Source organism: Antennarius striatus, chromosome 23 (genome assembly GCF_040054535.1).
Source record: "Antennarius striatus isolate MH-2024 chromosome 23, ASM4005453v1, whole genome shotgun sequence".
NCBI classification, from domain to species: domain Eukaryota; kingdom Metazoa; phylum Chordata; class Actinopteri; order Lophiiformes; family Antennariidae; genus Antennarius; species Antennarius striatus.
Window position 1 is genome coordinate 7825247 of NC_090798.1, and position 144179 is coordinate 7969425.

At 39.8% G+C, this 144179-nt stretch overlaps 9 protein-coding genes and 2 pseudogenes across 17 annotated transcripts; 10 read left to right on the forward strand and 1 right to left on the reverse strand.

Annotated features, from left to right (window-relative positions):
* The first annotated feature begins 8573 nt into the window (after positions 1 to 8573).
* chrnb1 (cholinergic receptor, nicotinic, beta 1 (muscle)) lies at positions 8574 to 34949 on the forward strand. Its single transcript, XM_068307982.1, has 11 exons — positions 8574 to 8794; positions 12231 to 12364; positions 16896 to 16940; positions 17097 to 17206; positions 18281 to 18389; positions 18490 to 18634; positions 20175 to 20360; positions 22336 to 22559; positions 27044 to 27219; positions 34546 to 34693; positions 34800 to 34949. Exons 1-11 carry the CDS (start codon positions 8734 to 8736, stop codon positions 34944 to 34946), a joined length of 1485 nt encoding a protein of 494 aa, XP_068164083.1. The 5' UTR covers positions 8574 to 8733; the 3' UTR covers positions 34947 to 34949.
* Positions 34950 to 36903: 1954 nt separating this feature from the next.
* On the forward strand, positions 36904 to 50326 carry chrnb1l (cholinergic receptor, nicotinic, beta 1 (muscle) like). 5 transcript variants are annotated; one of them, XM_068307978.1, is made up of 12 exons: positions 38389 to 38610; positions 40792 to 40925; positions 41269 to 41313; positions 41650 to 41759; positions 42898 to 43006; positions 43247 to 43394; positions 43661 to 43718; positions 43806 to 43846; positions 44271 to 44494; positions 44592 to 44767; positions 49074 to 49212; positions 49497 to 50326. In XM_068307978.1, exons 1-12 carry the CDS (start codon positions 38511 to 38513, stop codon positions 49635 to 49637), a joined length of 1425 nt encoding a protein of 474 aa, XP_068164079.1. In that variant the 5' UTR covers positions 38389 to 38510; the 3' UTR covers positions 49638 to 50326. The 5 variants fall into 5 exon arrangements, with proteins under 5 accessions (XP_068164080.1, XP_068164079.1, XP_068164078.1 ...); XM_068307979.1 differs by lacking the exon at positions 38389 to 38610 and adding an exon at positions 36904 to 37009 and having other exon boundaries at positions 43661 to 43846; XM_068307977.1 differs by having other exon boundaries at positions 43661 to 43846.
* A 6082-nt stretch (positions 50327 to 56408) lies between these two features.
* On the forward strand, positions 56409 to 65418 carry cldn7a (claudin 7a). Its single transcript, XM_068308305.1, has 4 exons — positions 56409 to 56631; positions 62262 to 62426; positions 63428 to 63512; positions 64351 to 65418. The coding sequence occupies exons 1-4, from the start codon at positions 56409 to 56411 to the stop codon at positions 64517 to 64519; spliced, it is 642 nt and encodes a 213-aa protein (XP_068164406.1). The 3' UTR covers positions 64520 to 65418.
* A 1519-nt stretch (positions 65419 to 66937) lies between these two features.
* On the reverse strand, positions 66938 to 71494 carry si:dkey-112a7.4 (uncharacterized). The gene is made up of 3 exons (XM_068308038.1): positions 71208 to 71494; positions 70528 to 70870; positions 66938 to 68710 (listed from the first exon to the last, which is right to left on the reverse strand). The coding sequence occupies exons 2-3, from the start codon at positions 70706 to 70708 to the stop codon at positions 68631 to 68633; spliced, it is 261 nt and encodes an 86-aa protein (XP_068164139.1). The 5' UTR covers positions 70709 to 70870; positions 71208 to 71494; the 3' UTR covers positions 66938 to 68630.
* A 3341-nt stretch (positions 71495 to 74835) lies between these two features.
* On the forward strand, positions 74836 to 79044 carry LOC137590750 (cornifelin homolog B-like). Its single transcript, XM_068308482.1, has 4 exons — positions 74836 to 74956; positions 76220 to 76323; positions 76436 to 76590; positions 78628 to 79044. Exons 1-4 carry the CDS (start codon positions 74931 to 74933, stop codon positions 78796 to 78798), a joined length of 456 nt encoding a protein of 151 aa, XP_068164583.1. The 5' UTR covers positions 74836 to 74930; the 3' UTR covers positions 78799 to 79044.
* A 2413-nt stretch (positions 79045 to 81457) lies between these two features.
* On the forward strand, positions 81458 to 83593 carry LOC137590976 (cornifelin homolog A-like; annotated as a pseudogene).
* A 6423-nt stretch (positions 83594 to 90016) lies between these two features.
* On the forward strand, positions 90017 to 97268 carry ugt5g1 (UDP glucuronosyltransferase 5 family, polypeptide G1). Its single transcript, XM_068308127.1, has 2 exons — positions 90017 to 90143; positions 95381 to 97268. Exons 1-2 carry the CDS (start codon positions 90126 to 90128, stop codon positions 96965 to 96967), a joined length of 1605 nt encoding a protein of 534 aa, XP_068164228.1. The 5' UTR covers positions 90017 to 90125; the 3' UTR covers positions 96968 to 97268.
* A 2172-nt stretch (positions 97269 to 99440) lies between these two features.
* On the forward strand, positions 99441 to 107661 carry si:dkey-165a24.9 (G-protein coupled receptor 4). Of its 4 annotated transcripts, none has more exons than XM_068308175.1 (4): positions 99441 to 100059; positions 100151 to 100963; positions 101155 to 101227; positions 107470 to 107661. In XM_068308175.1, exons 2-4 carry the CDS (start codon positions 100383 to 100385, stop codon positions 107524 to 107526), a joined length of 711 nt encoding a protein of 236 aa, XP_068164276.1. In that variant the 5' UTR covers positions 99441 to 100059; positions 100151 to 100382; the 3' UTR covers positions 107527 to 107661. The 4 variants fall into 4 exon arrangements, with proteins under 4 accessions (XP_068164276.1, XP_068164274.1, XP_068164273.1 ...); XM_068308173.1 differs by lacking the exon at positions 107470 to 107661 and having other exon boundaries at positions 99782 to 100059; positions 100151 to 100194; positions 100364 to 100963; positions 101155 to 102076; XM_068308174.1 differs by lacking the exon at positions 107470 to 107661 and having other exon boundaries at positions 99786 to 100059; positions 100151 to 100614; positions 100714 to 100963; positions 101155 to 102076.
* Positions 107662 to 112157: 4496 nt separating this feature from the next.
* Positions 112158 to 114828, forward strand: LOC137590499 (uncharacterized). 2 transcript variants are annotated; one of them, XM_068308142.1, is made up of 5 exons: positions 112158 to 113312; positions 113452 to 114144; positions 114213 to 114329; positions 114411 to 114454; positions 114564 to 114827. In XM_068308142.1, the coding sequence occupies exons 1-5, from the start codon at positions 113258 to 113260 to the stop codon at positions 114681 to 114683; spliced, it is 1029 nt and encodes a 342-aa protein (XP_068164243.1). In that variant the 5' UTR covers positions 112158 to 113257; the 3' UTR covers positions 114684 to 114827. The 2 variants fall into 2 exon arrangements, with proteins under 2 accessions (XP_068164243.1, XP_068164242.1); XM_068308141.1 differs by having other exon boundaries at positions 114213 to 114454; positions 114564 to 114828.
* A 5790-nt stretch (positions 114829 to 120618) lies between these two features.
* Positions 120619 to 122584, forward strand: LOC137590540 (uncharacterized). Its single transcript, XM_068308197.1, has 6 exons — positions 120619 to 120692; positions 120835 to 121155; positions 121228 to 121563; positions 121650 to 121784; positions 122083 to 122126; positions 122251 to 122584. The coding sequence occupies exons 1-6, from the start codon at positions 120650 to 120652 to the stop codon at positions 122365 to 122367; spliced, it is 996 nt and encodes a 331-aa protein (XP_068164298.1). The 5' UTR covers positions 120619 to 120649; the 3' UTR covers positions 122368 to 122584.
* Positions 122585 to 131165: 8581 nt separating this feature from the next.
* On the forward strand, positions 131166 to 132608 carry LOC137590698 (uncharacterized; annotated as a pseudogene).
* Positions 132609 to 144179: the final 11571 nt, after the last annotated feature.

Consider the following 144179-nt stretch of genomic DNA (forward strand, 5'->3'; position numbering starts at 1 on the left):
GCTACAACTTTAATCAATCGAGCCATCAGATCTCGACTGTTAGTCAGTATCAGTTTAAGAGACTGAGAGAATATTCAGAGTAATAGAACGTCTTTTAATTGTTGTTTAAATTATATAAGTACTCAAAAGACTGACCTAACTCTCACAAATATTCCCTTGTGTTTTCTCTGAACGCAGCAAAAGTTTGTGTTTTGTTTTTTTTGCAGAAATTGTAAAAGATTTTATCTTTTATAATCAGATTAGCCGTATCAAATGTTCTGTAGGAGGAGCTTTTAAAATGCCAGTACCTGTTTATTTGCAGTTCTATTGATTTCAAGGGTATAATTTTCAAATTTAGATTTAAACCATTTACAAAAAATGTAAATTTGCATGATTTTACACGTGTGGTTTGTGTATGCCTCACAGGGGTGTGTGTTTTCCAGTATTCATGTAGCCATTTTTCTTTGCTGTGAGGCCTGAAATCAGCCTTTCTATTCCAGCCTGTCTGTTCTCCGGCCTACAGCCTTCACTTCAAACTATTGTGTGTGAATTACAACATGTTAAGTTCACTATTCATCTTTTCAGCTGTCTGTTTGAGACATGTTTGATGAGTGAATCCCACAGGAGCTGACTTTACTGCTATCAAGTCACTGATCAATGCTTCTGTATTTCATTGTCAACTATTGTCCCCTTGGAGATCTTATTACCATTTGTTTGACATATATTAGAAGGCTGGAGAGTTTGCTGATGTGAATGTGTGTTTGAATATTGAAGGGGGTTAAATGATGTATATCTGATTCATCGGCACACCTCACACATCACACACGCCTCTCCCCCGAGGGACTCTCTTCCCTCCCTTTTCTTCCGAGTCAGGGCCCTCCCTGCTTACTTAGCAAATTACACCTGCAGAGAGGGTCATCCGAGGTTTTAAAGGACTCAGACAGAGGAAGAGGCATGTTTCACATACACCATACACTATCTGCCTTTTAATGAGAGGCGTACGTGCATCCATACAGCATGTTGGTTTGTATATGTTTTCTAGATCTCACTCATCAGGTTATGTCCGTGGGTGTAATTGTGGTGTAACTGTGATTGAATATCTCTGTGTGTCCATTATGTGTATCAGAGAAGAGAGGGAATAAACTACTAGCAGGGAGAGAAATAAAGGATGATTCAGAGGCCAAATCAATGAGCATGAGTCCTTGGGCAGAAAGCAATAAACTCCATTATCAAGGTTCAGTCACATTATCTGGGACGGTGTGGAAAAAAGGATTATATTGATACAGAACCAAATTGAGTGTTTTATCAGAGCTTTTTATTTTCCTAAATCTTTGTCCTTTGTTTGAGCTGAATTGTTGTTTTAGTGTGTGTGTGCGAGTGTGTGTGTGTGTGTGTGTGTGTGTGTGTGTGTGTGTGTGTGTGTGTGTGTGTGTGTGTGTGTGTGTGTGTGTGTGTGTGTGTGTGTGTGTGCATTACTTTGAGGTGGAGTCCCTTCACATCTGCAATGCAGCAGAAAACACAAAAAGGAGAGAGAGGAAGAGAGAGAGAGGCTCACGTGACAAGAGTGACGCCGTCCTCAGAAAGATTTTTCATCTTTTTTATGCACCCCATTACGTTCAAATGTCACATCCTGTTTAGTATTAAGCTACATGTTAACTTCATTAATACAAATCCAGCCATGTCGCTAAAAGTACATTCTCTATCTATGCTCAGATCTATGTGCACACACGTGCACACGCGCGCATGCACACACACACACACACACACACACACACACACACACACACACACACACACACACGCACACACACACACACACACACACACACACACAGACACACACATACAGATGTGGCTAAATTTTGTGACCTTGACAAACACATCATGGAGCAAATTCACCTCTCTAATGCACCAACAATGTTTAAGTGGAGACTTTATGCTGTTCATTTATCTAAAATATCTCTAATGTTGACTTTTTACAATGTTTTTGTTAAAATATTAAACTGTATTTTGAGTTTTTCTCATTGTACTGGAATGATAACAATTCTGAGCACTTGCCACACATTTTACGACTCTTTGTTGGTTGGTTCATGTCATTGTTATTGTTATTCTCTTGACACATAATGTTGGAGTGTGGAAAAAGAAATCTGCAAAATAAGGACAGCTAATAAGGCATCAAACCTCTTCTTTCTGATCCTGCTCAATCCTCCAGCACTCACCTGTCAAAAGCTCATCTGACTGACCTCTGTCCTTCTCTTAACAACAGGAATTTAATTGGCTCACCAGCAGCATGTGGATGACTCAAACACATATTCTACCTTAAACCTTGATGGATATTTAGACATTTGTTCCCATTGCATGGACCCAAGCTATTGTGACAAAGTCTTCCAGAAAGGATTTTAAAAGATTGCCATAATCTTACTTTTCATCATGTCTTCCAAATGCAAAAAGTCTTCCAGCTATGAAAGCCACAATGACACTATTTTTATACGCAAATGGGGCAAAAAATAACTATATCTCTATATATAAATATATCCATGCAGACGTGGTTGGCTGCAATAACTTTTAGGCAAGATTGCCTGTCCCACCTACTATACGCCATCCAAACCCGTGGAGTGTTCAGCGAATGGAATGTGAAGACAGAAAGTCACAAGACAGATTGAAACTCCTGGATTGAGGCAGAGGATTACAGACGGGTGGAACTACAAGCATGCATGCACCAATCATTTACTGGAGATCTTCAACAAAACAATATTTACTCTTTAACCCCTTAATCCCCTCCTCAACACTCTATTATCCAAAACTCTTGTCTCTGCATTTGCGATATGATCTGTATTTATTTCTATAATAACTTACTCAAAGTCAAAGGAGACATATTATTGGATATAATTGAATTAAAAAACAATATATTTGTATGATTGTAAATGTGGTGTACTGAGTTTTTTCGTATTCTTCTTGGGGTGGGGTTTGGGGGTTGGTGGTGGTTGCAATCCCATTTCCAAAGTATACAAACTTCAATTTAAATGATCACATTGCCTAATTACAGTATATGGGCTGTTTTGGTTTATGCCCGTTCCTAATTTCCCAGTTTAGGGAATTGGGAAGTTAACAAAAAGTAAATTTTGTAGTCTTCCTAATCTTTGGTCACTATCATACCATTAGTTCAGTTCAACTGATCTGGAATGGGTCCATGAAATTCTGACAATGCAGACCCCCTCAGGTAAACTCCTTCAGACATGAACCACAGTTACAGTATAATAGTGCCTTGGCAGATGTTGAAATAAAATAGAATGGATTCAGTGATATAAACTTATTTTATGATTATGTTTCTATTATTTGTGCACATTATATGGACAGAATCAGTCACAAAAGTAACCAATACTGCATTACATGAGCCTGATCATCCATCCATCCATCTTCCACCGCTTATCTGTAGTTGGGTCGCTGGGGCAGCAGTTTAAACAGGGAGCCCCAAACTTCCCTTTTCCTGGCCACATCCACCAGCTCTGACTGGGGGATCCCAAGGTGTTCCCAGGCCAGTGTTGAGATATAATCCCTCCACCTGGTCCTGGGTCTGTCTCCCAGTTGGATGTGTTAGGAAAACCTTCCTAGGAAGGCACCCAGGAGGCATATGCACCAGATGCTCAAACCACCTAAGCTGACTCCTTTCCACGTGAAGGAGCAGCGGCTCTACTCTGAGTCCCTTGTGAATAGCAATGTTTCTCATCCTATCTCTAAGGGAGTCACCAGCTATCCCACGTCTGCCACGTGTAAACGCGATCTCGTGAGGGTGAGGGTGAGGGTAGAAACACAGACTGAACGGTAGATAGAGAACTTTGCCTCTTGGCTTAGCTCCCTCTTTGTGACGGTAAAGCATCCACGATACCGCTCCTGCTGCCCCAATTCTCCGGCCAATCTCATTGTTCCCTCACTCGTGAACAGGACCCGAAGATACTTAAACTCCTTCACCTGTGGAAGGGCCTCATTCTCCACTTGGAGAAGGTAGTCTACCAGCTTCCTGTTCAGGACCATGACCTCAGATTTTGAGGTGCTGATCCTCATCTATATCGCTTCAATCTTGGCTGCAAACCGGACCAGTGAGTGCGGCAGGTCACAGGCTGATGACGCAAACAGGAGCACATCATCTGCAAAAAGCAGTGATGCAATCCTCAGCCCACCAAACTTTAAACCTGTAAGTTATTTCACTGCCCCAGTTACTTTGCCCAGAAAGATTGACTCAAATCCTCCATTGTCCTCCAGCTCTGCTTCTGCAACAGAGAACAGGTCAGTAGGGGTATTTGGATTCAGGAGTTCCTCAAAGTGTTTCTTACACTGATTGACATGCTCCTCAGTCGAGGTCAACAGTGTCCCATCCTTTCCGTATACAGCTTGGATGGTCCCCTGTTTCCCCCTCCAGAGGTGTCGGATAGTCCTCCAGAACAACTTTGGTGCCATCCGATGGCCTCCATGGCCTCCACAAACTCCTCCCACATCCTATGTTTTGCCTCCATCACTGCCGAGCCTGCAGTCCTTTTGGCCTGTAGGTACCCTGCAACTGCCTCAGGAGTCTCAAGGGACATGCTCCTGAAAGCCTCCTACTTCAGTCAGACGGCTTCCCTGATCACCGGAGTCCACCAGGGTGTCCGAGAGTTACTGCACCTTGAGGCACCCAAGAACTTGAGACCACAGCTCTCAGATGCAGTTTCAGCAATGGAAGCTTTGAACATCAACCATTCAGGTTTGATGCCCCCAGCCTCCACAGAGATGCACGAGAAACTCCTTCAGGAGTGTGAATTAAAGGCCTTGTTGACAGAGTCCTCCTCCAAACATTCCCAGTTCACCCGCACTACTCGTTTGGACTCACCAGGTCTATCCAAAGGTTTCCTCCTCCAACGGACCCAACTCACCACCAGGTGGTAAACACTTGACAGTTCTGCCCCTGTCTTCATCCGAGTGTCCAAAACACACGGTCAAAGGTCAGATGATACGATCACAAGATCAATCATTGACCTCCGACCCAAGGTGCTCCCATTGCATGTACCCAGGTACACTTAGGTACCAGGTACACTTATGAGCATCATTGTGTTTGAACATGGTGTTAGTTATGGACAATCCTTGACTAGCACAGAAGTCCAACAACAACACCGCACGGGTTTAGATCAGGGGCCATTTCTCCCAATCACGCCCCTCCAGGTGTCTCCATCATTGCCGATGTGTGCAATCCCCCAGGAGAACAATGGAGTCCCCTACAGGAATCCCGTCAAGGACCCCATTTAGGGATCCCAAGAAGGTCGAATACTCTGAGCTTCTATTTGGTGGCGGTAAGCCCCACCAGATCCAACTTGTAATACTCCACTTCCAACACAAGCTCCGGCTCGTTCCAGCGAGGTGACAATCCACGTCCTCAAAGGCAGCTTCTGCTGGCGTCGAGGACGTGGTTTGGTCCGTCGTGACCCCTGTTGTCACTGCCACCCATATGGCAGTGCACCTGACCCCATCGATGTGCCCTGCCGGTGGTGGGTCCACAGGGGTAGGAACCTGATAAAATTGTATAAAAAAAACTGAAGACCCTCTGAAGTTGATTATTAAATATCAATAATCAATTTGCCAGGTAGGTAAAAACAAAAGTATACTTAACCATATCTAAGCAGGCCAACATTGTAATCTCTACACCTTCAAACCCTGTAGCTTCCAGATGTGTGTTATGTAAACTTTTTGTCTTACTTTTTAAGTGGTAACATTTGTCTTCCTCAAAGAATATCTTATATATTAACATATGTTTCAACCACAACTGATAACTATCAAGTGATTAACCTCCTAGTTTGTAACATTAGCTAATTCAAATACCACAAAAACCCATTTAGAGCTTAAACAAAAAATCTGGGATATGCTGATTTTATTTTTAAATAATTCAAGGAAAAAGATTTAATGGAGTTTAATTGTGCTTTCCCAGTGATAGTAAAAATAAATAATTGCTGACTTTGCTAGTGGATGTGGTTCATGGCTAACTAATTTCCCACATCTATAGTACAGTATATCACATGAGTCTCACCGCTGGCCTGCCCCTAGTGTTGAAGGATATAAGCACAGGCAAGCGTTTATATTTACCCTATAATCACTAAACACTGCATCTATTGCAAGAACAACATTTTTGGGGACTGAACCTGACAGAGTTTTCAAATCCCTCTGGACCATTGTTGCATAAAGAGGCAAAACCAGGCCTTAACAATGACAACACAAGTTCCTGCCAGCCTCACTCATGTACACAAACAGACTGCTGTGGCCATAGCAAAGACAAGATACAACGTCAGACTGGGAAAGTTTTGTTTGTGGTGCAGATGCTATTGATGCTTATTTTTAAAATTTACAAGACTATTTCAGTATACATACTACAGCTTTTGCATATCAATGTTTACGAAGATTGTTTCTGAAATGATGCCGCGTGAACCCATGTTTCAAATATGAAAAAAAAAAACTATTCAGTTTTCAGACAAAATGTTGTTGTGAAAATGAGGCCTTACCTAAAACATAACTTTGCTCATTCTAAATGGAAATTGATTTGCTTCAATGACCTGCTGTTTACTTAAGCAGCAGAACTATATGTGATACAGTCATTAACCTGCAGTGTACAATAAAGTAACACAGCATTAATATAACCATAACCCATATCCTTCTGGGGGGAAGGGATCATACTTTACAAAGAAAGTTAAGGTGAGAATATTCTTTATGTTAACAAAGAAGTAAATTCCTGAAATAAATCTTAATTTACTTATCCCAATTAGCATTTATATCTTAGTCACTTTTTGTGAAGTATGAAGTCTCACAATTTTAAAACGTAATGCCAAATACCAGATTTCAAATGAAGAAGCACAGCACCAGTAATTGAACTACTTCCTTCTCCATTAAACACTGATCTATTATGGTTGCCCTGGGAGAATTCTGTAAGTCCAAGCCACTGCCAACTGGAGCTTTAAACACTGCCTCATGACCAGGGATTTGATGTCTGACTTAACATTGGCTGCTGGCTGTTAATAGTTAGCTTCTATGGTAATTAAATTGGCAGTAGGCCAAAAGCCATTGACAATGGATCATAAATTACATTGACGATGATGTGAGTAAGAGCGGAGCAGCAAGAAGGGATGAGTAGAGGATTTAAGGGGGATAGTGATGTTTTACAGCAGGAGCATAGAAAAAACAGAAGCATGTAGCAGTTAAATGGGTTGATCAACTTGGCGTTATATCTACTGGAAGAATAATGGCTCTGTTTCACCTCTATATGTCCTGTTATTACAGTGGTTGACTGGGAAATACAGCCATGCAATGTTTTATCTTCAGGGGGAAATGACACTCAACATTATGTGAACCACAGTTTTTCTTAAATTATGCATAGAATAATAATGATTTTGGCAATGAAATGTTTGACACCGACTGAAAAGCTGTTAACAATGAATAACCTTAGAGCTTCTTTCCACTTGTACTTACACTACCTAAACAAAGAAGCTCTGATTTGAAATATGCCTTCAAATTGAGATACTGTGTCTGTAATGGAGGGGGCCACAGCCACACAGTTTGAAGCTGAACTTGGTCATGTTTGTACCCACATCACCACATGTTCAGTTACTTTCATTTGCAGTTTGATTTGCACATTAGCACTTAAGGATTACTTTGTTTGTTACTATTTGTTCTTGAGTAACTTACTGGCTGTTTCCAAGTTTGAAAAAAAGATGAGAAGAATGGAACCTGATTTTTAACAGAGGCCCATGAAACACGTTTTTCTCAGCTTTGTGTGAGGTTTGAAGAAAAACATCACTGTAAACTGAATGAAAACAAAGTCTGGTCCTTAGTACCTCGATGTAACTGTGGTCTTAGTCTTAGTCTTTGTTTCGTTTTTTATTTTTACCCCATTCCATTGTTTTCTTACACTGATTGTTTCATAATTATACACTTTTATCACTCAGCTGAAAAGTCAAGGTGCTCACTTGTGCCAGCGGTGGACTCACCACAAAATAGGACCACAGATGTTTACCAACACTGGAAATGGCAGACATTCAAATGTGGGGGTGATGTGTCAGTGCCCTGAAAGGATTTTCGATGCTCAAAATGCACTGACATATAAATGACGCAGCGTCCTAAAAGACAGATATGGTCATTTCAGATAATAAATGAACACGTAAAAATAATGTAAGTTGAAAGAATTGAAGTTCTTACCATATGCTGAAAGCACATCTTTCAATAAAAAGAAACAGAAAAACTAAGGATTCAAATGTAAATTATCATATTAAACTTAGACCAGCACTAGAGACCTCTCACAACAATGTTATTCACTTATATGTTATGTTAATGTATGTTTTATAGTTTTATTTATTCCTTGGAGACTAACTTCTGTAAATAGCCAGTATGACTGTCAAGGTCCTTTTAAAGGTATGTAATCTTTGCTCTTTTCTTGAGGTCTGGCCACAGTGTACAAACAAGCAGCGTGTTAAGCTAAATGAGCTAAGCAAAAGGGGCTGAAGAGAGACACAGACGCTCCCCTCCCCACAGATGTAATTGGAGGAGAGAGCAGTTGGCCAGGCCGGCACGAATGACAGACAACAACAGTCAAAACTGACCAAACCAAAACTTACACCGAATCATACCAGAGGACTGAAAAAGAAACAGAAGTTAAAGAGGAAATACGTCTCAGAACTTGGATTTCATCAACTGAGGACCTGATTTGTTGGGGAAAAAAACCTGGTTTTGACTTTGGGGGTTGCCATGAAAAGTTTAGATCTGCTCCTGCTGGCATGTTGCTTATGCAGCCTGAGCATTTTGGGAGGTAAGGCGCAAACTGACACAGTGTATCTATGTAGCAGAGCTGATATCGTGGTGAAGTACTTTTTATGTCAATACTACACTACTATCACAAGTAGAGTGTCACATGAACCCAACAAAAAAATGCCAGATCAACACTGGGGGCCACCAAGAAATATGATAGGTATAGAACACAGCACACAGTGTACAGCATGTGGTAAAGACAAATTACTAATTATAATAATGCAATTTAAACAGTGTAAGCATCAGGATACTAATAAGCTCACTGTGGCATTCTAACGTATTTGTGTAAAATGGGTAAGGTTTGCTATAGTTTACTATGTTTGTTACATTTGCTTTTATGCTAACATTTGCTAATACATTTGCTAATTAGCACTTAGCAGGAAGTACAGCTGACATGATGTGACTCTAGATGAGGTCAGATCACATTCAATGTTTGAGCTGATGCGTCAGGAGTCTTAAATATTTGTACAAAATTTTATGAACTGTATGTAATTACAATTTTGGACACACAACGAGACAAAATCGCTGATTTTCAAGTAAACTAGTGAGAATCCAGACTTCATACTAAACATATGAAAACAAATGTGTTGGTATTATAACCCAAGCACACCCAACGTAGTCAAAAATCAACGTGGTGATGTAACAACTTTGTGTTGGCAAATCACGGATCTCGCTGGACGGGCATTGCAAGGCTGTAGATGAATGTTAGCAGGCTGACTGGAGAAAGAAAGCTAACTAATCATGAGATTGGAAAAGGAACTAACTTTAAAGGAAAAGGCACCCGTCAAAAGAGCAAGTGGAAAAGACATTTTAGAGAAGTGATAGTTCTGTTAGCTGATTACACGAACAGAACTGTATGTACTGTAGTTACTTAAAGACCGTTTTTGTCAGATGCCCGAGGAGTATTTTGGATTTCTACATCGATTGTCCCATTCCAAACGGAAACTATAGCTGGACAGACTGTTCATGCTAGCCAGCTAGTTTCACTCAGAATTTGTTTCCTTTTTCCTTGTTGTTCCTGCTGTTCGGACATTCTGCTCAAAAACATGAAAACTGCTGGAACAGTTATGCCACTAAAAATAAGTTAACTGGGAAGTCAATGTGTACTTAGTGATGATGCCCCATGAAGCATTGAAGCTTTTCATCCCAATCAGTTCACTGCGGTTTGAAGTTTCACGAGGCTTCATTTGCTCTCGTACGACATCTACTGGATGCTGAAATATCAGTTAGCATCAGTGTGAAGTGTGTGGCATTTTGCAGAAAGCCTGTAAATACAAATGTCGGCAAAAAAAGGAAGTATGCAAAACATGTATATTTTGGTGATGGCAGTACACTGTGTGTGTGTGTGTGCGTGTGTGTGTGTGTGTGTGTGTGTGTGTGTGTGTGTTTTAAAAATAAAAAATCAAATAAATGAATCTATTAACAAGTCCTGAAGGGAAATTATTTTTAACTCCAAATGCTTGCACACGTATACAGTACACACACACACACACACACACACACACACACACACACACACACATGCACACTGGTAGTATGGCAAATGATCATTTGGACAAGACAAAAATATCCAAATGATACAGTAAACATGTACAGTGAGGGGAGGGAAGGGTATGGACAATGATTGCGCTTTTGTAATGTTGAAGTATAGCCAGTGATTATGCCTCGGTCATATCATTGTTTTTGTTTTGTTTTTTTAAACGTGTCCACTGTATAAACTTCATGACTCAAAGAAACAGACAAACACATTTCCAACTGTCAAGCATCTTTATCAACTCGTCTTCGACATGGAGTTGTTATGCGTCAGAAAATAGCCGGTTTTAACTCCGTCCGTTCTGTGTGTACATGTAGACACGGGTCAAAAAAAGTTAAAGGTGTGTGTTGATCTCACAGCAGTAAACTAAATTATGAAAGAGTCATTAAATATCCATCTTCTAAAGAGAAATCAACAATTTTCCTCTCTACAGGCAGTCAATTTGACAAGTTTATACTGGTTTCTGTGATATAGTTTTCTGTATATAGGTTTCTGAAGCATAGTGATAGTGAATTTTACTATCATGAAATTCAGTTTCTTGGTGAGGATGAAAACATCTGACAACAAGTTTGCAGTTCCTTTTCAACTAGGACACCTCAATGTGTTTTTCATGCTTTACAACAAAGTGTCTCCATAGGATAAAACCTTACATAACGCCTTCCTTTCATGAAAGGTGTTATGTAAAGACACACAAATTCAGCGTAGTCTTACCTAATCCAAACTCATTCATCTTGATCGTTAAATTATCCTGATTTATTTATAAGTTTGTTGAATTGAGTAGAGGGAAGAAAATACTAAATAAGAATCTTCGACAATCATCTTCAGTGTAGCCTCGTCCGTCAGCAGCCATGCTTCCCATGTCTGGCTAATGGGGGTGCCTTGCTGGGTGATCGTTGTCATTTATTCCTGTCAGGTCAGATCCTGCTGGGGCCACAGTTATGCCAAACATGATGAATGTTGTATCAGTAGAGCGCTTGATTATAAATGTTTCTAACCTTCAAACACTGAGGGAGAAATGGGTGAAAATAAAACTGGAAATGCTGCAAAAGTCAAACATGTGGGTACGGGACATTAAGGTCTTTACACTATGTATTAATTGGTGATAATAAATAGACTTAATATGTCTCAACAGATTTATAATTACGCAAACCACATGCTGCAACTGTTTTTTTTTGTACAATTAGCCAACAAATACATGAAAGTCTGTATGTGTAATGAATGATTCTCAGTAACTTAAAGACATTTGCTTTTATTTGGGTATTATCTGCTTTGCCCCATTCCTGCATCCTTCCAGAAAGTCATATTATATTTCATGAAGCTTATATGCCTCCTAATTTCCCATACAACACTCATTTCAATTCAATATGTACCTGGTGCTTTGTCCAGAGAATTTGCAATCAAGGCCAGTTGATGATAGCAGGAGGTATGACTGGTTGTTTATTTAAAAAAACAAAAACATATACACAGTATATATATATATATATATATATATATATATATATATATATATATATATATATATATATATATATATATATATATCATCATCAAACACTAGGTTAGAGGTTTCTCTCATGCCTGACTGCACAACACAACTCACCCACAGTACCAATAAATTAACTTTGCCCCAACATATCACCAGTGTGATGGGTTTTGCTTACGCTACCCAATGGGAAAATGGAGGTCAAAAGGGTTTCGCATAATTTTGTTTTTTGTTGAGCAATGAATGTATGCTTGCTGTCTATGCTTCACACTTCCGTATCTGCAGTCTTTTTTATTTATGAATATTTTTGAATGATGTAGGCTCATATGTTAACTATCACCGTCCCTTTCACATAAAGAAAATGATTAGAAAAAGGATGAAATACTTGTCAGACAAGGCCTCTATGTCTTTGTCATACAGGTGCATCTGATGCGGAGAATGCTCTGACAAAACAACTATTTTCCAACTACAACTTTACGGTACGGCCAGCAGTCAAGCCTGAAGAGAGGGTGGTGGTTCGTGTTGGCATGATCCTAACCTCCTTTGTTGGCCTGGTGAGACCCTACAGCATGTACATATTTGTGCTTACACAACCATAATAATAGTACACTATTTCATGTGTAAGATAGACGTATGCCAGTCTACCCATAATTTTTGATTGATTTGACTGGTTGAGACGTAATATTGCCAAACGATACTGGTATGAGTCATTGATTCGTATTACAACCTCAGCTGGTCTACCTCACACATACCAACACAACTATAATAGTGGGTACCCTGTGCTTTGAATAGGACACTCTCTGACCAAAGCAAAATGATCAGACTAATGGATGTTTCATTCTTTAATATGTTACTCATGGTCCCACACTGCCAAAGATATTGTACCATAGAAAAGGTGTAGTTCATCTTTAACCTGACTTAATTCAATGTAGAAGCATAGAAAGGTAGATGGATAGTCAGTCACCATAAATGTACAAAACTGTTTAAAATGCTTAAACATAACAAATACTGTAAAGATTATATCATCAAGGATCAGTGTATCATGTGTATGATGTCATTATTATATTCATAATCTTACATTCTTCAATGAAAGTTCTATCATCGTTTCCTTTATATAAAAATGAAGCTCAGAAACTATTAGTTTTTGAAGGCTTCATTTTACTGTCTTTGGACATTTCACCTGTAATTCTCCCTCAACAGTCACCCCCAACCTTTTTTGCAAAATGGACTGGATTAATTTCAGGCAACAATTTTCACGGACCAGCCTTTAAGGTGTGGTAGATAAATACAAAATAAAATGATAAAAAATGATATGAAATATAATAATAAACATGAATCCAATGTGTATGTAACTTTATTAGCAGTGTCCTCATAACATTTGGTGACATTTGTTTGGTTTTGCTAGCTTGGGAGTTTCAATTTAGCTGCAATGTATTCTGTGGTAGTGGCCAAAGCGGCCCCTTTAACTCATTTTAACCCACCGTCCTCATTTGAGGATAGCATAAAAAACTATGAAAATAATGACAACAATTGGTTATAGAACAACATTATGAAGTGATGGTAATAACAACATATTGTTTCATCAATATATGATGCAAAATTCTCATTTATATATTATAAAGCACAAGAAAGACTCCATGGCAATTTGTCAAAAATCCACTTCTGGAGTTCGATGAAAATGATTACCAATATTTTCTTTAATTTTGATCTGCGTATGCTGGTATTCAGTGACTAGTGTCCAGAAGGGTTTATTTATATGCTTTCTTTCTTATTTTTGAAATAGGCTTGCAATTGTAGGCTATAGAATGGCGTAAACTTTGCTTTCCTCAAATGAGGACACTGGGCATTACATGAGCGATATGCATCGGAAGATGCGCTGCCTCAATTAGAAGAAACAAGCTCAAACCATAAGGAGTTTCATACTTCTAGTATGAAACGATGTTCATATATTGTTCTAAACAAGTTTTGCACTGCAAGGCGGGAAAAGGCTTGAACGTAACACGTTTGAAACTTGTAAAGTGGCTAACATACTGTACGTGACAGTTGTACGTGCTGCTGAGCATTCATTGACTGGGTAAGATCCAAGTGTACCACAGTAAGGAATTACTGTATGAATATCTAAGTACCTCCATGAATTTGTGAAGATATGTTTACATGTTTTATTACCATAGTTGGTGTATCCATTTTTTTGTCAGTTTACTCCGATATAAATATATTTTAAGTTATAAATAAATATTATCATAAATAATATTATGATATAATAATGGCCACTGATTACTATGCTTCAAGAATCCTTCCAAAAATTTGGAGTGTTTGAGGAGAATTTGTCAGTTGACGAAATGATTGTCTGCTATTATGGACATAACACTGTCAGGCAATTCATGCAGGGCAAACCAATTTGATTTCGGTATAAATTTTGCGTATTGTGTGGGGTGTCAGGATACTGCTCCAATTTTGAACTGTATTGGCAAAGGGTCTGTTAATGAAGAAGACAGGAATTTGTTGCTCGGTTCTAAGGTGGTGCTGAATATGCTCTCAGTTGTAAATAATGTATACTTTGATAATATGTTCATTTGAGGACTTTGGGATTCAATGCCATGGGAGCAATGAGGGAAAACAGGATCAGCAAGTCCTGATTGAAGGAATTAAATGCAATGAAAAAAGAACCGAGAGGAACATACTGTATGATTACAGGTTTGATCACAATGAAGACATTCCCATTGTGAAATGGGTGGACAACAAATGTGTTACAAATCATGACACAGTACAACCAATAAAGAATGTACAGCTTTGGCGGCAAGAATCTAAGTCAATAGGAAATGTCCTCAACCAAAGAACATATTGTAAAAATTGTACTGTAACCTTAGGTGTTGAATGTTTGTTCCTTATCATTCTAAGGAATGAGCTGCTTCTGAACATGTATAATGAAGTGTTTTTTGTTCATTTGTAATTTTTTATTAAGTAGAAACCGTTTATATGTGTTTTCTGAAAATGGAAATATTATTTTATTTGGCCAGAATGTATACATATCAACCCAGGTTCCTCATTTGAGGACAGCCTGTATTTCTTTTCTTACTTGATATAAAGGAGTTTTGGAAGTTCCAACATGTTTGTATTCCCATTTTATGCAAATGTTCTGAAAATCATTACAAAAATCTAAAAATTAATAATATGGGTTAAAATGGGTTAAGAAGGTAGTCATGTAACCGAGGCAAGCATCTCAACCAGCATAAATAGTGATTCATAGACAGATGTGGAGGAGACACATCAGAATCAGATCAGAAATAAAATTTTAACAACGTAAGTTCTGGATTCTTTCTGTGCAGCCGGTACTGATTAACCTACGGACTGGTACTGGTACAAGGCCCGGGGGATGGGGACCATTATACCACAACTCATTGTATTTGGTATAGAGTTTGGAGCCCATTTTTTAATTCACTTGTAGAAATTGTGAGAGCCACTTAAAATATCCTTACAATGCATTAATATAGTTATACGCATGCACAATTTTTTAAAGGCTGCATGAAGAAAAGTTTTGCATCATTAAGGGAAAAAAAAAAGTGTTTACACTTATGCTGTCAGCTGTGTGGTCATACAAAATAACCAGAGACAATTACAATAACACACATCATCAGCTCTTCTCTGTAATACATGTATGCACACACACACACATTCACAGAGTGTCCAATTTACATATGCATCTACATCCTCCTTACAACTCTACTCAAGGTCAATCTTATTCAGTAGAGGCAGCCGCAGAGGACCCAGGTTCTGAACGATCTTGAAAGCTGACCCACTTGGACTCTCGGCCCAGATCTACAGCAGCATTATTATCTACAATTTTTCTCACTTCTACAGTGAATTCAGTAAAAAAAACCAAGCATATATGTAAAAGATAAGTCATAAGGAAAGAAGTATTTGGGGGTTTTTTTTGTGTGAGGATGAGAGAGAGATGTTTGAATCAACTTCCCTACCCCCTAACACCCTGCCTCTTCCTATCCCAGCTGTCTCCCCAACATTCCTCCCTGTGTTTTAAATAGCAGTCCTGACCCCTGCTAGATAGACAATCACATGCACACAGACACCTGTTCACAGACACACATACACACACATTATCTTGCCACTGGCTTTACCAGGGTCTCCATTATGCACTCTGTCCTGGAAGTAGCTGGTGAGAATCCAGCCAGTATCGAAAATCATCAGCTGCTCTGTCAGCTGGTTTTGAGCTAATATCAACAAATAGAGGCAGTATTTCCAGCATGCGGCTGTAACACTTCAGGTATCCTGAGTCATAGCTATTCTTGCAACCTTGTACAGTATAGCCAAGTAGAGCTGAATTTGATTTGTATACCTTCAAATCACTGCAGTCATCAATCGAGGAACCGAATCAACTTATAGACAGTCATACTCTTCCAGTGCATAATTAATTAAACATAAGTTATATAAAAAATTATATGTTATAAAAAAAGAAATGCAAAATTCACAAGAACACATGAACTACATACTCTGTGGACAGTACGAGGTAAAGAATGAGAACCAATCTCAACTGATGTTGTTGCCATCTGCCCACTAGCATTGGTGTCCTGAAGCATGGCTCACAACACTGATTTTTCCTCATATTCGAACAAAAATATGGACTAAGCCATTGCTTGTATCTCAAAAAACGTGTATGTCGAGTCGCTCGTATGTCAAAGTACTACTGTACTTGATTTTACCTGTGATGCTAAATGGTGAAAAAAATGTCATCATAACAGAACAGGAGCCTCTTTGTTATTTAATTCATTAGAATTTTCTGCATTATGGGATTAATAAAGGTATATTTTATTTTATCTTATTTTCCTATGTTATTTCCTTTATCGCTTTCTGATTAGGAAAAACTGCCTTATACTGATCAATGCCATCCAGTGATAGAATTGTACTTGTACAATTGGATATGACATAATAAAGCAAACAATTTTTAAAAAAAAGCAATTAAATAAATAAATAAATAAATGTATCATTATTTGCATTTGTTTGGTCTAAACATGCACAAGCTTTATTTGTTTTAACTCTGTTTGATGTAATGTTGCCATATTTCTGTCGCAGAATATGAAAAATGAAGAAATGACCACAACTGTTCTAATGAATCTGGTAAGACTATTTGTGTTTCATACACTCTACAAAGTCAAATTAATTTCAAGTCTTGAAATAAATTGTTTTGTTGATGTGGATTCCAGATCAACCAAGAATTAATTATCATCATGTATTGCTGAATAAAAAACAACAAGAAGTTGTAAATTTCCACAGGAATGGACGGATTATAGGTTGTCATGGATACCAAAGGAACATGATGGGATCCAGGTGTTGCGTATCCCCTCATCCAAGGTTTGGCTGCCCGACATTTACCTCATCAACAAGTAAGCATGAGCACTGCATGGACATGGACATTTAATCAGGACTAAAGATAAGGCTACATTCCTTCATTTCACTGTTCTTGTTGTACAGTTGGTTACCATGTCTGTTAGCTCCAACTTTCACTTATTTGGTTGAACTTTGAGGCTTTTCCTTACATTGTCACTCAAAATTACTTTAGATATCAAACTTTAAAGTAGGTAATTGAAGATAAATGTGCGGCATTAATCTACACTTACCATGTCTCCAGTTTAAGGAGCATTTACAATGGGAGGTCTACCAGTGTCCAACAACTATAGACTAACTTGAAGATCTTGTAGAGGCACATGTATAGCACTCCTTTTCATTGACTTCAACAATTGTGCAACATAAAATTCAATTGGGAGTCAAATTGATATACAGTATATATATATATATATATATATATATATATCCAGTATATATCCAGTATATATCCAGTATATATCCCCACCTATTTATTTGAATAAGCTCACTTGAAAGTCTCAAACTGTCACCCTGTCACCAACTCCACCCACTACCTGTCAATCAAGCGCCCAACCAATCATGGCGCATCTGCCAGAAGGAATCACCTGAACAATATGGCTTAAGGCATCTGCTATGTTAGAAGAAGAAATAAATATACACGGACTACCCAGGTAACATAATTTGGAGTGTCATAACTCTTCTAACGATTTTGTTTTTGAGCAGAAAGTCCAAACAGCAGGAACGACACTGAAAACAGTTAGCCTGCTAACATTCATCTACGGCTTTGCAATGCCCGTCCAGCGCAATCCATGATTTGCCAACACAAAGTTGTTACATCACCACGTTGATTTTTGACTACGTTGGGTGTGCTTGGTTTATAATACCAACACATTTGTTTACATATGTTTAGTATGAAGTCTGCTATTGTTTCATCCTGGAAAAAGTGAAACACTGGGTGTGGAAGCAGTGGAGTAAACCCAAGTGATTCCATCTTCTAAAAAAATTCCACAAGAAAAAGATGTTGAAATGTAAATTTCTATTGACACATACAAGTAAAAAAGTAACTCACTCAGGTTTTCAATGTGTTTTTGTAGTAATGATGGGGTGTTCGACGTGGCCCTGCGAGTCCATGTTCAGGCTTACAGTAATGGCAGAGTAACCTGGACTCCCCCTGCTCTGTTCTGCAGCTCTTGTGGCGTTAAGGTGAGCATGAGCCATATCCACAAATATAAATTGTGCTTTCTTGTGTTCTATGTTTCCTCCTCCTCTTTACCATATAAAATCTTTTTGTTTCACCATTTAGGTGTCATATTTCCCATTTGACTGGCAGAACTGCACAATGCAGTTCCGCTCATACACATATGACTCGACAGAGATCGACATTCAGTACACGCTGGACTCAAGAGGAAATGAGATCAAGGAGGTCCAGCTGGACGAGGCTTTTAGTGGTGAGACTTTGGTGTAGAAGAAATTGGAAGATCAATGGATGGACAAATAAAGTATGTAAGGAGGCAGTATGGAGTGTGTGAAGAAGAAAAAAATGACAATGAAGAACGGGATTTAAAAAATTTCAATAATTTTATAATCCCGTTCTTCATTGTCGTTTTTTACTTCAATTTGGGTTTTATTACAGAATTAGAGTTCAAGATCAGATACAGCTATTGAGAAGTTTCAGAAGCATTTTGTGACAGACAGTTAAAAAAAATAGGACTCAATTACAGACATCTTAAGAAGGCAAGGACAGTGAACTGAAGCTCAGAAATTCAAAAACAAAACCTAAATTACACATGAAAAATAGAGTCCCATAAAGCACAGTTTTCCAAAAATATATCCACAAAGTAAAATCTAAAATAAGGCAAGTGTAATAAAAGCACAAGCAAAAGGAATCACGGGAAGCAAATACAGAGAGGGGCGGGAGAATGGCAAACTGGTACCACCGGGAGAAGACGATGATGGGGCCAGGTGAATACAATGAGTCACTCACATAGTAGGGAAAATCAAGACGTAAATCTATAAGAAAAGACAAATAAAAGATTCAAATGGAAACAAATACAGGGATTACAATTGACACAGAGGGAGAGAATGAACAGATTGAGACATAAACGTCAGACGTGAGAAAGATAGAGACAGAAATAGATGGCAAGAAATTACAGAAATTGAAACAACTAAATATGCAAAACCAAAAAAAAAAAGCAGGAAAAAGTCAAACCTAGCACCCAGGACAGTGACTAATTTACCAAACCATGTTTGACAGTTTATTAAAAATTTTGACAGAAAAATCTAAATTGTTTGCGCAATAGCTAATTGAAGCAATGGCAAATGCTTTTGTTTCTTCTACAAGAAAAGTGATGGATGGATGTAATATTGCTATCTTGATACAAACAATAGTGTAATTAATTTGCCATGTAATTTTTGTTTGACATACCCAAGGTATAGTGAAGAAATTGTCCTCTTTGATTTCCACTTTTCATTCGTTCATTTTCTCGACCCGCTTCATCCGCTCGCGCAAGTCGCGGGGAGCTGGAGCCTATCCCAACTTGTCTTAGGGTGTAAGGCGAGGAAACTCCAGGCGTGACGCCAGTGCACTGCGGAGCTACACATAGACACACAAACATGCACACACACACAAATTCCTACGGTCAATTTGGGACCGGCCAATTAATCTAAAGTGCTAGTTTTTGGATATGGGAAGAAGCCGGAGAACCCCGAGAGAACCCACGTAGACACGGGGAGAACATGCAAACTCCGCACGGAGCGGGACTCGAACCCGGAACCGCTGTGCTGTGTAGTGACAGCGCTAGCCACTAAGCCACCATGCCGTTTCCACTTATGATTATCTCTTTTGATATTTGAACTATAATCTCAGGACTGTTTCTATTTTTGTGCCCTTTCCCTTTTTGAACCCTCTTGTTTTATGCAGATTCCATTTGTATCAAAACATCCAGAGTTGTGCTGAACTAAAGTCTGAACTTTTGAATTTTTCCCCAGAGAGTGGTGAGTGGCACATCAGGCACAGACCGAGCAGGAAAAACACATGTGATGATCAATACGAGGAGATGACCTTCTACCTCATCATTGAGAGGAAGCCTCTGTACTATGTGCTGAACATTATCCTCCCATGCATCCTAATCACCATCATTGCCATCTTTAACTTCTACCTGCCTCCTGATGCAGGTATACAAACAATACAGAATAATGGCTACAAGACATTTGATTACTCTGTACTATCAGTGCTTTATAAAACTGCTGCTACAACCTCCAAATTGTGTTTGGATGGTCTTGCTGAATTGTTGAATCACACACTTACTGGCCCAAAGGGATTCAATTTGAGATTGCTTCCTATAGAGCAGTAAAGAATCAATAACCTGTGCGATAAACAAAGTGAAAATGAGCCCCATGACAGCTGAAAATATTCAGCTGTACTTCAGGATTGTTTTTTGTCAATGATTTCAAGATCAAGTTCATTGCACGTGCCAGTGTTTAGCATTTATGAGAAAAACGTTGCAATTAACACAAAAGTGAAAGCAATATCAAAATGTGTCAGTCAGGCAATTTCGATAACCAAATCCAGCGCAATAACATATACTGAGTGTTCTCAAAGAATCAAGGGACAGGGGAATAATATAGGATTACACAAATACAGAAGTCATATACAGAACTCAGCTTAAAAGTACAGCCAAGAGTAAATAAACCACCAAACAGGAAATGAACAAGCATCAGGAAAAGGAAAAAGCTGGTAAAATGGTAGCTCTTGAAGTTTGGGTAAAACTTACAATAAATACAGTACTCGTGAATCTGATAGCGAGATATGATAATACAATGTGGTGACAGAATGTTACAACTGATAGCTATACCCGCCGATGTCCCAATCCAAGAGGTGGTTTATCTAGAATTTAGGTTTATCAAGATGAAGGAAGTACATCTTATTATTTCCATACTTAACTGTGGTCACTGCACCCTTGGCATAGCACCCGTTGTTTAAATCAGCACAATGATCTTACTTTACCCCTAAATTACCTCACTCCAAACATTTGGAACATTTTAGTTACTAATTATTAATTCATGAGTAAAAAAAAAGGACAAATGTATAATTTTTCATCAAAATATAACTTTTCACCTTCCACAGGCACAGGACATCCATTTTAATGACTCCGAATTCACATTATCTCTCCTGCATATTGGTATCTCAGTCCCTCCATGGCTCTTATTGCCAGCCTATAAAAATATGTATTGTAACCTCCCAGGTCTAGATTATGATTTGAATGTGAATATAAATTCACAGAGTGGTGAAACATTATAAAATGTCCATACCTTAATATCTATTGTGACTGCTCTATCATTATTTTTCATGATATTACAAAAATTTTCCAAGAAAGGCTCTATCTTAGAATGCTGATATATGATCTTGAATTAACATTGCCACCTAGATTTGCGTCATTATGTAATGAAAATTTCTTTAATGTATGGTTAACTTTTATGCAGCATTACATCAAAATCACTTTAGTTAGTCTTACCTCCTACTCTCTCGAGCATTTTAATGTGTCCCTTGTACTACATACGTGGTCAAACCCTCTGGAAAAGAGACACATCAAGGACATTAATGTACTAATGCACGGAACAGCCTTTAACATTTCTACGTACATCAGATGTCACCTGTCAAACATAGGCTGACATGTTGACACAGGGCGATGCAATGTGTGAAGGGAACACCTCTGCCTTGTCTATTGGGACCAGGCAATTTCAGTTTCTCCTTACCAACCAAACCAATCACAGTTTGTAACAGAACTGACTACACAGTGGAGGTCATTGCTCACTTAGAATGAGGAATGAATTAACCATTTGAATTTACCAATTGCAGCTGTAGTAGATGTCACACAGGTGAAGGGTGAAGCAATCCTGACCTAGTAAAACTAGATAAATCGTAACATGTCCAAATCGTTACATTTGTCAAGACTATAATACTGAACATTGGATTGTTGACTTGGTGGCTCAGAGATTTGGTTAGGATGACTCCTTGGAGCGGCATTCTGGGCATGTACCACCGCTTGGGAGAGGGAAGGTGTGGTATATATTTTTAGAGGAAGAACATGAAAGATTGAACCAACAAACAAACGATTGACCTTCATTTTATTTATTTTTTTCCTTACAGGAGAGAAGATGGGATTGTCGATCAATGTGTTGCTCACCTTGACTGTGTTCCTGCTGCTGCTGGCCAATAAGATCCCAGAGACATCACTGGGTGTCCCTATTATTGTTAACTACATTATGTTTACCATGATCCTAGTCACATTTTCTATCATTCTCAGTGTAGTTGTCCTCAACCTGCACCACCGTTCACCCAACACCCACCAGATGCCCATGTGGGTCCGGAAGGTAAGGTCCCAAAAATTCTACATGCATATCTAGAAATAATGCATGTGAAGATTAGTTATCGATCTAAATTTTTTGTTTCACAATGATCTGTATCATCTCTGAAGGTCATTTTTCACTGAGGCGGTTCTAGGGCTACAACATGATTTGAAACAAATGTTTGTTTTTTTTACCACATAAGTACTAGCTCTCAACCCTGAGAACTGGCTTCAGAGTGGACCCTAAGTGTTGCTGGACAGGAAAAAAAGAGCCAGTTATATCAAGTGCTTGAGAGGGAGTAGAAACGGCAGTTAAATACAATTTTCATTAAAGTCTATAAAGTGCAGAAGTTTAAACTTAAATCCATCATGTGGGTGGGTAATGTTGACATTTCTGTAGTAGATTGTGGCCTTTAAAAAATAATTATTATATGATTAATGTAATTTTAGTTTGGTAATTACTTGGTAAGAATGAGGCAAAAGTAGCCGTTCAGACGAACTACTGGATTAAGTCATCACAGTTGTTAAATCCCTGGATGTCATGTTATAGCATTAACCTCCATCAGTGGATGGTGCCCTCATGGTGCATTATGTGAAGCTAATTACAAGTCTGAGCAGCAGGTCCTTGAAAATCTGTCAGACTTTCAGTGAACAGTCACCTCAGAACAGCTCATACAGATGCAAGTTTAAAGAAACTAATGCAAGAAATTTATGAAATGATGATTTGAGATGTGGACACCCATGTTTGCAGCGTCCATCAGGAGATGTTTGTATTTCTCAGTTTGTTTTTTTTGGCATCCACCTACTGTGGTTCCGTCTTTGCTGCACTACTTCCTGCAGAAGGCAGCAGTTTTCAGAGTAAGAGTACCAATAAATCTACTACAAAATACAATGTAAAAACATTGCATTGCATTTGCAACATTTATTTCAGGGGCTGACAGAAACGAATTATTAAAAATCGAAAACAGTACAGAAGTTACATTCAGCAGGACATTCAGAATGTTAACACTTACAATGAAGGGCAGCATGGTGACGCAGTGGTTAGCGATGCTGCCTCACAACACGGCGGACCCGGGTTCAAGTCAGCTCTGTGCGGAGTTGCATGCTCTCCCCGTGTCTGTGTGGGTTCTCTCCAGGTTCTCTGGCTTCCTCCCACCTCCAAAAGCATGCGCTTCAGGTTGATTGGCAGTTCCATATTGCCCGTAGGAATGAGTGTGTGTGTTCATGGTTGTATGTCTTTGTGTGTGGCTCTGCGGTGCACTGGCGTCGTGCCCAGAGTGTCCCCTGCCTCACGCCCTATGCCACCAAGATAGGCTCCGGCTCACCGTGACCGCTACGGCGGATACAGCGGTGGTAATCTGACGATCACTGACTTACAATTAACAAAGCTTTCATTTTATTAACATGACAAAAGTAAAGTAAGCCGACATGTGAACTAGGATTGAGCTGTTTCAGACAAGTATCCGGTACGGATAACGCATTTTTGATGAGTACGAGCACGTTACGAGCAAAACTCATCACAACTTGTGCTTGTAAAATCCTCATAACTGACTGTCTGTACGCTCTGTGATTGGTCAGTCACACACAGCGCCTGCCCCTCCCTACAGAGACTGCAGCCAGAGTGTCGCTGCTCCACTCTCGCACATACACGCAGACCTTGACTGACCTTTCTGTGCGTGGCTTCACAGTAGCTCATGTTGCTATCCTTAGTTTTTCTTCGGCTTGCCTCTATTTCAGTCTATTCAAGGTTGCGTGGTGAACTTGTTTCTTGTTTTTCTTTTGTTGCACGTACGCGGTGCATTTAACCAGATAGAGCTAAAAATTACTCATGTTGCATCAGTCACTGCCTCCACTCCAGTCGTTTTTGTTTTTTTCTTTTACCTGCTTGCTCTTAGTTTGACACTTTCTCACTTCAGTTCAAATTAATAATTTGTAGATAGATAGATAGATAGATAGATAGATAGATAGATAGATAGATAGATAGATAGATAGATAGATAGATAGATAGATAGATAGATAGATCTATCTATCTAAATTAATAATTTGTATACTGTATAGATACTTTAACTGTTACATAGCACGCACAAACACACTTAAAACTGCCATAGGCAGGCAATTTGACTGCTCTGACATTATTTGTATTTAATTTAGATTTTCATTGAAAATATCTCAGAATAAATTGGTGGAATAGATAAAAACACATCAGGACACTAAATTAAAACTATACTGATTGAGTTTTTTTATTTATTTAACGGACACAAGATAACTTCTCTGCAATTACACATTCAACTCAAACTGTGAAATAAAAACAATTGTATCTCTGAAATTTAAAAAAAAAGTATCCTAGTTCAAAATAGACAGGTGTCATCATGAGACCTTAACAATAAAAATTATTAACTATTATGAACATTCAATAATGCTATGATGGCTGCTAGCCAGCTGGAGACACTGCTGTTACAACTCCACGTTCTTTTTCTTATGGCTCACAAACACTAATATTTCCCCCATTCAACACAGGTAACTTGTGTTGAGGGGGGGAACTATCACCACTGATAATTTATTTACTTCTCTTGAACTTTCCAAGGCACTAAAGGCCCAGAAAATGAGCCTGGTTGGGCCAGTAAATAAGAGTAGACAAGAGCTTCCTCCATCTGTAGAGGGGCAAAGGGCACTGCACACTAAAGAAGTGCTGAAATGTGACAGTGCAACCCTAACAGTCTATCAGTGCAAGCCAAGGAAAAATATCTCCATTCTAATCCCAATCCACACAGCTGAGTTAGTAAAAACCTTGTTCTGTATATAGTTCTCCTACTTTTGTTATCAAAGACATTGATTTGAATCGCAATTTATTTTTAAAATAAACAATAGATATAGCAACGTATGATCAATCCAAATCAATTTCATTCATTCATTCATTTTCTCACCGCTTAATCCGCTTGCACGGGTCAAGGGAAGCTGGAGCCTATCCCAGCTGTCATAGAGTGTGAGTAAGGGGCTAAACTCCAGGCGCGACCCCAGTGCACCACGGTTATCAATTTCAGACTTAAAATAATGTAGTGGTTTAGGCCCCACCCATTTCTGGTCAAACCACACCCACTTATGGTTTAAGCCCCGCCCAGTCAAGTACAGATATGGATACAGATAATTTAGATGGTTGAAAAGATACAGATAAAGTGGTGTACTCGCTCATCCCTAATGTGAACCTGCAGTCTCTATTTAAAAAATGCAAAGAAAAAATCGGTGTAAAAGATAGCATGTACATTAAATATTTGCTTATCCCAACCCTGACATAACTCTTGTGTCAGGAAAGTGACAAGCATATAGACATCAAAGTGTCAGACACCTCAATTTTCCTGTTTAATCTCATAATCATTTTAAAGCATTTTCTGCATTGGAACAAATTTCACCAGTGGAATATTACAGAAAAGAAATGATAATGGTATTGAGCCTGGTTTGATAAAGATGGAAAAGTGTGTTTTTACACATTCATCTCAGTACGTTGCATCTTTTTTTGAAATTTAAATCAAAGTATGAAACTGGAAGTTGTTAGATGTGCGTACATCACCATGTACAGCATCTATCGTGGCAGTAGGTAGCAGTACAGTTTACAAAAGCATAAAAGAAGATTTAGTGACTATTAAATAAGCTCCAAGCCAGTAAATTGGTCTCATATCTTTGAAACAGCCAATCAAAAGTGTTGTACATAATAACAGTAAAACAAATGATGCAAACAAAAAGCTTCACCTTAGAAATGTCTAGTTCAGAGCGTAGGTAGTTAGCATAATGATGACATAAATAACTTGAACAAAGACAAAGTCAACCTTTTTTCTTGGAAATGTCAATAGCTCTGTCGTGTAATGTTACATGTTCCATCGTAGCAGCCATATTATTGACATTAGTCTGTCAATACACAATCATCTTGACAAAAAGTATATTCACAGTGCCTTTTAAAGGGACATTTACAGGGACAAACATCATTTTTCATATTGATCAAGACCAAATATGTCCCAGGTTTTGTTTTTTTTATCTAACAGTTGAATTCCTCTGCAACTAATCATCTATCACAAGAAAGTACCAGCTATGGGTATATGAAATTAAGATGTTTTCAGTTAGAGTTGAAATTTAATTTAGTTTATAATTGAATTTGTAAAATACTTAGCGTAAGTACAATGCTGAAGAACTCCACTGGAGTATTCAGTTTATGTTCCCTGCTCAAGGACACCGTGAGCGTAGATGAAGGGGAATTGGACAGCTTTGCCCATTTGGTTTCCCCACCTCATTCAGAAGCAACTCTTGTCAAAGGTTATCTTGCTGTAAAACTCAACATTTTGATGAATTTTTCAGCATTAGCACCTGAATGGAAGCCAAGTGCATTTCAGCTATTTCATAAATCATGAAACAAAAGAAAGGTCTTATTACCAAAGAAGACAAGGTCTAGCTGAGCCAATTAGTTACTGACTCTTTTTTTAAATATTTGATTATTAAAAAATATTCATGCTTTCCTTTCAGATCTTCATCCACATGCTGCCTCCCTACCTAGGCATGCTCCGACCAAAAGTAGAGACCCCCTTGTCCCTGGAGACCATGCCCCGCAAAGAGAAAAAGTCCATCGCCATCAGTAAAGTGGCAGATGAATATTTTATCCGCAAGCCGGACTCGTCCATCTTGTTCCCCAAGCCCAACAGGTGTGTTTCCTCTATGTATAGGTGAATACCTGTATTCAAATTTTAAGGTTTGTTTAGATGGTTGATTCTACATTATTGGAAATGCTGAATCAGGAACAAACAGATGCAAATAGTAAAGAGTCAACTAAGGCAAAGATTCATCTACGCTAGTTCAAAATATTTCCACATTCAAACTCATGCATAGTTGCTCAGGTAATTTAGATATATTAGCTATTCTGGGTGATAATGTAGCCTCAAGAGGGCACAAGCCAGTGTCTTATTGTGCCGGTCTCAAGACCAGATAAATAAATAAATAAGGTTGTGTCAGGAAGGACATACATCGTAAAACTTTTTCCAAATCAAACATGCAAATCAAATCTATGACTTCCATACCGGATCGGTCGAGACCCCATCGGTGCTGTTTACCTACATAGTGCCGGTGGAAACTGGACGACTGTTGGTCAAAGAAGGAGAGGAGGAAAATGTGTTTGTAGGAAGAGAGAGAAGAGGAACGCCAAGAGTATAGGACTGAGAGTAAGGATGTTGAATGTTGGAACTGTGACAGGAAAAGGTAGAGAGTTGGTTGACAAGATGAAGAGGAGGAAGGTAGACATACTGTGTCTCCAGGAGACCAGGTGGAAAGGTACAGTGCCTTGCGAAAGTATTGCCCCCCCAAGAACTTTCTGACATTTTGCCACATTTCAGGCTTCAAAGAGGGAGAGGGACTTGGCTGTTCAGCGGCTGCCTCCCCTGGATGGTGTGGTGGCTTTGGCCTACTCGCTGGCCTTGGTTCTGTGGGGATGGCCCTCTGTTGCCCGGCGGCCGGGCCTGGTGGGGCGGGGCATGCATCGTCTCCATTCCCCGCTGTGGTGCCGTGGTGGTGCGTCTCTAGGTTGTTGTTGTCGTGGGGCAGGTTGGTGGCTTGGAACGGTTGCCTGTTGGTCAGTGATTGGTGGTCGTCGGTGGCTTTGATGGTCGACGGACGCCTGTGGCCATCCCGAGGCCCTGATGGTTGTGGCCGGGCCGGATTGTGGGCTTGGACTGGTTGGCCAGCTGTGATGCTGGTCCCCGTTACGGCCCTGTTCATGTGGGCCGTGGGTTGGTGGCCGGTGGCCGGCTTATTTTGCTGGGCACTGGTATGGGCTGGCCTCGCCGTCGGTTTCCCGATGGACCTGGGCTATAGGCGGGGCTCGGCAGGGGGGCTCCTGTGGGCGGGTTGGCTGTGGTGGGCCTCTGATAGGGCCTAGCATGGGCTGCCTGGGACGGCCGGGGTTGTTGCCGGGGCTGGCCGCCTCTGGTCGGCTTTCCTCTGTGGGCGGCAGCACGGGGGGGCTTGCGGCCCGCTGGGGATCTCTGCTGTATCTGGTGGGTTGGTGTGACCCCTATCTCTGGTCTGCCCGGGCTTTCGGGAGGCCTGACGGGTATATGGGGTTGCAAGGCCCTGTACTCGGACTGGGGGTGCTATGGAGGAGGGTGGGTCGCATGTCCCTCGCTCACTGCAGCTGGCCCCGTGAGCTGCGGGAGGTGTTCCTGTCTCCTGAGGATGGGGGCGTGGCGGATGGGGGTGGGGGGTTGGAGGGTGGGGTTGGGGGAGGTGGGGGGGCCTCCTTGCCCCATGCCCCTTGGGCCTGTCCCATAAGCCCTGGCCATTAAAGCTGCTGCCTCCTCTGGGTCTTTGGGTATACATGGTTCCTGGTGCCCCCTGTGGCTCTTCAGGTGATGGCTTCTGGATGCTCCTGGCTGACACGTTGGGGGTACTCAGCTAGCGTGGCCCTGTTGGGTTCTAGTAGCCTATCTGGGCGTTGGTTTCCATCGCACATGCATGTTGGTTCAGGGCTTACCACCTCCTGTCGAGTCCAATTATTGAGAATCATTGGGTCCCGTCAGAAGTGATGAGTCTCACTTCAGACATCACAATCTTACACCCTCTGTCTTCCTCCTACAATGTTTTCTTCTGGTGGTCTATTCTATACTGTCAGGACCTCCACTAATCTGGTGTTTTATAACATTGGTATTAAGATATCAGTTCTAAGATGTAATAAAACAGTCTAAACCGTTTTCCCTCCAACAGCACTGCCTGTCTATCCACTACCTTGTTTGTGTTTTCTCTCCCTGTCTCCTTTTGCTTTCCCCCTTAAATCACAGAGGTGCAGCACTTACCTATCAGGCTCATAATAGGAAATTCTATTGAAGACTGACAATTTAGTTCCCAGAGAGGACTGGTGATGGTCACATGCGCACATTAAAATATATAAAAGAATTTGCTGCAAGACTAAAATAAGCATTGATCTCATAAAAAGTTGGCCCCCTTATATGGGGTTAAACTATGAGAATACATGCAGACAAAAGAAGAAAAAAAAGAAAGAGTACTTTGAAGAGTTGATGAACGAGGAAAAAGAGAGTGAACAAAGACTAAAAGAGATGGCTGGTGTGGACCAGGATGTAGCAAAGATTAGTCAGGATGAAGTGAGGAGGGCATTGAAGAGGATGAGGGTGGAAAGGCACTCGGTCCTGATGATATACCTGTGGAGGTTTGGAAGTGTCTAGGAGAGGTGGCAGTAGAGTTTCTGACTGGGTTGTTCAGCAGGATCTTATATAGTGAGAAGAATCCTGAGGAATGGAGGAGAATTGTGCTGGTACCCATTTTTAAGAACAAGGGAGATGTGCAGAGTTGTGGCAACTACAGAGGAATAAAGCAGATGAGCCATACAATGAAGTTATGGGAAAGAGTAGTTGAAGCTAGACTAAGGGCAGAATTGAGCATTTGTGAGCAGCAGCATGGTTTCATGCCTAAAAAAGAGTACTACAGAGGCAGTATTTGCTGTGAGGATACTGATAGAGAAGTGCAGAGAAGGCCAGAGAGACCTGCATTGAATTTTTGTAGACCTGGAGAAAGCTTATGACAGGGTGCCCAGAGAGGAACTGTGGTATTGTATGAGGAAGTCTGGAGTGGCAGAGAAGTATGTATGAGGACTGTAAGACAGTGGTGAGGTGTGCTGTAGGTGTGACAGAGGAGTTCAAGGTGGAGGTGGGACTGCATCAGGGATCAGCTCTGAGCCCTGTCTTGTTCGCTGTTTATGGACAGGCTGACAGACGAGGTTAGACAGTGATCTCCATGGACTATGATTGCAGATGACATTGTGATCTGCAGTGAGAGCAGGGAAGAGGTGGAGGAGAAGCTAGAGAGATGGAGGCTTGTCCTGGAAATGAGAGGAATGAAGGTTAGCCGCAGTAAGACAGAGTACCTGTGTGTGAATGAGAGGGACTCAAGTGGAAGAGTGAGGTTACAGGGAGAAGAGATCAAGAAGGTGGTGGATTTTAAGTACTTAAGGTCAACAGTCCAGAGCAATGGAGAGTGTGGAAAAGAGGTGAAGAAGTGTGTCCAGGCAGGATGGAAAAGTGTCAGGTGTGATGTGTGATAGAAGAGTTTCAGCTAAAATGAAAGGAAAGGTGTACAAAACTGTGGTGAGACCTGCAATGTTGTTTGGTCTAGGGACAGTGTCACTGAGGAAAAGACAGGAGGCAGAGCTGGAGGTATTACAGATGAAGATGCTGAGGTTCTCTTTGGGAGGGCCAGGATGGATGGGATCAGGAATGAGTACATCAGAGGGACAGCACATGTTAGAAGTTTTGGAGATAAAGTCAGAGAGGCCAGACCGAGATGGTTTGGACATGTCAGAGGAGAGATAGTGAATATATTGGTAGAAGGATGCTGAGTTTTGAACTGCCAGGCAGGAGGATTAGAAGAAAACCAAAGAGGAGGTTTATGGATGTAGTAAGATCTCTATAACAAACATATTTATTTGAAAACCTAACAATTAATTGTGCTTACGAATTCAAATACTAATATATACAGTATTTTATTAGATGCACATTTATTAAGACCATATTGCCAAAAGTGTAGCGCATTTTTTTCAAAATATTTAGCAGAAACTACATTTATATAACAACATGACCTTGTTTAAAGGCATGTCTGTCAATTATATAATTGTTGGTACTCTTGCTTTTGTGAAGAATGAGTATGAGCACAGTAAACTGAATAAAAAATACATAAAATCTTTTGTGACTCAGTTGCCGTAAATAATCCATTTCTCATCAAATGATTTCATGAAAAACCTATATCTGTTCTACAGATGTAATTAAAACAACAGTAAATAAAAAAATATTTAAAAGCATTTTGAAGTAAAATTCAGTTATTTATGGATCATTTCCCTTGTTAGGAATTCATGGACTTTCAGATTAAAGTGTTATTGAGTTGTCATTAAATTCAAAAGGCCATCATTTCCTATTTTCTAACAGCTTGCTATGAAATCCAGCTCTCAAAAATTAAATAACCTTATAGAGTACAGCAGTTACTCTGATTTTGGATCTTCAGATGTTTTTTCATGTATCTTGTCCTCCAATACCTGCCTGTCCACTGTTTTATCTAAATCCCATTTCAGAACAAGATCGCTGAACAGATTAAATCAGTTTTACAATGTTGTAGTGCTGCCAACTCGCTCATCTCAGTTTGCTCAGGGCAGCTGGTGGTCTTCTGTTACCGGTCAGTTCAGTTGCCAGAGGATGGTTGTAGACCATAATGTGCCTCATGAGTGAAATTGCGTAGACATGAATAGAAGACAAATAGGATCACTTCAGTTGTTATGGGAACAGCCACAGATATTCGATACATAACGTCAAATTGAAATCAGTTTTCCAACTTTATCAACAGACTCAATAACATTTTAGGAGGAAACAACTTTTTATTTTCAAAAGATCATAAAAGCTGGAAAGTAGAACAGAATGCCAATCCAAAAGAAATAGCTGTTGCGTTCATAATTATTTAAAATGTTGTGAAGTTGGGGTGTTGGCAGCATTTTCACCTGATGGGTTTAACTTTCAGGGCATCTGGTTGTGAATCCTTGGTCTGAACGTGGCTTTACAAGAAATCCAAGTGAGGTTTATGTGGTTGTGTTTTGTTTTGCTCAAGGCTGTACTAAAGACTGTGCACCAACACACTGACATCAATGCAAATGCACTCTCACATATTGTATGAGTTCATGAGTTTATAGCGTTGGTCACTGGTGCATTGATAGACACAAGTGATTGAAAGTTGTAGCTTTGTACAGTTTCACAAAGATTTTACTGCCTTTTGAATGGATGAGCTGGATTTGGACCCATATGGCCACACAAACTGGCAACAACCCTTCAAATAGTTCAAGTTTAGTTAATGTACTGAACAAATAGGAGACCTTACCAGGCAAATTTTGTAGAACTATAATTAGCACAAATCTTGGGAACCGGCTATTGTGACATCCTTAACTAGCCAGTCTGCTGCAGCTCAATTAAAACACTAGACAACTTCTTCACAGTTTGCAGTTGTGGCTCCCTCTCCATCCCTCACCTCCTGTGAGATCTGAAATATGTCTAGAGCGAAAGACTCGAGGCGGCAGAGAATCGTTGCTAAAATAATAATGACCCACACACATCGACTCTGACACATTAGAACGGTGGGGAGTGAGTTAAGGTGACAGAATAAGGAGAGGGCTCTATTAGAGCAATTTGATGAGACAGCAGAATCTTTCTTGAGCCCCCACACACAAAGAGACAAAGGCAAACATACACATAGGGTTTTGTGTCTATCTTGACATCAAACGCAGACAGTTTTAGTTGAATTAGTCTCCTGAACAGTCATTGACTTCTCACTGATGAAGTGCTTCTTTGAGACACACAGGATGGAAGAGGGGGGAGTGTTGAAGAGGCCAAATTTTGTGTCTCTCCTGGCTCTGTTATCGCTCTCTTTATCTGATGAGGCCCAGCCCTTCATAGGTCACAGGTTGCTCACCTGTGACAATCACAGAAGCAGCAGCGATCGCCATGCTGCACTGCAAACACCCAAAATGCTGCACTGAATACAAAGTCGCTCCACATGGCCCTGTCTGTCTCACTCACACTCAGTTCCCTCATCTGAAAACTTGGGGACATATTACCCTCTGGTGGTGAGACACCTGAAATGTATTTTTTGTATCTTCTTTATTTTCTGAGGATCAGAAATTGGAGGCAGTGTTTGATATTTGCAGTGAAAGAAAGCAAATGAAAGGATGTCTCAGGGGGATATATTTTAATTCTTAGGAGCATAATTACTATGACCATAACTTAGGGTAAATTAGTTTTGTCTGCTTTTCCATCACAACAATTTTGCAGCAGCAAATATATTTAGCATAATGAGGAAATGATAATTAGCATATGTGACAAATCTCAGAAGTGATGATACAGCACATAATAAAATTCACTTCCAGAATATTTTGCTTTCATAACCTGAATCTAACCACAAACCAGATTATCGAGTCAGGGCGTGATTTCTGAAGTATTTGTTCTAAACATACCTGACTTGGGACACTACTTTGACACATTATGTTATCTCATATGAACATAATTTCATGTAAATCACATATAAACATAATTTCTATGAAACAATACTGAATACTGTACAAGAGATGTGAAGAAGCACTGAATGGATCGATATCTTTTTATTTTCAAGTGTGTGCTTGTATGTTTGTTTGTGTATTTCGACCCCTTTTGTCTTTCACAGTTAAAAATTTTTTCAGGTTTCACTGCGTAAAAACTGTACATGTAGTAAAGTTTCACAAAAAGACTGATGGCGAGACAATTGTGATTGTCTTGTCTTCAAGAATATGAATGAATAAAATGTAGATATCCTGCGATGAACTGGCAACTTGTCCAGGGTGTGCCCCACCTCTCGCCCGTATTCAGAATAGGCCCTAGCGTAATCCGTGACCCAGATTCTGGTAAACTGCTGAAGAAGATGAATGAATGCATTTTTATGGTTCATATGTTCACCGACTATTCATTTATTTTCTAAACCGCTTCTACCACTTTTGCGGGTCACGAGGATCTACCAGCCTACCTACGTCACATTCCCTGCAATGACTTAATTACTTTATTACTTTGCTTGAACTAAAATCTGATCCGGAGAGTTCCTGTGTGAAGAAGTTTGAATGACAGCAAACTCCTCCTACCTTCTGTCGCTTTGACGTAGCTGAAGTTGGTAACTGTGGGCGGCAGACAGAAACAACAAAGAATTATCCACACACAGTGAACGGCCAGTCAGCAGTTGCAGACTGAATGTTACACTGGAATAGTGATTGTGGGAATGGTGGAAGTATGCAGCAAACACGGAGCTTGGCTCATAAATGTTTACTATTTATAAGCTGTTAATTAGCACAGACATGCATCTGCTTGCACGCTGCTACATTTTGTGAGTCTCTGTGAAGCCATTCAGTCTGAATGACTAATATATAATTGTTGTGCATTCTGGGTATTTTGCTGTTATGCTATCTTGTCCAGGTTTCAGCCAGAGGGCATGTGCACAGATTTGAGGAAGTTCATCGATGGTCCCAGCAGCTATCTGACCCTACCTGATGAGCTCAAGTCGGCCATAGAGGCCATCACATATATTGCTGAGGCTCTTCAAAGTGAGAAAGACTACGAGGCTGTAAGTTCAGCTCCATCCTTTTCTTTCTTAATTAGGTATTACATAATATTTTCTACTTTTTGGTGTCTAAATTCTCCCTCCCATTATATGTTGTATCCATCTGCAGCTAAAGGAGGACTGGCAGTATGTAGCCATGGTGGTAGACCGCATGTTTCTCTGGATCTTCGTCGTCTTTACCACTGTGGGAACCTTGGCCATCTTCACTGATGCCAGCTTCAACCACACACCTACTGACCCCTTCAAATACCCCTGAGGAGTTGGGATGAAAATAGTTTTTGTTCTATACTGACCATGATTTTCCACCTTCCTAAAAAGGAAAGAAGAAATCGATGTTAAACTGATAAATGATTTATTTACGTAATTTTTTTCAGTCATGTCATTACAACAGACTTCACCACCTTCATTTCATTTGCAACATCAACAACATCTGAAAAAAGAGTTGATGGGTAAAAGCCATTTGGCTTGTGTCGTACCTGTTCCCAGAATCAACGGAACATGTTTGTCATTACAATATGCTTTCAACTTATTTAGTAAATGCAATACATTTTGACAGTCATTGTGGCCCATTGTTGTCCATTTAGTCCCAACAGACGTATGTATCGTCACACGTCTTCATCAGTTCTTTTAGTGAATGTAAGTTGTTCAGTGACCTTTAGTAGCTCCAGTGTGACCCAGACCATGGTCACATTGACATTCTTCGAAGGAACAGCAAATTTAGTCTATATTATAATGGTCAAAACAAGTTGACATAGCCAGTGTTCTTACAGTCTGTGTGCACAGTGTTATGATCATGTTATCCAATAATAATATCAAGACTTAACCAACATTTCCATCCATTCTGTAATCCTGCAATATCAATTCTTTATACACTTTTTTAAAAGGCATATAGGGTTCCTAGACTGATAACTTCTTTGTCCAAATTGTTCCAAAGTTTGACACCAGTAAAAGAAATAAAATGTTTTTAATGTAAATTTTTATTTTTTTCTGTAAGAATGCTGTTTTTCCTCTCAATTGGGAGTTGGACTCACTATTCTGGAAATGCGCTAGTGTATTCTGTGGTAAACAGTTGTCAGCCACATTATATATGAGTTGAACAGTTCTATGGCTTATGAGGTCACGTACTTAAGTAATTGGATTTAAGGATTCCCTAGGTGTGCTTCACCTTTTGATCTCTTGTGCCAAACACAAGAATTAAATTTGTTTTTCTCAACAAAAGTCATGCAAGAGACTTTTATAGTCCACTTTACATTATTTGCAACCATCTCATGTCTGGAAAAGCACTGAATGAAAAGTGTAATGTCACAGGACATCACAGCCAAAACTACATACTGCTCTTTATCTATAGATTAAGTAAAATAGGATAATTGCATTAAAAACTCAGCCAATGTTATTACATGCCTGCATACTGTAAATGCATGAAGTTAATGTAGTCATGCGTGTTTTGTGTTTAAGCCACAAAGGGAACTAACAATAGAAAATCAAATCAAAAGTAGTGTTCACAAATAAACACCTTTGCAAAAAAAAAGAAAAACTTTGGCTGTCATAATAACTGAGCTGCTTTTCATTTTTCTCGTATGTGTGAGAATGCGCTAGAGCGGGGCACATGCTGTGTAGATATTTCTGCCACTGTAGTAATCCTCTTTGTATTTTGGGAAACGGTTTTGCATGGAGGATATTCTTATGTTGGAACACATGCTGATTCCATCCACGCCGACAGCCTGTGGAATTCCCATTATATAGGGGACACCCACCTCCCAGATGACCTTTTTGTTCTCTCACTTTCAGTCTGTTGTTTTTTTTTTAAATAAAGATCTGAGGATCCATCTGTTGTCCTGCTTTGCTAACTGCTATTAATAACGCTTAATGTCACTTGACATGACACTGTTGATCAGACTGTTGGCTTCCTTGATAATACTTACTCTGAGCTCAAGTATGTTTAGAGTAAATGCAGTCATTCTCAAAACTTTATTGTGACGCCACAATATGGCATCAATATTATTGACATGGCTGCAGTGTCATTAGAATTGCATACATTTCCATCTTCTGCTCATTATCCAAGCCTTTGACCTTGCATGTAAGTCAGGCATTGAGGCATTTCTGCAGGCACGCACAGGAGCCATTTTCACTGATTTATACTGGTAGTAGTGGCATGTAGGAGGGAGAGTCAGAGACATTTTTCTTCTCTCATCTCTGATTTATGGCCTGTTTGTGTTTCTGCAGTGGAAACCCTGACCAACATGAGAGTGAGAATGATATAATATGTAACAGAAAGAAGGTAAGAGAAAGTAAAGACAGAGAGAAGGCAATAGATGAATGGTGAGTATTTTCTTGTTTTTGGTTAAAAAAACAAACAATCTTTATAACTCTTGAAGAGTGTCAGCCTCACGCAAACAACACGTAACATTGAAGAATAAAGGAGGTTCAGAGTTCATTCAAAGGTCTTCACCTCATTGATCATCCCACCTGAATTCTTCATGCCTCAGAACTTCCCTGCTCAGTTCCACAGCATTAACACCAGTCTCTATATTTCAGTTGACATTCTTATATTTACTTGCTTTAAGCACAACTCAAATTCAATGCTGTGAAAACTCTTGAGTCCTGTAAGTCTAGAATGTAAGAAAGCTACAGTACATCACTGTTTACATTTCTCTGGACTTCGGTATTCTGAATTCAGGTTCAGCAGCTTCATAATTTTTTTCTTTTTTTAGGGGGGAGGGTTCATAGTTTGGATTTGCCAGTTTTGCACATGTAATATCGCAAAATGTTTTGAGAAGATATGCAATGTCTATTTCACCTCAGTACTTTAAGCCATAACATTGTGGTAGATAAATAGTTAAAAGGTCAGAAATTTGAAGCAATCACGTCTCGGCAAAAATGTTGAGCAACACATATTGGGACCTCTATTTTGGCTTTAATTTTGAGTGAAAAAAGGTTTGCAACAGCAAATTACCACTTTCACCAGCTCTACAAAGGACTTAAAAATAGAGCATTGCTGACAAGTTCTCAGAAGTTAACAAGCCCTAAATCACAAAGGATTTTTCTGATTACTTTCTGGCGGCTGTGACTCGGGAACAGTTGTCCACTTGATGGAAGTCAAGTGGCTGTACCCCAAGTTCCTGTGAATCTACATGTTGAAGTACGCTTAACCAGGATATTGAACCTCCCCGGATTTCCCAATGGCTGCCCACTGCTCTTCGGGGTTTGGTCAAATGCATTTCTGATAGAAATTATATGTCTCACAATTAAAATTTAATAACATTTGCTGGCAAATAATATTAAGTGTTTGGTAGACACAGTGCACAGCAATGGGAGTGACAATAATCCTCCAGTTCCAAACAACCACCAACCATTCTTTACCTCAAGAGTCAGTCATCCCCCAGTCATCTCCCTGCCCCACTCGGACAACATTCCCTCCCCCCCACTCCCCCCCAAAATATCTCCTTTGTCATAACCCACAGTCCACTGCCATTCTCATACCCTGCCCCACCCCCTCCACTTCCTATTCCTCCCACCCACCGTCTCCATAGTGATAACCTCAGATTGGTGAACACCAACAGGTGCCTGTCCCACAAGCTTCTCAGTACAAACACGTTCCGTCCTTTCGTCACTCCCAGTATGCACACCCAATCAGACCGTGGTTTCACCCATGGAGCTATGACCACAAACAGATGACGGGACAGGAGAGAGTTGTTAACAGTTGCACCCACGGACAGAAGGTGTGCATGTAAATACCTGGGCTAGAAAGGTGTGTATTTCCAGACCACCCTCTCTAGAGTTCAGGCTGAGGATTTGTCTTTAATTTGGATAAAAAAATGTCATGACTGTCATAATTGGACAAATGAAGATGAGGATTAACATTCATCTCAGGGTGAACACATTCATCATCGTGTGCAGCTGCTTTTATCTCACTTTTACAGGTGAGCACATTTTATGGAATACTTGTTTCGGTTGTTCTAATGATTTCATGGTTTTTGTCCTTGCTGTAAACTTGTGTTATTACTTCAAGGCAGATTTAAATGAACAAACATAAAATATGTTCCTTAATCTGAATGATTACTCTGAATAAACAGTGCTTCATTCCACTCAAATATAGATGATTAACAGTAGATTACATGGATTCAAGTGTAGACATTTTGGTACTTCTAAGACGCCTGTCTTTATTTATTCATGATCAGATAACAACCAAGCATCACAAACCATTCTGAGCAGCCACTTCAGGTAAATTAGTATTGATTCACTTTCTCTGACATTTTATGGATGAAATGAGAAAGAGTTAAGCTGAAGGGCTTTGAATTTGACCTTCGAGCAATACTACAGAAGTAGAGACCTGTCCTGCACTAGTTGCCCTATTTTCCAACCTTAGGACAATCTTACATTAACATTTTCCCAAAGAGGGAAGCTAGAAGCTAGAGGATAGGAGACACATTTGGAAATCCAAAGGAGAGAAGTCCATGTAATGTAAAAAAATTGTTATTGCTTGTTGTCCCACTAAAAAAACAAAAACAAAACCAGCACATGAAAACCCATAAGTTATAAGTTATTCTAGAAAACATAATGAATCATATTAACACATCATTGTTGGTTAATCAATGTCTATTTTTGTCCCTAATGGAGCTGGAATGCCCAACATCCCTTTGATTCCATTCCCTCGCTGCGTATCAATTACATTAGCTCAGTCACCTTTGCTACTCACCATGCAGCACCTGCCTAGCTGACTGCTTCTTTTGAATGTCCTGTCTGTCCTTCTCTGCCATGTTGTTTAGGACACATTTGACCTGACACTCAGTCTATCTACAGCAGTGTCTGAAATGCAGTTTTCAGAATTCTACATATTTCAAAAGTAATGTCACATCTTTGGTTTGCATGTTGCTGAGAATTCTCTCTTAGATGGTCAAAAACATGTTAAATCGCTGACATTGCTGATTTCTCTTTTCCGCATGCCTGCAGATCAGAAAATATTAATATGTACTTTACATTGCAAATTAAAACGGGGTCGGAATTTATATGTACAGCATAACTTAATTTTGATCCAATAAATGTTGATTTACTCTGAGGATTTTATTCTAGATGTACATATAAATATTTATTTATTTTGACAAAAAAATTCATATTTGGGAAATTCTGCAATCTGTTATATTTTCATTCATTTTCAATGCCCTCTTACCGCTGTCAAAGATCGCGGGGTTGCTAGAGCCTATCCCAGCTGACTAGTGGCATGAGGCAGGGAACACTCAGGGCGTGATGCCATTGCACCGCGGAGCCAAATGTAGACAGACGAACACGCACATACACACTATACATACAGGCAATTTGAGACTGGCTAATTCACCTACACTGAATTACCTGAATTGTTTTTGGAGGTGGGAGGAAGCCAGAGAGAACGCAGACACGAGGAGAACAGACAAACTGCACTCAAACCAAAAATCGCCTTGCTGTGTGGCGAAAGCACCATGCTGTCCCTGTCGTTTTGTGATTTGGTGATTTTTAATTTATGAATACAACTAAAAACAAGACGGTGATGCTTTCTCACACCAAGAAATACTAGAACAAGAAAGAGAAAAATGAGCAAATAAGATGAAAATGATGAAACAATTAATGATTCTCATCAAAAATATTCATAAGATAGTGACCCAAACTGGTGAAAAACCATGTTGGCATTTATAACTCAATAAAACCAATTTAAATTCTACATGAAAATAAGAAAAAATTCCAGTGATTGCAATGTTCTGTTCTCCTGATTCAAATATTATAAATATATGCCAAAATGGCAATTTATCATTTTTTATGGGGAATATTTCATGTTTTAAAACACATGTGGTAGTTTAAAATCTTGTGTGATGAAAATCTGTGTCATGAACACACTTTCTAATGATTTTTTTTAGTTAAAATTTCACATAATAATTTTTAAAGTCCCAGGCAGGGTTATTCTCCAGTAATTATTTGATCAGAAAACTCACTTAATTGTAAATATTATATAGCATAGTACGTAGTTCTGTATTTACCTGTGGTTCTTCATTTTTCATTCATTACCATTCTACACCATCGTATTTTTCAAATAATTGTATTTTATTTCTGTTTTCATCTCTCTTTTCATGCAGGAGCCTCAGAAGCAGAGCGGAGGCTCCATCTGAAACTTTTCAAGGACTACAACATGAAAGTCAGGCCTGCCCGTTACTGGGAAGAGAGGGTGATGGTTCGAGTGGGGATGACCCTCTCTCAGCTTGTCAGCTTGGTAAATACAAATACATGCATGCAAAACAGTGATAGCATACATGCAAATACTTTATAATGAAATAATAAAGGTCTTTACATGTCAAATTGTTTTATGAACTTATTTTATGACAATACATAAGTCAGACACCCTCACACATACACACTACTGCAGGCACACACACATGCACACAAACACACACACACACACGCACACACACACTAGCTGTTCTGGGTGTTGTACAGTAATTTCCTTGGAGCATGATTGAAAGTAATAACTCTATCATAAACAACAAGTTATGCTGCATCACTAAAATCTGTCACCTTCTCCTTTACTCTATGCCTGTTTCTCTGTCTTCCTACAGAACGAGAAGAATGAGGAAATGACAACCAATGTTTTCATGAATCTGGTATGAGCGCTGAAACATTCATCTTCATTGCTGAACATTGCCTTGTTTCTCTGAGTTCTAGTGCCCTTCCCTTCGCTGCTCTGTCGATTCATTGCCGTGGCCCTCAAATTGACTTGTCACTTTTCATAACCAAAAATGATTTCTTGTTACATCTCTCTCTTTCTCCAACTCCTCATTTTTTGTCCCTCACCCTGTTGAATTAGAATTTATGACTGCCCATAATGGATTATGACAGTGTATGAAGGTGCTTTTTCAAAAGGACTTATCAACGACTTGATAAACAAAGATATAAATGACAGATATCAACTTATAATAACCACCATCCTCTCTTCCTAGGCATGGACAGATTACAGGTTGTCATGGAACCCAGAAGAATATGACAACATTATGGTTTTGAGGATTCCTCCCAACAAGGTTTGGCGTCCTGATATCTACCTCATCAACAAGTAAGAGTCTCATCATTTCATGATTACTCCTTAACTACGACAAAACTAGGAGGATGACAGGACTGCAATTGAAAAAATAGCTAATGAATTCCAAAACAACTAAAAGGAAATTACTTAAAATGTATATACAGATCTTTGCATGTTAGCTAAAACCTTGAAATTAAGTATCTGATACGAGTCTTCTTCTTTTTTTTTTTTTTAAATTATCATGATGGTTTTTTTGACCAAATGTCTACAAAAATCGAGTATGGTGAATTTTTTATGTGCAAATAAAAAAATGCATTAATATAGAAGCATGAAATATATATATTTCAACCAGGACAGAGATATAAATGATGTGAAGGTAATTGTTTATTGATGTAGATCAGTGGTCCCCAACCCCCGGGCCGCGGACCGCTACTGGTCCGTGGGTCATTTGGTATCGAGCCGCGCAGAATTAAAAAATGATTTTCATTACTTCCGTTTTATTTATTTCGGAGACGAAAAGATGTTTTATTTTGAAAAGTCACGTCTGTCACGCTTGACCGGTCTCGGTCACGTGACAGGTTACCCCTAAATTAAGCGCCCACCACCGGTCCAGTGTACTGGATTAAAATCAAGGCAGATTATCCTGAGATCGCCCAAAAAGTATCGCAAACCCTATTTCCATTTCCAAACTCCTGTCTTTGCGAAGCGGCATTTGTTTGTTTGTTTATTGTCTGTTGATGTCTGCATTTCACATAAAACCACTGCGGATGATTTATTATTAGACTACAGCTGTCCTGGGGTCATTAACGATTATAGAGCAAATGAAGGCCGGTCCGAGAAATATTGTCTTAGATGAAACCGGTCCGTCGTGCAAAAAGATTGGGGACCACTGATGTAGATGATATGTGCTACTCATTGTTTGGTGTTCAGGGATACTGTGATTGAAGTGCAACTGCCCTGAAAAGTAGAAAGATAAATCCTCCCAATGGTGGTGGCGGCTGATGACTCTGTTCAGATTAATGAGGTTCAAGTTGAACAAATGATGATGTTAGTGTATCTGGGACACTTAGAGTAGCATTTAACAGTTATACAGTTCAGTGTGTAGATGTAAAAGATCCCTCAAATCCTCAAAAAGTAGAGTTGAACATATGTTTCTATCTTTCTACTACAGTAATGATGGTCAGTTTGATGTGGCTCTCTATGTCAACGTCTTGGTGTACAATGATGGGACTGTCAACTGGTTTCCCCCAGCAATCTACCGTAGCTCCTGCTCTATAGAGGTACAGAGTCCATAGTATCAGAACTCGGACAACCAACGATGTAAAACCCTCAGTTATTGCATTATATCTTTGTGACAGTTCATGATATTGTGTTTGTCTCCTTCCATTTTATTCTGCTTTATTTTTTTAGAAATACCAATCATAGTTTTTGTCAACATCACCATTTTCATGAAACATAATTGTGAATCATGTATATATGTACAGTATACATCCTTTCTATTTCTAAAATGAAATCTACAGGTGTCTTACTTCCCTTTCGACTGGCAGAACTGCAGCATGGTTTTCCGCTCATACACCTATGATGCCTCCGAGGTGGATCTGCAGTACTTTCTGGATGATAGTGACCACGAAATCCATGAGATTGTTATAGATGAGAACGCATTTACTGGTTGGTGGCAATACTGACACCCATCCAAAACCTATAGTTTTATGTATAGATTGCTTTTCTAATATAATAGTAACACGCTTTTATGTTGATTGTTTTTCTTAATTCTCTTTCACCATATTATTTTATTAGTGTATATCCTTGTCACACATTATTCGCACAAAATGTAATATAAAAATTAACACTGCATTTTAACGGTGGATTGTCTACACATTACAAGAAATAGCTTAGCTTTTCAGATCTTGATCATCTTGTCTCTTTTTCAACAGAAAATGGCGAATGGGCCATCTGTCATAAACCATCCAGAAAGAACATCAAGGATGACTTGTACGAGGACATCACTTTTTACCTTATCATTCAGAGGAAGCCTCTTTTCTACATTATTAACATCATCGTTCCCTGCATTCTCACCAGTGTGCTAGCTATATTTGTCTTCTACCTGCCTCCTGGAGCAGGTCAGTGAACCTGACATATTTTGTAATACAGGTGGTCCTAAATATACGAACATAGTTGGTTCCAAGAGGTTGTTCATAAATTGAATTGTTTGTAGGTCTTTATTTTTTTTAAATTTCAATGTATAATCACCATTTGAGGTCATTTAAATGGCATTGCTACTCTAAACATGAAAGTACTGTTCTTTAAGACTCACCAGAAACAATATTAGGACATAAAAACACAATAAAATAAAATCACCATGTCAACACATGAGTAAATTGCAGCTTCAACTGTGTCTGTCAAACAATTATAAAACCCAGCTCATAAAGTGCACCCACAACAAGAAGACAGTTTACACCATGCATTTAACTTTTCTTCTTGTCATCATGGAGCAGAAGCAAGGCTGCCATAATAACTTCTCCAAACTGTCCTTGTCATTTGCAGGAGAGAAGATGACTCTCTCCATTTCCGTCCTCATCGCTCTGACTGTCTTCATGCTTCTGCTGGCTGACAGGGTACCTGAGACATCCCTCGGCATTCCAATTATTGTCAACTATGTCATGTTCACCATGATCCTGGTCACGTTTTCTGTCATTCTGAGTGTAGTTGTCCTCAACCTACACCACCGAACACCCAGTACACACATCATGCCACACTGGGTTCGAAATGTGAGGCAAAATAAAATTCAATACGTCCAGCATACCTTATATGTACTTTAATATCTTGACCCATGATTTATGTGATTTCTGCACAACAAAATTGCAGGTATTCATTAACTTTCTGCCAAAATACATCGGCATGGCAAGGCCTAACCCAGAAGAGTGTGAAATGAAGGAAGAGATAAATGATATACCCCTCAGAAGTTTCAATGGCAGGCCACCAGGAGGAGAGTACTTCTTTCGCAAGATCAACCCTGATCTCGTGTTACCATGGAGAGGAAGGTAAGGTGTCAGATAGGTGGAACATACCCTTGAAATGACTCCATGAGTCATAGTCATTATGTAAAAGAATGTATGTGACCGAAAGCACTGAGTGTCCAAACAGATGAACCACTCTTTTGCTTTTTGATTCATCCGTCAATCCAGTGACTTCTACATTCCATTGTGTTTACAGTCAAGCCAGACACAACCTTAAAAAAACTTAAATTCTTAGTTTCTGGTTCTTTTTACAATATAAATATTGTTGTCTCATAACAGTGGTATGAAAGGAACACACATTCAAATATACTTTATTGATCCTGAAGAAAACTGGTTATCCAGCAGCACAATTGTACAGTTGTAGAATGTAGGCACAAAGAAGGACAAAAGACTCAGCTGACCATATGATGAGAGAATGAACTGCATATTAATGTGTGGGGGTTCTAAACCTTTTAAAATTAATAAAGATTTAGAATGTCCCTCTAACTATCCTGGGTTCTCACTGCTGGCTAATCAGCCAGTAGATCTCAGACTTGCCACCCAGCCGTAGCATCATAAACGGCTCCAGAGTCCCCCAAACCAAGCCTGGTGCTAGGCATCTGTCATCCCGTTCCAATGGCATCATATTCAGCCCCAGCTAAGCCCCACACCACCGTCTACCCTCCGCAGTCGCCAACCATTAAGCCTCTGTTTAGGTTGGGAATTAAGGGGTAATCCCATAGAAAGGCAGTGAAGGGAGGGCGAAGAATAGACATTGATAGAAGGGGAGGTCAGTGCTGAGTGATCAGAGCCGAGCAGGGTTTTATCCATTTTGATGTGAATGAGATGGCCACATATCAGGCACCACCATCCAGTTTACGTCACTGCATGCCTTTTCATTCGCTCATCTCTTTTTTTGGATACAGTAATTAAAAGCCAGGTGCTGTCCTCACAACACAGTAATGTGCATATTGATGATGTACGCTGCATGGGCATCTCTGTGGAATGTATTTAACTGGTATCACAACATTTGTTACTGCAGTACTTCACCCATATCGTGACACTTAATTGTAATTTTACAGTACAGGTAATTATGAAAAGTAGCAGCTTCATCTTTGATTTTTTTTTTAAGCCTTTTTTAAGAGGTAAGAGATAAGATAAGATAAGATAAGATAAGATAAGATAAGATAAGATAAGATAAGATAAGATAAGATAAGATAAGATAAGATAAGATAATTATTGTCCCACAGTGGGGAAATGTGTGCAATTGTGACAGCGGGGGGTCATACATACATACTTAAATAATACATACAGTACATATTAACATATGTAGCATATGAAATATACATATTCACATATGATAAACATTCTGTGTTCTGTGTATTCTGTGTTTTGGGATTGTAATTACATATATGATGAATACCTGCATGCAAAACTGTTTTTCAACCTAGACTATTTGTCCTGTAATTCATGGTAATTAAAAAATATTCATGTAATTGTGACACCAAGTTGGTAAAATAGTAAATTACCTGTAGTTATAGTTTAACTGAACACGTAAAACGATTTGCAAAACCAACTAGGAGTTACCCATTCACACACAGAGCTTATGGTACTAAGCCTCAGGAGCAGGAAAGAGCATTATTATGCCACCGATAATAATAATAATAATAATAATAATAATAATAATAATAATAATAATAATAATAATAATAATAATAATAATAATAATAATAATAATAGTTATTAAAGGACAATAAAGTTATGCTTTAATAAAAATGAGGGTATGCATTATCCCAACATTTATCACTTGATTTTAGAAAAGGAAAATGAGTTCTCGGTGGAGGTTAGTTTATATGATTGCAACTCTCATCTCTGACAAAAGGCTGAGCAGGCTGTTGTGTGGTTCTTACATTTTTGTTGCAACACTTTCTTCACACTTTCTAATGATGCTCTGTTGCTCACAATTAAGTTACTAGTACATTACCCCAAATAATGACTGTTCTCCTTGTCCTCACATACAAATCTATGTATATAAATGTTCTCTGTGTATGTGTGTGTGTGTGTGTGTGTGTGTGGGTGTGTGTGTGCGTGCGTGCGTGCGTGCGTGTGTACATTGGGAGTAATTGCATATAGGATTCAGTGCTCGGTGTGTGTCGGTGGATATGGGTGTGGGAAGAGCCCCGTGTATCAGGAGTAATGAGCACAAGCTGTGAAATGTGAATGGCATCTAACACGGAGAGCACCAAATAGCTCTGCCCTGAGCTGTGACACACACTCACACACGCCTCCTACAAGACCTCGTTTTTATTGTCCAGCAGTCATCTGTTGTCACTTTGTCTGTCTTTCACTTATAGGGGTTGTGCACATTATTAGCATCATACACACTGTACACGCTGTACACACTGTATACACGGCCAGGATGAGCTGCGGGCATTTACCGAAGTGCCAGCCTGACAGGTGCACTGCGGTGTCACCAGACACATTCAACAGGGGACACTTATCAGAGTCTCCTTTCTACCCTTCAGTCTTTCAGCGATTGTGTGAAAACAGAAATGAAGAACAAACTAAAGCTAGTGACAATAACTGCTGGCTTTTACTGGAATATAAAATTAACCATTCACCCATCCATCACATTGTGACTTCCATCCATCCATCCCTCTATCCATTTTCTTGTAGATGAGATGATCATAATTGTCTCATTTCTAGCTGCTTATCTGCCTTGTTAATCACAGGTCTGCTGGAGCCTATCCCAGCTGGCTAAGATTGAAAGGTGGGATACACCTCGGATGAGATGCCATATCATCACGGGGCAACACTGACGACAAACAGACACACACACTCACATCTAAAAACAATTTGGTGCAACCAATTAACCTAAGCAGCATGTTTGGGAGGAAGCTGGAGAACCTGCAGTGAACCCACAGGGAGAACATACAAACTCCATACAAAAAGGAAACAAACCCAGAACCTGCTTACAGTAAGGCAACAGTGCTACCCTCTGTGCCAACATGCCACCCTTTTGGTAACATCGGTAGGGACAGAATAATTATTTTTCAGTCCACTGCAATAATTGTGGAATTTCAAAGCATGTTCTCCCTAGAATTTAACTTCTACGCTAATACATTTTTTTATACAAAAAAAAAAATTAAAAATTAATATGATGACAGATCATTTATATATTTTTTTGTCTAAAGTCCTTAATTCAGAAAACTACATACAGAAATCTTGGATGTCCACAAAATTGAAATGAAAAATGTCTCTTAGAGAGCTTGAACAAAGGTGAAGGGTGAATGGGATGATGGGAACCTCGAGGAATACAGCCTCTTGGTAACAGGCTATGAGATCTGACTTGCTGTAGGATTACAGTACAGACTTCCTTAATTGTAACTGATTTGTTACAAATTTCCTCATATGTAATATTAATCGTTTACCTATGGCTGAGTAGTTACTTGCATTAAAGTAGCACAAGAACCATGTCTGGAAGACTATCTCAGCACATGCGTTTTGGTTCATGGAACAGCTGTGTAAGCGGAAGAATGAGAGGGTCGGAGGTCACGTTGTCACATTTGTGTTAACCCGGTGTTGTGTCAATGTCACCTCTGTGTGAGGAGTGTGTTGCTGCTGTCGCTCAGTGTTCAGAGAAGCTGCAGTGGTTCGAGGGAACACAAGGACAGTGCATGAAGAAACAACACTGACATTTATGACCGTCCTGTGGAGGACAGCTAATGTCAGTGCTGGTTAGTCACTGTGGTGTTCAAGTGACTCAGGACATACACAACATAAGTCTAGACATAGACAGCATTTGACCGGTGCTGCTGCATGTTTGAACTTGTAGACGACACACATCAGATGTGGCATGCTTCTCAATTGTCAGTAAGAAAGTTCAGTTCTGTTTGTTGTTGTTTTCTTTGCTGTCTCCTACTATTAGAATTTGGATAAAGAGGCAAACTATAAATCGTACATGTGAATCATGAAATGATAAGAATGAAGATGAAGCAATTCATATTATTATTTTATATAAAATGTGAATCTTCATGCAGTTTATCGATACAATTTTCAAATTACGCAGATCTGCCTGTAAGTACTTTTTTGCTAAGAGGACACTATTAGAACTACTACTTTAAACCCGCTCTTCCTACAAAGTGTATTTGTGTATAACTTATGTTTTAATTTGGTGCTATATCAATAAACATCAAAGTAACTTGAAAATACTAAATATCACTACTATCACCATTTGGATTTTGAGACTTTATGTGAGGTAAAAGTCTAATAGACTTGATTTAAGTTGTTTGTTCCTGCCAGTATTTCGGTTCATGTTGCTTTAACTTTTGTCGGCCCTTTTGTGTTCAAGGTGTGAGAGCGTCGTGCAGCTCCAGAAGCTCCCAGACACTGACAGCTACTGTCTAATCCTCCCTCCCAACCTGAAGTCGGCCATTTCTGCCGTGACATACATGGCCGAGCAGCTGAAGAAGCAGGACGTGGACGACACAGTGAGAAAGATACACAACACAACACAGCTGTCTGACACACGGTGTCACACAGCTTGTTATTCATTGTCTTCAGAGCACAGAGCTTGCCAAACACGTCCCAATAATGTTTGTGTCATTGCATAGATATTGCATCAGTACACTGCTGGGTCTGTGATTTATTTGAGTACAGTACGTGTGTGTGTGTGTGTGTGTGTGTGTGTGTGTGTGTGTGTGTGTGTGTGTGTGTGTGTGTGTGTGTGTGTGTGTGTGTGTGTGTGTGTTTCATGTGTGTGTTTTCCCTGCAGATGACAGGAGACTGGCAGTTCATCGCTCTGGTGGTGGACCGTCTCTTCCTGTGGTTGTTTGTCATCATCACCACCCTGGGCACCCTGGCGATGTTCTTGGATGCCAGTTTAAACTACACACCCGAGAACCCATTCCCATAAAAGACACAAAATGCACAAATGGACAGAATTTGATGCAGTTTTGTTGTCTCTCTTTTCTGGTGATCATCACACTGGACTCTCCATGATTATCTTTATATGTATTTAATAGTTCTTTTGTCAGCCTTGTGAAATATATTTTAATATCAGATATATACAGAGCAGAACAATGTACATGTATGTACACACACCTGACAGACAACCTGCCTAACGACAGAATGCACACACCTATCTAATATAATTGTTTATGTTGTAACGTGGTCTGCTTTTTCCAAAATCACATGTTTAAAACATTTTATTCTCCAGTATTTGAATCTATATGTTTGACATAAATGTTTTCTCAAAAAGTGGCTGACCCATCTTCTTTCCATATGAACATGCTGAAGTCTGTCAGTAGTCGTACTGTCTGATTCCAGCCGCTAGAGGGCAGTAATGTGATGTTAATTTTACACATGAGAGAGGTTCAAAGGAATTGGCTGAAGATTCTTTTTTTTTTTTTTTTTTTGAGAGTTCTTCAAGATGAAAGGTTTTTTTTTTCTTTCTTTTCATATTTCTCTGGTTGCTTCTGAGCTAATTAAATGTCACCTGGATCATTGGGTGTTTCTGGTCTTTCAACATTATGCATCCACGCCAAGGACACCCAGCTGTGGGTGATCAGCAGCACTTTTTTTATCCACACAGATCTCTCAAGATCCACAGACACTTTGAAGCTTTATATAAATGAGTATAAATTGAATATGAATTTTTGAAGTTTGAGCAATAATTTCAATATATATTGTTGAATTTACTTCGGGTTTTACTGATATTCCACAAGCAATTATATTTCTAACAAACAAAGCAATCCTCAGTCAATTTTTGTTTTAACTATGAGCACTTTAAAAAAACTCAAAATAAAGTATGTTTAGATTCTGCCATTGGATTTCAATTAGTGACATGAATACACCTCCACAAAATATGAGCAACAATATTGTTTGTCTTTGTTGTCATATTGTCAAAACTCATTGTTTACTTTTTCAATCCACACGTTGGTTTCATTGATATAAAACCAAATAAAGAAAGAGAAAAGTGTTGATTTTTGCCATCAGTGGAAAAAAATGATAATACAGCAGTGTTGGTCTGTGAAGTCTATGTCAGAAAATGGTATAACTTTAAGTTTGAGTGTCTGGAGTGTCTGCCACATCATCACCATCGTCATCATTTAACTAATTATTTTTCCCAATTTCTCACTTTTGTGTTTATGTAAAAGTTTAAGAACCACATCGATAAGGCATCCAACAAATATTCTACAAATTCAATCCAGAATCTCATCAGTGCAGTTAACCAAAGTCTAGCAATAATTATAGATTTATTTTAATGTCAGTTGAAGTGTTCAATACTTTCCACAGTGAAGCCATTTTCCTGCTCACTGACGTGCAGCGTACAGTCAGAAACTCTGTGCTCACTGTGTCCAAAGTGTCCAAATACAGTATATTTCCACCCTGAGAGACTTGCCAAGTCCTGAGAAGAAAAAAGACTCGCTGCCTCTGAGGGAAGACAAGGAAACAATATATATTTGTCCTGTCCTGTTGCTGCCGCACAAAGGCTGAGTGTAGTTGCATAAGAGGAGTGAAGGTGATAAAGACAGAGGACGTGTAGAGAAGGGCGCCATCCCCCTCATTTGTGCACTCTGAGCTTTTCAGGGAAAAGCCGTGGGCCCAGCGTGTTTTATTGCTAATGCCTCAGTGACTTCCAAGGGCACTTAAAAGACTTCAGTCATGGGATTTGCACTCCACTTGCTCACTTCAGTAACAGCAGAGGCCCCTGAAATGGGAGGGAGAGTCCACAAGGGAATGTTGTTGGTGCCCTTCTTTTGGCTGATTTAGCTGTTTTCCTTTTCTGCTTCTATTGAGCGTTGAGCAACGGCTAAACCAGCGAGACAAATGTGTGTTTACGCTTGGAAAAGAAAGTGGTAAAGGGGAAATGAGAAGAAAGGGCAGAGAGGGGAAAGAGCAATGTTCTTTTTTGTCTTCCTTGCCATCCAGGCACTGGGTGGAGAAGCAGCCAAGAGGACATCAGATAAATCTGGTTGCCAGTGGAAACAGCACTGGTGGACTTAAGACTGGCCCCTCATCTTACTCATCTTCCTCTGGATTCCTTTCTTTCGCAGCATATACTTTTTTAAATCACATTCACTTTATCTTTTCTTCTCATATGGATGTTAACAATTCCCCCCTTCCCCCCTAAAAAAAAAAAATCCCTTACTCCTCTCTTCCTCGTCAACTCCTGTAAAAACGTGAGACAGCTTCCCTGAGCTATGGGGTCACTCCTCCCCAGCAACAATAAGGCATCTGTTGGCCTCAAAGCTCAGACTTGAAGGCTGGATACAGGGCAGGGATGAAGAGTTATGGTGAGAGAAGATGTGGGTGAAGGTGGGTAGGAAAGGCCAGGAATGTGTGAAAATGAATGAATCCTTCAAAGAGAAAGACCGTTACAGGAGGATCAGATGAACTCTAACAATGTAACAATCTAAGTCTCATTACATTTTAAGGTGGTAATCCAGCCAGAAGTAGTTGAACACATTCCCCTTAACTCAGCAGAGGGGATGACTTCCTCCAGGCGATCAGATATTACCTTGTCTTCCACTTCTGTTGGACTCCTGAATATGAAGTCCTTAATGTTTGCTGCCATCATCCTTGGCTGAATGTATTCTGACAATAATAAATCATTCATCAAAGGCCGTCACGCCACTTGCCTGACATTACGTCATATAATCACTTTTTAAGACAAAGGCATTTCGATGATATTTAAAGTCTGAGTGCTATATATTAATTAATTGATTTATTTATTACATCTATTGGAAGAAAGAGAAGAGGAACGTTGAATCCTGGAACTGTGATAGGAAAAGGTAGATAGTTGGTTGACATGATGCAGAGGAGGAAGGTAGACATACTGTGTGTCCAGGAGACCAGGTGGAAAGGTAGCAAGGCTAGAAGTTCAGGAGCAGGGTTCAAGTTGCTCTATCATGGCGTAGATGGGAAGAGAAATGGAGTAGGAGTTATCTTGGAGGAGGAGTTTGTTAGGAATGTCCTGGAGGAGAGGAGGCATTCTGGTTGGACTTTGATGAAGTGATGCAGAGCATGCCTAGAAGTGAGAGAGTTGTCATTGGTGCAGACTTCAATGGACATGTTGGTGCAGGTAACAGAGGTGATGAGGAAGTGATGGGCAGGTTTGGTATCCAGGAGAGGAATGCAGAAGGACAGATGGTAGTTGACTTTGCAAAAAGGATGGAAATGGCTGTAGTGAATACTTTCTTCCAGAAGAGGCAGGAACATAGGGTGACCTATACGAGTGGTGGCAGGAGCACACAGGTAGACTACATCTTGTGTAGACAGTGTAATCTGAAGGAGATCAGTGACTGAAAAGTAGTGGTAGGTGAGAGTGTAGCCAAACAGCATAGGATGGTGGTGTGTAGGATGACTCTGGTGGTGAGGAAGATGCAGAGGGCAAAGGCAAAGCAGAAGACAAAATGGTGGAAGCTGAAAAAGGAAGAGTGCTGCATGACTTTTATGAAAGAGTTAAGACAGGCTCTGGGTGGCAAGGACGTGCTTCCAGATGACTGGACAACTACAGCTAATGTGATCAGGGAGACAGGTAAGAGAGTACTTGGTGTGTCATCTGGAAGGAAAGTAGATAAGGAGACTTGGTGGTGGAATGAGGAGGTACAGGATACAGAGAAAGAGGTTAGCTAAGAAGAAGTGGGACACTGAGAGGACTGACGAGAGTAGACAGGAGTACAGGGTGATGAAGCGTAAGGTGAAGGTAGAGGTAGCAAAGGCCAAACAAGGGGCTTATGATGACTTGTATGCTAGGTTGGACAGTAAGGAGGGAGAGACTGATCTACACAGGTTGGCAAGACAGAGAGATAGAGATGGGAAGGACGTGCAGCAGGTTAGGGTGATTAAGGATAGGGATGGAAGTCTATTGACAGGTGCCAGTAGCGTGATGGGAAGATGGAAAGAGTACTTTGAAGAGTTGATGAACGTGGAAAATGAGAGAGAACAAAGATTTGAAGAGGTGACTGTTGTGGACCAGGATGTAGCAAAGATTAGTCAGGATGAAGTGAGGAGGGTATTGAAGAGGATGAAGAGTGGAAAGGCAGTCGGGCCTGATGATATACCTGTAGAGGTTTGGAAGTGTCTAGGAGAAGTGGCAGTAGAGTTTCTGACTGGGTTGTTCAACAGGATCTTAGATAGTGAGAAGATGCCTGAGGAATGGAGGAGAAGTGTGCTGGTGCCCATTTTTAAGAACAAGAGAGATGTGCAGAGTTGTGGCAACTACAGAGGAATAAAGCGGATGAGCCATACAATGAAGTTATGGGAAAGAGTAGTGGAAGCCAGACTAAGTGCAGAAGTGAACATTTATGAGCAGCAGTATGGTTTCATGCCAAAAAAGAGTACTACAGATGCAGTATTTGCTTTGAGGGTGTTGATAGAGAAGTACAGAGAAGGCCAGAGGGAACTGCATTGTGTTTTTGTAGATCTGGAGAAAGCTTATGACAGGGTGCCCAGAGAGGAACTGTGGTATTGTGTGAGGAAGTCTGGAGTGGCAGAGAAGTATGTTAGAGCGGTGCAGGACATGTATGAGGACTGTAAGACAGTGATGAGGTGTGCTGTAGGTGTGACAGAGGAGTTCAAGGTGGAGGTGGGACTGCATCAGGGATCAGCTCTGAGCCCCTTCTTGTTCGCTATGGTGATGGACAGGCTGACAGATGCGGTTAGACAGGAATCTCCATGGACTATGATGTTTGCAGATGACATTGTGATCTGCAGTGAAAGCAGAGAACAGGTGGAGGAGAAGCTAGAGAGGTGGAGGTTTGTCCTGGAAAGGAGAGGAATGAAGGTTAGCCGCAGTAAGACAGAGTACATGTGTGTGAATGAGAGGGACCCAAGTGGAAGAGTGAGGTTACAGGGAGAAGAGATCAAGAAGGTGGAGGATTTTAAGTACTTAGGGTCAACAGTCCAGAGCAATGGAGAGTCTGGAAAAGAGGCAGGATGGAACGGGCGGAAGAAAGTGTCAAGTGTGATGTGTGATATAAGAGTTTTGGCTAAAATAAAAGGAAAGGTGTACAAAACTGTGGTGAAACCAGCGATGTTGTTTGGTCTAGAGACAGTGTCACTGAAGAAAAGACAGGAGACAGAGCTGGAGGTAAGAGATGAAGATGCTGAGGTTCTCTTTGGGAGTGAACAGTAAGGATAGGATCAGGAATGAGTACATCACAGCACATGTTAGAGGTTTTGGAGATAAAGTCAGAGAGTCCAGACTGGAGAGGACAGATAGTGAATATATTGGTAGAAGGATGCTGAGTTTTGAACTGCCAGGCAGGAGGCCTAGAGGAAGACCAAAGAGGAGGTTTATGGATGTAATGAGGGAAGACATGAAGGTAGTTGGTGTGAGAGAAGAGGATGCAAAGGACAGGGCTAGATGGAGGCCATTGATTCGCTGTGGCGACCCCTGAAGGGAAAAGCTCCAAGGAAAAGAAGAAGATTTATTACATCTATTAAATTTGTTAGTAGGATCACGAAACACACATTTTTTTTCTTGTTTTTTTTTTAGGGACAGTATTGCTAAAGGCACAATCAGAATCATCCATTTCGTTTTGGATGATTTGGATCCAGGATTTATCACTTATAAGGACTGTTCTCAATATGCATGGCTGATAACTCTCAAACATGGACGAGTCACATTATGAGAGTCAAATCATCATGGTAGCATTAAATGCTTCACTTCCTGACTTTAACACAAAGAAATACAAAAAAAAGTTAATATCTTCGTCATATATGTTGACAATGACACAAGCCAGGGCACTAACACCTTATCACGTTCAAATCAAACATTTAGACATCTAAACTGGTTAAATATCTTGTGTGTTGTTGCTATAAATTCTGCTCTTCTGGTTAAGTTTCAATCTTTTCATTCCTGACGGTTTTCCTCATACACATCTCATCGTCTCTGACCTAGAGCCATTTGGGAGTTTGCTTCATTGTGATATACAGCCCCAATTTAGGTCAGTGGGCCTAGATCTTATACAAAATGAATGATGTATGCACAAAACACACACAACTAAAGAAACAGAAGAGAAAATTATTTGATTCAAACGAATGACTTTGCAGCGAAGTGAAATCAGCCGCTGTAAAGATATTTGATGTCTTTGTCTGATGAAAAGGAAGAAATCCCCCTAAAAACCACTTAATCCTTCTCACCCAGAGATTTGTACTAAATACTAAATCTTCATCATTATCATTATTTCAAAGCTGGCATATAGAAGTTTAGTTTTCGTGGCACTTTTGTTTTATTTGACCTTCATTTTGTCTCATGAGGGGGGAAAAAAATCTCTTTAAAGAGAAGAAAAAAGACAAATAGCTGAATGAGAGACAACCTGTTGCTTTGCTGGAAGCAGAGGGGACGTTTCCCAGCAGCTGGCTGACCACAGAGAATCACACATACATGCATCAGCGGGCATGATGATTACACACCCTCCTTAAACCATCACCCACATCTCAGATGCCCATCCTTGAGTGTTAGAACCCCTGGTGTACGACACGGGAGCGGCTCGGACACCACCTGTGGCTCTCTCTCTTTTTTCCCCCCCACCACTTCAATCCAATTAGGCGCTTTTAAGAGTTATCTGTCTGCAAGTCTAGAGAGGAGGAGGAGGAGGAGGAGGAGAGGGATCCAGGATTCAGGACGCACCGCTCGACAAAGTTGATCTAGTGAAGAAGACTTTTTAGAAAAACCATGGCCAACTCCGGGATTCAACTGTTGGGATTTTTCATGTCGCTGATCGGCATCGTCGCGCTGATCATCGGGACGATTCTGCCGCAGTGGAAGATGTCAGCGTACATTGGGGACAACATCATCACCGCGGTGGCCATGTACCAGGGGCTGTGGATGTCCTGCGCCTTCCAGAGTACAGGACAGCTCCAGTGCAAAATCTACGACTCCATCCTGCAGCTGGACAGTAAGTAGTGACTGGATCATCATTCCTCTGTAGGCCTGCAGCAGCCAGAAACTAGGAAGGGAGGAAGGACACTAAATATCCCACGTTTGCTCAAGTCTGTATTTTAAGTTTCATGTCCAGCATGCCAGATGGAAATGTTTTATGTCACTGAGAGTTTACAGATAAATAAGAAAGAAAAAAAAAATCTGAGCAGCCAACAGCTGTCATGACTTTAAATATATCATTATAGAAACAGCTTGATCTTTACAAAGGATCTGATTCATGATTTCTTCACATGTTCCATCAAAAACATTCACAAAAGCGAACCGTCAGTGGATTACATTAGAGTAGAGAGACGGAGTAGAGTAGAACTTTATTGATTTCATGAAGAGGTTCCGTCAGGGAAATTAACTAGTGCTACCACTCATGAAGTTTGGCATCTTAGGGTATAATCTTTTCATCAAATCGTTTTTAGGTTGACTAACCTCATTGACACATAAAACAAATAGGTGACTGTTAATGCAGCTGGTCTTCTTTAGCTAAGTCCAGGAGACAACATTTGTAAAGTAGCTGAGAAAATTAATCTATGTTCTTCCTTCCTTCCCCTCTCCCTGCATTCAATAAGCACCTATACATTGACACAATTTCATCATCCTGTAGAATTCCAGATCTAATTCCAAGACCAACAGTAGATCCTCTAGGATGAGTGGCAGTTCCAATGAATACAGATTAACATTTTCACTCCAAATTAATCAAATTCAGCATCCTGATCGTGTCAGTGACCCCTTGTCCTTCTGTGTATGGTGTTCCAGTTTATGAGATGGTCTACTGTATGATTAATGTATTTATTTGAATTTCCAGAATATAAATCAAGTGGCCTTGATGCCTAATCCCTACCAGTATGTAACTATAAATGATTTTAAATCTCAAAATCTCATTGGTGGGGCGAGGAAAAGAGATATGGACCGTCTTAACAGACTCATCCGCAGAGCGGGCTCAGTGGTTGGTTTGAGCTCAGCACGTGGTTGAATGGATTTTATTTAATTTTATACTGTTTATGTTTTAGTTATAGTTTAGTATATGTCCTGTTAATGCTACATGTGTCTGTTTGTGTAGTGTTTGTCTTGTGGTATGTCCTGTGATGTCAGTGTTTCTTTTTTTAATTGTATTTATTTATATATTTTGACCTGGTTTTTACCCAGTATTTATTCATTATGTAATGGCTGAGCAGTGGATATGTGCAATTTCCTCCAGGATTAATAAAGTATCTGTCTGTCTGTCTGTCTGTCTGTCTGTCTGTCTGTCTGTCTATCCGTCCGTCCATCCATCCATCCATCCATCCATCCATCCATCCATCCATCCATCTATAATATTCCTTTTGTTGTGAAATGCTTCCCTGCGATGCACTTGCAGCACATCTGGGTTGTACTCCACCTCTCGATTACTGTACCCCACTTCCCAATTACAGTCCTCATCTTCAAGAAAATGGATTGATGGATCGATGAAATGCTTGTTAAAAAAACTGATGTCAGAGATGTAAACTCGAGCATCCCAGCGTGATGCTGTTGGCACTATATTTGACAGGTGGAAACATTGCAACCGCTGCTCCTTATGACTGGAAATCTTGCCAAACTAATTTCCCATATTCCCTGGAAGGGTGACCATGGTAGCTTCCTGGTGTAGCTCAAATATCTGAACAATCTCCCAACACTTAAAATACTTTGTACATGATGATGCAAAAATGTTCCCTTATTCAAAGCAAATTGGAAACTCTGATTTTGATACTTTGCCATTGTTTTATACAGCTGATTATAGTATTCGCATTAAGGCAACACTTTTTGTATATATTAATATGTTTAATATTCTTTGCTCATTTTGAATGCTATATATCCTATCTATCTGTTTATCTACCCACCCATCCATTACAACGACAGGACCGTTTTCACCCCAGGCCTCTTGAATGGGCTGTTGAATTCCTTTGGTTTTGTGATTTGCTTAACTTCTCTATGGGGAATTCCTCCAGGAAATAAATATCTCCAGGAGCCATTTTTTAAAAATATTTTCCTTGTGGTTAATATAGCATTGTCACTTTTACATTACTCACAACAGTTTACCTGACATTTGCTTATGCTTCACAAGGGCTATTAGAAATGGAGTTGAGAAGTCTGATTTTTTTTGTTGTTGTTGTTGCTTAAGTTCATCTAAGACTTTGGCACGGTGGCGCAGTGGGTAGTGCTGTCACCTGGTTCAAGTCTCGCTCCATGCAGAGTTCGTATGTTCTCCCCGTGTCTGCGCGGGTTCTCTCCGGGTTCTCCATCTTCCTCCCACCTCCAAAAACATGTGCTTCAGGTTATTTGGCTGGTCTCAAATTATCTGTAAGTGTGAGTGTGTACATTAGTGTTTATCCTTCAAGTGGCTCCACGGTGCACTGGCATCGCAGCTGGAGTGTACCCTGCCTCATGCCCAAGTAAGCTGGGATAGGCTCCAGGTACCCACAACCCGCAACAGTGGAAGAAGCGGGCGTTGACAATGAATGAATGTTATTTATTTATTTTTATTAGCTTACACCAATGTTTTTTGAGTGGTCATGTGAGGCCATTTCTCAGGCCATCCATCCATCCATCCATCCATCCATCTTCCACCGCTTATCCGGTCCTGGGTCTGCCCCGAGGTCTCTTCCCAGCTGGACGTGCCAGAAACACCTCCCTAGGGAGGCGTCCCGGAGGCATCCGCACCAGATGCCCAAACCACCTCAACTGACTCCTTTCCACGCGAAGGAGCAGCGGCTCTACTCTGAGCCCCTCGCGAACAGCAGTGTTTCTCGCCTTATCTCTAAGGGAGACACCAGCTATCCGCCTGAGAAAGCCCATTTCAGCCGCTTGTATCCGCGATCTCGTTCTTTCGGTCATGACCCATCGCTCATGACCATAGGTGAGGGTAGGAACGAAGATTGAACGGTAGATGGAGAGCTTTGCCTCTCAGTTTAGCTCCCTCTTTGTGACAACAGTGCGGTAAAGCGACTGCAATACCGCTCCTGCTGCCCCAATTCTCCGTCCAATCTCACGCTCCATTGTTCCCTCACTCGTGAACAGGACCCCAAGATACTTAAACTCCTTCACTTGTGGAAGGACCTCATTCCCCACTTGGAGAAGGCATTCCACCGGTTTCCTGCTGAGGACCATGGCCTCAGATTTGGAGGTGCTAATCCTCATCCCCGCCGCTTCACACTCGGCTGAAAACCGGACCAGTGAGCGCTGCAGGTCACAGGCTGATGACGCAAACAGGACCACATCATCTGCAAAAAGCAGTGATGCAATCCTCAGGCCACCAAACTGTAAAGCCTCCTCACCACAACTACGCCTCGATATCCCGTCCATGAAAATCACAAACAGAATTGGTGATAAAGCGCAGCCCTGGCGAAGGCCAACAGCTACTCGGAACAAGTCCGACTTACTGCCGAGAACCCGAACGCAGCTCTCACTTTGGGCATACAGGGATTGGATGGCCCTGAGGAGAGGCCCCCTCACCCCATACTCCCGCAGTACTTCCCACAGTATATCCCTGGGGACATGATCATATGCCTTCTCCAAGTCCACAAAACACATGTAGACTGGATGGGCATACTCCCAAGCCCCCTCTAGGATCCCTGTGAGAGTAAAAAGCTGGTCTGTTGTTCCACGACCAGGACGGAACCCACATTGCTCCTCCTCAATCTGAGGCTCGACAATCGGCCGGACCCTCCTTTCCAGCACCTTGGAGTAAACTTCCCCAGGGAGGCTGAGGAGTGTGATGCCCCTGTAATTGGCACACACCCTCTGGTCCCCCTTTTTAAAAAGAGGAACCACCACCCCAGTCTGCCACTCTTTCGGCACTGTCCCAGACTTCCACGCAATGTTAAAGAGGCGTGTCATCCACGACAGCCCCTCAACACCCAGAGTCTTCAGCATTTCCGGGCGAATCTCATCAACACCCGGGGCTTTGCCACCGTGCAGTTGTTTAACTACCTCAGTGACTTCACCCCGAGAGATTGACTCTGATCCCCCATCATCCTCCAGCTCTGCCTCTGCAACAGAGGATGGGTCAGTTGGGGTAGTTGGATTCAGGAGTTCCTCAAAGTGTTCCTTCCACCGACCGACAACGTCCTCAGTCGAGGTCAACAGTGTCCCATCTTTGCTGTATACAGCTTGGATGGTTCCCCGTTTCCCCCTCCTGAGGTGTCGGACAGTCCTCCAGAACAACTTTGGTGCCATCCAATAGTCCTTCTCCATGGCCTCTCCGAACTGCTCCCACACCCTCTGTTTTGCCTCCATCACAGCGTCGGCTGTGATGGAGGCCATCACTTAAATCCTATAGCGTGCTATAGTTATTTTTTGCATTGCAGGCATCCCGATTAATATTTTAGGTAGTCAGAAATTTTAAAAATTCACAACATGACTTTGGCTTTAAAAATTTGGTGCCCTCTCCTGGTAAGACAACTGCAGCTCATCATCATCTCCCTGATGAACCCTCTGAGCACATTGACAAACCATGAATCATGTATTGTGGACCTGTGATGATGTTGATCACAGCCATAACCTAATGGACTGCTATTTGTGTCACAGCCTAGATTGTCTAATCAGAAAAATCTGTTCATAACATTTAAAATAACACAAATCCGCAAAAAAACAAACAAACAAAAAAACATAAGTGGAGGTAAAAGCTGAACTAAATTGAGGATAAACAATGAATGATGATTTCCTATCTTTCTCCAGTACATCCATGATGGGACAACAAAGATCACAATGATGTCTGAATACCAATAATGAATCATCTTCATTCCTTGACTAAGACCATACATTTAAATTCTTTCATTCAGATAACCTATACTGTTGTTTCCTAAGTTTCCCCCAGCTGTCTCCCACTTCTCTGATTCCCCTGTCTCTCTCTACCATCCATTCCTCTGTCTCCTCACACTGCAGGAGTGATTTGTTTGTTTGAGCAGGGCAGGGACAGATTAGACTGGCACAGACTGGTTCTAGGTGGAGTGAGAGAGAGAGAGAGAGAGAGAGAGAGAGAGAGAGAGAGAGAGAGAGAGAGAGAGAGAGAGAAAGTGACGGGGGGGGGGGGGTAACCCTGTGATAGGTTTATGGGGCTTCCACCTCTCAAACAGCAACAGATGGTAGGGAAATAGTGTCAAAGAAAGAAGTGTAAGATGTGTGTGTGTGTGTGTGTGTGTGTGTGTGTGTGTGTGTGTGTGTGTGTGTGTGTGTGTGTGTGTGTGTGTGTGTGTGTGTGTGCGTGTGCGTGTGTGTGTGTGTTTATTCCTGTGTATCCCATGGTTTCTCTTCCAGGAAAAGCTCACATTTAAATGTCCTAACAGGCTGATGTGAATGTAATTCACAACCTCTGGACACACACATAAAGTCTCACTGATAGGTCAAGGCCTGTTTATTTATTGTCCTTATGATTTCCCACTTAGTGCTTCCAAATTTTTTGCTTTATCACCTGACTTGTGTTCTCCTTGTCTTTTGACAATACCATATTGTTTTGAATTTTTAAATTAATCTCCCTCATTCCAAAAACACAAAGGGCCATCTGTTGTTCACCCCACAGCGGCAACAACTTACTTTTCCTGTTTTCCGAATTATTTTACTCCTTCCTGTATTCCCCAGGTTCACTTCAGGCCACTCGTGCGTTGATGATAGTTGGCATCATCGTGTCCATTGCGGGTCTGGGTGTGGCTTGCATGGGAATGAAATGCACGACCTGCGCAGGGAATGACAAACAACGCAAATCCAGGGTTGCCATGACGGGAGGAATCATCCTACTAGTGGGAGGTGCTCAATCAGATATTTAACTCTTTCAGATATTGTTTGTTGTTTTGATTAAAAAAACACTATTACTGCATGGACTAATAGACTCAGTACTTATATTAAGATGGTACCATGTACACAAAACTTGAGAGTTTTTCGGAAAACTGGCCACAAAACACTATATGAAAAGTTAAGGGATCATGAAAACAATTAAAAACAATTCTAGTAAAAAAAAGAATCAGTGTACCCTTACAAATGCTAAAAATTAACTGGATGTATCAACCGGCAGTTATGAATGATGTGCAGGTCCAAGTTGTACATTGTGGGTTTATGGTGGTAAATGGTAAAGGATAGAAGTCGGAAACCTCCTGAGAAATTAAATTGACCATAACATTTTATATTTAAGTGAATCTATGGTGAACAGACTGACCTGATATTAGTATTGCCATTTTTAAATGTACAATGGCAGCTCTACCAAAAATATATACTGCAAATAAATTAACAAGAAATTGACTGAGAAGAAAACAAAATTGACAAGTCAGCAAATTAGTGACATATTTTGACATCATGTCCACTGTGTAGTTAGGGTGAAATAACTCACGCAGATTACCACTGTTTTTGCTGACCACACAACATAATGACCAACCAACATAATATGGTGGGCTTATTATGGTGTAGTATTTGATCAATAGGTACCCAAACTCACCTCACATCAGTCCATTTTTTCTTCAGTCATGCATGAGTCATACACTATGTAGGAGGTTTGGTCTCTGTCCCAAAAACCTTTCTTCCCACTCTTGGTTCTGCCATCCAGAGGTCATTAGGTTGAATGGAACCAGTATTCCTTCCACTGACTCAAACTTAAGGAGACTAACTGACTCTGAAGAAAGCAGACAATAGATTGTTATGGTGCTGGAGTCTATAGTCAGTCTCCTGGAGTCTGTAAAGGGGATAAAAGCATGTCCTCTGACTCAGGTTTTGATAATCCTCATAGACTGACAGATCTTTGCTGTTCTCACTCTTAGGGTTGTGTGCCATCGTAGCATGTTCCTGGTTTGCTCATAATGTTATACGGGCTTTCTACAATCCATACACTCCTGTCAACACCAAGTAAGTATCGCGAACACACATTGTGTTGAGTAACAAAGTAAAGGTGGCAGTTTGACATATAGGGATAATATCTTCTTGTCCTAAATCAGATTAGAAGATCAGTGTTACTCTCATTTCTATTCATTAGGAGGCTGCATTGATGAATTGTTTTAGTTTTGTATATTGAGTCTAAACAGAGTGAAAGGCTGGCCTGAGTGTTTTTATTTTATTAGGTTTTTTTTGTTTGTTTATTCAATTAATTAAATTCTGTAAATCAGTAAGATAAATAATGACTTTTGACCCGTGCATTTTGCTTGGACTTATTTGATTTCCCCAAACTGCGACATTCCAGGTAGAAACATTATGCACTGTGTCTATTATTTTTATTGAACTATAATTACTGAATAATTCTTAAGATTAAGAAAGTATATTGGCAAAATTGGGCTGTCATATTTGTAGCAATACCAAAACATTGCCAAAATGAACTCCGCTTCAACTAGTCAGTTTTGCTCATGCATTACTGAATTATTGATGAAAGTTAAATAAAAAGTTATATTTACAGTAATTCTTTGTTTGAATGAACTCCACAACAACAGGAAAATATGTATAGACAACATATCTGTGTAGTCTATAGAGTGACTTTCTGTCTGGTTCATAATCTTTCTTCCTCGTTCTTTGATTCATCATCAAGCATTTCCTGTGTTTTCCTGAATGACTGTACAACTTTACCTAAGTTTGACCATTCTTGGAAGCATCTCAGATAATGTAAACTGGAACATTTCTGTTTAGATATTTTAGTGTCGGATATTTTGTCCATATATTTATTTTTAAATAATTATTATTATGTTGTCTTCTTCAGGTTTGAGTTTGGCGCTGCAATTTTCATCGCCTGGGGCGGTTCCCTTTTAGACGTGTTGGGTGGAGCCATGTTGGCTGCATCCTGTCCTCGAAAGAAAAACGTATCCAAGTACCCATCTATGGCCAGTTCCCGCTCCGGTCCAGCAAGTAGCAATAAAGAATATGTCTGAGAAACAAAGGAGTTCACCCACATCCATCTTTGGAGTTCCACTGAAGAGAATGTTAAGTGTTTGAGGAGTTTTGACTCATAGAGGCAAAGAATAACTGAAATTGGACTTTCCTATCTTTTTATTCAGGCTAGCTTGATAACCCCTTGATTATCATGCAGTCTTTATAGATGATGTTTTACACCCTATCCACACATTCCACAGTTGTTTACAAGTGATCCTCACAAATGCATTATAATTGGATCCCCTGACTTAATAGACAAGCCCCTGGGGTGTAACCTCTTGAATTGTAACCTAAATGGTGGACTGTTGCCAACACTTGCATGTCCCCGTTAGAACCAGCAGCTCTTAGCATTCACCATGTAATTGAAAGCAATCCATTCTAGCGAGGTGGCTAGGCTGCAACTCAGGGGTCTTGTACAACAAAGAGACAAGGTTACAATACAGTGTTTTATATCAACTGTTGCTCCTTCCAAAATAGATTTTACGATGAGCAGGGTGTGACTTCACACAAAGCTCTCACTGTGTAGGGTGACAATTTCACACTGGCCTTTTACTACAAGACTCATTACAGGCTAAGCAGCTCTTCATACCAGTCTGCTACAAAGCCTGCAATGATATGAAATATTTTGTTATATACTCACTGTGCCATTATTGCTCTAACAACTTTCATATCAGCCATGGTAAAAAATAAATTGTATGTGGATTTACAGAGTATAAATGTTAGTTTACTCTGGTCCCCCTCTAGGTTTTTAAAGTCATATTTTTTATAAGATATTTTATGCTTCAAACAGTGTTTGATGTTTTATAAATGTCATAGTTTTGTGCATTTGGCTCATTTTCTGTAGCGGGTTATGATGTAATGAAGTTGAATCAAGGGTACTAACAGTATTAAAATTGAAAAAGAGTGTATTGTGTACTGACTCCATGTGAAAATCCTTCCAATAATCAATATAACAATTATGAAATTACACAAAAAAAATCTAACAGTATTTGAGTTTGTACAAACATAGCATTGATTAAATAGAAATGGAAACACATTGGTTTGTCTGGAAAAAAAATAATTTTAGCTTTTTGCAAATTAATATGGATTGATCAGCTCAAGATTTACTTTAGGTTTACTTCCTGTGACTGGACTCTTACTCTATCCCTTGGTCTCTCAGTGTTTACAGTTTTCATAAAATGAAACATAGTTCTCTAAAGGACGACCAAGAGGATGTTCGTTTTTGACAGACAACTTTATCTGTCTGACATAATAACAGAGGCATTAATTATCAATGTCCTGTAGTGCCTTCAAGTGACTTGTGGTGGTAAGCAGTGTGCGATTTTTGGGGGGGACTGTCCCCCACTCTGGTTTCCACATCTTATCCTCGGGGGATAATAAATAAATATATATATATATATATATATATATATAAAAATAACAGGAAGGTAGTGACAGAATTTTCTTACAGGTAGTCTGTAGTCTGGACCTAACTTTCAGCCTGAACTGAATTGTCTTCAGTCTCGATGTTGGTGAACATCTCCATGAACATAAATGTATTGTGGGTTTGTTTCCTGCTCAGAAGTTCACAGAGATGTGGATAGAAGGAGGAAACACTGCAGATGACGCGACAACAGGAAACCTGAAAAGACCAAACGAAGTCGGACATCAGAGCAAACTGTTCGTTTGATATTGAATCAGCATGACTTGATAGCATGACTTGAAATCTGAATCTATAGGGTATTAATGTTACCTTTTGTCGGCCATTACCATTAATCTAAATCCTCTTGTCATTTTGGCGTGATAGGTCCTTATCCAAGGTCCTGAAGCATAATGACAGCTTCATCACCTTCATCTTCCACATCGTAGCCGACACAGAAAATTAAATGTTGTCTTTTTAAGTTGTTTTATATATGAAAGTTAAACTGGAAATAAGTCAGGCTCATAGGGCTGACCATTTACCAAAGAAGAACTGACTGCTTATCTATCTATCTATCTATCTATTATTTCATGATTTCCAAAAAAATATTCCCCCCACCTGTTTTTTTTGACAAATCGCACCCTTGTGGTACCAGAGTGCCGTCACTAAAACTACTCAAGTAAAATCATTTCATAGATTTGCATTTAGTGTATCAAACTTTTTTTTTCCAATTAAAAAGTTCGGATTTGGAGCTTCAATCACTTCAGACCACCTAGACGAAAGTTCTGAGTAGCAAATATCTGATAATGGAATACCTCTGGTTTTACTCTAAGCAGAGTATGTTAATTAAAAAAAAAAACATGTAAAGAGGGGATTCATGTGATCATAATTATTGAATAAAAAACTTATACTCACTGAGGCGGTTTTTAGATGACTGTATCTGAGCAATAACTTCATTTCTTATAGTCTCTTTTTAAAGAAAAAAAGCACCTGGTTAGGGAGTCAAATATTTTCTGCTGCTGCTTGTGACCAGGTAATAAATGAGCCAACATAACAGTTTTTATTTTCCCTTTGGGAATACGAGTAAGATCATTTACAGAAATAAAGCATGTTTCCCCAGTGAAAGCCATGTTTAAGTAAAAAGAAATGGCACAAATGCACCGGAGCAGATAAATAAATCTACACTTGTGCCATTCAAATGCATTCAATGAACAAAACACTTTCACAAAGATATATTGTTTACTCATCAAGATGCATTATGAAAATTTGACCATTTCCATGCAAATATTATCACAACTGAAACAACAATCTTTGAGTCAGAGAATAAGCAGTGAAATCCAGCACTTTCATGATACGTGAAAATCAAAAATGAACCAGTAACAATTTCACAGCTAATTACATAACATGACATCAACATGTGCCTTTACAGACAACAACATGTTGTTTCAAGTTTCGCAGCAATCTTTAAAAAACACCATTGTGAAGATTGTCTCAGCGGTCAGAGCTCATCGTAGGCTGCTTGTTTTCATGATCTCATGCTGTCATTATAAAGTTTTATCTTAGAATCACTCACCTGACACCACCTGTGGTTGGCTGAACACAGACAACTGTTACAGAACTGACCCTTAAGACATTTTGTCCTATGACCCGTCTGTGTACAAATCAGAATTAACTTAAATGATTGATCAGAGTACATCGCAAATCATTTGGCAATTTATTTAAGACATTTAGAACTGCACACATCTTCTACCACAGTTGTCTGGCCAACTGGGAAACCCTGTTTCTGAAAACAAACAAACCCTCTAAACATCTGTGGTTGTTTGTGATATTTTTCTGCTGACTCTGCAGCTCCAGCAGACAGTGAGTTTAGGAAAATGTTGACTCTGCATGATCTATAGAGCATAATGTTTGGTGTGGCTGCAATACAACTACATAGCCCTTAATAACAGGATACAAGTTAAGTGTTTGGATGCTTTAACAGATTCAATGCATAGAGTTCTGCAACATATCACGCCACATAACAGGCATTCCCACAAAGTGCACCATTTGGAAAGATAATAGATCTCAGTTTACGTGACTGAAGCTATTTCCATTCAAAAACAAGTAAAAAACATGAAGCCATAACAACACAACAAAGTGGTTCTTCTCATTCTTTAAACAATAAATAATTAGCAAGCTTTTTTTCACTGTAAATAGCAATTCTTCATCCACTGGATAATAGTACACAGCTGTCATCAATGTGAGAGGGGAGAAAGATAGTGATTGCACAAACGAAGCTTAACATTTGACCTGTGTGATACACATTAGCAGGTTTGTCATCCCTCACAGAGCAACTCCATGGTCAGAAAACCTCACAGGCAGCGGAGAAGCTGCTTTTTGTCTGACAACCAGCTCAGTACAACTTTAGAAATGTAGCCCTTGGTTTGAATCTTTGAAAAATATAGACACTCTCCAAATCTGTCCAGAAATTCTACTGCCTACCGAGGTATAGAGGCCGGTGCAACACAAGTCATTCACAGTCTGACCAAAGGTAAGTTAAATAAGCACTATGTACAATCAGGGCCTTCGACTGGCGCTTAAAGAACCATTTGTTGTGCCTTATTGAGCCTTCAGAAGCTGCAGGAGGACACTTTACAGGCTCAAGGCCAAGATCACTGACAGAGGTTCGGAACCCCAGGAGATTTCCTTTTTTTGGCACTTCTTGGTAGAGTTTAGGAGATGGACGACAGCGATACAGGACACTGCCCATTGTTGTTCATGATGTCATCCAAGTCTGCATCGTCCAAATCCACTGAGAAAGAAAGGGCAGGGTCAGGAATATTCACCTTTGGGTTGATCCCAGTACCAGATACCTTTTTTTTGGTCATTTAAAGATTAACTGGACCACTCCAGTGGAATAGTTTCATATTTAAAGCAGTTCATTCTGTTACTAAAACATACTGTTTCAGGTTGTTATGTTAAACTGAGTGAATCCAACAGTGTGCTAATATTTAACAGAACATCATTGCAGTCTATTCTATTCACTCTATTAACCAAAAAAAACAAAAAAAAGGAATGTAAAAAATTACCAAGTAGTCAAAAAGTTCTTTCAAAATTCAACAACTTGTGATCACCAAATTGAAGTTTTAAAAAACTGGAGTATTTTCAGATCAAATAATAATCAGCTTTGATTTTCTTTAGCCATTACATTATACAATCCATATTTGTGTTATAAATGTTAAAAAAAAAAAAAAAGCACCTGATGATTTCTGGTTTCTGGTGAATGGATTTGTTAGAATGTAAAAAAATCATGCTTTATTAGCCCTGACAATATCACCCCAACATTCAATACTTTTTTCATGAAAGTTTGCTAATAGTTTGGGAATTTTCCAGTTTGGGATTAATGAAGTACATCTAAATCTAATCTAATCTAAATCTAAGTAAATCTATTTATCAATCAAATAATGAGAGTGGTGCCTCGTGACAATTTTATTTTTCTAATTTTGGTGAAAAAAACCTGTTTCACCTGTTGAGTGTGTAACTTAAAAATTATGTCATACATCCAAGAAATGACGCGCGCGCACACACAGACACAGACACACAGACACAGACACACACACACACACACACACACATCTGCAGTGCTGCTTTTTATATCCAGTCATTTTCACTTCTTCTATGTTTCTATAGCAACAACTCATACCTATTCTTAAGAAAAGGGTAAGGTTCATTTTTAAACTACATCTTGTAAGCTGTGTATTATCACTTTGACATAATGTGCATTTATCACAGAAATGACGCAAAATGCATCTATAATTTTAGGTTTGAATTTTTTTTTTTAACTTCAGGAGCAAAACTTGGCAACATCAGATTTTTTCCCCCCCAAAGTTTAACTAAAACAATTTTTTGATCCTGTTTTTTTGGTTCTCTAATCAACTGCTCAATTAAAGAAGACATCATATTTGGAAATACCAGTGGCGGGCTGTCAGGGCCAGCAACGCCTTCTCTGCTGGCCTAAAACATACTCAGTAAAACACTTATTCATAAATATTTTTAAATAAAATTGTAATGTTATTTATTTTTATAAAAATGTTTTTTCCTGTTAAAAAGTTGGATCAAAAATTGGACTTAAAAGGCGCAAGAAGATCTGCGCGCACACTACCAAAAACTCCCCGACAGCATTCTAGACAACATTCGTTCCCAGATACGGAATCGATTTCAGGACCATAACATGTTGATGTTTCTCTCCCTCTTCGACCCCCAGCACTTTCACACTTACAGGGAAAAAAGCCGCCTTTTCATGCTTAATGTAGAGGCAAGCAATACTGTTTGATTTCCCCTGACTTTAAACAGAACTGTCTGTGTTATATATATATATATATATATATATATATATATATATATATATATATATATATATATATATATATATATATATATATATATATATATATATATATATATATATATATATATATATATAATATTATTTAATATTATATTATATTATATAATGTACATTATGTTTATGTTTACCTGGACCTGCAGGAAGAAAACTGATGAATCATCTCACGTGGATCCAGTCACACTTTTTTTTTTCATTTTTTAATAATGCTACCAGTTACGCACCTTTCTTGGACCGACCAATCTGGCCCAGTTTGGGTGCCCTCTGCCCGAGTCTCTGAGGGTTGGCCTCGCCGCCATGCCCGTTAACCTGGGGGTGTCCGGGGTTGAACTGCCCAGCCGGGCCTGGCTGTCGAGGCGGTCCGTTGGGCGGGATGAGCTCTGGTACACCTGAAGCTCCGTACATCTCCGGTGCGCGTCTTCTCCTGATTGGCCGCTAGATGTCCGCACAGATTCAACTTTGCCTCGTGACGAAAAGCCTCTTACTTCCGCAATGGCATGCGACAACGAATGTATGGACAAGAGTTGATCAAATGTTGGGACAGATCAGAGCGAAAGTCCTCGTAATCTGTGAATGACAGGAAGGTGTTTGTCAGCGCTGGACGCCACGTGTCCGCGAGCGGCCAGTATTTAGTAAATGCGCACACACGTCCTCCCGTTTACGCAGAAATAAGCGACGTGGGCTGGTGTGTTTAAAAAATAAAAAAATAAATAAAACAACATTTCAACAAAAACAGGTGTATCAGATTCCTTCCCAGTCATCACAACGTGTGAACACAACGTCTCTTCCATTTAATGCACTCACTAGAATAAACCGTCTTTCAGCCCGCGTCTAGTAGCTACATGAGAGGATCGCTTTCTCTATCATTCTTTAACATTATACTGTTATACGGAATAAATCTTACCTCTTTTCTTCTTCACAAAGGCCGCAGTTGGGAGCTGATTCTGCTTCAAAACAGGGTTGTTGTTGTTGTTTATCAGAGCTCTCTCCCTCTCTTTCTCTCTCTCTCTCTCTCTTTCTCTCGGCACAACACCGAGGAAGCGTCGATTTAAAGGAGCCTCTCGTCGCTTTCTCGGCCTTCAGGGATTTCCTCGTATTGTGTCTTGACTCAAAGCTGCATGTGGACGTCACCGTGAGGTTGAGGCAAAGGACAGCGCTGTCACTTCGGATTATACAGCGGGGGTGTGTCAATGCTACGAGGGCGCACTGCGTAACAAACGCACCATCGGTAATGAGAGTGACTCAGACTCCAGCCAATGGAAAATTGTGTTCACAATAATGTTTCATGTCAGCGATAGCTGCATCCCTGAAGTCCATACGGAAACAGGATAACGTCAAAAAGGGTGGGATGGGGGTGGGGGTGGAGGTGGGGGTGGAGGGGGTAGGAATAAATAAGGTTGATTTGCTTTTCTGCTTCTTGTTTTAGTCTTTAGAAGTCTCTCAGTGTTCCTTAGATGCATCTATCTATCCCTCTCTCATAATGACTTTTATCTGTCTTCTTTCCTTTTCTGCTCTACACAGTAAATGTGAAATCAAAGTCTGACTTATATATTTGAAATCCTCCACACAAAGATATTAATTAAATTGCAACACCTTGCAAAATGTATGTTTTTTAAAGTAAATTGGTGTATTGATTTGTTTTTCTACTCATATTTTTAAGACAATTAAAAATAAAATGATCAGTTAAATAGAACATAAGTTGCAAAGTGCCGATGTTATTTCAGTTTGAGCATTTTCATCCTCTGAGTTTGCTGTAGCTGGTAAAGTTAGAAATGTTCAGCACCTAGTTAACACAAGAAAATATAACACAGAAAATACAGTATATCCTTACAAATGTGAAACATGAAGTTAAATAGAGATTTTATAAGAGAATAGCATCGTGGTTATTACACGAATTTAGCTAATAATTTAGGGACAGTTTTTTATATAAATATAAGACAGGGCTGGAGCGACATGGTGGTGCAGGAACCTTCCTGCGTCACAGAAAGAAAACTTCAAGCTTGTCTGGTGAGGTGGTGTGTTCTCCATGTCTCCGTGTTCATCCATCTTGCATCATCTGCAAGATGGATGGAATACAGGAATGACTCTCACTACAGCGCGACCCTCCACCAAGGTCAAGCATCCCCTTTTAGTCCTCATCCAACAACCCTGTTTGTGCATGTGGGAATGTTTTATCTCATCATCATCGCGTTTCGTGGATGAATCCATGCATGGTTGGATTAAGAGAACAAATTTAGACTTGCCAAGACTGATCTGCTTGTAGATCTAGCTGTGCATACCTAAGTGGAGCTATGTGGAGGTGGACTATGAGAGATGATATAAAATAGTCGGCTTCACCTCTTCTGCACAATCATCAGCACACCGTAGTAAATGAAACAAATACACAATCATGTTGAAGATTGTAGTCGCCTCTCTGCTACTGCTGGTTCTGGTTGACAACTTTTACTGCAGCTCAGGTAAATGAACAGAAAATATTTTTCTTTGCTGCATACATGATCCTCATGATGCTCTTCTTGTAAAAGTTTCACCCCTTGTTTTACAGGAAATGCTTGAAAGGTGGTTGATGGTTGATTTATTATTGTTATTGTTGATAAATGATTTCTTGCTTTTTGGATTTTTTTTTTCCACTGAGTGCAGCGTCACAGACTGGATTTCAAGTGACCAAAGAGCACATCCGCAAGTGCAGATGCCAAGGCGAGTGTTGAATATGTTTTCGTTAACAATTTGCTACATAAATCAGCTTAAAGCAAGAACAGCTTAATCATTGGTGCTGTTATGTCTTCTTCCACATTTCCAACCAGTGCTACAGTATGTTGTCATGCAAAGAAGACAATAATGCATTAAAAGTGGTTATGACCTGCGTTTGTATGCTGTGAATTTAAATTTCAACTTCTGCTCTTTTTGCAGTTTCTCCCAAAGGAAAGATAAAATGTCGCTCTCCGCTGCTTCCCACAAACAACGTCAAGAAACAGGACCTGATAAAATGCTTCTGCAGCAAAACACACCAACGCTGTGAGTGAACTGATACTAAACACCATGCAGGTGTCAAAGATTCTGTCCTTTCTGCGTCAATATTTAGTAAATAATTACATTAATTTAATTTTTTTTTCTTAGTGTTTCCAGAGTTCCAGACAGCCTGCAGGTCATGGCGTCCTAATATTCCAATCCCCCTGTTTTAAATGGTTGAATTACCCACAGAGCAGGTTCTTGAACACATCTTATAATGGCATCACTACAGTATTACCATTATATCCCATAATTTAATGTCTCATCTCATTAAAATCACTTAAAGTCAGCTAACAGTTAATATGATACACGTCATCATCATAGTATTGAACATGAACCATATCTGTGATGTGTTCATGTTTTGTAAATAATGATTTTTCTATCAAAGAGATATTTTGCGTGTGTGTGCATTGAAATGTAAGTGGAATTCAGGCATGATTTGACGCTTCTGAAAATATGCTGATTCATTTTCTTGATGGCTGGTGGGAAAATATACCCAGTGTTCCACTACGATGCCCAATGCAATAAGAATGATCAGTTTATGGTTTAAAATGTTTTTTGTTTGCCTGAATGAGCTAACTTGCGGCTAGTTCCAGTGTGGAAGACCCACTGAACCTCTCCAGTCAACAAGACAGTAGTAGAACCACTCTCCTACAACTTTGATGTAATTAAAGCACTGGGCATCAGGATTCAGGATGTTGTGATCTGTGTATTTTGAGTCACTAATAAAATATGTTGTGACATTTTGGCTCAGTTGTTTTTTAATTATGGGAAATGATTGAATATTTGTAACAAAGTTCCGATACTGAAAGGCCTCCATATGCAGGTCACCCAGTAGATTGTATTACTGGAAGGGCATCCCATAGACCACTTCATCAAGTTATCTTAGATCTTGATGTACCCCAGGGCGCACATGATCATGTTTTGTCCTTTGTTTTTGTTTTGTTTTTTAATAGGAGAACATAAATTGTCATCAATGGAATAAAAAACTGACTTTCTGGTGAATTTGATACTTCCAAACCTACCATGAATGTCACCTTTGTTAATCTTCTGTTTCATCATCTGAGTCAGCTGCAGCCCATATGGGAAAAGAGGTCAGTGTAGCTTGATGGTGGAAAGATTTCCTCCAGTGAATTTAGTCCGGAAAATAAGGAAAGTAAGGACTTACACCGGAAGGCATTTTCAGGTGGCGCGTATATAAAAATTGTAGTGCAGTTTCATGTGGTGAAAGTCTTTCATCATTTTTTTTTTGATGGGCAGAATCCTGAAGTGATTGGTCAACAAGGAAAGTAAAAAGTCAGGGCGTTTTTGTAATAAATAAACATTAAAATGCTACGGGTTGGCAGAAGTAGCTCTCAGGAGGGCCCAGCCCTGAGGTTTACCTGTTGGCTTCATATTTACACCAAAACACATGTTAAGAGCCCCCCCCCTCCACACACACACACACACACACACACACACACACACACACACACACACACACACACACACACACACACACACACACACACACACACACACACACACACACACACAGACCAACTATTGTCAACGAAGAACAAAGTCAAACACTGCCGAAACTTTAACGGCTCTAGGTATATCAGCTCTTGGTCTTCCTGATATGTTAATGGATAAACTCTTGAGCAGGTGAGTCTTTATCAAACCAAACCTAGCTCCATATTCTTGGTTATATTTTCACCCTGCCTAAAAATGTAGTGTTTCTTCAGACGCTGGCTCTGAGCCACGCACGTAGCAGAAAAAGAAAATCATTCTCTGAGTTTGGCAGGAGTCTGTGAAACAAAACTACAGATTACCTCCGACTAGGAGGCAGCTGCTTGTAGACCTTTGTTCTTCTGGGTTTAGTGCTTATCTTTGGTTCCTGTTGATTTTGTCATTGTTGATTGTCACTGTAGCTCCAAACTGAGTTGTGGTCCAAAAGTTGACTTATTTATATCTGTTTTGCTTTTTTTTACCTAAATACTGTTTAATCCATAAAGATGAAATACACACTTTACAAAGAGTTACATGTATATGCAAATGTATTGGTTGATTTATTTATGACTTGTGGTTATTAAACTAACATGTCTCCACGTCTTTGATTCCTAGTATGTTTTTAAATCAAGAAGTGTTTACTCTTCTTACCTATGGTACATTTGCTCGAGTATGTGAGAACAGTTATGAGGTATTTGTGCATAACTTCAGTAATTCTCCACATTATTACTTTACATTAAAATTTCAGACAGAAACAGTCCAGTCAGGACTCTTTTCCTGGTGTTGTTTGCTACATGAAGGCTCCAGAAATATCAATCCAATTTAATAACATAGAAAATAAGAAGACCAACAGCATCCCACCGGCTATATAATTGGAACATTTCCTCATACCTTGAGTACCTTTTACTTATATTTATTAGTAAATTCTGAAATTAACACTAATTAATTATTTTGATTTTATATTCTTATTCTCAAACTTAACTGATGGATCTGTCCATTCCATCCCTTCGTAGCATTTTTCTCTCCATTACTTTATGTCCACTTTAAGCCCTTTAAGGATAACCAGAGAATGTTAGTCATGCTTTAGTTGCTCAAAAATAAATAAAAAGCATTGGCAGCGATACTGTATGTTCATCTCAGACATTTTGTGTTGGCGGTGAATATCGAACAGAAATCCGAATACCTCTGGAAACCAGTTTTATACACAGGATTACAGGATTGAGAGACCAGTAATGAGCCTCCACATTAGAGTTTATCTAAATTTAAATTTAAATGTAATCTTTAATCTTTAAATTAAATCTAAATTTAATTTTAAATTAAATTAAAAATTAGAGAGAAGAGAGAATAATAAATCATTTTCATGACCTAAACAAACATTGTGAAACTCACGCTGTGTCCCCAAATCCCTTTCACTGCCAGCTCAGCAATGTCTCAGCAGGTGGTCCATGTCCAACCCCATAGGGCTCATGATGCAGGTCAATGGAGCACTGGCCTGTGTGAATGTTATAAAGACATGGGAGATTGTGAGTATCCATACATTATGATAATTGGCTGATTGTTGACAGGAAGATTCCTCTAAGATATTGGTCATGAACTGATCGCTAGATCATTCACAGGCCTCAATGCTGTGTGCAGGTTGCTTTGCGCTGTGCTGCCTCCCAGTGTTCACCTGTAAGGTGACAAGTGCGGTGGGTGCGTGTCCCTGCCTGCCTCTGCTGGACTGTATCGGCTGTGTTCCACCTGCTTCTCTTGCCATGAGGGCATCTGTCAGGCAACGATATGGCATTCAGGTAATTCATCTAACTGACGGGAAGAACTTTATTCTTCCTGAAAATTGTCTTTCATTTGGTGTATTTTATGTGATGGTGACGAAAGAGCTGCCACAATGTAGGCAGTAGCATTGCTTTTTGCTTGCCAAGCGAGGCCTCGTTAAATAATTGTTCTTTCTTTTAATTTGAGTCCTTTCTGTATGGAATTGTGTGTTTTTTATTTGGGTAACTTTATTCTTTCCCATATAAAACAGCACAGATGTATTAGCCAGGTGTGTTGTCAAGCAACATTATAGACATTTTGTTATCTTATTTTTCAGTCAATGCTTCCATTGCTTTCATATTACCTTCACAATTTACTACTTTCCAGTATGTAACATTAAAGCACTAGAACTGAATTTACTAAGTTGCTTTAACAGGTACTCCAATGTCCCCAGCTCAATTTAGCCAAGCTGCAACTTTGAGTAATGATAATATCACTGCTGACAAGATAAAGACATTAATGTGATGAAACACATTAACAGCCCATGTGGAAAATAGCTGCAAACATCAAGAAAATTGGCTCAATGACTGGTTATTGGTTATTACTTTAGCAACACAGTGTGGTGACATGAGATAAACCACAGATGTACATATGCTGAGCATGCAGTGAAAACACAGCATGTTTATTAAATTAATAAAGCTACATTAGATCCATAAATAACTTCATGAATAAACAAACAAATGCATTTAAGTTCCAGTGAGCTGCTCACGCTGCCCACCCACTACTTCTCTGCAATGCCTGTCAACTCTAAACACAACTGCCTGCATGGACGCACCTCAGGTCTTTTTCACTGAAAAGGTGCGCATCAACAATAGATAGGAGACAGATGCACCACGAAGATGTGAGTTGAATGATGGATAAATCAAGACAAGTCATCTCTGGGAGTATGAAGAGAAGCAGGGATAAGGCAGGAGGTGTGAGTGGTTGGAGGCCAGGCAGAGGCTGGAGCTGTGCCATGGGAGAGGAGGTGGTTGGTAATGTTGGCACTCTGGAGGTGGAGTGGGCCGTGAATCGCCGTCAGTGTTGCAGAGCATGAGCTCTGAAGGTGCCAGAAGTTCTTATGAAAACTAGTCCCAGCATGTAGGCTGGTGTAAAGCAAGGCAATTACTCCACAACGGGTGGAAGGACAAAGTTGTAACAGTCTGTATCTTGAGAATAAATCCATGCAGACAGACCCGTTTATTCATTTGTTTGTGCGCTATAAGTGCGCTTTAAATTTGCCCGCCCGCCCGCTCGTCCATCCATCCATCCATCCATCCATCCATCCATCTATCCATCCATCTATCCATCCATCTGTCCATCTATAATGACTTTGGTGTGTCTTCAGACTTGTCTTCCAGTGCCACCATGTTTTTTGACTTGAAGTCTATGACAAATGTCTACAGATCCAAACATAAATTTATTTTATTTGTACAGAATCAGCATCAAATGCAATTGAGTCAATGTTGCACGATAGCATACACTTTATATCAATATCAATGATGTCACTCTATTCTAAATTTCATAGGCACCATAATTAAGGTAGCTCTTCTTGTTGACATACTGTCAGTTATTTCTGGGTTCTACATCATATTATAATACTCAGGCCAACAACTGGAATTTGCCTCCTGACTGTGTTTTTCAGACTTTATTAATTTATCCTAACGACAAGCATTTTTCCAGGACGCTGCTGCTAAGAGCAGATACTTGAGTGCATGAAATCCGCTGTTTTCTAAGGCAGAACATTTACTGTTACTACGACAAATATGCTGCCATGTACCAACTTCAAAATGTTGTGCTACATTTGTGCTTTGTTAGTATATTTACTCTAACAAAAAATGTAGTGGAACAATGAAATTCATAAATTTAAAATATATTTAAGGATTTCGTATCAGAGAACAACATGAAATAGATAAATAGAGGTGCTTTGTTGTACATATCAGTAAAAAGAACTCTTCCATTTGCTTCTAAATGCAAATATTCACCTTTTGTTTGAGCCTCCCACCTGTGTTCAAGCCTCTCTCTGTGTCTTACAGGGAAGCGTGTGCAGCGACTGTATATATGGATGCTGCTGCTACACTCTCTCTTGGCTCCAGATCTCCAGGGAGTTAAAGAGAAGAGCAGCAACCCACGCCTCCCTCTCCTCCTCCTCCTCCTCACACAGATACACTGCTCTGACCTCCCTGCAGGGGGCGCACCTGGTCTAGACGCTCCTTTCTCCGGGCCTCCATGGAGTCCATTTATTCACATTTCCTTTAGTTTTCAGCCCCTCCCCGCTACCCTGGTGAATTTAGCAGGGAAACAGTTATTGCCTAAAGAGGAAAAAACAATTTTGGTTCAGGATAAAGTCAAACAAGTTAAATTATACTTTAGAGTTGGGGCAATTGTACATGTTATTTTGTGAAGACAATTGAAAAAAAAAACCCAACAACAATAAAAACCCACTTTCATAACTTTTGAGTTATTCTATTTTTTTTATTATTCTAACACATTTCTGATGAGTAGTTTCACTAGAGTTTTCTTATCTGGCATTTTTATTTCATTAATGACTATTCAACCACTGATTCTGATATTTTTCCAGGCATTTTTATGAGTTGTGACCAGTTTATAACAAGTTATCAGAAAAGCTATTATGACATTTAAATATACTGTACAAATGTCCTAACTTTCCCTGAAGTTGAATTTTAAAAAAAGAAAAGAAATCTTTAAATAAATAAAGTAAATATCTATATCTATATTTTTTATTCTACCTGTGTGTATACAGTATTCTGTTAATATAAATCTTAGGTCTCTATCTTATTACTTAATTTTATTTACCTATGAGTAGTATTTTTAAGCATTTTCCAAGGGAGCCTATATCACAATGTGACTGTTGTGCACAACCGTTGATTGATTGATAAATCCACACATTATTTTCTTATAATTCTGGTCCAATCACATTTTTGTAGTATAGATTGATTTCTAGTGCCTTGAATATAATTATATCATTTATTGTATGTACAGTATGCCAAGTTTTGTTTTGTTTTTTTCTGCAGAACTAGTGCTTTTTCTTTTATACTTAAGTCATCTGTCATTTAATCACAGGAGGTGTTTACATGCAAGGTATTTAACCAATAATAACAGAGGGAATTTCATTTTGCCTCATTCAAACTTTTACTTATGATTTAAGAACCCCAGGACTGATTTTAAAGCAATGTTTCTATGTTCTTACTTACAGTATGTCTCTTTTAATAATATTAAGGAAAAAAAAATTGCTTCAACTTGTATTTCCTGGATATTCAGTGGAAAATATCTTGCAATGTTTTTATAGGAGAACAAACATTACACATAAGATTGACTATGTAAGATTTCATAAATGAAATTATTCATTAGCAAAAAGAGCTTGGGCCAAGACGTAATGTTGGTATTAACATTGTCACACTCTGAAGAGCATGTTTTATTTTCTATGTTTTGGATTGGGTCCCTGCCTACTGACCACTGGGGATCGTTGTGATATTGTAGTGACCACCACTAAAAAACACACAAACATTCACAGAAATACACACAACTCACATACTAATACACACAGGCAATAAATAAAATGCAGATTATGCAACAGGAAGAGAATAATAGATTCCTTTTTTAAAGAGAAAATTCAATTTGGCACTAGAAAACCATTCCTGACCTTCATACTACATTCAAGATTACTGGACAGGACATGTTAAAAAAACAAACAAACAAACAAAAAACAAAACAAAAAAAACCCCCAACAACAATATCCATCCATCCATCCATCCATCATCTACTGCTATCCAAGGCTGGGTCACAGGGACAACAGTCTCAGGATGGATGCCCATATTTCCCTCTCCCTAGACACAAGCTCCATAGTCCCTCCAGCATGTCCTAGGTCTTCCTCGAGGTGTCCTCCCGGTAGGACATGCCCGGAACACCTCCCCATGGAGGTGTCCAGGAGGCATCCGGAACAGATGTCCGAGCCACCTCAGCTGGCTCTGCTTGAGGCGGAGGAGCAGCAGCTCCACTCCACGATACTCCACATGAGTATCGGGTGTGGAGAGGACCCACAAGTGTGGAGCCATGGCTCTACCCACAAGCCTAGCCCCTCTCCCTGCCACACACCAGCGCCAAATGGTTTGCCAGAATTTCTTCATGGCCTCCCTGAACTCTTCCCAGACCCGAGTTTTTGCCCCCGCAACTACTCGAGCTTCAGTACGCCTGGCCTGCCTGTAACTGTCAGCTGTCTCCGGAGTCCCACAATTCAACAAGATTTGATAGGACTCTTTTTTCAGCTTGACGGCACCCCTTCCGGTGTCCAACATCAGGTTCGGGGGTTACCGCCACGACGGGCACCAGAGACCTTGCGACCTCAGCAACCGCTTCGACAAAGGAGGTGGAGAACATGGTCCACTCTGACTCAATATCCCAAGCATCCTGCGGGATCTGAGACAGGATCTCCAGGAGGTGGGAGTTGAAGATCTCACTGACAGAGGGTTCTACATTCCAACAGACTCTCAAAACACGTTTGGGCCTGCCGAGTCTGTCCGGCCCCCTGCTCTGCCAGTGGATCCAGCTCACCACCAGGTGGTGATCGGTTGACAGCTCTGTCCCTCTCTTCACCCAAGGGTCCAAAACACGCAGTCGGAGGTCTGATGATACGACAACAAAGTCGATCATCGACCTTTGGCCTTGGGTGTCTTGGCGTCATGTGCATTCATGGACATCTCTGTGGTTGAACAAGGTGTTTGTTATGGACAAACTGTGACTAGCACAGAACACAACTCATGATCGGGGAGGCTGTTCATCCCAATCACCCCTTTCCAGGTCTCACTGTCATTGCCTACGTGAGCGTTGAAGTCCCCAAGGAGAACAATGGAGTACCTAGTTGGAGCAATATTCAGTACTCCTCCCAGAGACTCCAAGAAGGCCACGTATTCCACCGACCGGATTCAGCCTGACCGGGTTCAGTAAAAAGAGTGTCAGATAGAGTGATGAATCTGAAGCTAGAAATTGAAGGTTTGATGTTCAATGTTGTTAGTGGGTATGCTCCACAGGTAGGATGTGAGCTGGAGGAGAAGGAGAAATTCTGGTTGGACTTTGATGAAGTGATGCAGAGCATACCTCGAAGTGAGAGAGTTGTCATTGGTGCAGACTTCAATGGAGATGTTGGTGCAGGAAACAGAGGTGATGAGGAGGTGATGGGCAGGTTTGGTATCCAGGAGAGGAACGCAGAAGGACAGGCCCGGCCACCAGAGGCCCGGCCACCAGGCGCTTGCATACGAGCTCCAACCCCGGGCCTGGCTCCAGGGTGGGGCCCCAGTTACGCCACACCAGGCGTACGGTCCTTGATTTTTTAGCCATCATAGGGGTTTTTGTACTGCTCTTCGTCTGGCCTATCTCCCAGGACCTGTTTGCCAAGGAGCATAAAGCCCCTGACAACATAGCTCCTGGGATCATTCGGGCACTCAAACTTCCCCACCACGATAAGGTGGCAGTTCTCGGAGATAACTGATATAATTCGGAGATAAGATATAATTTTTTACAGTGGACAAAAATGCCACAATGGACAAAAAAATTGGTTTATAATACCACTACATTTGTTTTCATATGTTTGGTATGAAGTCTGATATTGTTTTATCGTGGAATTTCCATGGGTTCATGCTAGTTTTCAAATATGATTGTATTATTGTAAAAAGAATTCTCTTTGCTGTCCAGAAAGCAATGAGAAAACAGATTTCCATCCATGATAAAATGCAGATTTCTGACAAACCAGTTGCCAGTCTGAGGGTCAGAGGGACAGTCACATTGTTTACTCCTTCACTTTTCTAAAATCGTTACCATACTTACAGCTACATATCCTAACAGTGTGGGTTCAATTTATATATTTTATTTTGTCACAACCGTTGGTGATAAGATGGAGCTAAACCAACCCAGGCCTTTCATCATGAGCAGCACATCCAACCAATGGACCTCTGGAATTTGTGACTGCTTCCAAGACATGTCCGTGTGTACGTGCTTGTCGTTTCTGTTCTCTTTGACCTGGTTTACATATTTTGAGACGATAAGGAGTCAACATCTTTTATCTGTCTTGCGTGCATGGAGTTAAAACCTCATTCATTCTCATTCAGGCTGATCTGTCTCTAGGAATGCATACAAAATAATGCACAGTAGGGGAGTGTTTGGGCAATGCTCGAGGTGATAAAGCAAACTGATGGCATCCTCAGATGATGAGATATCAAATCTCAAAAACTGGTGTTAATCAAAAATATTTTGCCTCATTCAGTTGCCACAAATTTCCCCACTGTGGGACAATAAAGGTTTATTATTATTTTTATTTTTTTATTTAAAAAAAAAAAATATTTATTTATTTATTTATTATTCTTTTGTCTGTACTGTAGGTTCATTTTTAAGAGGCTTTCCATTTCTAGACTTGTTTTGCCTATGTGACAAATCACTTTAAATGAGAATTTTGTGAATGTTAACTTACTTTCAGGTTGCTTTTCCTTTTGGTGTTTTACCTGCTTTGCCTGCATTACAGCCCATGATGCTGGTCAGTGTCTGTGTTTGCCTCTACTGGACAGTTTTGACAAACACAGACACTTATAGGAGCATTCATCTCTCCTATAACAACAGCTCTCTGGGCGTCAATACACCAACGATATCATACTGAGGTACAACCACTATCCTTACATCTCTCTTGTTCATGATAACATCCAGGAGTTCACAAGGAATTTTTATAAAAGGTTCTGTACACTCTGTTCCTTCACCTTGCTTGTTTGTTTATTTTGACAGTGAGTACTGACTTCATAGCTTAAAAGCTTTTGTTTTAATCTCGTATTTTATGACTCCAAAATCCACTGACTGTCTTCATAGAGTATGATTTGCAATGACTGTCTGCAGGCCTTCTTCTCTGGGCCCTGCTCCTGGTGCCAAATCTCAAGAGAAATAAAGACAAGGAACAATCCCATTACCATTGAAGCCTTAATGCACACAATAATTGCCCCATAAGCATAAAAACATAAAATGTAGCCGGAAAAGGGCACAAGCCAGTCTCTTATTGTGCTGGTCTCAAACCCGGATAAATACAGAGGGTTGCGTCAGGAAGGGCATCTGGCATAAAACTTTTGGCAAATCAAACATGCGAATCAAACCTACGACTTCCGTACCGGATCGGTCGAGGCCCAGGTTAACAACAACCGCCTTCGTTGCTGTTCACCTACAGGGTGCCTGTGGAAATTGGATGACTGTTGGTTGAGAGTTAGTTGACATGATGCAAAGGAGGAAGGTCGACATACTGTGTGTCCAGGAGACCAGGTGGAAAGATAGCAAGGCTAGAAGTTTAGGAGCAGGGTTCAAGTTGTTCTATCATGGTGTAGATAGGAAAGAAATGGAGTAGGCATTATTTTGATGGAGGAATTTGTTAGGAACGTCCTGGAGGTAAAAAGTGTCAGATAGAGTGATGAGTCTGAAGCTAGAAATTGAAGGTGTGATGTTCAATGTTGTTAGTGGGTATGCTCCACAGGTAGGATGTGAGCTGGAGGAGAAGGAGAAGTTCTGGTTGGACTTTGATGAAGTGATGCTGAGCATACCTCGAAGCGAGAGAGTTGTCATTGGTGCAGACTTCAATGGACATTTTGGTGCAGGAAACAGAGGTGAAGAGCAGGTGATGGGCAGGTTTGGTATCAAGGAGAGGAACGCAGAAGGACAGATGGTAGTTGACTTTGCAAAAAGGATGGCAATGGCTGTAGTGAATACTTTCTTCCAGAAGGGGCAGAAACATAGGGTGACCTATAAGAGTGAAGGTAGGAGCACACAGGTAGACTACATCTTGTGTAGACGGTGTAATCTGAAGGAGATCAGTGACTGCAATGTGGTGGTAGGTGAGAGTGTAGCCAAACAGCATTGGGTGGTGGTATGTAGGATGACTCTGGTGGTGAGGAAGATGAGGAGGGCAAAGGCAGAGCAGAGGACGAAATGGTGGAAGCTGAAAAAGGAAGAGTGTTGCATGACTTTTAGGAAGAAGTTAAGACAGGCTCTGGGTGGCCAAGAGATGCTTCCAGATGACTGGACAACTACAGCTAATGTGATCAGGGAGACAGGTACTTGGTGTGTCATCTGGAAGGAAAGTAGATAAGGAGACTTGGTGGTGAAATGAGGAGGCACAGGACTGTATACAGAGAAAGAGGTTAGGTAAGAAGAAGTGGGACACTGAGAGGACTGACAAGAGTAGACAGGAGTATAGGGACATCCAGCGTAAGGTGAAGGTAGAGGTAGCAAAGGCCAAACAAGGGGCTTATGATGACTTGCATGCTATGTTGGACAGTAAGGAAGGAGAGACCGATCTATACAGGTTGGCAAGAAAGAGAGACAGAGATGGGAAGGACGTGCTGCAGGTTAGTGTGATTAAGGATAGGGATGAAAGTCTATTGACCAGTGCCAGTGGTACGATGGGAAGATGGGAAGAGTACTTTGAAGAGTTGATGAATTTGGAAAATGAGAGAGAACAAAGACTAGAAGAGGTGACTGTTGTGGACCAGGAAGTAGCAAAGATTAGTCAGGATGAAATGAGGAGGGCATTGAAGAGGATGAAGAGTGGAAAGGCAGTCGGGCCTGATGATATACCTATGGAGGTTTGGAAGTGTCTATCAGAGGTGGCAGTCAAGTTTCTGACTGAGTTCTTCAATAGGATCTTAGATAGTGCGAAGATGCCTGAGGAATGGAGAAGTGTGCTGGTGCCCATTTTTAAGAACAAGGGACATGTGCAGAGTTGTGGCAACTAAGGAGGAATAAAGCTGATGAGCCATACAATGAAGTCATGGGAAAGAGTAGTGGAAGCTAGACTAAGGGCAGAAGTGAACATTTGTGAGCAGCAGTATGGTTTCGTGCCAAAAAAGAGTACTACAGATGTTGTATTTGCATTGAGGATGTTGATAGAGAAGTAGAGAAGGCCAAAGAGAGCTGCATTGTGTTTTTATAGATCTGGAAAAAAGCTTATGACAGGGTGCCCAGAGAGGATCTGTGGTATTGTATAAGGAAGTCTGGAGTGGCAGAGAAGTATGTTAGAGCACTGCTGGACATGTATGAGGACTGTAAGACAGTGGTGAGGTGTGCTGTAGGTGTGACAGAGGAGTTCAAGGCAGAGGTGGGACAGCATCAGGGATCAGCTCTTAGCCCCGTCTTGTTCACTATGGTGATGGACAGGCTGACAGACGAGGTTAGACAGGAATCTCCATGGACTATGGTGTTTGCAGACGACATTGTGATCTGTAGTGAGAGCAGGGAACAGGTGGAGGAGAAGCTAGAGAGGGAGGTTTGTCCTGGAAAGGAGAGGAATGAAGGTTAGCCCCAGTAAGACAGAGTACATGTATGTGAATGAGAGGGACCCAAGTGGAAGAGTGAGGTTACAGGGAGAAGAGATCAAGAAGGTGGAGGATTTTAAGTACTTAGGGTCAACAGTCCAGAGCAATGGAGAGTGTGGAAAAGAGGTGAAGAAGCATGTACAGGCAGGATGGAAAAGACCGTGGAGAAAAGTGTCAAGTGTGATGTGTGATAGAAGAGTTTTGGCTAAAATGAAATGAAAGGTGTACAAAACTGTGGTGAGACAACAGCAATGTTGTTTGGTCTAGAGACACTGTCACTAAGGAAAAGACAAGAGACAGAGCTGGAGGTAGCAGAGATGAAGATACTGAGGTTGTCTTATGGAGTGACCAGAATGGATAGGATCAAGAATGAGTACATCAGAGACAACATGTGTACAACCTGCACATGTTAGAGGTTTTGGAGATAAAGTCAGAGAGGCCAGACTGAGATGGTTTGGACATGTCTAGAGGAGAGATAGTGAATACATTGGTAGACGAATGCTGAGTTTTGAACTGCCAGGCAGGAGGCCTAGAGGAAGATCAAAGAGGAGGTTTATGGATGTAGTGAAAGAGGACATGAAGGTAGATGGTGTGATAGAAGAGGATGCAGAAGACAGATGGAGGCAACTGATTCGCTGTGGCGACCCCTGAAGGGAAAGGCCGAAAGGAGAAGAGGAAGAGACCAGTGTACAACCATGAATTGATTCAATAATACCACATCAATAAGTCAGTGGTTCAGTATGTAAAAACAGATACATTCAATTAAATTCATCAGTCCTTTACTTAACTCCTGTCAATGCAAATGAGTTCCACAGCATGTAGCAGGCAGATTGAGAAGGGTCCTAAGGGCTACCAAGAGGTGCTTGTATCTTGTGTGAAAAATACTGTCTGGCTTTTTCCAATTGTTTAACAACTCAAATCAAATTTAATTAAAATTCAATTCAAATCCTTCCTTTTAGTTCTTTAAACATCATTTGTTTTAGGACAGAGCAGCTGACATGGTACACTGCCCGGCATATTCCAGGACAACAATGCCAAAATTTATCAGACTCCAATTGTGAAACAGTGGTGCAGGGAGCGTGAGGAAACATTTTGACACATCAACTGACCCCCACAGTCTTGAGCTTAACCCCAATCAAAGTCTATGGGATGTGCTGGAGAAGACTTTGCAGAGTGGTTTGACTCCTATCGTCAATACAAGAACTCGGCCAAAATTTAATGCAATCCTGGACAGAAATAAATGCTATGACATTGTACGAGGTTGTCGAAACAATGCCGCAGCAAATGCGCACCGCAATCGAAGCTATAGGCAGTCCCACAAAATATTAGAGTGTGTGACTTTTTTTTTTGGCCGGGCAGTGTATATTATTGTTCTATCACGGAGCAGCTAACATAGCATTTTAGCAATATAACACAAAGCAGCAACATGGCAGCAGACTTTTCTCATTGACTTTTATTTTCCTTTGATATTATAAATATATAATCCCCTCTACATGTATTTTTCTTCAAATAATAATAATAATGTTTGCAATAAGTACTTCACATTTGTTTTATTATTTCTGGGTTTTGCATGTAAAGCAGGATTTTAAGAGTCCTCATGGAGAGTGCAATAAAACTCATTTACCTTGAAACTTCAGTACAGTTGTGTCACATGAAAATTTGCTTTGTACAGTTGCATGCCAGTTTTTGATATATGTGATCTAACCAGTGTCCTTGGACAGGTTCCAACATCGAGTGAGTGTGTATCAAATTGGAGTTAAATATGAAAAAAAATTAACAAGGCAGTACCAGTAAAAGACAATGGGCAAGTAGAAGGGATATATGTTTTTACAATATGCATCCAAGGAATCTTGACAGCTGTTTTGATTGGTAGTAAACAGCTGTCACCGTGTGATAGAACATGGCGGAGGTCTGGGTAGATGATGACTATCGTGGGATTAAATGAACCGTATCATGACACAGAACAATTGAAGGAAGGAAAGGTCCTGAAGTAAAAGGAGTCTCAGGAGCTTTGTTCACATATTCGGGCTTGAGTTCAATGCAACTTGAGTTCAAGTTACTCCTGTGAGAATAAACAATTATAACTTTTCATGTTCAAGCTTTTCTTATTTGAGTATTGCCATAACAAGTAATGTGTTTACCAGTAAGACTGTGTGTCGATGTATCTTGATATTATATATCCGTAACTCCCCACCATCTGATAAAAACCCAAAGAAGCCTCTTGGATGAGAGGAAAAGCATCAATATTTTTATGAAAGTTCAACTGAACTTTATTCAACTCAGAGATTTACTATGACCTGAGTGGCCAGCAATCTCCACAAACATAGTAGAGTAGATTCACCACTGGAAAATCAGTCTGTTTCGGGGCTGATGTGGAGAGAAGCAGTTTTGCTTGAAACTTGGTTTAAAACATAGATGGCAACACCCATACCTGTTGGAGGTTCGGCTTTTGCCTCCTGGTGCATCTAGCGTTTCTGTCTCCCCCTGCTGACAGGATATGGACCATCTTTAGAGGATGTTTGTCCACAACGGAAGCCTGGTGTGATCAAATCCAGATGAGTTTAGACGAGCCTGAGTAGTTCCCTACTAATTCTGGCTGCACATTTCTATCTGTTTCTGTGTATTTACTGAGAGGATAATAAACTCAACTTGTGTATTTATGACTATCTATAGCATCTCCTGGTGTCATGGCCAGATGCAATGGTGTGGTGTGATGATCAGTAATAAAAGATAACCACTAAACTGGGTAAGTCATCTCTAACCTTCAATCGTAGTTTTATTCATCAACATTTAGCTGTCCTAACCTGTTACTACAGGAGTCAGTATCTAGGAGCAGATAAACATGCACTTACATTCTGGTAGATGGTAAATACTGCATATATTGTATGTACACGTTTGAGAGGACAGAAAAACTTTAGGGATAAAGCAATGTTCAAGCTAATGCTTAAAACACAGGGGTCCCAGCTTTTGCAGCATGTTTTGCAACTTTGTACATATAGCACTTATGAGATCACAGTTTTAGTGTTCTTTAAATTTAGAAAAGAGGCTTGTTTTCTTGATAAACACAAGTTATTAGCTGCTTGTTAACTATGTCGAGTCCTATGAAAGAGTAAGCTGAGCATACCCATGTGTACACTTGAGCCACTTGACCAACAGGCTGCACGTCTTCATCTCTACTGGAACCTCAAGCTAATTGTTGTTCTCTGTGTAAAGTTTAAATAAGTCCACAGAGAAAGAGAAAGAGGGAAAGCTGCAGTGCACTGATATGACTTTTGAACACTGATTCGCAGTCATTGTAATCATCAGCACTCATTCTATTTTCCCTTCGCTTTGTGACCTTGCCGCTTCCCCCTTTCCTCTTTCTCTGCCACTCCCGTCTCACACGGTTGAATTTTTTTTTCCATCCTCTTAATTTCCCTTATCCATCAGATTGTTGGCTCTGCAAGTCCAACCTTGCCAGTCAGGACTCAAATGCTTAACAGCATTCAGGGAGTGAAAACCTCCCATGTAGCAGTTCCATCTAAAGGCAAAAGTCTCATGACAGTTTTACTCCCTTAATATGACGGCTCCACCAGCAAAACCTACCCGTAGAATTGGAATCATGTTACAAATCATTGTAATGTTTGAAAGGCGAAACAATTCATGAATCTTTTCCTTTATCAATATCCATTCCAAAGTTAATTCATTCAAATGTAAATACTTCTTTCTGACTCTATGCCCCACCCTTCCAGAATTTGCTACTCAAGTGTGGTCTTAATTTCCCTTCAAGGATCAGACTAGTATACAAAATAAAATTTAAAAAAAGATTCATTAAAATCTGTCTTGTTGTAATTAAGTGATTTCTGATATGACATACGAAACAATCTGCTGCTGAGCAGTAGATTAGAATATGAGTAAGTCTGACACAAAAAATAGACAATGAGAGGAAAAAATACCACTGTAGTCATGTGACAACACACTGGAGGTTTAGAAAGCACTCAGCTAATCTACAGTGTGCTTTTAACATTGACCTTTACTCATAGTTCTTACAGTTCACACTCTTCTGTTAGCTGTCCAGTGACTGCACTTTGACCTGGCAGAAACAGGACCTCTGTCTGTGTATAAAAACTTAGCTGTATTGGAACGCAGACCACAACGTAGTACCCCCGGCTATTTCAGACGTGGAGCTGCAACCAAAGTCAATGTTTTACAAGAACAAGGTAAGGCATTTTAAAAAGACAAGAACAAAAAAAAAATTAGATCACTTATCTTTTTTGAGCTAGAAATGTGTATGCGTAACAGTACTTGTTACTATTATGCCGGGTTCTCTCAGTGAATGGAAGATTCTTAATTCAAGTTTTAAAGGTCATTCTTGTAAATTGGTTGCACGTACTACTGCAACACACAGAGAGAGAGAGAGAGAGAGAGAGAGAGAGACAGAGAGAGAGAGAGAGAGAGAGAGAGAGAGAGAGAGAGAGAGCAGTCAGTTCAATAACAACAACTCATCTTCATCTCTCTCTTTCTTTCTCTCTCTGTAGAAGTCATTTTAATAAGAATGTGTCAAACAAGAATCAGAATCGATTTCAACTATTTCAGAGCTATGAATGACTTAGACACATATGAACATATGGTGTGTCAAAGGTGTCTGTTCTGCGTTGAGTGAGGAACTTGTGTTCAGTCAGCGGTTGGTTTAATTCACGTGTATTTTGCTTATGTTCCTACATTTCATATAATTTGTTTTTGAAATGTGAGTTCCTGTTTGCGTGAATCTCTTTTGGATTTTATGTCAACGTGATTATCTTGTCTTTCAACTTCATGAATAAACGTGATTTTAAAAATCAAAATCATTCTCTCTCACTCTCTCTCTCTCTTGAATACTTTAAATGATGAAGTTCAGAAATACAGCATAGACGAGCACCTGTTTTTAGGAATGGATTTTAACTGCACAGCAGACCCTGCTTAAGGCAGGAATCACCTGGAACCTCATGCTGAATCATTTGATAAGAACAAATGACCCGACCAATGTATGGAGGACTTTTAACAACTCAAAACAGCAGTACACATGGTCATGGTATAGGAAGACAAATCTGTCCATGTCTATATCGGACAGATTCTATTGTTTTACCCACCGTCTTAATGTTTTTAAGATTCACAGTCACAATTTAGTGCAGTGCTGTATTTTTATAAATAACTTAAGAGCCAGAAGTGCGTTCTGGCATTTTAACGCCACACTTTTATTTGACAGATGTTTTAAAAATGCCATAGTTGCTCTTTGGGATGATTTTACTTAAAAAACTAACTACAGCTCTCTGGAGGGAAGTTGGCAAATAGATAATAAAAAATCCATGCTTGCAGAACACTCGAAATGCCTCTGATGACTAGATCAGATCGAGCAGAGATCTAGAGAAAAAAGTGGCCGGACTGCAGACAATAGAAGAGTCCACGGGAGACAAAAGGCATATTAAGGCCCTGAGGGGACCAAAAATGTACTTTGGCTGATCTGCTGAGCATGTCCGCAAGGGGCACCATGGTATGCAGTAATTTTAAAAACATCACTATGAGGATGCTCCCACTCATTTCTTCTTTGGGTTGGAAAGAAAAAATGAGCAGCGAAAGATGATTCACTCTCTCCAATCTACGGAGGGGACGGTGCTGGAGGACAGTCAAGAAATTTGTACATATGCAGCAGGTTTCTATGAAGATTTGTTTCACTCTGAATACTCTCAGAAACCCAAAATATTGTCATCCTTTCTATCTGGTCTGCCGAAAGTGTCGGTGGAACAAAACTGCTACCTAGATACTGACATCTCCCTGCATGAGCTGTCTGAAGCCCTGCAGGGGATGAATCTTGGTAAGTCTCCAGGCCTACATGGCTTACCCATTGAGTTCTACAAAGAATTCTGGCGGGTGATTGGTAAGTACCTGCTCTCCGTGCTCAGGGAAAGCATGACAACAAATCTGCTGCCCCTGAGCTGTAGGGTTAGGGTTAGGGTTAGGGTCACACTCCTGCCAAAAAAAAGGAAACTTGCAAGATATCAGAAACTGGTGGCTGGTGTCCCTCCTCTGCGCAGATTATAAGATCCTCTCCAAGGTCTTGGCCAGCATGGTAAGTTATAGAGCAGGTTGTTCATGTTGTCCTTGACTTACTGGGCGGAAGTCAATGACCCGGAAAAATGCAAACGAATGTTCTCTAAAGGCATGGTGGATTTTGGGGCAACATAAAACATCTTTTAGTGATGGGACAGTTGTGAATATGTGCTTTAAAGTTGTTGTTGACACATTGTTTGAGAGAAAACAGAAAGATGAGATGTGTGGAAAAACTCCCAATGTCAGCTTCAACAGCAACCAGAAAATCAGAAATATTAACATCTTGATGCAGCTATTCAGAGAGCACCATGCATATCTGTGGCCATTGATGAGTTGTAGCTTGTGTTTGTGTCAGGTTCCTTCACAAAGTTAAGGAGCTCTTTGCTGAGTGTAACACCACTAACACACACAAGAGGAGAGGATATACATGCAGCAATAAAAGAGATGCTGACAAAGTCCAGTGGTCTCTTTCACCACACATGACAGAGACCACCACAAGGTGTGCCTGTGCACAAGGTTACTTGTGTACAAGTGAATTACTGGCAGGCCAACTGCCCCTTTCTCTCACGAAGAAAGTTCTGTTTGCATTTTTCCCCCGAATGAGCCAGTTTTTATTCATGCTTTCTGAACATGTTTGTTTTTTTACTTGAAGTGTAGGCCTTCAGTTCTTTAGGCTGGGACGTCTTTAATTTACGAGAAAAAAGATTATTCAGCTCTTTTTGCACTTTATTTTTAATTCTGAGGTTTGTGTGTTCTTCAATCTAAGAAAAAAGGCTTGAAATTTATTTGCCTGGGTCTACTTTTATTTATGGTGGTGTCAAAGAGCTAGCTGTGTGCTCACTTAAACATATCCTGCATTGAAGATTGATAATAAATGATAACATGGACATTGGGGCCGGCTATAAGACACAAACTGGACTTGGGTTCGGACCTTTTACTAAGACAAAATTTTTGTAACCGGACCTCCTTGACTTTTAACTGAATAGCCCTGCTCTACACGGTTTTGGTTTCAGCTCTAACTTTATTATAAAGGTTCAGACCCTGTATGGAGACATTGAGAATGTACTTAAGATTAACGGTGGCTTGAGTGCTCCTTCTAAGGTCCAAAGGGGCATGAGACAAGGCTGTCCCATCTCAGGGACGCTCTACTCTCTGGCACTAGAACCTTTTTTAAACCAGCTGAGAACAAGTCTCTCTGGTGTTAGTATTCCTGGTTGTTCTTGTAGTTTCAAAATGTATGCATATGCTGATGATATTATTGTTCCAATCAAAGACCGGCATGATATAAGCACTTTGGAATGCACTGTACAACTTTTTAGTGAGATCTCTGCTAAAGTAAACTGGGCAAAGAGCAAGGTTCTAATGGTGGGAGGTGGGCTGGACGAAATCATATTCCCGGATAGACTCTAAGGTATTTTAACAGGTTAAAATACCTTGGAGTGTATCTGGGAAACCAGGCTATTATGAAAAAGAACTGGGAAAACATTTTGGAGAAAGTGGAAGAAAGGCAAAAAAAACTGGAAATGGATTTTATCAGAACTGTCTTTTAGAGGTCGAGTTTTACTATAAACAACTTGGTTGCATCAATGTTGTGGCACCGACTGTCCTGCGTTGAACCCCCACCAATGTTGCTAACTGTGGGTGTGACTTCAGTGAGACTCATTGCAAGACTGTTGAAGAGCTGGAATAGCGAACTCACCCCACAGCAACTGACTTTGATAAATTCTTATTGTAGAGGCCTATCAAACCCGATTCATACCAACCCTTTCCCAATAGATAGTTTGTTTCTTTGCTCTAACGATTCTGTGTCGGTCCCGATCAGCCTCAATGACAGTGATGGAAAAAAACATGTATAAATTGATCGTAAAGGTTCTAAAAATTGATAAACATAGGGTTGACACACGATGGAGGGTTCACCTTGGGCTGACGGCGAATGTGAACCCATCTTGGGAGTCTTTCTACAAGTAGTCATTAACAAAGAGGGTTGGAGATCTCCAATGGAGGATTTAACATGCCACTGTAGCCCTCAACAGTTTTATTGCAGTTTTGAATCCAAATATATTGGAAAACTGTCTGTTCTGTTCTCACAAGGAAACTATTTCTCACTGTTTCCTAGAATGTTAGAGACTCCACAATCTATTCCTGTTTTCAGAGAGAATCTTTCTCTCATTCGGTCTTGTTTTTGACAGAGATATACTGTATATTATAGGTTTGAAACGCAGGAAGAATCAAAAAAAGGATTGACAGATTTTAAACTTTCTTTTGGGCCAAGCAAAGATGGTGATTTATCTGAGCAGGAAGGAAAAGGTTGAAGGCTTGTCTGACTGTAGTGCAGAAGCCATTTTAAGAAGAATGTGTCAAACAAGAATCAGAATCGATTTTAACTATTTCAGCGCTATAAATGATTTAGACGCTTTTAAGAACCTATTGTGTGTCAATGTTGTCTTATGTTCCATGTTAAATGAGAAAGTCATGTTCAGTCAGTGTTTGGTTTAATTCAACTATATTTTGCCCAGATTTCATATGCTTTTATTTTGATGTGTTCATGTGTTCATGAGTGAATCTCTGGCTTCGATGTTGTTAAGGTACTATCTTGTAATACCGACTTCATGAATAAATGTGATTTGAAATCTCAATCTCTTTCTTTTTTTCTTTCTTAGAGACTCGACAATGTATTCCTGTTCTTAGAGGCAATCTTTCTCTCATTCGATCTTGTTTTTGACGCACAGATATACATTATAGGTTTAAACGCAGGAAGAATCAAAAAAAGGATTGGCAGATTCTAAATTTCCATCTGGGCCAAGCAAAGATGGAGATTTATCTAAGTAGGAAGGAATAGGTTGAAGGTTCATCTGACTGTAGTGCAGAAGCCATTTTAAAAAGATTGTGTCAAACAAGAATCAGAATCAATTTTAACTATTTCAGACCTATGAATGATTTAGACACTTTTACAAACCTATGGTGTGTCAAAGGTGTATGTTCTGTGTTAAATGAGGAACTCATGTTCAGTCAGTGTTTGGTTTAATTCAAGTATATTTTGCCCACATGTGAAATGACAGCTTTTTTTAAAAGTGTGTGTTCATGTTTGAGTGAATCTCTCTTGGATGTTGTTAACAATGTTAACTATCCAGGAACTATCCTTTTTGTGTCAAACAAAAGGGACCAATCAAATGGAACCCCCATCCACAACTCAACAGCATCATAAGTCAACTTTATCACAAATAATGCAATGTTTGCTGTATGACATTAGCACAAATTAGATGTTATTTTCTTGTAATTGTCAGAATCCTAAATGACATATGGTATGAGCTTCTCTAATAGCTATTGGGGTTTATGAGTGTTATAACTCTGATCTGTTGTTTTTTCACAGGACATGTCCAGAAAAATCCCTGTATTCCTGACAGGACTCTGCTTCTTGTTCCTAAATCCTACTTGTTGCAGTGGCAGCAGGATCCTGGTAGTGCCTGTTGATGGCAGCCACTGGATCAACATGGAGCTGATTCTCAAAGAGCTGCACTCCAGGGGCCACAACATTACTGTGCTGAGGTCTGCCAAGAGTTGGTACATTCCTTATCAATCTCCAGTTTATACTTCCGTTAATGTATCTATGCTGGAGGATGAGACAGATGTCAGCTACTACAATAATATGATCGGAAATGTTATGGAATGTCACAGCTCATGGTCACTGATACGCACATTCTGTAAACGACAGTTAATCACATCAATGTTAGCAGATGGTCACAAGATTCTTGCAAGATCAGCAGCTAGAATGATAGATGACCCTGTTTTTATGAAGAGATTGCAAGATGCAAAGTTTGACTTAATGTTGACAGACCCCGGTCTGACTATTGGGATTCTTCTAGGTAGTTATCTCCAACTGCCAATGGTCTACAATGTACGGTGGATGAACGCAGGAGAGGGTCATTTCAGCATAGCCCCCTCTCCTGTTTCCTATGTCCCTTTGTCAGGAAGCGAGCTTTGCGATCGAATGGATTTTTTTGAAAGGACCGTAAATATGTTACATTATCTGTATAGTGTTTATGAACAGTATATTATTAACACTGCCTACACAGATCTGATTCAACAGCACTTCCCTCCTGGAACTGACTTCATGTCTATGCAGCAAGAAGCTCATATCTGGCTGGTGAGAACAGATTTTGTCTTTGAGTTGCCTCGTCCTACCATGCCTAGCGTGGTCTACATAGGGGGTTTCCAATGCAAAAAGGCTCATCCCCTCCCTGTTGAGCTGGAGACATTCATGCAGAGCTCTGGTGAACATGGAGTGGTGGTCATGTCCTTAGGGACACTGCTGTCAGCCATGCCGCAGCAGGTCACAGAAGCCATCGCGGCTGCTTTTGCTGACCTCCCTCAGAAGGTAGTGTGGAAGTTTGTGGGTGAGAGGCCTGCATCTCTAGGGAACAACACCTTACTAATCGAATGGCTACCTCAGAATGACCTCCTGGGACATCCCAAAACTCGTGCCTTTGTATCCCACGGAGGCACTAATGCCATATTTGAGGCAATTTACCATGGAATTCCTGTTCTTGGCCTGCCTCTCATCTTTGACCAGTTTGATAACCTACTCCGACTGAAGGTACGTGGAGCAGCTTTGGTTGTGGAGGCCAGTTCACTTACAAAAGAGAGCTTTCTGGAGGCTCTAAAGGACATCCTAGACACTCCTTCATATCATGAGAACATGCAGCATCTCTCACAGCTACATAGTGACAAGCCGGTGCCTCCTATTGACACAGCCATTTTTTGGATAGAGTATGTCATCAGACACAAAGGAGCAGATCATCTAAAATCCGCAGGTTTTAATCTGCCTTGGTACACCTACACCTGCCTGGATGTGGCTGTGTTCATTGTGGCCCTTATTGCTGCTTTTGTTTGGGTTTCAGTCTTAGTATGTCGAATTTTATGTTGTCAGAAGTCAAAGAGGAAGATAAAAGCAGAGTAAATGATTTGACAATAACCAGCTTCTCTCAGGGATACCTAGATAAGTTGACAAAAATAACCATTGTTTAACAGCTCTCCCTTTCAATTCAGCAACATTTGTATATCATATTCTAAACCCTTGCATAATCTCATGGCATTAACCCATGTGTGTTTTTGTATTGGAACTTTTATTAACTAAGTAGTTAAGTAAATGGGAATCTCATCCCCAGGCGTTCTTGGAAGTGCTTTGATACACGTTATGCTAATAATGGAACTGTGTCGGTACAAGTTATTCAGTCAACCAATTCTAATCATAGAATAAACTGCATTGTTAAACTTGTGTCAACTATTATTTGACTGGAAATGAACCAAATCAAAGTTATGTCTCCAAATACTGTATAGTTTAGACATTTCTATCTTGTCCTTCATTTGTGTCAGACAATTTTAAGTTGTTTGGCTTGTGCTTGTTCATGGGCCATAGTGATAGAAAGTAATGAATTTAGTGTGCACACTAAAACCTTGTGAAATCTAAACTCTGACACAAAGAGAAAGAGGAAAGCTGTAACTAAGGGTGTGAAAGGTCGCCTCTCTTGCAGTGGTCTCCTGTCCTCAAAGCTATAAAGCCATACCCTTATCTTTGTCTCATAGCTATCTTCTTTTGGCCTGTCACCTTTATATATGCACCCTACACTCTTTAAGATGCATATATAAAGGTTACATGCTAATGTGGCATGTAAAACAGCTTATAAGTAGCTCATTATGAGTCAACAAAGTTCTAAATTACTCAAAAAATTCTAATTTGTCATTGTTGCCTATTGTATTCTATAGTTTAATAGATTATTTTTTTCATATGTTTTAACCTGTCCACTTATTTCACTATTAAATTACAGTATATTTATCTTGGAACAGAGCTTCTTGAGTTGAATCAAAAATATCAGATTTGATCAAGAATTTGTTCTTTGTTTCACAAACAACTGAGAAAAAATTATGACTTTTGACTTTAGTCATTTTATTGAACAAAAAACAGTATTTTGCATTGTGGTGTACTTTATTGAAAGTAATGGAGACTGCACTGATGGTAGCATGTTTCCCAAACAACAATAGACATCAAACTGCCATACAGTATTGCCTGACACAAGGCAACTTAAATATTCATCATAATTTTCTAAGCAGTTTCCACAATCCAATTTGATATATACCATCATGAAATGAATCCCGTATGACTGTTTCTCTGGAACCAAGATCTTGTATGGATTATAAAGTTCTTTAAACCCCACTAAAAGAATAACCGCACTAAGTCAATTCATGTTGTAACTTGCACTGTATTGAAAACAATGCATTTTCACTTTGTCTTATTGTATGTACTAACATACAAACAGCATTTATGAAATATATGCAAGCTATGGTTCTATATTAATATTTTATTACACTATAAGCACATGTGATGGTATTGTCCACTCTTTGTGTGTGATAGTATACCTATAATACATTCAGACTAACTGCAAACATCATGCGTTTGTATCATCAGATCGCCACAGACTCAAAGGCAACATTATTGTGTGGTTTTATTAATCAGGTCCAGAAAGAACACAAGAGGGGAAAAAAATGGTCAAATGTAACCTCCCACAAGACCAGAGCTGGGGGGAAATATATATTAAAAAAACAGGGAACTACAAACAATATTTGTAGTATGTCCACACCACTAATTGTACCTGCTAGCCTCTTTAATAATGCCATTTATATGTCATGATGGCTCCTGTGATGGTATTTCTTTTACCAGTATGAGATTTTCTTCATAGAAGATATAGATTTATTGAGCGTGTCAAACCATTTAGGTTCGGGCTTTAATCTAACAGGTAAATCACACACATGCAGGAAACTTTAACTTTCTCAAAAGTAAGATTAATTAAATATGTAGCCACCTCTCATTCTACAGCATTATGTCAGGCATAGATTTCAAAGATGGATTTTTGACTTTGTTTGGCCCAGCATTCCCTCATGGTGTCCCAAATTACTGGTGGTGAATGTTGTTGTGGCAATGGATTCATTCTACCTCAAGTACATTGAGTTAAGGCAAATCTTTATTCCACAAGATCGATTGATTCTCAGCAGATAACACCAAAGTGGCTGTAGTGTTGTGCAATCTGCAGTTGAGTGGTTACACACTGCTGCAGGAACAGCTTATCACGCTGCCTGGCAACTCCCAAGATATATGTCTTTGAAGTGTACATCTTAAATCTCTTTATCTTCATACATAGATGCAGACAAATATTAATATAGCTCTGGAGATCATTACAGTGGGAGTAATGTCTCCTGGGTACCAGTCAGTTTATTAGTTACAGTCTTGGTTTGCTCAATAAATCAGAGACTGGTGACATTTCAAGGGAAACAAAGTGAATGATTCAACCCTCCTCCTTTTAAAAGTGTGTGGTAAAAATACTGCCAAACACCCATTATCTCAGCATAACCATTCTTCCCCCAAAACAATTTCAATTGTGTGACATTGTTTTTCTACCAATGGCACCCAAGGGAAGTTCAAGTTGGATAAAGTAATAGTCTAAAAATGTAATAAAATCTTTAGTTTTCCATTTAGGATATTGTTTTTAAGCTCTTGATTGTTGTACCAAAATTATTAAAATGCTCTTCTGCTATAGGCCCATGTGGATTTGACCTTTTGTTTGTGATTAGGAATCAGACGCAATCATAAACTAATACTTCTTTTATTGTTATCTGCCAACTGCATTGACAACATTCATTCTTTCTGCAGAAACATGAATGTAAATTGCAAGTGGTCAAAAAGCTACAATTTCACTGGAGGAATTATATTTGTTCCTCTTCTCACAGTCCCTGTCTACCCAAATCATCCTGTCCAGTAATTAGAAAAGAGTGAAAGAGAGAGTGTATGTTTTTGTTCTGGGGCAGAAAGGCGTTCTCCTGCCTCAGGATGTTGCCTTTAAAGTTGAAGACGTGGGTTTCCTGCAGAGGAAACGATCATAGAGCACACAAGGCTTGGCCGAGACACCATGTTCCCAACATTTCTTGAAAGCAGGTCACCTAGCTGCAGTGTGGGCAGTATGCTTTTGTGGATCTAAACAATTTTCAGTGCTTTTACAGGTGAGTGAAGAGGTAGAATTATCATGTTTAACTGCTTTTGTACTAGCTAATAATAAATAGTCTAACAATTCTTGGATTATGTGCTTTACAGGTATTATTTTCCCCCTGATGGATTCTGTGTGCTTTGACACCGAGGTGACTGACAGCTCTGCATCCACACCTGACCTTTTCCTTAGGATAAAATAACAAATGAATATAAATGGACAAATAAGTGGATACATCATACTGAATATTATTACTGCTACCTATAATTTCTAAGCAGCTCATCATTTTGAGAAAGATCACATCTTGCTTCTCATGTCAGGTCCTTGACCAACAGAAACATGTCCAATGACAGCTGTAACGTGCCCTTGGAAACAGACACATTTGGCCTCAGTTGCATGTATGGCCTGATCTTCTCTTTGGGTCTCCCCTGCAACCTGCTGTCTCTCTGGGGATTGTATCAACTGGGACGCTCAGGTGGAGGAGGCTGCCAGCTGGTATATATACTGAACCTACTAGTGTCAGACTTCCTGCAGCTGCTCACCCTGCCACTGTGGATTCTTTATCTCCAAGGTGCGCACCGCTGGCCTTATGGCCAGCTCACCTGTGAGTTGGTAGGCTACGTATTTTATGTAAATGTATATGCCAGCGTCATGTTCCTGTGCCTGATAGCGTTGGATCGCTGCCTGGCCATCGTGTACCCACTGAGCAGCCGCAGGGTTCGGACTGTTAAGGTTGCAGCTGTGTCTGGAGTTGCAGTATGGACGCTGACCTTCCTGTTCTGTCTGAGTGGGCTGCTACCGTCAGTGTTTGACTCTGAGAGACTTCTGTGTCTGGAGCAGTACCCAGTCAGCCCTGGCTATGCCAACTTCAAGATTGCCTCTGTGGCCCTTGGCTTTCTGCTTCCATGTGCAATACTGGGGTGAGTGTTAAACCACGGCTTAAAGCATGGTGTGAATGTGCTGCACAGCGTGGATGTCCATTTAGTCATAGTGAGATAAATTTCCATGTTTGTGAGTGGTACAGTTCAACAAAGAAATACAATGATTTCCCCAACTGCAGGACTGATATTATTTTCTTTCTCTCACCTTCAACTGTTCTTTTTGTCCTCAGCTACACCTCAGCCCATATTGGGGTGACACTTCGGCGATCTCCTTCCCTCTCTGACCACGAGCGGCACAAAATCGTGGGTATCCTGGTTGTGATCACTGTCAACTTCATTGTTGTGTTTGGACCCTATCACCTTGTGGGTGGATACAGATTTGTGTCTTTGCTGCTGACTGATGAGCCGTGTGGATTTGAGCGTTCTATTTTCCTTGTCTATCGTATGTGCTACGGTCTGACGAGCTTAAACACCTTACTGGATCCCCTCTTCTACATCTTTCTGTGCCCTGATGCCCGACTAGAGCTGCAGAAGTCCCTGCCCTGTTTAGGAAGGGGACAAAGTACCCGCAAAAAGATTACAATTGGTCGTAGAGCCTCTTCAGACAACCAGGGGAAGAGGATGAGTGGACATAGTGATCTTGTAATATAACCACAGGCCGACTCCTAGTATTTAGTCAAAGCACTTCCTCCCCCCGGTGGACTTGCTGTGTAAATCTGCAACTTGAGAACAAACTCTCAGAGATGACATCTTGGAGCTCATAATTTACATACTGTTTCAAATATGTGAACCAACATACTAACTACATTCAGTATGTAAGGTTGACTTATGGAATCCACTGTGTCAATGAGGCAAAATAAAATATAAAGTACACAATTCATTTCTAGGCTAGTTTGTTTTTAAAAATTCAAGCTGGTATACTGAAAAGAATCCCTGCTGGGTTGTTTTGTTTTATTTTGTGTTTTTACAATGAATTAAACTTCTATGTTTACAGTAATTAAATATGTTTTGTAGCTCACAAGGCAAATGCACGTCTCTTTTTGTTTAATAATATTTACAAATTTTATTTGCAAACACAACAGATTGCAGATATGTAATGCAGCCTTAGTACTTGTATTTTTTTTTATTATATACAAAAATGACGAATCAACATTTTTTTGTTTGTGTCTGAAGTGTTTTAGAAAATCCATTACTCATTCATTCATTTCCTATCACCTGTTCCGCATATGGTGGCTCATATGGGTTGCTGGGGCCTATCCCACCTGACTTTCGGGGAGAGGCAGGGAACACTCTGAGCCCAATGCCAGTGCACCGCGGAGCCACACGAAAGACAAACAACCACTGACACACACACATTCATTCATTCATTCAAATTTGGACCGATCAATTCAACTAATTTGCATGTTTTTGGAGGTGGAAGGAAGTCGGAGAACCCGGAGAGAACCCATGCAGACACAGGGAGGACTTACAATCTCCGCACAGAACAGAACTCGTACCCAGAACCACCTTGCTGTGAGGCGACAACGCTATCCACTGCATTACCGTGCAGGGAATTCACTAATTTATGCTAATGTGATGGAAGAGTCTTGTATTTAATGACAATATTAAAAAATAGAGATGACAGAGGCAATAATTTATACTATTAAAGTGTGAATTATCTCTAAACAAGATGAAGTTTAGATTAGTACAAACAATTTCCAATATCTCAATAAACCGAGATGACTGTAAAAGGATTTGACTCAATGACATTTTACACTTCCTGTCCTTAATTCGTTAAAAACATATAATCAAAAACGAATTCACCACCTGAGCTTGATGAAAAAACAGCAGACCTGAAGGCTTTTGGTTTAATTTTCGTGGTTAGTTTAGAGCATCTCTAAATGTAGTTCCATTTGAGGGTGTTGAGCCTTAGAAGACAAACCTCCACCAAGGCCCAACAGATCTGCCCATGAATGTGGATCCTCTCTAAAATGTAATAAGGGCTGTTCAGGGTAAACATCCGTCTTCCCGGTATAATAACATCATTGGTCTTGTAGTTTTCTTTTCAATAACCAACATCTTAAAGCAGGGGTTGCAAACTCAATCACAGGAGGGGCCAAAATATAATTCTTAACTTTAAATCTAAGATATCAATCTAATCCAAGCTGCTGGACAGACAGGTTTAACAGTGGTTGAACAATCAAAAAATAAAGGTGTTCTAATAGAAATCTGAATTTTAACAGCCAGATTGATTTTTCTCAGTAAGATGAATTGATAAAGACATTTTTTCTATACCAATTTTATCTGTGTTGCATGTTTGACATCTTTTCTTTTCTGAAGCTTTCCTTATATGTGGGTTTAGGCTATGGAACCTCTCAGGATGGCGTGGAAGTGCGAATCTTCCTGTGCTTTATATTCTTCACGACAAAAGCTACTCACACACGTGTGTACATTACCAAACACAGTGAGTATTCAAGCAGCACGTAGGTGGAGTTGGGGCACCGTTTCAGGGATGAAGCTGGGGAACTGTTACCCCATCGGCTCCACCTGGATGTTCACATGCGCTTACTCCGCAGTAAAATTAAAATTCCGTCAAATTCCTAAATCGTGCGCAACACATCGGTGATGACCTGATTGATTTATTTATGTATTTATTTATTTTCGCAACAGTGGAATGACTTAAGTTCTCCCTCTGGTCTTCTCTCTTGTCCTGAAAAGCTTCCATTGTGTCATTAATGTTCGTAATCACACGATTCCGTCCATGGAGCTGTGCGATGACGCACGTCAGGATGAATATCCTCCAGATAAGGCAGCGACTGACGGCGGTGAACTTAACTGTGTTGCTTCTAGTGACGCCATCCATCGTCAGGGCTTTGTGTCCCTCTACCTTTCCTCTGCATTCAGTTTCACATTAAAGTGTTGTTGTTTTTGTGTTTGTCGTAATAATATTTTTTTTGGATGTAATCAAATAGAACAGGAGAAAAAACCCCTCAGAATACTATTTATTATTGGGATCTAAATGTAATTTTTATTTAAAGATTTTCAATCTTCCACAAATAAATAGTTTAGAGTTTTTTGTACAATACTGGGAGAAAAATGATGTAGTGAACAGCGCCCTCCTCAGGAAAGTTAGTGCAACGTTAAAATGAAGCGCAAGACAATTTGCACGAACAAGATGATGAAACTTCTTATTTAAACATAGGCCTGCTGCCCTAAATCAAATCCAAAATGATCGTTTAGCGTCTCCTTTGGTCCGTGGTATTTGGAAAACCAAAAAATCTCATCATCGGGATACTCAATCACAGCAGAGAAGATTAAATTCCTTTTTCAGAAAGGGTAGTTGTCATGACATTTCAGTCTGGTGTCAGCTTTGCGGTCTGTCGTGCTTGTGTGCAATTCAGCCCTTGTACGGTAGAAGGCAGGATTTCACCTCATTCGGAGGTGCCCCATTGTTGCACCGCAGACAGATGTGTCTACTTTTTACCCTTTATTCAGAAGCCCAGAATACAATTCGGGCTTCGAGAGTAAAATTTCACAGCATTGTTCCATAAATACCTTCTAATACAATTTTTGTATTTGTGTTCAACTATTCCTCCTCAGATATTAAACCAAAAACAAACCAAAGAGAAAGTCAAGAAAAAAAACTCATACTCAAATTTGCTCACTTGTCCTCCAAACCCTCTGACAGGAAATTACCGTGGTTTCATTTGAGATGTTGTTTGTTTGTTCCAGTTGCACAGCAATAACACGTCAGACTTTCTTTTCGCATATGAGCATTACAAGAATGCATCATGGCAGTTAACAGTAAAATGAATAAAAGAAACACAATGTGACAAAGGTAAACTCAAATAAATATATGAAGAGTTGCACATGCTTGTGAAATACGCAATACAATGCAAGAAATAAAAAAAAGTTTGGTCTTGCAAAAAGTCATTATTCTTTGTGCAAAAGAATAACTATTCCATAAAACTGATTTACTTTGTAATGTCAATAGCAGTGGAAAAACATAACATCCACAACTGCCACAAGATGCATCTGCTGACATAAAGTGACCCCTGATTTAACAGTCACACAAATGACAAGGGCATTCTGAGAGGGCAAACCTTCTCCAACTCCTTAAAAAATTCCAAGATACTGAACCTGAGCCACATATTCACTAAAATATAATCACCAGTGAGAAATTCTTTGGCCAATTTTTGGTGAAAATCCCTGGCAATATGTTCATTTCTTGATAATCCCCATAACAGATAGACGAATAGAAAAACTGGACAGATCATGGAACTTCCCTTGGTGGAGACAAATATAGAAAGCGAATAAGCTCAGAACGATTTCAATACAAAACCACCATCAACATACTCCAGACCATTTCTGAGAAGGGAACATTCATATCCAGTGGGGCTATATGCAGTGTGTGGAGCATATCTGCAGCAGGTCTTCCCCTTCAGGCTTTATCCCATATGTTCACCACATCTTCGGCTTTCCATTCAGAGTTTGAGACAGTTACTTTCTCAGCTAAAAAAAAAAGAAGCAGTGGAGGATTCTCCTAAACGAATTACCACTTTGTTGTTTCCTCATACTCACTGTTTCATTAGATTAGATTTATTCATTGTTTTCCACATTATTTGATTCATTTTCTAGAAGAAAGGGAGGGTGATATTTTCTTCACTTTAACTTTGACCCCTTGGACTATTTTGCAGTCACAATCTATTTGTAAGACTCAGGAAGTACGTGTTCTAGTGAACTGCGTGTTGCTGGTCATCCTTCACCTTGACTGGCAAGTGCAGAGCTTTTACCACAAGGCTGTTAAAGGGTATGTAGACCACAGGCTTGAAAGGTGTACATTACATCATGTAACCTTTCTCTGCTTGGTAAATTTCTATTTATGTCACGAAAGGCATGGAAGGAATCATACAAAAGTATTACATTTTTAAAAGTGATGTAGATTCAAATTCATTACCACTTCTATAAAAAAATACAATTTGAAGCTATTAAATTTTTCACCAATATATTACAGAAAAAAATAAAATCTCCACCTCCTTACAGTACTAGTAGGATATTCATCACATTAACGAGTGCACGTCAAATTCAATGAAGAATCAGACTTTGAGATGAGTAGAGTTGTACGATATAATACTAAGCTTTTTTGTTGTCAATACTGCATGTCCCAGGGTGCATCATGATGTGTTATACATGCCGTGAAGTTGGTAGATATTTGATGCAAAACAGTGAAATACAAGCACTTCATCAACCAGCTCTCAATGTAACCGCACTGCTGTTGGGTCTTCAGTTTGCCATCTCTAGACGTACTATAATGCACTATTTGTTTTCTTCTATTGAACTGCTTTATGACACTAAATTTATGTGATCCATCTGTCTTTTAGCAAATGTCAAGGGTGGAATTATGGGTAGGCCCATCCGAAATGAGAACATCTTTGTTATTTCAGGGAAGTTTAAAATCAGTGTCCATGCAAATTGGCTCACTTTTGAAACCAACCTCAATTGACCCTTCATTTGTTTTTATGTCCTGACCATAATCTTCAGCCTTGGATTAGTGGTTGATTTAAAACAGTAGGAATGGAAGCCATTCAATTTAAAGAAATGACATTCAAAATGCCAAACCCCATTCTTCAATTTTTTTCTTCTTTCACCTGAAGACATTTTGAATGTCACACTACCCATTGTCTGCTGACAAAAAGTGACAAAAAAAATAATAAAATGAAGTATTTTATTGCTTATGAATCAAATAGATTAACGGACGGACAGACAGACAGACACTTAATTAATCCCAAATAAAATTCAGTATATCATCTGCTCACAATTAATACATACACATAACAGTGGCTGACACAGACACAAAGACATCACATAATTACATAACACACATAACATAAAAGAAGCATAAGAACATGGAAGAAGCATAAGAATAAGCAGATGAACAGAACTATGAAGTGAAACAGAACTATTGACTGAATTCGACAGAATTCTGTGCTGTAAAATTTTTCCAAGTTGAAAATAAATAAATAAATGAATAAATAAATAAATAAATAAATAAATAAATAAATGAATAAATAAATAAATAAATAAATAAATAAATAAATAAATAAATCCTTTATAAAGGATAAATCCTGAAAAAGCCTCCAGACTCACGTTCACCTGCATCAAACTCTGCCTTTAATCAAAAAGTGACTCAATACAATTTCCTTTCTAATTTACACCAAACAATCAGCTGCTTTTATGCAGTGAATAACTACAGTAATGTGTCCAAACTGTACCAAAGCAATCTCCCTTCTGGCAAAAGCATAAATTGTGTGGCTGACTGAAGGCAGTCGGCTCAGCCAATCACAGTGAGCCTTAGTGTTCTGTATGTGTTTTGTGCATTTGTCTACACACAGACGATATAAGGCACAGATTTGGAGATGCTGTTACTTTACATTTTTCTTATGTTTCTCCGTGAAGTTTGTGAGTATTTTGCAACACTTCTAACATTTTCTGTCTGTATTATAATCCTGAGAGAAACATTTTCAAAATCATAAATTAAATGATGTTATGTGTTATGTGTTATGCAGGTCAAGAACCAGCTGATGATGATGCAGCAGGTATTGCTCAGGACAGTGGCATCATAACAGCTGAAATAGGAACAAATGTGACTTTGAAATGCTTTTTTCAAGACGATTCTGTAAGTTTTCTCTTTTGGGTCCAACAAAGTTTGGGAGGCAAACCTCTTATAATATCACGTCAGATTAGGGAGGGAAAACAGATCACTTCCAACTGTCCGACCACTAACAGAAGGCATAGTGTGAAATGTGGAAAAAATATCCACCATCTGACTATCTCACATCTTCAGCCATCCGATTCAGGAACGCATTACTGTGGGACTTCAGCATTCAGCTCAATTGTTTTTGGTCAAGGAGCATTCCTTCACATCAAAACATCACAGCCCGGCATCCAAGCAGTTGTTCATCAGCCGGTTTTGGAGCCCATTCAATTGGGAGACACTCTATATTTGACATGTGTTGCGTACATTAAAAAATGTGATAGGCAGTGGAGGATTTACTGGTTGAAACCTGGTGCAACTCAGGCTACAGTCATGTTTGACAGTACGGAGCACGACATGAAAGATTTACCATCTCAGTCAACAAATTATACTTTAAATCTTACAATAGCGTCTGTCAGCTCGTCTCATGCAGGCATGTACTACTGTGCTTTATCCAACTGTGGGGAGATTGTTTTTGGAAATGGAACAAGAGTGGCGATATCAGGTAAGTAACAGCATCTGATACTGGATATGATGTTAAAAATATTTTTTTATTGATCTTATTTAGAACCATAAAAATCCACAATAAAATATGTATGTGAATATTTTCTGATGATATGTTAGGAAGTTCTACCAAAGTTGACCTCTTCACGGTGTGTTGCCTGAGTTTGGTACTGGCAGTTTCCATCATCCTTCTCCTGGTATTGGCTTTTGCTGTGTGCAAGTTCAAAAAACAGATATACCCTGTATGCAAAGGTAAGACTTTCAGAATAAAGTAATCTGACTGTATTCACCCTGTATTGTAACGCTTTTTGTCAATTGCAGGGCGGTGTTCTCTTCCAACATGTTATGCAGCTTCTGATGCTGTGGTATGTACTTTTTTTATACCTGCAGAACCCCTAATGTTTCAATGACAAATACTTTATTTTTTCACTTCATTCAATGCTTCATTCTCCCATTTTGTCATTGTAATTTTTCAGAGCCAAGATGTTCTCTATTACGCTACCCTGAGTCTGAACAGAAACAACGAACGTCACCAAGATGCATCACAGGAGGGTGTTTGTGTATACTCCACAGTAAAGAATAAATAAAGTAAAATTTGTCTTTGTTTTCAACTACTTTACCAAATTGTCTCTTCGGGTCATCCTCACTAAATCTGGGTTTCAAAGATTTCAAGAGTGGAATTTTTAAAAAGATCTGCATCAACAAATTTATTTTTAAGGCATCAATAACAAAGTCTTAAGTATTTATGATTGTTAATTAAAAAATATTTTCTAACAAGTTAGAAACTTTTTGAACATATTTTCTAAAACAAGTCCTTAAAAATCTCATTGCGGCAACGGACTGAAAACAAAACAAAGCCAATTATTTTTCAAAATTTTAAAAGTAGATTTTTAACAGTCATGCACAACTACTTGAAATTATGCTATAATTAAAAAAAATTAAAATTATATTTTTATATGATTTTGACCTTTTTCTCTCATTACCATAACAGCTTTTACAGATTACAACCTAATAGTTTTCATATTTTATTTACAAGTGACATATTTTCAAAATGATTTAGATAACTTTAAAGAAGTTAACATGTATATCGTGCACGTGTTTAAAAACAAGCTACTTTTTTTTTATTCATTAAAATAATGCTAAATGCAAACCTGTTGCGGTAATGATACATGCATTGTAATAGCTAAACTTCTCATTACCAAAACAGAAGTTCTCTCCACCGCAACTGCGGAGGATGAGGAAAATTAGCCTTTTTAGCTCGCAACAGAGAAGCCATGATGACCAAGTATATTCTTACTTCATGCACAGAAATAGGCATTAATATCACCTATTTTCCTTAAAAAATTTAAATCAAAATGTTTTTTTAAATAAAGAAAAAATGCTGTTTCGGTAATGATAAGCACAACTGTCGTGTAAACAGTCTGGCAGGAGAAAAGTTTTAACTTGAGAGTAAAAAAGATCTTTTCACCTGGTAGCCATCTTGAAAGCACTGCCCTATGTGTTGCTTTATACAAAAACATAATTTTATTTAATGTTCTCTTGACATGTGTAAACAGTCCTTCAAATATGTTGTGGAGGATGAGAATGTGGATCATGGACACTTAATTTCTCCTCTATGTCTTTAACATAATTAAATATGAATATTTAATGATTTGTTTTTCAGTCACTTAAAATCATCTACTACAGCATCCATGAATTTTTTTCGGCTTCTTTGTATTTTAAATTGTGAAAATAACAACATAAAGTACATTCCAACAGACCTGGACGTGTTGCGGTAATGAGAATTTTGGCAGAAAACACAATAAAATATAAATATAATAATTTTTTATCATGAAATCAGTTGTTGTTCCAGGTAGAGGTCATTATCAGCTTTATTATTATATTTTGTTCAGTGACTAACTTGCATGTTTTATAACTGAAATTGTGGCCTCCATGGTGCTTCACTAATTTCATGAGAATGACCCCTTCACTGTTAAATTTGGTTGGTTATTTCAAGTAAAACAGAAAAGGAAATAGTTCCCTTAAATTGCTCAAGTTTTCTAAACATATACATATGATTTCAACATGACAAAATACTTTTTTTAAAATTTTATTTTATTTTTATATACTCGAATGATTTTTCATGCATACACACACACACACACACACACACACACACACACACACACACACACACACACACACACACACACACACACACACACACACACACACACACACACACACACACACACAGACACATATAGGTCGAGTGGCAACTCCTGCCTAGTGCACCCAAATCAGCAACTTGTAAGGGGGGAAGGCATCTTGCTCAGGGGCGCCTTGGCAGTGCTCCGGAGGGCAGCTGACACCTCCTACTGTCAGCTCACACACCAGCTCACACAAGCATTTGAGTTGCTTGTTATGAGCAACTCAAATGCTTGTTAAGATAATAGGACTAATTGATTTAATGGTGACAAAATTAACTGACCCAAAACCCTAAACCAACATCCGTTCACAGCAATGAGCAACTTACAGACACAGATTCTCCTGTAGTGCAAATCCTCAGTAGGAGGGATCTGGAACATCCAGAGTGAACCCACATGGACAGAGGTGGAACATGAAAGGTCTACACAGAACCCTGTCACCAAGACAATGCTAATCACCAAACTAACATGCTCCATATAGTAAAATATTTGTTGAAAATTAAATTTTAAAAAGTTAAATTAATGTTCTATTGAATATTTTCTTAAACTACATAGTTAAAAGAGGGATAGGAATGATCTACAATACATAACCAAATGTCACAGATGCACTAAAAAGAGATTAATTACAACTTGAACGTGTATTTTATGAAGATACACAGGTTTGTAGATTTTGTAACATTTGTAGATTTAGTGTTACAATAATCAGCCTCTATATCCTTTTTACTTTTTGCTACTGTGGTAAAAGTGGTTCTACTGGTATGAAATTAGCTTGATCACCGAAAAAAAAAAATTAAAAAAAATCTCGGTGCAGATCAGAGCTTCTTACACCACAGCCACATGTGTGAGTGATATTGCCATGCATATCACTCACACAGTCTTAAGTCAGAATCCTTTATGATGGTATTTCAACAAATATATTGACTGTTCTTCTGGCATACCCATAATAACAGGCATTGTGTAATAATAGGCGTTGATGACCTTTTTCTGCTACTGTGAAGAAGATCAGAGTGGTGGACATAGGGACATTGCAAAGATTCAGTTTTAACTGTGGCTACATTGACAGCTAAACTAACACCAATATAGATAGTGGACTACAGAGAACTACAGAGAAAAAGAAAGTATAACGTGTGTGCAAATGTTTTCCTCATTGAACTTGAAACTAGCATGTCATGACTTTAAGAGCACTAAACCATTCAATATTGATATTGTGTTGTCTTTTCTGTCCTGGCAGTGGCATTTGTGGTTTTGAGCAGAACAGAAGGTCTCTTAAGCCACAGACACAGAAAAAAGTCAAACTTTAGAGAAAAATAAGGTTGACTGCATGAGATGAGATGAAAATTCTGCTATTAAAAAGTAGATGGCCTTACTTATTCATGTGCACAGAGCTGACTTCATTTTACTACTGCTGTCAGTACAATTCTGCTGAGGGACTGAAAACTTATAATTAACTGTAGCATCACAAGCTTGTTTGAAAATCAGCCTTGACTCCACAATGCGCTGTTAATAATTTTACTTTGCATATATAAACAATTGTAGTTGCATTAATATTAATAAGTTGCGGTAGTGTGATGTCTGGTGGGTCAATCAAACAAAGTCTTATCCAAAAAAAGTGGAAAAATAATGTTTTCATTCCCCATCAATAGTGTTTGCTCTCTGTCTCACACTTGTGTAGCAGGAAAGTGGGTAAAGTCTTTCCTTACTATACCTTGTATCTTTTCGTGCATGTTTGATCATTAATATTTTCCTATTTCTTGTCTCTAAATATATTTTTTTTTTTTTTTCTTTTTTCAGCAGAAGAAAATGATGAATACTCCTAACCCTAACCATAACCCTCATCTATTTATTTAAGAGTGTGTTTTTGTATCAGTGGAAATTTTGGCTTTCTTTCTTTTAGGGAAAACTTTCCACAAGGTTCTGCTGGTACAAATAACGTACCAGAAACTGATTTTTAGTTACTGCACTTAACAAAAATGACACATCTCATAATGAATTAAAGAATAATCATCCCTTCACAGTGCTAATTAAATGGTAAATATCGCTTGACAGAAAATTGCAGCATTAAAGACACCACTTCTCACTCCTTTGCTAAGTAGATTCATGTTGATATTACGTTATACCGGCCAATAAAAAGTTGTCACTAAATATTATTACTCCAGAGTAGTAGAGGCTAGTGAAGAATTTCCATTACATGTTACTGCCTTTTCTCCATGATATTTTCAAGGTCAGTATTATACTTTTGGCACTAGTAGTGATAATTTATTTACAATTTATTTTGCAGTTTTAAGTTATTCAGATAGAAAAGAAAACACATACAATATGAAATATAAGCATCAGTTGAATTAGTTTGGCTATTGTTAATGATTTGGAAACCTTTATTCATCCATCCATTTTCTCAACCTGCTTCATTCGCTTGCACAGGTGGTGGGGAGCTGGAGCCTATCCCAGCTTGTCTCAGAGCATGAGGCAAGGAAACTCTGGACGCGACCCCAGGGCACCGCGGAGCTACACACAGACACACAAACATGCACAAACACACTCATTCCTATGATCAATTTGGGACCGGCCTATTAACCTGAAGCACATGTTTTTGAAGGTGGAAGGAAGCTGGAGAACCCTGAGAGAACCCACGCAGATATGGGGAGAACATACAAACTCTGCACAGAGTGGGACTCGAACCCAGAACCTCCTTGTTGCGCGGCGACACCGCTACCCACTACGTCACCTTGCCGCCCCGGAAACTTTGATGTTTTTCATATATCTCTTGCTGAGTGAGCCTTCTGAAAGGGCATTGAGTTTTCTTCCCTTAATAGGACATAAAGAGTTCCACAGGTCAATCAATCGACCCACTTGTTACAGCTTGTCTGTTAAGGGTAAAAAAAACAAAAATCAAGATTCTTTTCACTCAGCATCATGACATCTCCAATGTTTGTTTTGTATTTGGCATGTTTGTTCATGAGAAAAAATGGTGAGTGGACTTATTAGTTACGTTTCTTTTAAAATTCTGTCTTTGTGGCTGTCACTCCAGCCAATTGTTTTTGTTTTTAATTATATATTTATTATGACACTATTATAACAAATCTGCTTTGTCCTTCTTGCCATTTCAGCCCAGATGACTGATCAGTCCTTACCTGTCCATCAGGATGGTGGTATTGTATCTGCTAAACTTGGTGACAGCATAACTTTGCGATGTTTTCATAAGTCTGATATGGTTGTCATTTATTCCTGGTATAAACAAACTCTGAGCCAAAAACTACAACGCATCTCAACCATATATATGTCTACAACATATACTTTTCATTCTGAATTTACCAACAATCCACGCTTCACAATAATGAATGAAAATAGTCACACTGATCTCAAAATTTCAGATATACAGGTTTCAGACTCAGCTACTTACCACTGCGCAAGTAGTCTTTCAGACCAATTTGAATTTTTGGCAGTTTTCACTCTCATTGTAAAGGGATCAGGTTTGAACATTCCAGTTCTGGTCCATCAGTCAGTTTCTGTGACCATGCAGCCAGCAATCCTCATGCCTCTAAACTGTACAGTCCAAACTGGGATGAATGATGGAAAACACAGTTTTTACTGGTTCAACAACAGAGAAGAATCTCATCCAGGACTCATTTACACCCATGGACGAAGAAATGATTCCTGTAATAGCAAAGTCAACAAACAGACATGCACCTGTGTCTACAACATGCCAACAGAGAACCAGAGTTCTTCTCAATCTAGGACCTGCGCGGTTGCTTCATGCGGACAGATTTTGCTTAAAAAAGGGGCAGAACTGGACTCTGATGGTGAGTAACCTTGGTATTTCATCTAAATGAAATCCCTCCTCCACTAAGAACTTTCTTTCTCTCTGTAGACTCACTTGTCTTGGTGTATTTTCTGAGTGGAACATTGGCATTTATTACCATACCAAACATTTTCCTGGCTTTCTTAGTGTGCATCTTCAAGAAGAGAATCAACTGCAAATGTAGAGGTAAAGAGCACTGTTTCTGTTTAAAATATGAAATATCTGAATATGAGACAGCAGACTCACAGCATAAAAATTACTTTTCAGATTCTCAAGTGAGATTTTTGGTTGCTTCCATGAACAATGCAGAGGTATTTTTTGACAAGATAATTTTATGCTACATGTTTTTAAACCATACTTGTTTGTCTTACCTCATGGTGAGTTCCATGTTGTGTTAACTATTTTAAATGTCATTTCTAGGGTAGCACAAAAGAGGATAATCTACATTATGCAACTGTAACTTTAGAAAAAACAAGAAGAACAAGACGACAGAGACACAACAGAGAAGAAGAATGTGTGTACTCTACTATACAGCAATAAAACTACATGAGTTTCATCTTGGCCAATGCATGAATTATTGTTATTATTATTATTATTATTATTATTATTATTATTATTATTATTATTATTATGTCTTCATTATATATGTTTTCAATTTTCCGATAGATTTTCAGAAGTACAGTAGTCGAACCCATTAAGTTACAATAACTTAGGAAAGTTCTGTGGAACCGGTGATATGATGGTCTTTCAAATTTAGTTTAAATACAAGTTTGTGTGCAATGAGCTGCCGTCTTATCCGAGGTGTACCCTGCCTTTTGGCTCAAGCAGACTTTTGACCCGCAAGGAAAATACGTGACTGTCGCGAGATGATTGTGATTGTCTCATCTTTAAGAAAATTTTTGAAAGGTTGGAAATTTTGTGCCGAAAGTGATTATATTTCTGCTTGTGCAACTATGGTGTCACGTTATGTTGTGTTTCACCCTACCACAGTGGAATATTGAATCTTGAATCTTATGGAATATTGAGTCTTATGTTTTCTTGTCATTGTTTTCTTTATAATTGATCAACTAATTAACAGTATCAAGAACTGTTTTCTTGTTTTATTTTTTCATATCTGATAACTCATATGGAAACAGAATATCTGTCTAAATATAATCAAAAATATTAAGCCGAAGTATGGTCTTCTGTACATTTCACTTAAGGATCGGATCAGTAATTGTATATTTGGGCTGAAGTGTCTTGGTGTTCCTTATAAAATGTAAAAATAAAGCTCTTTGTTGGAAGCCACCTCTAGGATTCAGTGGGATGCATCACCAGCAATGTTCTTGAAGTCAGGTCAATTAATTTGTATATTTTATTTTTATTTAATTTACTTTATTGATCACCGTAGAAAAATTATTAGCACATTCAAACATGCAACAGTTGACCCAAATCAAGTATACAGGACTCCATAAATAATGTTTGGTAAAAAACTGTGTAAAATGAAAAGAAGTTAAAAAAAAAAAACCCAAAAAAACAAACAAAAAAACAAATCAGAATCAAAAAACTAACAAATCTTTCGTGAGTAAAACAAGGCATTTGGAATACATTACATCAAGGGATTAAAGATGATAAAATTACATGAAAACTGAAGAATAATAATGTAGGATAAAAAACAATAAATAAAATAAAATAACAGATAAAAGAGGGCATAATATCTCTCATAATAACTCTCTCCCTCGGTCTCTCTCACTTTCTCTTGGCCTGTCTCTATTCCCAGTATATTTCCTTTCCCATCCAACCGGTCAAGGCTGATGACCGCCCTCCAGAGTCTGGTTCCTGCCCAGAGTTTCTTCCTCAGTGACAGAGTTTTTCCCCGTTCTGTCGCGTATGCTTGCTCTGGAGGGTTTTGTCAGATTTGTCTGTCTGGTAAAGCGCTTTGAAATTTCTGATGATGTGATTAAGTGCTACATAAAGGTTGATTGATTGATACAAAAAACAAAAGAATTAAAAGGAAGAGGCTTAATGTAATCCAAACAAGAAATATGTCAATAGAGAAGGTTTTTCCAGGGGGACTCTGGTTCTCTGTTGGCATGTTGTAGACACAGGTGCATGTCCGTTTGTTGACTTTGCTATTACAGGAACCATTTCTTCATCCATGGGTGTAAATACAGTTGTGTAACATCAGCATAGCAGTGATATTTTAGAGGGGTCTTATTATGAAAATCAAACATAGTTCCAGACTATGACGATCCATCGATCTGTAATGCAGGCGCGTTCGAGTGGCACAAGTAAACAAACGCATGTGAATGTGTGGGGGGGTGAGGGGTCAATCAAGGCAGCTCAGAGGGGAGAGAGGGGAGGAAATGGGGAGCTGAGAGCTACACCTCATTAAAACAGAGCGTTTGGGGGTGGAGGAGAATTTATCAATATTCAATCAAAGATATAAGGGACCACGGATCACTTTGGGGCAAGACATTTCAAATGCAATCAATCAATCAATCAAGTTTTATTTATATTGCGCTTAATCATGGCAACAGACATTTCAAAGCGCTTTAACACCCAACTGAACTCTCCAGAGAAGCATAAGCGGGGAAAAACTCCCTCGTTGAGGAACAAACTCCGGGCAGGACCCACACTCTTTTGAGCGGCCATCGGACCTGACCAGTTGGGTGTAAAAGAAATAAAAGGAAGATAAGGACAGGGTAAGAGAAAGAGACAGAGTGGCAGATAGGCCAGATAGAGTCAGTGTCTAAATTGGGGGACGAGAAAGTCAGGCTGCGTTCACCAACTTCTAGGTTGTTGCCTTCAATACTTGTCCCCCATCATGTAGTTGGTCAATTCAATTGAATTTAAAAAAGCATAATATGGAACCTTTAAGTTGTGCTTAAGGATAGAGCCAAGGCGCATCTTTTGTAAAGGATCATAAATTGAACCACTGTTCCCTTTACTTGATCTGGAGGGTTCTGTTGCCTTTCTCTGTATGGTAAAGCACTTTGAAATGTCTCCTGATGTGATTGAGGGAATATAAATAAAAGTTGATTGATTGACTCATTACTTGGTGCACAGAGAATGTTATTTTACTTAAATAAAATGTAAACTGGTTTAAAATAAGGCCCTGCAATCCATCTCTGTTTCCTAGGCCATCAATACAAATACCATGATGTCAATGTTGTCGAAAGCAGTACCGAAGTCAAGGAGGATGAGCAATGCACATGATTCAGGATCAATGATAATTGTAAACATTGTAAACCTTTAGAAGGGTAGATTCAGTAGATTCAGACGTCAGTAGGAAAACAACTTTCCCAGGATTTTAGAAGAAAAAAGATCATTTAGAGATGGGTCTAAAATTATAGGGTGATTGAGATCAAAAATTGGGCTTTTTCAGGTGTGGCTGCATTACAGTATGCTTGGAACCAGAGGGGACAACACCAGTATATAAAGAGCAGTTCACTATCACTAACAATTGTGGACAGTCAATATCATTGGTTTGATTTACAAAGGGATCTATAGTTTTAAATATAACTTTGGGTATGTTAGCTCGTGAGTTAGTAAACTGACTAAAAATATTTGTTGCCTTCTTGACAGCAGCTTGGTAGGAGTTCATGTGCTGAAAAATTGTCATTAGACCTGAAGCATGTTCCACTTCCATTCTGCCTGTCTATAAGGTTGTGTGGAGTTATCTACCAGGGGTCCAGTATGTCAGTGCAATACCTGTTAAAACTAGTGACAAGTGCATGATGGAGGAGAAGTAACCATAAAAGAGTTGGAGAAATGAAAGGCAGTAGTTAAGTTTATGGAATGAGGTACTGTGTGTGTGTGTGTGTGTGTGTGTGTGTGTGTGTGTGTGTGGTGGTGGTGGTGGGGGGGGGGGGCAGAGGAAGGACAGAGGCTGCCATTTCTGATCAGTCTGAAAGTGATCTAAATTGGCAGCATTAGAAATTTCAAGTTTCGCAATTGATAATCGTGATGACAATACGAGGTATAACGTGTGGCTCTTGGCTATGTGGTGCCACATTCTGATTCAGTGAGGTTAAGAGTTTGAGAAGAGCTAAAAAGGAATTTTCCTAAGGTTTAGTTGGGCAGTATATGAACGTACAAGTCACCAAGAGTTACCATTTTGGCCAAGCAAGCGACCATTGAAGACAAAAGGTCAGAGAAATCATATATGATGCTGCCAGTCGCTTTGGGGGGTCTGTCTTTCAGGGTAAAGTAAATGACGTTTGCAACACAGCTACCAAGAAAGTTTGTTGGTATTAAAATTTCTTTCTGCGTTTACGTTGAATCACCGTTTATCTTGTACAGCTCGTGGTTTGATTAGCATTTTCAATACCAGATTCTGAACCTTCTTACAGTTTTTGACAGCGAATTCATACACTAAAAACATTTTAATTATATTATTTGTTTGAAATAGCAAGGTTAAATAGTAGAAGACAGCCTATGAACGATTTCAGTCAATTTGTTGCCCTTTCCATTGAGCAGCTGAACTTTCAAAAAGCCCCTCTGATCTACTGACACCTCCTTGTCACCAGACATAATCAGCGGTTTTGCACCCTTCAGACTAGGCAGCTCTCAGCAAGTAATTTTACGACTCCCTAGGTGTGAAATATTGCAAACAAGTTTCCACTGAAGGAAACTTTAGTCCTAGTTTGAACACAGGAAGACTGCACTGTGACCTCCAAATTGTCACACACCATACCTCAGTGTAGCCGTGTCAGTGTCATATTGAGCATTCCTCTATATGTGAGGCTAGAGAAGGGCCACAGTGGGCCCAAGTATATGTCCAAAATTTATGTAAATGCCAAAAACACACACACAAAAACACATAAATGAATATATTTCCCAAATTGTGTTTTGTTAGCCCATTAAATAAAACTTTGTAAATAGAAATAATCAACCAGTGGTTTTCCAGCATTTCTATTAGATACATACTGTCCTTAAGCTCTGTGAAAGTCAGGCATAACTACTATTTATTCATTCACCTGTTATTAATTATGTGAAGGTAAAATTAATATGAAATAATAATGAAAGTTCATTATGATAATTTGTGACCTATGTGAGTTATTTATGAGACAGACGGATTGATAGATAGCTGGAGTTTTAGACATAAAGAGTATGTCTCTGAGAACGTTTGTTTGTGGTTTCAGACAGGATGTCTCTACGTTAGTAGACGTCAGTTCCTTCCTGAGTCTGACCCACAGATGCTGGTTACAAAACAAGACTTCCATCCTTCACATCAGTAGCAGCAAGGCTGCAGCACTAGTTATCATGTGTAATGCGTTAGGAGAATGGTGATTTGTCTAATCTCCAAAAATAACTGTCAGGTTCAACCAACCTAGAACATTTAAAACACACTCACAAAAAGGAGAAGACAACTGTTTATATTTTTACACACAAGGAGAACGGACAGAGATGTGCTCAGTTACAAATCTCCAACGCATTCTCAAAATGTCTCTGCCGAACCCTCTCCTTTATTCACTTGGGGCATTCCCTGTTTATATTATTTTTCCAAGGGATGGGGGGCAGAGAAACAACAGTAAAACAAAACCTGTGGCATGATGCCATAAAAGAGTAATAAAGTCTTTCTGTTTACGGCATCCTCTCCTTTAAAGACAACAACCAGGGACATTCCTTATTAGCAATTCAGAGGTCACATCCTGCTCAAGGGACCTTCTGCTATTACTCCAGTGATCCCATTGCTGCTGTTGTCTCCCTGAAAAGAAGAACTCAATACATAGCAAGGCACTTACACACAGATATAAACATTTATATGGTCATGGGGTGTAATACAAAGAATAAAGGAAAATAAAATAGTAAATGTGAGATAACTTATATACATTATGTAGTTTCCACAACAAGGAAAACTACATTTGAGATAGTGTTAAAAAAAGTCAATGGTATACATATACAGTACAAAGGTTGTAATGAAATGATTCTATTGAAGTTTATTATGGGAAGTGTAGAAGCTTTTCACTGCATTGGAGAGTAACTTCTCAGCAGAAGGCATTTCAGCAATGTTATTCACAGTTGAGGGTCACATTTTCCTCTTCTTTTTTGCATAGTACTGCAATCCAAAGAATTATTTACTCTGTCTTACTTATTTCAACCACCATTTCTTTCTACTTTCATGGTGTAATTGGCTTTCAGTGGTGTCAAATATACTGTACATTCATTTACTGTCAATACTGGCTCTGAAAGAGCTGCTGCTGACCTGTTTTTAGTCAGGAAATCTCAACCAGTGTTGCAGAAATCAGTGTATTGTGCAGTAAAAATCAAATTTGTAATTTGCCACTTCTGAGTGTCACAAAAATCTGACTTCAGACTGCAATGATATGCATAAATAAATTAATTGATGACTAAACATGTAAACCATTTTGATGAACAGTAGCAACCAGAGCTTCTCACCTCCCTTTGTGTGAGTATTAACACCCACTCTACACCACCAGGACATTTTTCTGCAGAAAAATTCATGTTTGACCCCTTTACTAAAGCCACTATAAAACTGGGTGTTCATTTAAAAGTGAAGGATGTCCGTGTTGTATGTGCTGTTGGTTCTTCTCTCTAGAGCCCGTAAGTCTCTGTATGCAATATTGTTATGACTAAAAATGAATAATGGCTACTATTCATGCAACTTTAATTGTGATGGTATGCTTGAGAATATTTTGAAACTTCTTAACTATGTAAACTGACTGTTCGTAACTTTGTGTTATAGGCGGTGCTGTGATTTCTATCAACCGAGGACACAATGCAACTTTGCCATGTTTTTTTTACAGTGCCAATTATCTGGGTTGGTATAAGCAGAGCGCAGGAGGACAACCTCAAATAATATCTTCTTACTACAAATATCTACCCAAATCCAACGTATTCCACAACCAGTTTATACATGACAAACGTCTTTCGCTTAATACGGGAGAAGGTTTCTATCATTTGAAAATTTCAAATGTCCAAGACTCCGATTCAGCCATGTATTACTGTGGACGCACCAGTATTACAGTCACTGAATTTTATACTGGAATATTTTTGCTCATAAAAGGTATATACATTTAAAACAGTTTTCAAAGTTCTTTTCATTTAGTACTTCATTCTAAAATGTTTGTTTTTTCAGAGTCCAGTCAAACATCTCTGATCCAGCAGCAGGTCCCTAGCTATTTAAAGCCAGGAGAATCAACAACTCTGAACTGCACAGTGCATTCTGGAACAAGTGATGGAGGATACAGTGTTTACTGGTTCAAAGAGAATTCAAGAAAGTCAGATTTAGGAATCATGTACATTCACACACAGAGCAGCACTCAGTGTTTAAAGGACACTGAGTATCCTCAGCGATGTGTGTACAGTTTACCAAAGACAAATGTGAGTCAGTCGGATTCTGGAACGTACTACTGCGCTGTGGCTTCATGTGGAGAGATACTGTTTGGAAAAGGAATGAGATTGGATGTGGGAGGTTGGCATTTCTTAAAAACATTTTAATTATAACTGTTCACTTAAGTTTTATGTTTTAATATTTTGAAAAAAAATCTGTTTTCACAGGGAGCAATGATGACAGTTTCCTCAATCCCATTTTCTCCATTCCACTAGTGGCAGCTCTGCTTGTCTCTCTCATCTTGAACATTATGCTAATAAGCATCCTCTTTAAAATGTCCAGAAAAGTGTGTCATTCTCAAGGTAAAATTCATTAATATTTACCATAAAAGGAAACGTGTTTGCTCATTGTATTAAACATGAGAAGAAATATTGGGTCAACTGAATCTCAAATCCTAGTTTAGCTTATGTGGTATGTATGCATACTAGTACGTAACAATAAATGTGAATGAAGTATGATTCATGGTGGTAAAAACCATTAAAAAAATGCCTGTAAATTATATTTTTCGTAGTTAAGGCCACTTCTAGCATGTTATTCAAGCCATAGGTAGTGAAAACTTAAAGTAGAGTAATTTTTTTTATTATTCTTAAATTCAACCAGAGTATCTGGAAACATGTTCAGCTCTACTCAGAAGAGATGATGAGGTGAGTAAACTGCAAAATACAATTTGTAATGAATTTTATTTTGAAATCAATAGCAAACATAATATATAAGAGCTTGTTTGTTTGTTTGTTTGTTTGTTTGTTTGTTTTGTGTGTTTTAAACCAGCGTTACCAAAATGAAGACACCCTGTATTACCCCACTTTAAATGCCAGCCTTCGTAAGAGATCAGGACAGAAGGATCACACCTGGACTGAATGTGTGTACAACAATGGAAAGCAGTAGAGCTGGACTTATCACAAGTGTTCATTGAGACAGCAATGTGTTACTGCAAATTTGAGATGTAATGTAGATTTTTGATTAAATAGCATTTTTGATCCAAATTTATTCAGACATTTTTTTCTTTCACTTTCTTTTGTAAATGACGTTGAAACCTGTATGTTTAGAAACTATAACTGACAATTGTGCTTTCAGGTTGGATGTTCACATATTTTTAAAAGATTTTCACATCATTATCATTAAATGAATACAACATGGAAATCTTGGTTTTAAACCTTATCTGTGTGCATGTGTAACTTGCAATGGGGGGCTTGTGGCATCATGTTGATAATGTTGAGCTAACCTAGCCTAAAAAGTGCATTCTTCTTCTAAACACTTTTATTGTCAAGTTGTTGACTAGTCTCAGTCCTTCCAAAAAAAAAATGTAAAGGATGGTTGCTTGATTGGACACGGCACCAAACACCACTTAAAATAAAAAGAAATGCCTCTTCCTTTTTCTTTGTGAAATTATATCAAGTGTCAAAAGACCACAAAAGCAAAAAAAAACAAACAAACAATCGTACAAGAAATCGATTACCTGGTCTGTTTTTCCTTCAATGACATTTTGTTTGCCTAAAACTAGGAAGACACTGTTGCCACTTTTTCCAGACTAAATATAAGTAATTACATTTTAGTACTTGCCGATACCAAGCACCGATGCTGATTACCTAATTACATGACAGTTCTTACAATTCTTACAGGGATTTTGGAAAAAATAGTAAAATATTTTTTTTACTGTTGGTCTGAAGGTGACAAATCAAATATACAGCAAGAATATTGCAAAATAGAAACAGAAAAGCAAATAACGCTTTTTATGATAATACTGTATTGTACATTATTATCCAAGTACTTTTTTGTTTTTGTTTTTTTTTTCAAAACATATGCAGAATACCACACATTTCAGTCATCTTCCGATTACCACTGCTATATCCGCCACAGCGGGTCACGGGGAGCCGGAGCCTATCTCGGCAGCATAGGGTGTGAGGCGGGGGACACTCCGGGCACGACGCCATTGCACCGCGGAGCCACACACAAAGACACACAACCATGCTCACACACAGTCATTCCTACGGGCAATTTGGAACAGCCCATCAACCTGAAGCGCATGCTTTTGGAGGTGGGAGGAAACCGGAGAACCCGGAGAGAACCCACACAGACACAGGGAGAGCATGCGAACTCCGCACAGAGCAGGACTCGAACCCGGGGCAGTGCTAACCACTGCGCCATTGCGCCACACATTTCATTTGATAGGAATTTGTAAGATTGACTCCATGTCATTGCCGCAAATCATGAAAGTAACAATTGAAATTATCTTGCATGTAGAATAATTTCAGTAGTACAATTTACTGTAATTAATGTACAGTGTTAATATCAAATAGTTATGTCTATGAAGGGTAAGCCTTTTGGAAAATTGAGAAGTAGATTGTTTTTGATGAAAAGAAGCGTTTGTAATTATCAGCTGTGGTCCTATTGGCTTTTATGACAATATGACTGAGAAACTGAACTAAAAAGCCATTCACTTCCCACACCATGGGAAGGTACTGCATGGTGCTGAGACATGGTTGTTGGGTAAGAGATGAAACTCATCAAGATTGTAAGACCATAGTCTTTCTGAGAAGGTATGGTCACTCCAAGATGAACTGGTGCAATGCTGAGTGATCTGGATGCTTACTCATCTGACGTAACATCGATCACACTATCCAAACTAACGCTCACCTGGGCCTGGAAGACCTTTCTGCCAGGTGGCCCATCCCTCCTGCTTGTCCATCTCTCTTCCAGGCCACTTTTACAGCTCCACCATCACCATGTTCTCAGCGTCTGAAGCACCATTGATTCTTTGCCTCAGATTGACAGTGAGCAGAACTCCTACCTACCCCTCCACCTGCCTACCTACCTGTCTATCTATCAATCTAAAATGAGTCTTCCACAAGTAATAGGTGACATTGTCAAAGACATCATAATCACATTGAGCTAAATACTACCAGAGACTGGTCCTACTTAGAAAGGACAGTGGCATGCATTATGGGCTTTTCAAGCAGGTGTGCAAATATCGATGCTGCATTGCATGTGTGACAACCCTCCATATGGTAAAATACTCTATTGTGCTTTTAAACTACGGGAAGACATTGAGGCAAACGGGGAAATAAAAAGTTAAAAACAGGTGTCCAAACAGGTAAAGAAAATGAAGAAGGCACTTTAAGAGGGAAATGAACAAAGAAAAATCACAAGGAAAATCCACCAAGAGGGAAACACAAAAGATAAGATCACGGGAAATGGAGATCACATGATAAGGATGTTACTATAAAATAAACTAGGCAGTCAAAGACTGCAACATCCCGCGACACCCTGGAATTCAAAATTTTACCCTGACTTACTTTCACAGGTCAGGGTCATTTAATAAAAAACACACAATCCAACATGTAACTGGTGCATTCTATTTGAAATGAGGTTTCAGAGATGTTTACCTAAAAAGGTATAAAAGAGAAAATATGACCTTGTCCTAGTTTTTCAAAGTCAAGGTTATGGTCTAATTTCACCTCCTTGCCTTCCTGAATATAATGGCTTTTGTTTTGTCTTTCTATCATCAGGTTCCTAAGATATGTGCAAAACTATCTCAGGATAAAAAAATATCTCAGACCATAAGTCTTATTCACAATGGCCTTCTCCCTCGTCTTTCTATGTTATCCAGTTCCTGAGTGTACAAAAGTTGAAATTTGACCTTGACCTACTTAATTCAAGGTCAAGGTTATCATCTCATTTTCATCCCCTTTGCCACCCGAGTAATGTGGTTTCTGTGTCATCTTTTTATCTGCAACGGTTGTGAAGTTGTGTGGTGTACGAAAGGACAGACAGACACACAAACAATGACAATTGCAATACGTCAACTCTTCATGGGATGCAAACAGCAAACAGTTAGACGGACAACCAAGGGTCATAACATCAAATAAAATGTATCAGTGGACAAACAGCATATATTCATTAATTTGTAAGAAATGCTTGAAGCATATGCTTAATGCATATGTGTGAATATTCACAGGTAGCTGCATTAATAAATATTTCCCACAAGACAATAGTTTTGTTGTAACCTAAGTATCACACACAGCCAGCAACCACATCACTTGCCTTGTTGAAATGTCCCATAGACAATGTGTCTCTGATACTATTGATCGGTAGCTCAGAATACTTTGGAGGAGATTTGAATCCTACAAATACCTGTACCTGTTCCTGTGTATTGTGAACTGGGATGTTAGTATAGCGGTCATTAATATGTTATGTCATCATCAGGATGCAAACGAAGATATAAAGGAGAAGAAGAAGAAGATACACTTTATTGATCCCCTCGGGGAAATTACATTTGTCACTCAGGTGTACATTTGTTACATTTTTGTGTTAGTTTTTCCACACACATTATGTATGTACAGGCCCCTGAAACAACCACAGCACACAAAGGGGCTTGTAATCAGGCAGTTAGTACACAAACACAACATCAAGCTGTACATCGGGAGGCAGAGTGATGGGCAGCAGCTTCCTGGAGTGCACCCCAATAGAGCAGCTTGTAAGGGGGACGGCACCTTGCTCAAGGGCGCCTCGGCAGTGGCTGGGAGGTGAGCTGACGCCTCCCACCATCAGCTCACACTCTGGAGATGTTCTGGTGGGAGCGTGAATCGATCCACCGATGGCTGGGCGATCTGTCTTCAAGACATCTGCTCTACCGCTGAGCCACTGCCGCCCCGCTGAGCCACTGCCTGCACCCGTAAAGGTGCAGGATTTCAAATATTCAGGCAAACTACTTTCTGATTTACTAAGAGGTCAAAAAGTGTGAAGAATGTTCGATAGTTACTGAGCAAGGCTGACACGATTTCCAATCTAATTCTTCCCTTGTGGTATTTAAACAATGGTGGGCCGTGCATTTCACACCTAGGCCTTCAGTGATGTTCTCCTTAGTCCAACTTGAATAAATACATCTCATAATACTGGAAGCGGCTCCCGCCGCTGCCACCAATGTAGCGTTCAGGACTGAAGCATTTATTATTCCTTTTCTCAAATCTTCCTTCACCTTAAGGAAGAGGGACACTCATTTCAGGATACCAATGTTCAGATTTTGGACAGGAATGACAGAAGCCATCTCTGAACAGGGGGGGGCGGTCTGAGACATCACCTTTCGCCCATTTACAATCAAGTCCTTTCGAAGACTCAAAAAGAATGTCTCAGCAGATTAACCGAGGTGATGTGTCTCATGCTAATGACCCTCATTAGTATACAAAGGCTCGGTGAAACTCTCATTTCAATGGTCCCCCTTTGACAACCCCTGGCACCCCCATCAACCATCGTTGAGGAGCCAGACGGGTTTCAACTATGGTCGTTGAAATGTGAATATCACTTACCACACCCCACAGAGTAAATAAGCTGGGCCTAGACCAGCTGCCTTCAGAACTGACAGAGCCTCTTGGATGAGAGGCAAAGCGTTTTCAAGAAACTTTCTTAAAGTCCAGTGGATTGATTTAAACAACTTTGGATAACCATGACCTGGATAACTGAGAACCTACACAGTCATCTCAAGTAATATGAATGTTGTCTGAACAAAGTTATTGGCACAGCGTTACGATAGCACAGCAGTGAGTTATTCAGTGAGGTTGATCTGTGACGTCTATAAAAAGTGTGGCTGTGGGGTTCTTCTGTGCAAGTGATACTAAAAGGAGTAGAGCTGACTCCCTCCAGAAGTAATGGTTTTTGTCCCATTTGAGCAGTGGCGGGCCGTGCTTTTCACACCTAGGCCTTCAGTGATGTTCTCCATAGTCAAACATACATGAATACTAGGGTTGAGCCGGGTTCTTGTTTCATACGAGTATCCGGTACGGATGATGCATTTTGACGAGTATGAATATGAATAAAGCCCGTTAATACTCGTGATCAGACTGAAGGAAAATCAGCCGGACTGTTGTCACGCTCTGTGATTGGCCAGTCACAAATACTTCCCGCCCGTTCGTACAGACTGCAGTTAGAGCAGAGTTTCACTGTCTCACTCTCTGTCTCCGGTACACGCAGTTACTGGTCTCTCTGTTCGTGCCTTCACTGTTGATCACGTCCTTCTTATTAGATTTTCTTCAGCTTGCCTCTATTTTGGTGTTTGTTTATGTGGTGAACTTTCTTGTTTTTGTTTTTTGTTTTTGCACGTACGTGTGCATTTAACCACTGCCTCGGTGGTTAAAGACTTTTTTTTTTACCTGTTCTAAACTCTGTTCAAATTAACAATGTCTATACTTAATATTTTAACTGAGACATAGCGTGTGCGTGCGCGCGCGCACACACATGCACAGACCATAATCAATATCGTTTAACTTTATGTGAAAAAAATGGCAATAGCATTAGGTACTAAAAATAAATAATTGAAAAAAAAAAAAAGAAATAGAAGAAAAAAAATTAAAAAGTTTTGTTGAGTATGACAATTCTAGTTCATGCATACTTTGTAGTTAATTAGTTTTTTTATTGCATGCACTTCAAAAATGCACTTTGTGTTTACTCGTTCTATTTATAGTTACTTTACTATTGTGATCAAAAGCGTTGAATCTCAATTCTGAGGCTCTTCGGTAAATATTCATTCATACACTTAAGAATATTCATGTTCTGACTCAGTTCCATAAAAAACTTGTTCTGTAAATAGTTCTCTTACTTTTGTGATCAAAAAGATATATTTGAATTTCAATTTTGAGGTTGTTCTGTAAATAGTTTTAAAATAAGCAAAAATACAGCAACTTGTGATCAATCCATATCAATTTTAGAGTTAAAACAATGTAGTGATTTAAGCCCCACCCATTTCCGGTCAAACCACACCCACTTCAGGTTTAAGCCCCGCCCATTCCAAATACAGATACGGATACAGATAATCTAGTTGGTTGAACAGATACAGATACAGATAGTGGTGTACTCGCTCATCCCTAGTGAATACATCCCATAATATTGTGAGTAGCTCCCACCAGTGCTACCAATGTAGCGTTCAGGACATTTATAACTTCTCTCAAATGAGACGAAATTAGGGTCCGCCCCACTCCATTTACTGGCACATAAGAATCCCGCAGCCACACCTTTTATAGACGTCACACAACTAGCAGCAGGGACACAAGTCCCTTTGTGTATTTCCGCTACAATCACACAGCTGCGCAAGTGAACCACATCATTTACACACATTGCAGAAGAGCAAGCTTTTTTTTTTTCATTTTTAGTATATTTGTCATTTTATTTTGTTATAATTGATTTGATTTAAATGAAATTAAATTACAAAAACATTAAATATGAAAACTTGGTTAAATGAAATGCTTGTACTCACCAAAACAGCTGTTCATTTGGCTTATTTAAACACAAAATCCATTCTCCTTTCATTCTTCAAGAACACTTCATTAGCTAGTTCAGGTTAGCTAGAACAGGTTAGCTAGTTCAGGTTAGCTAGTTCAGGTTAGCTACAATGGGTTAGCTGGTTCAGGTTAGCAAGAACAGGTTAGCTCCTTCAGGGATCAAACTATCATCTCGCTAGAGCTTATCATCAAATGTGAATCTGCATGGCGCCGCCTCCTCAGAGTGAGTATCCAATCATAGGACATGGACTTGTCAGGAGAACGTGAAGCCAGCTAGAAAGCCTTAGTGTCGCCAACTCGTGATCTGATTGGCTATTGTAGCTGTCTATTAACTATATGTTCCCCTTCACTCACAGTGCAGGGAGACCTGCATTCTAGATTCTGAAGGTCTGGGCAGATTTCATTCAACCTGGCAACACAAGCTAGCTGAATTCCGACTGGATAAGACCCCTCTAACCTAAAAATAGAAAACGGACCCAGTGTTGGCCTATGTTATATTATATCTGTAGCCCAGTTGAGAAAACTAGAGGTTTAAACTAAAGGAGCCCTTAATTTTTTAATATAGTATTTAGGAGAAATAAACTCAAAACAGTAACAAGAGTTACTAGGAGAATAAAAGTAATTTAGTTGGGAATATGAGTTGTTAACTGAGAGTTAATACTGGATGATTCAAAGCGTAATGAGTAAACAGTCCTAAGGTATTCATTTTAATATTGAAAAGACTGATTTAAGCAGAGATTACGGAGGGTGGTTTTATGTGGTGTGAATGTGGTATGAGTGGATGCTGGGGATTGGTTGTGAAGGCGTTCCGTTCTGTGCCACCTGCGGGCATTGGCTGGAGGGCGGAGGAGATGGCGGAAAAAGGAGGAAGAGGAAAAAGAGGGAAAGGAGAGACGGATTGTGGAAAAAGATATGGATTTGACAGACTACTACTCAAAGCAACGTGGTGTATGTTGTCCCTGCAAGAGTAATGTTGAGACAACAATTAATCTTTCGGTGGGCAAGTAGCTCATTGTTTTGTGGAAAACGTTAACAGCGAGAGGATTAAACACTGGGTCCTGGTGTGTCAGCATGGATCAGCGGAGCGAGAGGTGGACTGGCCGGGCGACCCTCGCATCTACGAGACGTCAGCTTGGAGGAGGTTGTAACGGAGAGACTGTTTCCCTTTACGTTGGCCGTTGGTCACGTTTGGCACAAGTACTGTTTGACGGAGTTGATTCTACAGCGTCTACTAGAAACTGAGTTGTACTGCAATTGTCGGATTCTACTGAGGACCACGTCATCACTGCATGGAGCGACACACAGGCCTGCATCATGGGTGGAGTGTGTGTGTGTGTGCATGTAGGCCCACAGTGTGTGTTAAAGTTGTAATTTTATCTTTTCAAGTCCATTTCAACGTCATGATACATTTTATGGGTTAAGTTCAACTGATATATTCGCAAATATAATTTATTAAAAGTTTAATAGCATCATTTGAGTAAACCTAAATTTTGGAGGAGTCCATATCTTATGGTCATTTTGGTGTTAAGGGTAATAAATAGTGAGGGAGAGAGCTAGGGGACCAGTGTTGAGTATTTGGAGAAATATTGGAGTGGGTTATATAATTTAGGAAGTAATTCAGGTTTACACTTCATGGTTTGTTAAGATCATTCATTGGTGAGTCAGTTGATTGAGGTGAAAACATATTGTGTTCACTCTTTAAGGTTTTTAAAGCCTTGTGTCATATTCTTGGCATTTCATTGTATATTCTCATTTTATTTTATTTCGTTTCATAAGTGAGTTTTTTCTTCTATATTTAAAACAAAAAACAAAATATCATTTCAGTAAAGAGATTCCTTTAAATTTAACAGCTGTCTGGGTCAGTTATTTTATTATTAGTCAAACTCAATACACCCCATGGCTTCATGGGGGTGCTACATATCCAAATGCATAATTATATATTTATACATATATTTGAATATATTTATTTAAGAAAAATGCATTAAAATATAATTATTTTTTATCATAAATAGTATCATGATTTCTGGTTATGTTAGACCAGCAGAGAAGGCCTTGCTGGCCCTGACCGCCCACCACTGCATTTGAGAGGCGTTATAAACACCTCAGTCCTGAACGCTACATTGGTGGCAGCGATGGGAACTGCTTATAGTATTATTATGATTTAAGATTGATGTGAAATGCACGGTGTAAAATACACGGCCCGCCACTGGTGTGTATACTGAATACTTGTATGTGTGTGTGTATGTTCATAAATGTGTGTGCTTGTGTGTGTGTGTGTGTGTGTGTGTGTGTGTGTGTGTGTGTGTGTGTGTGTGTGTGTGTGTGTGTGTGTGTTTTCCTTTAAGCATTCACGTGGTCAGTTTGAACAACAGGATAGGCAACTAAGAAACACCCCATTTTTTTTGTGAGAGCACTCATTGGAGGAGATCTCAATTCAGTGTAGGGATCGTAGAGCTGCATTTACCCTTGCAATGAAGGACCTCACCTTAATAACAGCTTTAAGTCTCTGTACCTTAATTAGTAAGTATTATTGTTGTATTATTGTATTGTTCTTAATGTTTTTGTTTTCTCTTCTACATGAAAATTTGTTGTTTGACTCAGGCTGGACATCTGTCTCAGTTTCGGAGCCTCAGACCATGGAATGCACTGCAGGGACAGAGACCAAATTGCTGTGTCCCACAAAAGACCAACCTTCTGTTATTTTTTGGTACAGAATAATCAAAATAACTAAGGCCAGCTGTATTTCTGTTATGCTATCGAGTAAAGTAAAGTACTGCAAGGGATTTCAAAATGAAAAGTATGAAATGAGCACCAACATCTCTGTTTATCTAAAAATCCAACCAGTAGAGCTGTCTGATTCTGGACTATATGTCTGTGGATTTTTCTCAAACGGGGGGATAATATTCAGTGAGACACTTCTTAATGTTAAAGGTAAGTTCTTTGTACAGTGCAATTTGCAATTATTGTATGTCCTGTATTTTTACAGTCATATTTTAACAAAACCCAATGTCCAACGTCCCTGATACAATTTAGTGTTAATTATGACATTATTATGACTTTGATGCAGAACTCTCTGAGTAAAATCAATGCTAAATTTATCTTAATTTCATTAAAAGGTAACAATGAGCCGCTTGGAGATGCAGACAGCGTATGTGACAGTAAGATTTCTTTAATTGTACTGCATTTTTTACTATGAATTTTATTTTTTTATTATTTTATTATTAAGTGGCCATTTTTTAATATTTTTATATGGTGGTGAAGGTAACATTTCAGTTTTGTACATTTCAAATCCAGCCAGGCCTCAAGTCTACGAAAGGAAATAGACTAACCATGATCTTTCCTGTAGAAAACTGTGCCGGAATATCACAGAAAGTGAGTGTGGTCCTGGCTGGTCTTTCTGGATTTCTTTTAATGGTCATCATTGGTTTGGTTGTTAAAGGCAGAAAAAAATTGACAGGTACTTATTCAGAGCCAATCTGTAAGTTCTTAAAACTGTGTCAATATATTGGGAAAATACTCATTTTTTTAAAAGACGAGATGACCTGACCAAGTGTCCTGTTCTATCACTTAGCACACAAAGAGGACAATAACCAAGAACAAAATCAGGTGAATGTAATTATAACTTTTAAAATTAGTGTTTTGTATTTATTATAAGCACTTCAAATCACCATATTTGCACTGAAAAAAGTCTTTTCACAGATTGCAGCCTCTGATGACCTGAGCTATGCAGCAGTGACATTTCAACCAAAATCGAAGAGGAGAGATCACTATCCTAATGCTATCTATTCTGTTCCTAGGTAGTCTCAAGATGCTGGTACTCTATAATTGCATAAGACACCACTCATGCCAAATTTTCATTTTGCAATAAATATAAGATTTTTATTCCTTTGTAAGTGTCTTCCTAAATTGGTGTATTAATTATCAACAAGTGTCTATGAAACAATGTACTTGATGCTATAACAAGGAAAAGTACAATCACAACTGTCTCTTATAATAAGGGACTTGAGGTCTGCAGCTGGGAAGCGAATGAGGTACACATCACTTGTTAGGCAGGAAGAGATGGCACAATACAGTCTGAACGCAAGTGAGGTGAAAGCCACAAGACCTCTGCGATGGAAGTTTTCTGATAAAAATAAAAACGTGCTCTCTTATGGCAGCAAAAAAATAAATAAATAATAACATTGAGAAGACAATTTTTTCCTTAAATAATGGCCAGAATTTCAAAGTGCTTTAAATAGTCAGACTAGTAAAACATTATTTAAGAAAAGTCCATTTACTAAATTTGAATATTTTCAATTTCCCACTTTGGGATCATTAAAGTGTCTGTCTGTCTGTCTGTCTGTCTGTCTGTCTGTCTGTCTGTCTGTCTGTCTGTCTGTCTGTCTGTCTGTCTGTCTGTCTGTCTGTCTGTCTGTCTGTCTGTCTGTCTGTCTGTCTGTCTGTCTGTCTGTCTGTCTGTCTGTCTGTCTGTCTGTCTGTCTGTCTGTCTGTCTGTCTGTCTGTCTGTCTGTCTGTCTGTCTGTCTGTCTGTCTGTCTGTCTGTCTGTCTGTCTGTCTGTCTGTCTGTCTGTCTGTCTGTCTGTCTGTCTGTCTGTCTGTCTGTCTGTCTGTCTGTCTGTCTGTCTGTCTGTCTGTCTGTCTGTCTGTCTGTCTGTCTGTCTGTCTGTCTGTCTGTCTGTCTGTCTGTCTGTCTGTCTGTCTGTCTGTCTGTCTGTCTGTCTGTCTGTCTGTCTGTCTGTCTGTCTGTCTGTCTGTCTGTCTGTCTGTCTGTCTGTCTGTCTGTCTGTCTGTCTGTCTGTCTGTCTGTCTGTCTGTCTGTCTGTCTGTCTGTCTGTCTGTCTGTCTGTCTGTCTGTCTGTCTGTCTGTCTGTCTGTCTGTCTGTCTGTCTGTCTGTCTGTCTGTCTGTCTGTCTGTCTGTCTGTCTGTCTGTCTGTCTGTCTGTCTGTCTGTCTGTCTGTCTGTCTGTCTGTCTGTCTGTCTGTCTGTCTGTCTGTCTGTCTGTCTGTCTGTCTGTCTGTCTGTCTGTCTGTCTGTCTGTCTGTCTGTCTGTCTGTCTGTCTGTCTGTCTGTCTGTCTGTCTGTCTGTCTGTCTGTCTGTCTGTCTGTCTGTCTGTCTGTCTGTCTGTCTGTCTGTCTGTCTGTCTGTCTGTCTGTCTGTCTGTCTGTCTGTCTGTCTGTCTGTCTGTCTGTCTGTCTGTCTGTCTGTCTGTCTGTCTGTCTGTCTGTCTGTCTGTCTGTCTGTCTGTCTGTCTGTCTGTCTGTCTGTCTGTCTGTCTGTCTGTCTGTCTGTCTGTCTGTCTGTCTGTCTGTCTGTCTGTCTGTCTGTCTGTCTGTCTGTCTGTCTGTCTGTCTGTCTGTCTGTCTGTCTGTCTGTCTGTCTGTCTGTCTGTCTGTCTGTCTGTCTGTCTGTCTGTCTGTCTGTCTGTCTGTCTGTCTGTCTGTCTGTCTGTCTGTCTGTCTGTCTGTCTGTCTGTCTGTCTGTCTGTCTGTCTGTCTGTCTGTCTGTCTGTCTGTCTGTCTGTCTGTCTGTCTGTCTGTCTGTCTGTCTGTCTGTCTGTCTGTCTGTCTGTCTGTCTGTCTGTCTGTCTGTCTGTCTGTCTGTCTGTCTGTCTGTCTGTCTGTCTGTCTGTCTGTCTGTCTGTCTGTCTGTCTGTCTGTCTGTCTGTCTGTCTGTCTGTCTGTCTGTCTGTCTGTCTGTCTGTCTGTCTGTCTGTCTGTCTGTCTGTCTGTCTGTCTGTCTGTCTGTCTGTCTGTCTGTCTGTCTGTCTGTCTGTCTGTCTGTCTGTCTGTCTGTCTGTCTGTCTGTCTGTCTGTCTGTCTGTCTGTCTGTCTGTCTGTCTGTCTGTCTGTCTGTCTGTCTGTCTGTCTACATCTGTCCATCCGTTCATCCATCCCTCCGTCTGTTTGTCTGTCTAATAATGAAATTGCAAAACACATCACAAATGTTGCACACATAAGGAAGGGTTATCTGGTTTCCTCCTCAACTTAAAAGTATTCATAAAAATAAACTAACATCGATTAAAAACAATTATCTGCATAAACGGTCTGTGTACAAAACTGTGGTGAGACCAGCGATGTTGTTTGGCCTAGAGAGAGTGTCACTGAGGAAAAGAGTTGGAGGTAGCAGAGATGAAGATGCTGAGGTTCTCTATGGGAGTGACCAGGATGGATAGGATCAGGAATGAGTACATCAGAGGGACAGCATGTGTTAGAGGTTTTACAGATAAAGTCAGAGATGGTTTGGATGTGCAGAGGAGAGATAGTGAATATACTGGTAGAAGGATGCTGAGTTTTGAACTGCCAGGCAGGAGGCCAAAAGGAAGACCAAAGAGGAGGTTTACAGATGTAGTGAAAGGGGACATGAAGGTAGTTGGTATGAGAGAAGAGGATGCAGAAGACAGGGTTAGATGGAGGCAACTGATTCGCTGTGATTCGCTTTTCCCTTCAAGGGAAAAGCAGAAAGGAGAAGAAGATCCGTATAAACGGTACACCTGGCCCATCAGTATCTGTTGGCTGTCTCTGAAGTCCTACCAATCAACAAAACTCAAACATACACCTTCAGCCTGATGGCATACTTTACTTCTGGCATCCTGAACCAGGGTCAGGGGTTACACATAGTGGTTGAGCTGTGGGGCTACAAACAAGTCCATACCAGTCCACCACTTTTAACCGTAGGCAACACTGAGACCAAGCTGTCTATGGAGGTAATAAACCAGTTATAGTTGGCGTCTATAAACCAGTTATAGACACCAACTATAACTGGTTTATTTTCAGCTATAGTTGGTACAATTTTGTTAACTAAAGTTTTGTTCTTTTCTCCTCCTACCGGTGTCTCGGCCAGTTGGCGTCTCTGACGCCATGGTAAATGGAGACTTCACCAAGTTCATGAGGAAACATGGCAATAAAATATCTGCCATTTCCCGTGCAGCGTGGAGGAGATTGGGTTGGCTGTGGGAGACCGGGTCAGACACAGCAGTATGAAATCGGCCTCCAGGATGAACAGCGCGGTCGTCATCTTCCTGGACCAGGTGGGGAAGGTGAACCGCGTCATCAAGACAGGTATAACAGTGAATGACATGTTCGTGCTGGTGCTGCCACTGACACAGCCTGCGACCAAAGTTATTCTGTCAAATGTCCCCCCGTTCACCTGCGATGAGTTTCTAAGTAGAGAGCTGTCCAGACACAAGAAAGTGGTCTCTCCCCCAAAGACAATCCCATCTAGATGTAAGTCTGTCTTGATGAAACATGTAGTGTCTCAATGGAGACAGTTATATATGATACTGAAAAACTGGGATCAGGAGCTCAATCTCCACTTCCTGGTTAAAGTAGATGATTATGACTACGAATTGTATGCAACCTCATTGGTCATGAAATGCTTTAGTTGCAGCGAGGAGGGACACATTGTGAGGGCCTGTCTGGGTCGTGGTGAGCCAGCCCTACAGTATTGTTGTTGTTTTTTTTTCAAGTTACCAATAACATTTTCACCATAATGCCAAATACAGTACTAAACAGTCATTTTTCTGAAAAGATCATATTAGTGGCAGTACTGATCACAATCACCATGAAGTAAGCACTGTCTTTACTGTAACCTTGATTAGCAATTTCAATGTGACATGTGCAATATTTAATGAATGACTTAGTTAACTAAAACGTAGCAATGAAAAAGACATTCAAATGAAGAGACTTACAAAATATGACCAATGATGCAACCCATTATTTATTTAAGCAGCCGGGTGAAATACAATTATCCACCAGAAACCATACGAACAACTGTTAAAACTGGCAAGATGAAGGTCTGTGTGTTGTCACAGGGCAGATTTGGGACCACCATCACCTCTGTTGCAGATCTAAATGGAGATGGTTTCTGAGAGGCAGCCATTGACCCACCACTGTAGGATAATAAAAAGGGGGCTGTGTACATTTACCTTGGCAAAAAAGGGATTTGCAACACTTACAGCTAACTAAGACAATGTTCAGGAAGATGCAGGCCCTATTTCTATCGGTGAGGCTTTTTACATCTGTGTTCAAGGAGAGCCACAGAGTAGCTGGCTAGTTATATCTGCAGGGGTAGCACTCTGTAAAATCTGCACTAAAGCCCGCCTCACCCCTCCACCAGGAAGTCCTTCCTACTTGCTGCAGAATAATGGAACTAAATGAGGCTTCACTAGAGTTTTGGTCTTAAATCTGAAAAAATAGTAATTCTACAGCATAAATACCCAAAATTTTTAAATTAAATATAGCAAATTTACCAGACAGGCAAACAAGAACAAATAACCTCAGACAGTGTCAAAAGGTCGTGGCTGCATTGATGTAGAGAGCTTTCACTGACTTACCTGTATATGAAATTCCACTCAAAGTCTGAGGTTCTTCAGAAGACTGGACACACAGGGATTAACTGTTTCACACTTCTTCTGAACAACTTTTCCTGTCCTTTTGGAGACCTTCTTGCCCCAGCAGTCTTAGCACCTCTCTCTGGGTTGATCCCAATGAAGCGCCTGAAAAACACAGAAGTCTGAGATTAGAGGTTGGATTGAAATTAAGTCTATATAGAGTAGGGATGGATGACAGGAGCTAAATCAAATGTCAAAATATTTTTGCCCAAATACCTAAATATCATTGTTGTGATGCTATTGTACAAATGACTATCGGTGGTTTCATAAGATATGACTGTTTAAAGCACATTTGTATTAAAGAAAAGTGTTTCTTTAAACACAGAAGTGCGCTGCGTTCTCTGAGTCTCGGAATGCAGGTCACTTTCGGATGCTGTCAGCCAATAGAATGCACGTGCGGTATCATGTGACTTCTTCTTCTCCTTTCAGCTTTGCCCTTCAGGGGTCACCACAGTGAATCAGTTGCCTCTATCTAACCTTGTCTTCTGCATCCTCTTCTCTCACACCAACTACCTTCATGTCCTCTTTCACTACATCCATAAACCTCCTGAGTTTACTGAGTGTAGCAAAGTCTTCCCAGTGAGGTAGCATTGACAATACCAGGGCCCTGGCTGTGTTAGACCTCAATGGAATGCAACCTTAGTTAATGTCATCAATATCACCTGTGCAATAACATGTCAAATTGACTGCTGTTAAAAAGATCTGTAAATCTTATGTTATCTGATTCTTTTAAATCAGATAACACAAGATTTACTTTTGAATGAATTGAAGTGTGCAGGCAACTTCCCCTTTGTACTATAGGTTGGAGATGTAGTAGACTGAAAACAGAGCAGCAAGCCCCGTCACAAATGTTGGCTGGATGCCCTCAAACAGGGAGTGACCCTCAAGGCTGATCATTCAGAGTCCAGCACTCAGATGCTCTGTTCCACCTAAATGTGAAATTAGACTTTCAGAAAGTATTTTGTGTTGTATAAATACAGTATATGTGGTTAGAATAATATTCATTCTTAATTAAATACAGATAACTCTCATCTCATCTGATATGAAAAATATAGTAGACTATGTCAATTCACTAAACAGATGCCAAGCAGTATTAGACGAGGAGTCGTGAGTAGGGTCTTCTCAACATCAGCAACTGGTGTGGTACTCTGTAGCAGACAGTATAATCGTAGTGAGAACATTAGTTTCATAATATGATTTTTAAGATGGCAACAATTAAATCCATAAAAATGAGGAAAGGAGAAAAATGAACTTACATCTGCAAGAAGGATAAGCCCATTTGTGGTCTCTGTGAAATGAGCCATCAGCAGCTGGACAACATGGAGTGCCACATCGTTGTTCTCACCTTAGTACACATTTATTGGTTGATTTGCTCCGGAAGTATTCCATAATCACTCCTCCACATTCTTCCATGGCAAGCTCCAGGAGACATAGCACATTAAGGTCTTTGAGAAGCTCAAAATGAGTGTAGATGGACCTCTGACTGAAGAGGTGAGGCCATTTGCTTCGTGTATCTTTAATAGCAGGAGCTGGAATTGCATTGATATGGCGACGCAGTAGACAGAATGTGGTTTCCATGAGACTACAGACCAGGGCTTTCAACTGGTTCATGGAACGAAAACGAAAACCGGAAACTTTTGGTATTTTGGCAGGAATGAAAAAAACCCCCGAAAACTTTATATTTTTTAATGTTCCGGAACAGAATCGGAACAGAAAATAATTGTAAACCGGTTAATACCTTTTTTTTTTTCCATTCTTGAAAAAAATATTTGACCTCATGTTTCACTTCCTGTCATTCACTGGACTCGGGATGAGAGCAGAGAGAAGTAGCAGCTATCAGCAGCAGTTAAGAACGGGGCAGTCTCCCAGTCACAATTTAATCATAACAGGTAAACACTGCAGTATGTCAATCTTAAATATGTATGATTTAGACATTAACTCATTGGCTGCAGTCATTTTCAGAGATGTGTGTCCCCGTACTGCCAGCGCTTTGTAGTAATATTGAGCTATAGGAGAAGCACAATGAAGATCTGTTGTTCAGCAATAAATGACATGGTGGAAGTTATTCTCGTCTTATTTCATGTAGTGTCTAAGTAGGAGGTATAAGCCTTAACTACAGTGATATAACTTGCATAAAGCAGAGGTGTAGGGCTGTGGTACTGTTTACTGTAGGGTAGGGATATATCTGTAATTATAGTCTATAGTATATAAACTAATTGCTTTAGTTGCCAATTTAAAAGTCCTTAAGTTACTGTATTTTGCGCACCATTCGGCACATTCAATGAAGAGGCACAGTCTAAATAACGGAGTTAATTTCTGTACTTTTACACACGGCACACGTTATTGTTTGGTGCATGGTTGCTAACGGAATCAAAAAGGTGACTGGTTGAACTGTGTTGTACTACCTATTTAAATTTCAAAAAATACACCAACATTATTTTTTAAATATGTTTTTATTTCTTTATTTTTTGATAAATCTTGCTAAATCCTTCAAAGTCCTAATCTTCGGTCTGCATTGAATAGCTCGGCAATTTCACTATCGCTGACCATCACGTTTCCGGGTGGCTGTCTGGTAATGATGCCGGCTTTTGCAAAACATCAGACAAAAGTCGAAGCTGATACGTTAGTCCAGTCATCCGCAATCCACGCACATATTGTGGGGGTGTAACCCTCGGTGTAACTCGCTCGGCACTGCCTCCAGTCCTGGTAAACGTGTGTTCACGTCTCTCATCCATCACTCCACGACGCATGCAGATTAACTTTAAAGGCTCTGTTTACACCGATGTCCAGCGGTTGGAGTTCTTTCGTTAATCCTCCAAGGATGACGGCAAGCTCTGAATTCCCAAATTCAGCCACTTGACGTAGTTTTGACAGAAGCGGTGGTATGGGCGTGAATGGAGTCACAGACCAATAGAGATGGCGAAGCGTGGAAAAAAGCCACATGGTCTCTTTACGTGAACCGGAACAACCGGAACTGATAGCCTGGAGTTTTTATGTTGCGTCGTAAGCGTGTCTCTTCGCTGACGTCATTGTCAGAGGGTCTTTAGCCAAACAAATGTCTTTAACAGCATACCTACGGTACAATACCGGCATGTACTGATACTGGTACCTACCGGAGGTGTGCCGTACGTAGCCTTACGTAATGTTCTCTAATTGGTCGATCGCTGCTGGCGTACGTAGTGACATACTACGTCCTATGTCAGTGGACATTGGTTGATCTGGCGGATCGCTGACTAAAGTCACACAAAAACATTTTTACAGATTTTGGAACTCAGTGTATACATAAGACGCTCAATGTTAAAAGGCACAACATTGATTTTTGAGAAATTTTAAGGCTTAGGCATAAGCGCGTCTAATGTAGCCGCAAGAGGACACAAGCCAGTGTCTTATTGTGCCGTTCCCAAGCCCGGATAAATACAGAGGGTTGCGTCAGGAAGGGCATCCGGCGTAAAACTTTTGCCAAATCAAAGATGCGAATCAAACCTATGACTTCCATACCGGATCGGTCGAGGCCCGGGTTAACAACGACCGCCATCGGCGCTGTTGACCTACAGGGCGCCGGTGGAAATTGGATTACTGTTGGTCGAAGAAGGAGAGGAGGAAAGTGCGTTTGCTCGAAGAAAGAGAAGAGGAACACCAAGAGTATAGGACTGAGAGTAGGGACGCTGAATGTTGGAACCATGACAGGAAAAGGTCGAGAGTTGGTTGACATAATGCAGAGAAGGAAGGTAGACATACTGTGTGTACAGGAGACCAGGTGGAAAGGTAGCAAGGCTAGAAGTTTAGGAGCAGGGTTCAAGTTGTTCTATCATGGTATAGATGGGAAGAGAAATGGAGTAGGAGTTATCTTGAAGGAGGAGTTTTTTTAGGAATGTCCTGAAGGTAAAAAGAGTGTCGGATAGAGTGATGAGTCTTAAGCTAGAAATAGAAGGTGTGATGTTCAATGTTGTTAGCGGGTATGCTCCACAGGTAGGATGTGAGCTGGAGGAGAAGGAGAAATTCTGGTCGGACTTTGATGAAGTGATGCAGAGCATGCCTAGAAGTGAGAGAGTTGTCATTGGAGCAGACTTCAATGGACATGTTGGTGCAGGAAACAGAGGTGATGAGGATGTGATTGGCAGGTTTGGTATCCAGGAGAGGAACTCAGACGGACAGATGGTAGTTGACTTAACAAAACGGATGGCAATGGCTGTAGTGAATACTTTCTTCCAGAAGAGGCAGGAACATAGGGTGACCTATAAGAGTGGTGGTAGGAGCACACAAGTAGACTACATCTTGTGTAGACGGTGTAACCTGAAAGAGATCAGTGACTGCAAAGTAGTGGTAGGTGAGAGTGTAGCCAAACAGCATAGGATGGTGGTGTGTAGGATGACTCTGGTGGTGAGGAAGATCAAGAGGGCAAAGGCAGAGCAAAAGACAAAATGGTGGAAGCTGAAAAAGGAAGAGTGTTGCATGACTTTCAGGAGGGAGTTAAGAATGGGCTCTGGGTGGTCAGGAGGTGCTTCCAGATGACTGGACAACCACGGCTAATGTGATCAGGGAGACAGGTAAGAGAGTACTTGGTGTGTCATCTGGAAGGAAAGTAGATAAGGAGACTTGGTGGTGGAATGAGGAGGTACAGGAGTGTATACAGAGAAAGAGGTTAGCTAAGAAGAAGTGGGACACTGAGAGGACTGAGGAGAGTAGACAGGAGTACAGGGAGATGCAGCGTAAGGTGAAGGTAGAGGTAGCAAAGGCCAAACAAGAAGCTTATGATGACTTGTATGCTAGGTTGGACAGTAAGGAGAGAGAGACTGATCTATACAGGTTGGCAAAACAGAGAGACAGAGATGGGAAGGACGTGCAGCAGGTTAGGGTGATTAAGGATAGGGATGGAAGTCTATTGACAGGTGCCAGTAGTGTGATGGGAAGATGGAAAGAGTACTTTGAAGAGTTGATGAACGTGGAAAATGAGAGAGAACACAGACTAGAAGAGGTGACTGTTGTGGACCAGGATGTAGCAAAGATTAGTCAGAATGAAGTGAGGAGGGCATTGAAGAGGATGAAGAGTGGAAAGGCAGTCGGCCCTGATGATATACCTGTAGAGGTATGGAAGTGTCTAGGAGAGGTGGCAGTAGAGTTTCTGACTGGGTTGTTCAACAGGATCTTAGATAGTGAGAAGATGCCTGAGGAATGGAGGAGAAGTGTGCTGGTGCCCATTTTTAAGAACAAGGGAGATGTGCAGAGTTGTGGCAACTACAGAGGAATAAAGCTGATGAGCCATACAATGAAGTTATGGGAGAGAGTAGTGGAAGCTAGACTAAGGGCAGAAGTGAACATTTGTGAGCAGCAGTATGGTTTCATGCCAAAAAAGAGTACTACAGATGCAGTATTTGCTTTGAGGATGTTGATAGAGAAGTACAGAGAAGGCCAGAGGGAGCTGCATTGTGTTTTTGTAGATATGGAGAAAGCTTACGACAGGGTGCCCAGAGAGGAACTGTGGTATTGTATGAGGAAGTCTGGAGTGGCAGAGAAGTATGTTAGAGCAGTGCAGGACATGTATGAGGACTGTAAGACAGTGGTGAGGTGTGCTGTAGGTGTGACAGAGGAGTTCAAGGTGGAGGTGGGACTGCATCAGGGATCAGCTCTGAGCCCCTTCTTGTTCGCTATGGTGATGGACAGGCTGACAGACGAGGTTAGACAGGAATCTCCATGGACTATGATGTTTGCAGATGACATTGTGATCTGCAGTGAGAGCAGGGAACAGGTGGAGGAGAAGCTAGGGAGGTGGAGGTTTGTCCTGGAAAGGAGAGGAATGAAGGTTAGCCGCAGTAAGACAGAGTACATGTGTGTGAATGAGAGGGACCCAAGTGGAAGAGTGAGGTTACAGGGAGAAGACATCAAGAAGGTGGAGGATTTTAAGTACTTAGGGTCAACAGTCCAGAGCAATGGAGAGTGTGGAAAAGAAGTGAAGAAGCGTGTACAGGCAGGATGGAACGGGTGGAGGAAAGTGTCAGGTGTGATGTGTGATAGAAGAGTTTCAGCTAAAATGAAAGGAAAGGTGTACAAAACTGTGGTGAGACCAGCGATGTTGTTTGGTCTAGAGACAGTGTCACTGAAGAAAAGACAGGAGACAGAGCTGGAGGTAGCAGAGATGAAGATGCTGAGGTTCTCTCTGGGAGTGACCAGGAAGGATAGGATCAGGAATAAGTACATCAGAGGGACAGCACATGTTAGAGGTTTTGGAGATAAAGTCAGAGAGGCCAGACTGAGATGGTTTGGACATGTCCAGAGGAGAGATAGTGAATATATTGGTATATTGGTAGAAGGAGAAGGAGAGTTTTGAACTGCCAGGCAGGAGGCCTAGAGGAAGACCAAAGAGGAGGTTTATGGATGTAATGAGGGAAGACATGAAGGTAGTTGGTGTGAGAGAAGAGAATTCAAAGGACAGGGCTAGATGGAGGAAATTGATTCGCTGTGGCGACCCCTGAAGGGAAAAGCTGAAAGGAAAAGAAGAAGAAGAAGACATAAGCGTGTCGTATGGTGCACAAAATACGGCACCTACATATTTATATTTACAAGGAACGTTATTAACTGGTTCAGGAACGTTATTTTTTTTTGTTCTAACTGGTTCAGGAACGTCAGTTTATGGGTGGAACGCAAAAACCAGAAATGTTATAATTCCGTTTCTGTTCGGAACGAACCGATTGGCAAAAAATTCTGGTTCAAAGCCCTGCTACAGACCTCTGCTCTTTCAATCGCACAAGCACCTTCCTGTCTATAGATCTCCTCCAATCTTTGACGTTTTTGCTCCAGAGTATCATTAGTCTCACCTGGTGGGAGATCTGGATGGAACCTAGTACAGTGGTACTAGGTTCCACTGCACTAGGTTGGTTGGTTCTGGAAGAAATTTCGTAAGTAGAAAATTTCGTAAGTAGAGACGCGTTTTCCATGCAAATGCCCTAATCCGTTCCGAGCCCCCCAAAATTCAGACATAAATGTTTTATAAAGCATAAAAATGCATGTAACAAATACATTTTACAATTATATTATTCCAAA

Coding starts and splice junctions, on each gene's coding strand:
- cldn7a (XM_068308305.1), top strand. CDS start 56,409: ATGGCCAACTCCGGGATTCAACTGTTGGGATTTTTCATGTCGCTGATC. Junction 62,427..63,427: donor AATCATCCTACTAGTGGGAG/GTGCTCAATCAG, acceptor TCTCACTCTTAG/GGTTGTGTGCCATCGTAGCA. Junction 63,513..64,350: donor TACACTCCTGTCAACACCAA/GTAAGTATCGCG, acceptor TGTCTTCTTCAG/GTTTGAGTTTGGCGCTGCAA.
- LOC137590750 (XM_068308482.1), top strand. CDS start 74,931: ATGTTAATGGATAAACTCTTGAGCAG. Junction 74,957..76,219: donor ATGGATAAACTCTTGAGCAG/GTGAGTCTTTAT, acceptor TTTCACTGCCAG/CTCAGCAATGTCTCAGCAGG. Junction 76,591..78,627: donor GGCAACGATATGGCATTCAG/GTAATTCATCTA, acceptor TGTGTCTTACAG/GGAAGCGTGTGCAGCGACTG.
- si:dkey-165a24.9 (XM_068308173.1), top strand. CDS start 100,383: ATGTCCAATGACAGCTGTAACGTGCCCTTGGAAACAGACACATTTGGC. Junction 100,964..101,154: donor CTTCCATGTGCAATACTGGG/GTGAGTGTTAAA, acceptor TTTTGTCCTCAG/CTACACCTCAGCCCATATTG.
- LOC137590540 (XM_068308197.1), top strand. CDS start 120,650: ATGTCCGTGTTGTATGTGCTGTTGGTTCTTCTCTCTAGAGCCC. Junction 120,693..120,834: donor GGTTCTTCTCTCTAGAGCCC/GTAAGTCTCTGT, acceptor TTTGTGTTATAG/GCGGTGCTGTGATTTCTATC. Junction 122,127..122,250: donor TACTCAGAAGAGATGATGAG/GTGAGTAAACTG, acceptor GTTTTAAACCAG/CGTTACCAAAATGAAGACAC.
- LOC137590499 (XM_068308141.1), top strand. CDS start 113,258: ATGACATCTCCAATGTTTGTTTTGTATTTGGCATGTTTGTTCATGAGA. Junction 114,145..114,212: donor GGCAGAACTGGACTCTGATG/GTGAGTAACCTT, acceptor TTCTCTCTGTAG/ACTCACTTGTCTTGGTGTAT. Junction 114,455..114,563: donor CTTCCATGAACAATGCAGAG/GTATTTTTTGAC, acceptor TGTCATTTCTAG/GGTAGCACAAAAGAGGATAA.
- chrnb1 (XM_068307982.1), top strand. CDS start 8,734: ATGAAAAGTTTAGATCTGCTCCTGCTGGCATGTTGCTTATGCAGCCTG. Junction 8,795..12,230: donor CAGCCTGAGCATTTTGGGAG/GTAAGGCGCAAA, acceptor TTTGTCATACAG/GTGCATCTGATGCGGAGAAT. Junction 34,694..34,799: donor GTGAGAAAGACTACGAGGCT/GTAAGTTCAGCT, acceptor ATCCATCTGCAG/CTAAAGGAGGACTGGCAGTA.
- chrnb1l (XM_068307977.1), top strand. CDS start 38,511: ATGACTGTCATAATTGGACAAATGAAGATGAGGATTAACATTCATCTC. Junction 41,314..41,649: donor CCAATGTTTTCATGAATCTG/GTATGAGCGCTG, acceptor CTCTCTTCCTAG/GCATGGACAGATTACAGGTT. Junction 43,395..43,660: donor AGATGAGAACGCATTTACTG/GTTGGTGGCAAT, acceptor CTTTTTCAACAG/AAAATGGCGAATGGGCCATC.
- si:dkey-112a7.4 (XM_068308038.1), bottom strand. CDS start 70,708: ATGTACGGAGCTTCAGGTGTACCAGAGCTCATCCCGCCCAACGGACCG. Junction 68,711..70,527: donor GATTGGTCGGTCCAAGAAAG/GTGCGTAACTGG, acceptor TTTCTTTCTCAG/TGGATTTGGACGATGCAGAC.